Here is a 138,868-nt window from a genome sequence, read left to right on the forward strand (position 1 = left end):
TAGATATGAACGATCATTCAGCACTTGGCAGAGATGAAGCTTATTGACTACGTAGTATGTTAGTAGGGGGTAGAGCTTGTATATGCACGCTAACTGTTTAACCTTTCACAAAAATGTGTGGTTGTATAAGTTTAGGGCCGCTTATTGCTCGAAAGGCAAGCTGTAGGTAGTCTTCTGGAAACCATAAACTACCTTAGTGTACTCGGTAGTAGTTTCAGGGTTCCAGGGTAGCCATCCATAAGGCGTACTGCGTAATATACCTCATCCGTCTTTAAGGCCCGGTTCCTTGTGGATTAGGCCAAAGATAAAAATCCTTCATTTAGCTAAGCCTTGAAAAAGACCATTGTGGCTACTTCTAGGAATCCTGGGGCAAACCATTGTGCACGTAGTTACACCAATGCAGCCCGACTCATCCATGTTTGGATATTTAGAGTGTATAGTTTATCCTCTCGCATCGGAGAGCAGATGCATATAAGTGTCGGGAAATTAGTTTACCCTATCGCACTGGATAACATGGTTGGTCCCTAAGGGGTGTAATTCTTGCAATAAGTCCCTAAAAAGGACGCGATCTTCCTTTGAAGTGCATGAGTAATCAGTTGTTGTAAGCATGCAGCCGAGCCAAGTTATGAATTACTTATGAATTGCTTATTGAAAAATGAGTAAAACGAACGAAAACTTAGCTATAAGGTAGGTACTGCATAAAAATGTATAGTCTTCGGCTGGCAAGGTGGTGCTCGTTAAGTTGCTTGAGTTTTCAGGCTTTAATGTAGCAGGATGTCACACATGGTACTTCCTCAGATTGTAGGCATTCCACTGTTTTTCGATCTCTTTGTCGTTCATGGTGGTGAAGGTGTAGCTACCCTTACCGCCTACTCTGCTGATCTTGTACGAACCTTCCCATATGGGATCCATCTTTTAGGAGCTTTCTTTGCTGGCAATGATAAAGATTTTTCTTAAGACTAAATCTTTAGGTTGGAACAGCCGGATCTTAGCCCTTTTGTTGTAGCTGAAGATGATCTGCTGCTAGTAAGTTGCGATGTGGGTGATGACTTTTTCGTGCTCTTCCTCTGCCAGATTTAAGTTTTTGGCCATCTCATTTCTATTCTGCTCGATGCTTGGCAGTAGAGTGCTAATAATTGACATGATAACACTGGGCATGCTGCTATGTGGCGCGGGCTTGGGCTTGGCGTTGCTCTGTGGAGTGGGCCTAGGTGTGCCAGGTTATAGCTGCTGGTGTCTGGGCCTGGGTTTGCTCCTAGGCCTGCGCTGCTGCAGTGGTAGCAAGTTGGGTTGCTTGCTGGGCTCCTTTATGCTGCAGGCCTAGGCTTGCTGCTGCAAGTTGGCATGTGCCTGGACTTGCAATTGCAAGTGACGCCTTCACCGTGGGCTTTGGTCTCGCCGTAGGGTGCAACAGTGGCTGATGCCGTGGTGGTTGTCGTTTGCATAACCACTATGGTGCCCCGTAGGGATGGCACCACTCATCTTGTCATCGCATTGAGCCTCGTGGATCGTCGTGGTGGGGCTACATCGAGTCCTTCATCATTTGGTTTAGATCTTTGAATGTAAGGAAGTTCTGTTTGTTGTGGTTTCCGAATTTCTCATCATTGTACTTCTCTTTTACGTTTATTCAAAGAACTTTGTAAAAAATTTTAGGAATAAGAACTTACAAAAAAATCTACGATTGAACGAGAAATGAGAAACTTTAAATGCGAGAGTCTTCTTCAAGCATGTGAATTAAACTTTCAATGAAAGCACCAATTTTTTGATGCAAAATTCAGCCGTCTTCTCCTTTGACGAAAATGCACCTGTAAAATAATAACACCTAAAGTTATGGTCAAAAGTCTCAAGCGCCCACGATGAATGGGGGACTTTGGTTGAAGAATCTCCAATATGAAAGTTAGAAGTTTTGAAAAGAATGTGTTTGGGAGTTTGTGGGTAGCAAATGGCTTAGCTATTTAGTGGGATAATAGGGCTATTTATAGGGGAGTGGCCAACCCTATTTGGAGAATAGGGGCCGGCCATATATGGTGTAGTTGGGTGAATAATTGCAAGATATTATGTGAAATAATATCTTGCATTTAACATGGCAATTAATCCTAAATTAAATAGGAAATTTGGGAGTTACCTTTTGAATAAGGATTTGATGAGGAGTTATGAGAGGGATTTGTTAATCACCTTTGACTCTTCTTAGATTAAGCCGTTATTGTATGTTACATGCGTGTGGGAATCACGGTGTGCTTCGAGGGTAATTTTATCATTTTAACCCAAAAGTCCATGTGTCACCTCAATAATTTTCTTGATTATTTTTTGCTCCACAATATGCTTTGTCCTAATAAGCTCTCCCAATTCAAGAACCTGAAGGACATTCCCAAGTTATAAATATGTTTGAGGGAGTTTGTAAGGCTATCTCTAATCTCAAGGGCTAAAATCCCAAAACTTAGCCTCTTATTTTCAACTATTCACTTGTACGTATGAGGTTAGACAGTTTTTTCTCCAACGGTAAGAGACCTATAATTTCGACTCCCAACTTTGTTAAATTTTTGTATTTGGTTGATTTTTTATTGCTAATAATTTTGTAATTAGTTTTTGTATAATTTATCTTTTTTTTTTATTTTTTCGAACATTTTGATGTAAAAAAATTCAAATTCCGAACACCAAAAAAGAAAAATTGTTAAGAAAATTGATTTATTTTTTTTTGGATTAGTGACCAAATGGATGTGTATTTATAAAGTTTTGGTATTAACTAAAAACATTATTTTGACCGTTGGATTTAAATTTGCGCCATTTTTTTATTACCATTAATTTTTTTTTTTGTCAAATTACCATTAAAATTGATTAAATTGAATTTGAGTTGTTGGATTTAAAAAGGATGTAGCTAGGCACGCCACACTAGACCAAAACCTAGGAGGCACAATAACCATTGGATGCCAATGACCCACTAATTTGGGGCACAGAAACCTGCTGCTGATGCGCTCATCTGCAAATCTGGGGCACAGAAACCCTGCTGCTGATGCGCTCATCTGAAACCAATCTCTCCACCTTAAGCTGCTAACTCGTACGGGGCCCACATGTTTTGGCTCCTTTCCCCTTTTACCTTATCCATCCTAGGGAAGGAGAGCATACCCAAATTCCCACCTACAAACCCAAAATTCCCACCCCCAAAATACACTATTGGAGGAGAATTGGACACAAATTTTGGGCTTTTGTTTTTGTTTCCTAGCCCCACCCTTTAGAGATAGCCTAAGGGTAGATGAACTTCCTTGCAATTGCAATTTTACGGTGTTAGTATCCCAAGTCAAATTTATGGTAGTACGTGATTGAATTGGATACTACTATTGTGACATCTTTGTGCAGTACACTTATGAAGGCAATGTCTTGTTTACTTCTCGATTTTAAACGTTGGGCAGAGAAGGGTATATGAATCTTTTAGTTCTATCCCGAACTTGTTCACTGTCCCACCCATAATTGAAAACCAAATATGAGGGGTCATAGAAACCACCATTCATATAAGCAACTAATTTTCAAATAGCTTTGATTATATAGAGATGTTTAACTAATTTTGACCTTCACAGGGGCAGAGCCAGTGAATGGCTAGGGAAGGGGAGATGGTGATGGGCATCTAAGAGTGATTAGTTCTTGGGTTGCGGTGGTGTTGGTAGTGGTGATGATGCAATGGATGTAGGCAAGAGCTGGAGGCTAGAGGCAAAATATAGGCCCCTAAAATGATAATATTACCTACCAATATTTTTTTTTTGGTTCTAGTGGTGAAGGGTTAGAGGCTAGGATTCTAAATTTTTAAGTGAGCTCCAACTGCCCAATGCTTAGGTTAGGACTAGTTTGGTCTTGCAAAGTGCCTAGGCTTCAATATGACTAGGCAAATTTTGTTGGGCTAGAAATTAGTATTTCAATTTTGAGGCAAGAATATCAATTTGCCTAGGCTATAAAGGCTTGTTTGTTACACCCCTTAAGAAGGACATGACTAAGTAGGACTATAATCCGATGTTTGGTACAACAAAGGATTAAGTTAAATGATGCTAGCTTGGCCTCGCTAAGTGTCATTATCTAATCCCAATTGAAAGCTCAATATTAGTTAGGATTATGTCACCTCCCTCTTATCTTCCCAACCGTCTTAAGTAGGCTTTCTCCAGTTACTGTAGCCACGCCACTGCCTAAAATCTTAAAATCCGATTACCATCTAGAACCCCTCCATCCCAATTGCCGCTCCCCTGCCTCTCCCAAATCTTGATCTACAATTTGCACAAGAAGAAATAATAAGTTTTTCCAATTTCAACAACCAAACAGAGAGAAAAAAAAAATTAAAAAATCAATAGAGAAGAGTGAGGGGTTTATGGTTGAAGAAGTAGGAGCACTTTATGAATTTTGTTCTAAGTTTTTAGTTAGAAGGGTGAGGGGACTTGAAGTAGAGCAATTTGTGAATTCTTCCTTTTTTGTTTTGTTTTGCAGTACAAGAAGAAATGGCAAAAAGAAAAAAAGAACTAAAAATGGTAAAATAATAATTTGGGCCCTAAAAATATTTTAGTCTATAGCTTAATCCAGCACTGTACTAAACTCTTCATATTATTCTATTGTGGTTAGTCCAATCCAAGCTAGTCCAATGTAGTCCCTGAAACTAATTAAGTTGGAGATAGTATGATACAACAAACGCACCCTAAGCCTCCCATTAGATATGATCTAAGCTACATTCCAGTTATCAAGTTCAACAGTTCATATGATCCCTTATAAATTTTTGTTAACAAAGCTAAAGCTTTCCATTGAAATATATTGGAATGAGAATACACTATGTTTGAATGAGGATTTTTCAAGTCTCAAGGGATTGAGACAAGTTATGAAGGAATGGAACACAAAATGTTATATAGAGGGGAATAGGAAACCTCTTCATGATAATAACAAAGGCATTTAAGAGGGATTTGCTAATCCTTACTTGGGAGGTATCATTGGAAAATCTCTTTCACATGTTCTTGTAATGTGTTGGAAGACTATAAATAAATTCAAAAGGACTTGTGTATCTTTTATGCGGAAATTTGAATCTTAACACGCTCCTACAAACATGAACAGCTGCTCTGACCCTTCGTGCACGTCTAGAACCTTGTAGGTCATCCGGTTGGCTACAGTATGTCAAGTTGCCCCTTGGTTTTCACCTCCCAAGACCTAGAGCAGAAAGTGATAGCTCTAAAGACTTAACTAGAATATTTGAACTGTGGAAAATCTTGTTTTTTTTTTTTTTTTTTTTCACTCTTCCTCAAAGCCTCCTTATATGGTGGTTGGGAAGAGTGTACAAAGACTGAAAAGCCCATGAAAATCCCAAGTATATACTAATATGAATATCTCTTGATTTTCATCTAATTATCACATAGATAATTAAGAGGTTAATATCCTCATGTGGGTGGAATATCCTTTGATATTTATTTATCCCATAAGATAAATCCTACATCTCCCACTCACCCACATAGGGTATGGCATAGTCTCAATCAACACACATAGTTAACTTCCATTCTAGTCTATCTCCTCATACAGGAAATGAGACGCGTGACCTCGAGAGAAAGAATGTACATAACCAGGAGCACTACCATTAAGCTATCACTAAACTAACAACAGTGCATCATTTGGAAGTTCATCGCTTTATGCCCCAGACTGGTCGTCACACACTAGATTTGACATTCTTTATCCCTCGTTAAAAACAATGTCATGTCTCACAAGTATCATGTATCCATGTCTTATGTTTGATAACAAGTATAAAAAGGTGCCGCACAGCTAATGAATCACATGACATGGTGTTATCTTTGAACTGTCTTCCTTAAGCTCTCATGTCAGTTTAATTTGATTTAACTGCTTGCCTAGACACGTCTTTTGGGACAGTAGCTAATTTGACCGTATTAGATAAACGTGCTAAAGTAGTGATCATTAGACCTCATCTTTATAACGTAGACTTTAGTTCAAAGGGCATAAGTGTGGAATCGTATAGATTCATTGTGGTTCAAACAGTGATTGAAACAGGGATCAATTCATCACTCCCACTATCAGTCGTTAATAACACATATATTATGATTTGTATGCTATGGTGTATCCTCATTTCAATGAGTGTGTCACATGTCCATTAAACATACACCATACGAATCTTAGTCTAGTTGCTACACAAGCATCTAACCTGAGTCTTCTAGCCTAGTCGCCTTCTTGGCGCCCACCTAGATACTCATATCCAGCTTTACAAGCTTCAACATGAAACAAATCTCATGTTCAACTTCTGTTAAGTCTTACCTTAGACATTTCTAAGGCGACGTTTACCTTGTGCATATTGGTACATTCAACATACACATGTCTGATCTCGCAGCCCAATGCGTTGAGGACATAAATGTCTCATCCTACTCGCTATCTCAGCACCAAGGTGAATCGTTTGTGTGAAAAACGGATTCTAGCTTGGTGACACTCGTAAAGATGTGTAAACAATCATTTCAAAAATAAATAAATATGAAATGAAAAACTTCAATGCCTTTTTATTCAATAATAATGTCAAATACAAAGAAATACACATCAAACTCTACATAAACCCATATTCTTTACATGAGTCAGAAACGAGTTTCTAATTATGGGTTTAATTATGGGATCAGCGAGCATATTGCTGGTTGAGATATGTTTCAACACTACTTCACCCTTGGTAACCTTGTTCCTAAAGAAATGATATCATGTATCTATGTGCTTAGAGTTGCCATGATACTTAGGATCTTTAATGTATACTAAGGCCAAAGTAAAGTACAGCTTCTTGAGCATAAGCCGTAACTCCCATATGTCGTAGAAACCTCCTAAGCCAAACAGCTTCTTGAACAGCTGATCCAATAGCAACATATTCTGACTTCATTGTGGATAGAGCAATACAAGTTTTCTTCTTGCTACACCAAGAAACAATTCCACCTCCAAGGACAAAAGCATAACCTAAGGTGGACTTGCGTTCATCTCTATCGCTTGCCCAGTCTGCATCACTATATCCTCTCAACTTCTGTGAGTTTGTCTATAATTACTTTGATAGCGGTGAGCTTGTTAATGATTACTTTGATAACGGCTTACCATGCCCACGACATGGCAAATGTCCGGACGCGTGCAAAGCATCGCGTACATCAGATTTCCTATTGTAGAGGCATAAATGACGTTTGCCATTTGTTCTTTTTTTTCTTAGTCTTTGGACACTGTGCTAAGGACAATATTGCGTCTCTTTCCATAGGAGTGTCTATGGGTTTGGAGTTCTCAATCTTAAATCATTCAAGTACCTTTTTAATGTAAGTCTCTTGAGATAAACTTAGAAGTTTCCTTGGGTGATCTCTCGTGATCTTAACTCCAAGCACATAATGTGCTTCACCCATATCTGTCATCTTAAAATGGGATGACAACCACGTTTTCGTGGTTTCTATGGAGGTTTTTTCATTTCCCGTTATTAGGATGTCGTCAACATACAGAGAAAGTATGAGAATACTTTTCGCATATTTCTTAAGATACACACAGTGGTATTCCTCAATCATCTCAAAACCAAATGAAGTGATTGAATTATGGAATCTAATGTTCCACTGTCTAGACGCTTGCTTGAGGCCATATATAGAACGTTTTAGGTGGCAAACTTTGTGTTATTGTCCCTTGGCCTCGAAGCCTAGAGGTTGATCCATGTATATCTCCTCGTCTAGTTATCCATTGAGAAATGCTATCTTAACATCCATTTGGTAAAGTTCCAAATCTAGTTGAGCAACAATAGCTAAAATGAGGCAAATAGAGGCAAACCTCACCACAGGGGAGAATGTCTCTTCATAGTCTACACCTAATTGCTGAGTGCATCATTTCACCACAAGGCGTCCGCCTTGTGTTTGATTTTTAAAACCCACTTGTTTCCAATGGTTTTACGCTCAGGCAGAAGGTCAACTAACTCATAAACAGTATTTTTGTCCATGGAGCTCATCTCTTCCTCCATTGGAGTTATCCACTTTTCTTTGGCTATTGAAGACAACGCTTCTTTGTAAGAAGAAGGTTTGTCTTCCTCTAAAGGTATGCAAATGTAGGCATCCCTATCAACCTTAAAATGATGTTTGGGAATGTGGCCCCTCTTGCTTCTTCGAACTGTGTGACCTTGAATTTCAGAGGGTACGCTCCCATCATCGGGTGTATTCTCTTGAGTGTTTCTAGATACATTACTTCCAATGGATTGTGTACTCATACTCGGATCAAGTCATCCTACATCATATTCAACGACCATCATATTGGAAATTAATTCCCCTCATTCGCTTGAAGATGTTATAAGTTTTTCATCTTTCTCCAACTCATGGAAATCAAGGTTTTTTATAGTGTCGCCAAGTTTTAGGCAGTCATTCTCTACGAATTCGACATCACGCGAATCAATCCATCTAAATGTTCACCATACATCACATAATCTTTCGAGTTTTCACAATATCTTATAAAGATATGTTTATTTGCTGTAGGACCCACATTTCCAAACTTATGTGATTGATTATGAACAAATCCAACGCAACCCTAAGGACGCAAATTACCTAGATTGGGTTTTACATCATTCCAAAGTTCGTATGAGGTTGAGGGAAACATCTTTGAAGACACACGGTTAAGTATATACGTCGCAATCAATAATGCATCACCCCAGAAAGATATGGGGAGATTTGCCTGCGCCATCATAGACCTACCCATGTCTAATAAAGTTTTGTTTCTTCTTTCAGTAACACCATTTTGTTGTGGCGTGTAAGGAATAAAAAGTTATCTGCTTATCCCCTTACTTTCACAAAAAAACCTTAAATTGGTCAGACAATACTCGCATCCACGATCAGTGCGAAGAGCTTTTACAGTCTTCCCTTTTTTATTCTCAACCTCAGCTATGAAACATTTAAAATAATCTAAAGCTTCATAGCGATGAGCAATCAAGTACACATAACCATATCGCGTGTAATCGTTAATCAAAGTCAGAAAATAAAAGGTGCCATGACGGGCCTTCACACTCATTGGTCCATAGATGTCAGAGTGGATTAACTCTAACGGTTGAGTAGCTCGAATAGCCTTTACAAAAGGCTTTCTAACTGCTTTGCCAACTAAACAAGGCTCACATACATGTAGATTTACATTAGTGAGTGACCTCAACAGGCATTCTCAAACTAATCTTGTCATTCTATCTTGACCTATATGCCCTAGTCTAGCATGCCATGCTTCAGAATTAACATGTTTAATAAATGTTACTAAACAAGTAGAATAACAAGAATCAATCAAATCCAAGCAAACAAAATCGTTCTTTATTGAACCATATCCAATTTCAACTTGATCCAAATAGATCACAAGTCTAGATGGGCTTAAGTAAAAACAATATCCTTCATATAAAAGTGCAGTAATTGAAAGTAAATTAAATTGCATTATAGGGGCATGCAAGACATTATGCAGAAGTAGTTGACACCTAATGCTTAGTTGTAGTCGATATGAACCAACTCCCAAAGCTTATGTATGACTTCTTTCACCCACGTACACCCAATGTGACTTTGATGGAAAACGTTGATAATTTTCGAATCCTCTTTTATCTCACGTCACATGCTTGGTTGCTCTTGTGTCTACAATCCAATTGTCGGAAATGTGAGCAACATGTTTATGTGAACATACACAAACAATGACATATTTAGGGTTAGGGATTACCTTTATATTCGGCTCAGTGAAATTACGAGTGAAGTGTTCCTTTTTTTTACAGTTAAAGCACGTTGACTTCAGTGGCGATGCCAGGAATTGACGGGGGGAGGGGTGAAGTTAAAAGATTGTAAGGTTCAAAAGAATAGCAACAACCAAATCCCTTTATATAATAAGGTCTTCCATAATTTATCAATACAAACAAATTACAATTGTTGCCGGCGAGGTTTCATATCATAAAAACGTCGCATAATAGGCTCATTATCAATAAAAGCAAATACATCTCTCTCAATGTAAACAAACATGCTATCACTCAACCATTGATCTCCCATTTTGTTACATAATGGTGTTTTCACAATCTTCATAGCAGAAAAAGCTCTCTCCACCGAAGCGGTTGCAACCGGTAACACCAAAGCCAATGTAAGAGGCTTATACACTAACATATAGCTTGCACACCTTCCGGTCTTCACCAACTCCTTTGCAAGATCACCAATTCCTCTCAATGATGAAAACTCACTATGCATCTTCATATTGTGAATGTAATTGTGAAGTTGAATGGGAAGATTTATGAGGTCCATATGATCAAAATCTTGAGGATAAAATTGGGCTAGACGAACAATTTTTGCTTTGTCAAAAGATGCAAAATTATTCACCGGACTCAAACATGCCATACAAAGAAGCACTTCGGTGTTTACCTCATCAAAGCGATCATTCAATTCCTTTAATTGCGTATCAAGGACTTGAAAATAGAGATCCACACGATAGTAATGAAAGTTTGTGAATCTTAGAGCTTTACACCTTGATTTTCCGGGTATGAAATGCAAATCTTCCATGTTAGTAACAACAATATCATGTTTTTCATAAAACTTTTGTACATCATCAAGCAAGTCCCCAAAATCATCATCTCTCAAGGATTGTAGTCTTTGCTTGCATACTTTACTAACGCCATCGCATTCACAATATCTTGATCTTTCTTTTGTAATACTTGTGATAACTCATTTGTAATTCCCAATATAAGTCTTATAAAAAAAAGGTGAAACAAAAAATCAAAAGTTTGTATGTCATGGAATAAGTTACTTGCTTTTCCGAAATTGTCTTGGTTGGTATCATCTTTAATCCATTCAAGCACCTCCACCACAGCTTCAAACATGACAATAATACTCACTATAGTACCATAATGTGAGTTCCAACGTATATCACAAGGACACATGAGACTACTCTTTTGATTTAACCCTCTACCCATTTCAAGATCACCAACATCAAGAGCTTTCTTATTTTGTTCTAGTTGTTTCTCTCTAAATGCATCACGACACTTACACGATGATCCAATAGTATTGACCAAGATACTAGCATTGTTGAAGAAAATGACGACACCCTCAATTCCCTTTGCAACGGCTACAAGAGCTAGTTGAAGTTGGTGTGCAAAATAATGAACATAAAATGCTTGAGGATACTTGTTCAAAATCTTTGTTTTAAGGCCATTTAGCTCACCCTTCATATTACTAGCTCCATCATAGCCTTGTCCTCGTAACTTGGATATACTCAAATTTGTTGTAGCAAAGAATCTCTCAATAGCCTCTTCAAGCGAGCTACTAGTTGTAAAGGTGACATGTTGCACACCCAAAAACTTTTCAATTGCTTCTCCTTTTTTGTTCACATAACACAATACCACCGCCACTTGCTCTTTAGTTGAAGAATCACGTGATCCATCAACCAAAAGAGAAAAAAAATGCACCTTCCATATCTTTAGTGATTGCATCTATAGTTTCAATGGCACAAGCACGGACAAGATCTTTTTGAATATCGGAAGAAGTATACTTAAGATTCTTGGGAGCATTCTCAAACACAAGTTTTCTAACTTGTTCATTATGCTTGGAAAGAAATTGCATAAGCTCCAAATAATTACCTCCATTGCTTGATTTGAACAATTCATCGTGGCCACGAAAAGGCAAACCTTGTCCCAACAACCATCTTGTACACTCAAGTGAGGCATTCAATAAAGTATGATAATTAATGCGAGCTTCATCGGTTTGCTTACTCACAAATGTTTCAATGTGTTGTTTTTGTGCCATCAAATCGCTAGCTTGTTGTATAACTTTATTATGAAGACTTCCAACATCTCCCTCATGGACTCGAAGATTTTGGGGTCCTTTCTTCCAATTTGTAAACCCTTTCTCAGTGAAGACATCACTTCCAGTGCTACCCATTTGATCGAAATCACATTTGAAGAGATAGCAATAACTGCAAAATGCATCATTTTTTGATATACAATACTCCAACCACTTAAACTTATTAAACAAACCGATGATAAAACATCTTTTGTCACTAACTTTTCTTGGCATGATGTGGTCTCTAGGTTGACAATGATCATTTTGGAGATAGTGTCTACGAATTGCTTCACGATAATTAGGTGGATAATCAAGCATTCGACGTCTATGTCCAGGGTCTGCAGGAAGATTAGCCAATATTTCATCCAACTCAGTGGCCTCACTTTGTTGTGACCTACTAGGAATATTCGAAGGAGGACTTCTTAGAATATTTGAAGGAGGAGGAGGACTACTCAGAATATTTGAAGGAGAAGGACTACCCAAAATGTTTGAAAGAGGATTTAAGCATTATTTCTTATAGTATCATTCCATTACGTAACTGTAAAAAAGAAAGAAAAAAAAAATTCTTAGACTCTTAATCCTAGAGCAGACTATACTATAGTATGCATAATAACCAATCCAACCAACAATTCAATTAATCAATACCAATAAGCATACAAATTATTCGATAAATAAAAATTCAATTCAACTAATCATATGAATAATTGTATACATAATACATTATGTAATAATTCAATTAATTAATCATTAATCGAGAATTCAAATTTTAATTTTTAGCCTAAAAAATAATTTCATAATTTCATATCAATAATCAATAACCATATTAGTGCATTTAGTGCTTTACTATATGATTCTATACCAATTAAACAAAATTCATTTTAAATAATTAATTAGGGTTAGGGATTATAAATTTAGGAATTAAAAAATTTACCTAAATAGTGGGTTTGAAAGGCTACCCTGTAGACTGTAGATTGTAGTGGAGCTGGCGCAGCAAAAAAGGCCAAACGGTGCTGCTGTGCTGATCAGTTCCTTCATTCCGTTCCATTTTCTGCTTTGAAAAGGGGAGCAGCGACTACTTTGCTACTGCTCTGATTGGAGGAAGTAAAGGGCAAAATGACACAGAGAGATTGAATGAATGGGGGACACGCGGTCCCCTTATATGAAATTTTTTTTCTTCCGACTTATCAAAACGGCGCCTTTTCATTTTTTTACCTGGACCAAAACGACGTCGTTTTGGCCTAGTTGTTTAAAAAAAAATTAAGTCAGCTCTGCTGCCTACAGAGCAGAACCAACCAGACAGACCACCAAAGCAACAGAGCAGCAAAACCAGTGGGTTTTCTGGCATGGGAGGGGCAAAACCAGCGCTCCAGTCTTGTTTTTCTGGCGAAGGGAGTGGCAGCCGCCACTCCTCACCCTCACGTGGCTTCGCCACTGGTTGACTTAGATTCGTCTTTCTTGCCACGTTTACCTCTCTGGGCCTTGATCTTATTAGAATTAGGAGCAAGCTTTGCATCCTTCTTCTCATACTTGGTCTTACCCTTTCCTTTGAACTGGTTACCCTTTTTGGACCCACCTTGAGTCAAAAAGGCAGTACTCTGGGTCGCCACTCGACGTTCACCTTCTAGTTTAACATGACGCGAAATGTCATGAAAGTTCTTAATCTGATCATTGTGCGTCATGATCTGTTTAAGGGCATCCCATGAGTCTAGGAGGGACCTAATCTGAGACGCCCCGATCTCGATGTCCAAGGGACATCGGGATGGCCACGTGTTGGCCGACACCTAAGGGTGACATAAGCCATTTAATGAATGCATATGCCAAGAACATGTGAAACATGCATATATGCAAAGTAATATTCAAATATAAGTTTTACAAAATACAATAATAATATTCAACTGCCAATAATGAATCTAATGATAATGCATGACATGTTCAGAGCATATAACTAATCTAGAGTACAAGCGGAAGGTAAAATAGAGAGGTGCTATTACAATAGATGTCAAAGCAGAGATGATAGCACAATATCATTGGTAGGGGCGTAACTTGGATTGTAAGCCTCGTGCCTATGTCCTAAGGGGGCGCAAAACAAACATGAGTGGACCAAGTTAATATATATATATATATATATATATATATATAATGCTGAAACATTTATTCAATAACGTACTAACCCCCAAAGTTTTATGAAAGCTAATAGCATAATATGTGATAGTTTTTCCGAAAACCCTAGCATGCTATAAAACCATTCATAAAACATATATCGTATATAGTGTGCTAAATAGTGGTATCAGTATCGCCCAAAGGCACATAGAACTCTTCATTCGTCTGAAGGCTTTCCTACAGAAATTCTTCAAATATCAATCGCCCATAGGCTCCTATAGCACCCACCCAAAGGCATATAAGTATCTATCGCCCGTAGGCTCCTACAACACCCACCCGAAGGCATATATAAGTATCACCGTCCGTAGGCTCCTACAGGAACTGCCTGAAGGCATATATGTGACCACTAGATAAGCACAAAAATCATTGAATATAACCTTTCCAACATAAACATATATCTCAAAAACATCTTCATAGCATATAGTCATCCATAATATATACTACAAAGAAGTGTAAAAACATGTTCCTAAATAGTATATAGTCATCCATCATATATACTACAAAGAACATAAATTCGATAAAATATGGTATTCCAAAATATTCTCAGTAAGCATGATAATCATATAATGTAAATCTAATTTACTTATAAAAAGTTTCATAAAATGTAACCATTAAATCATGCTTTTCATGTATGTATTTCTACTATTAAAACATGCATTTTAGAAGGGGTCCACTCACAGATACTTCGTCGTCGAAGAGCCATACGAAAAAGGAAAAACGGAATGGCTGCTAATAATCACACTTAAGCACATAAAGGGTACAATTAATAAAACTCTACTCAAATGAATGAATTTCGAAAAACAGACGTAAAAAACGATGTAGGACGTCGAAATTAGCCTAGGAAAGGTCACGATCGAAACCTGCAAAAGTCAACAAAAAGTCAACGTTGACGGGTCAAAGTCAATGGTCAAACATTGATCGAAAGTCAACGGTTAACGTCTCTGGGTCAACTGAGTCAACTAGGTCGGGTCAACGGGCCTTTGGTTCGATTCGGTGTTGGGTCGGTTCCATGGCATATTCATATGTATATATATCTCATGCTTTCAAGGTTTTCATACATGGCATATTCATATGTATCTCATGCTTTCATGCGAGTAGTGTGTGAATGGCTCTGATACCACTATTGGAAGACTATAAATAAATTTGAAAGGACGTGTGTAACTTTTATACGGAAACTTGAATCTCAACAAGCTCCTACAAACACGAACAACTGCTCTGACCCTCCGTGCACATCTAGAACCTCGTAGGTCATCGGGTTGACTACGGTATGTCGAGTTGCCCCCTAGTTTTCGCCTCTTAAGACCTAAAGCCGAAAGTGATAGCTCTAAAGACCTAACTAGAATATTTGAACTGTGGAAAAACTTGTGTTTCTTATTTTTTCTCCCTTCTCCAAAGCCTCCTTGTATAGTCATTGGGAAGAGTGTACAAAGACTGAAAAGCCCATGAAAATCCCAAGTATATTTTAATATGAATATCTCTTGATTTTCATCTAATTATCACATAGATAATTAGGAGGTTAATATCCTCATGTGGGTGGAATATCCTTTGATATCTATTTATCCCATAAGATAAATCCTACATAATGCATATGGAGGGGTTTCTAATCCCCTCCAGATAACATTTATGGTCCACTCCTTCATAACTTGTCATTAATCTCTTTATAACTTGCCTTTAAATTATAATTTTTTTTTTACCATACGATATCTACACTAAGGGGTTCAAGAATGGGTTAAGTCTCACAATGGATTAGCAATCAACCATAAATTTTTTATCTCTCGATCCTTTCTTTGTTTTGAAAAAGAACTTCGGCAACTTAAAATTTAATAAATTATGGGTTGTTTGATAACCATATTGTTTTTTTATTTTTTATTTTGTTTTGTTTTTGGTTTTTAGTTTTTTTTTAACTGAAAACAAGTTTGGTAACTATTTTCAGTTTTCAAAAAATAAAAATAAAAACTAAAAACTAAAAACCAAATTGTCAAAACTCAAGAAAGTAGTTTTCACTTTTTAGTTTCAAGTTAAAAAAAATAAAAAATAATAAAAAAACTGAAAGTAGTTACCAAAAGGGTTTTCAGTTTTTAAAAAAGTGAAAAAAAAAATTGAAATACTAATAGTTACCAAACGGCTCATTTGGGTTTTAGTTTTCAGTTTTCATTTTCATTTTTTTAAACTAAAAACCAAATAGTCTCCAATTTAATAAATAAATAAATAATTAAAAACGAGATAATTATTAAACAGACCCTTAGACTTGTACAATTCATTTCATCTACGTATTGATAATCTTATCTCATTGTCTTAATAAATAAATAAAAGTAAATTATTTATCTAAGTATTCATGTCCCCCTCCTCTAACAATCAAGGAATGGGGTGGGAAGTTGCTTTAGTTCGTGGTTACGTGATCACCATCAAACCCTAAAATTTATAATATAACATGCTTAAGAGGATTAGGAAACATATGACATAAACACTAAATAAATATATCACAACCTCTAACTATCACAAGACAAAATGTCTGCATACTTTCATAAATATATTGGTGTCGGGATGTAACCGATAGCTACACATCATGAAAACGACGCCGTGCCTGCAGCATCATGTAATTTAAACCCAAAAATAATTAGTCCGACTAATTGTGATTTTTGTGTACCAGGTTCATCTAATTAGCAAATCGGAATGGACGTGAAGAAAAAAATAATAGTAATGCAGTTGGTACGTATTTAATTTCTGCACGGGTCATCTGATAATATAATTAATAGTAGCAATGTTTTGAAGAAGATTTCCAAGAAGAAGAAAAATTTTTTTATGATCGGAACACAAGTGGTAAACTACTTATTTTTATATAAGTGGTGAGAAATTTTATTTTTTAAATTATTAATTTTTAACACACACATCCTACCATTTATAGTGACATGTGGTGTACCATTTCGTGTGTTTCGTTCACATTAAAAAAATCTCTTTCCAAGAAGAGCCGAGTCACCAATGAGTATGCACTGGTTGTAGGCCACATTCAATTAAAAATATAAAATATAGAAGGAAGTGGAAAAAGGGTTGCGAGGATTAAGTTCGACGGCATGAGCAATCGAACGTGTGAATCATACCAAAAGTTGTCACGCATGTGTGAAAGACTGTTTATCATCGATGATATGTAAATTAAGTTAGACCGTATGAGCAACTAACTAACTTTAACACAACTCATAGGGCATAAGCATATTTGGTGCGTGGTTGAATGTTTGACTCATATCAAACAAACATGATCAACTGTTTCTGAAATTTATACACGTACGTATGTCTGGTTGTACATCGTTGATAAAGTATATTTAGGTTAATGCATGGTCGCCTGTGTCTAGCACAAGAAATTCTCTAACACACTTACTTTAATTTTAATAGTGTCACCCTCCAACAAACAATTACCACCCTTAAAAAAATATACTATCCATCCTATAAAAAATTGTTACATGTTAAATGCTAAGGAAACTTTTTTTAAATGAAACTTTTAATGAACTCTCTGTCACCTTACAATTTAAAAACATTAGGAAAACTAACGAAAAGTAAAAAAAAAAAAAAAAAAAATTTAGTTTTAATGAAAATGACAAATAAATGTGTAGTGAATAGTATCAGAAAAAAGGTAAAAATGTGGTTTTTCGTTAAAAATGAACAGTATCGGGAGGGTTTTATTAAAACTCCCTTTAACATTAGTTATTATGCCAATACTATAAAACATCGTGTAAAAAACATGAGATAACAAAAAATCCAATCTTAAAGAAAATCTCCTTTAACTTTTCTCTTGTTACATATGAATAAGTGACACAGGACAGATGCTAGTGAACACACAAACAAGTAAACATCTATTTATCGTTCTTTCGCTTACAAAATGCGGTGGATGATGTGCCACAAGAATGTCAAATACTCTTGGCTTTACGTTATTGGGTTCATGCTATTTTCTTATGAGAAAGAAGTCCCCACTTGTTATGGTTGATTCATATTGACTAAATTATTCAAATTTCGCTGTAATTATCATTCAATAACTTTATTCAGCCTGCAACGTGTATGAATAATTGAAAAGAAAAAAAAAAACACGTGACATTATTTGTTTTTTTTAATGTGATAATTAATTTAAATTATACCCTAACTTTTGAAACAATTTGAAGATAATCCATGATGAAGCTACTTTTTACCTAATGTGATATAAAAGTTTGTTTTGATTTAATTTTGTATTAGTGTGTGTTTTATCTTATTTTCCTAGACCTTTTGATCCTAGACCTTAATAATTAGTGAAAGCAAAGTTGTATATGATGACAAGTTATCTATTTGAGAAATGCTGAAGAACTCTCAAAGTGAGGTTTTTTATAGACTCTCTATTACCTCATGTTTTTTATATAATGTTTTATAATGTTGGCACATGAATTGACGTCCAACTGTAACAAAGAGTCCATGAAGAGTCTTCCTGTTGATATGAAAAGAAAAGAAACGACCAGAAATTGAAACGGTGTGTAAAAGGGAAAAAAATGTATGTGGATCATATCACTCAATATAAATACATGCAACTAATAAATTTGAAGACATTTTACAGATAATAAAATAAGAGTATTATTATTCTCATCCCAGTGTTATACCTCTCCACCCACTTTTTAGTTAAATTTTTAATTACAAGTTTGTCCATTTGTAAAATAACCAATAAAAACCTTAAAAGATATATAATAATAATAATAATAATAATATATAAGCCGAATTTGCAAAAAATACATAAAAGATGAACATAGAAGAATTTTGGACCGGAATAGTGTAGATGCCATTTCTAATTAAAGAGCATAGTTTGAAATATAGATAATATCGACGAAATATCGAGGATATTTCGGAACACATCCATGGACATATCGTACAAATATCGACAATATCGACGATAATATCGGAAAATATCGATGTCGATAATTTCGATGACACTTCAGCAATATTTTGTCAAAATATAGGTGTAATATCGTTAAAATATCAAAAATATTGAAAATATCGATGTAAAGGAAGGAAAAAAAAAAGAAAAAAAGGGGAAAAAAACACAAAGGGGATTTGAACCATCCCATTTTACTCATCCAACACCGTAACCACCATATATCACTTATGTTTTAGTGATAATATGCTAAAATATTTATATTTATATAAGTGGCATGTTAACAATTACATGCAAAACTATTTTGGGATTTATCATTTGATGAATACTCTTCACAATAAACTTACTCTACACATAGAGATGATGAAGATAGTGAAAATTTTGAACCTCATATGAACTTTATGTGGTACTAAATCACTCATATATCTTACCATGCAATGTATAAAGTGTAAAATATTGTAGTAAATCATTATATATAAATGATTATGGTGTGTTTAATCTTTTTTTCATTAATTACTACATATTTTCTACACTCACAGTGTTTGCCAGTTCGCTGTATAATCAACTGAAATCAGTTAAATTCATCATGTAATGCATTTCCTTCTAATGTTTTTTTATAAACTAATAGATAATTGACTAAATAAACATTCTCCAAAGTTTCAATAAAAATTTCTAAGTTTTTCTTACAATTTCCTTGGTTTTTATTCAATTTTTATCGATATCGATAATATCTCGATATTTCCATTGAAATTTCCATGTTTTTGGACTACCGATATTTCCGATAACATCGATATTTTATATCATGTTAAAGAGTCAGAAGGTAGCAATTGATGATAATTGGATATTGATAGTCATTATTAGAGTGCATAATTACACAGCCAAAGAGCATTTGACGAGTCATTCATTTGCTAGTTGATTTGTTTGAGAAATAGCATTTCAATTTTTTAAACATAGTAGTGGTTGGGGAAATAGAATATTAGAGGTTATTTTAAAAATAATAGTTGATGACAAAATAACATTTCAAATTTTTAGCTTTTTATGGTGAGTGAGATGATAATGTGCATGACAAAATAGAACACTGGAGTCTTATAGCTCTCTAAAATAAAATTATGGAAAGAGATCATGTTCGGATCCCTTTCTCTTAATCCACGAAGTTTAGGAATCTGGATTGTTGAAATTTGATCCAACGGTTAAAGTTATTATAACTTTTAAATTGAATCACTGTTTGTAGTTGTTGAATTACATTTCAACAATCTGAATTCTTGGACTTGATGGATTAGAAGGAAAGGTCCGAAGAGGATCCCTCTCCTAAAATTATAGTTTTTTTTGGTGAATTAAATGAGAGTATTCTGGTGGTTGGAATTAAATGATGGCTTTGAAATGTGCAAAATGACTAGGATGACATAAAGCCTTCGCAAAACAATACCTTGTGCACACGGCAAGGGAACTGGCAAGTAACAATCGTACTATTTTGACTGGACCACATTATTAAATTCTGATAAGAAAAGAAAAGAAACGACTATAGAAGGTGTGCTATCCACATACCTTATTTTACTTTTCACACATTTTTTGTTAATTTCTATTCGTTGATTTTCTTCAATTCATCTGATTCGACGGCCGAAAATTAGAAGGGTGTGTGAGAAGTAAAAAAAAAAGTGTGTGGATATCATACCCCTTCAACAATATTGCTAACAATAATTGGATTTAAAAAAAAAAAATTCAAACATCATCATAGGATGGTTCAGTAGTTGGAAATGAATTCTAAACCCGTATTTCACACGACATGTCCATGTTCGATTCTTAATGTTAATGAATCACACGATAGTAGTCAATGAGAGATTGAAATGCTTTTGTGGGTGGATAGGAAGGCTAAAATGCCTCTATGACTCGCACGATGTTAGCCAGAAAGAGATTGAAATGCCTCTATGAGTCTTTACCTATCTCTGAAACGGTAGACTGTCATGGTGAAACCATCAACTTATCCAATTTTTTTTCTCCTTTTTAAAAAAGAAAAAAATTCAAACACTTTGTGCGTACAAGTGACAAATTCCACATCGTTTTTACAACTTACTATTCTTACTTTATTTTTTTAGTTTAACATAATTCATATCCTAAGTACGCTAGTTATATTGTTAGTTCATTGTGAAGCTGAACTGACTCTCCCACTCATTCAGGGTAGATATTATCCTTTATTCAAAATAAACAATCCGCAGGTCATATAGCTGTCAAGAAGTAATGTCTTTGAATAACAGAGGTGATAAATTATCTTTCAATCACTGTCTAAATATTAAATTGAGAGAAGGAAGAGGGGTTTAAACTCAGGATGCAAAGTTAAACAGGAATATTTTATAGATCAGGCAATTCATCACTTGTTAAATAATTTTTTCTTCGGCCAATAGTTTAGATGAAATTTGGCCGGAAAAAAAAAATCCTATTGTAGTTATCTAAATGTTGTTGGTAAGGAAATGGGAAAATTAGGAGAGATTTTTAGTGTGTTTTGAACACGATTTTGTACATTAAGTGTAATAATACAATTTATTAAAAATTAAAAATGAAAATTCAATTAATTATATTATGACACTTACTGTACCGGGTTATTTTCTCAACCCATTAAAATATAAGAAAACTAATGAGAAGGGCTTGAAAACTTTGAGTTTTAATGATAAGGAGAAAATATAAGGTAAATTAAATAGTACCAGGTTTGACCTTTTAGTGTAAAAATATGATTTTTCGTTAAAGTGAACAGTATTACGGGCTTTTCATTAAAACCTTCTTAAAATATTTCTGTTGCTTTTCAATTTATGAAATCAATAAATAAAAAAAGACTAAGATCTTGATTTTGATTGGTGCGAGATCTAAATACACGCTCTTTTTCCTTTTCCTTTTTCAATTCCATATGTGGGAAAGTAGGAATGAAGCTTGCCCATTTGTTTCTTTTATGTCTGGATCGAGATCACCCCTGTCAGATTGTGCCTCCTTCCATGGCCAAATCTCACCTCAAAGAAGAAGATGAAGTTGTTACCGAAAGACCACACGCTTACAGTTTTGTCTGCTGTTACTCCTACTTCTTCACCTCCATACTTTTGTTTTCCTCACTCTCTACTTTCTCCGAGGCTTCTCGCTCCATCCCAACCACCACCACCACCCTCCTTTCTCTCTCCTTCTCTTCCTCTCTGTCCTCCACCAACCCACCGTCAACCTCCCCTTTAAAACCATCTTCCCACGTTGACACTTCCAAAACCCTCATCACATCTCTCACAATCTCCGCCGCCGCTGCCTTCCTCATTGTTTCAGTCATGGTGGTAATCAGATGCTTCGGATTCAGATCAAAACGCAAGCAAAATCGAATCGATGTCGAAAAGGAGGACCATAATGAAGAAAGTGGGGAGTTCAGCGTGAAGAAATTAAGGTGGGATTGGATAGAGAGATCTACTGATGGCTTCTCCAAGGTGATTGGAACTGGAGGGTTCAGCAATGTGTACTTGGCGCGAAACCCGGACCCTAATTCCGGTGATAGGTTCTGTGCGATTAAGGTCCACAACGGCAGCGAGCGGCTGAGCCGGGTTTTTAAGCAAGAACTCGATATTCTCCTCCGCCTTGAGCACCACCACATCGTCAAGCTTCTTGGCTACTCCGACAACCAAGGTCAGTCCATAAATTAAGGACATGTTTAGGATTGTGCTTAACATGGTTCTTGATAGTCAAACTTGTTTCCGACCGTATTCCACTAAAAAAAAACAAAATAAACAAAATAAAGTTTCTGACTTGTAAAAACATTTTATGAAGAAGCACGTATCAGATGCTCCGATGCTCCTCATAAACCATGAATTGTATTTTCATTAAGCAGTTGGTTTTTAATAAAATTTCAACGTGTTTATAATAAATTACTCCCAGCAAAATTGCTTAGAAGTGAGAATGTTTTCTAGAGAAGCAATCTCAGAGTCACTTTGCTAAAATGTGTAATTTTTATTAAAAATCTTAGTGATTACTTCTTGAGAAAACTTGCTTGTTAAAGAAGCATCTAGTGTTTCTGCCACTCAGCAACACTTAAACTTTTTTGTGTCAGATGTAGTTGGGTCGTAGTAGAGTACAATTTTCTTGATATTAATTTGTGATTTATTCTTATTTTCTTTGTGGGTTCAGTCCAATTTATTCAAATAATAATGTTTTGTATTTTGTTATGTGAAACAGAGGAGGGTGCTCTGGTTTTCGAGTACGTCGTCTACGGAAATCTCCAAGAGAAGCTCCACGGCGGAGACGCCACCCCAGCGATGCCGTGGAAGAACCGAATGGCAATCGCCTTCCAAATCGCACAAGCATTAGAATACCTCCACGAGAAATGCGCCCTCCAAATCGTTCACATGGACATCAAAGCCTCAAATATCTTGCTCGACGAAAATCTCAACTGCAAGCTCTGCGATTTCGGGTCGGCGAAGATGGGGTTTTCCTCGACGGTCCAACCGCCGTCGTTGATGAGAAATCACGTCTTGACGATGATGGGCTCCCCGGGCTACACCGACCCGCACTACCTCCGAACAGGAATCGCTTCGAAGAAAAACGACGTATACAGCTTCGGCGTTTTGATCTTGGAGCTCGTGACCGGAATGGAGGCATTTTGCTCCGAAAAAGGGCAGTTCTTGACGACGTTGGTGGGGCCCAGGTTGAGGTACGGCGGTTGTGACGCAGCGGAGGTGGCCGAGTTGGTGGACCCGCGGTTGGGCGCGGCAGGGTTTGACGTCGAAGAGGCCAAGACCATGCTTGGTATTTCAGCAATGTGCTTGCGTCAGTCACCGACACTGAGGCCTTCGGCTACTCAAGTATTGGAGACCTTTCGGGACAAAGTTTCGTCTGTTTCGTTACTACAGTCAGTGTCTGATGACATGACAAAGAAATCGTATGCTTGCTAGTTGATTGCTTGATTGATCTCAGCCGTTGATTTGGACGACCTTGGTGAATTGATTGTATAGAAGAGATGTAAAAGAATGCTGGTTTAATAATGATTTTGATGTAAATTTGTACTGTGTCAAAAAGTTTTAGCAACAAAGAGGAAATTACACACAAAATAACAAGTAACCATATTCAAAACATCTTCATCAAAACTCTACAAATCCTTGATAACTTGTTCGATGATTCGTAATTGGAATGAAAGGAATTAAATTAGGAGAATTGAAATGAACAAGGGTTGGAAGGGGCTGGAGTCAAAATCATATTCTAGTTGAAGTTGTATACTCTATTGTTTGAAATCAGAATAAAAATGCTACTGATTTGTAGAACAAAGTGTCACTTAGGTAACCAAACTTGTATTTGTAGAACAACATTTGTAAAGTCTTTTGAGGATGCTTTTAACGCACACGTAGCAACATACTCTTTAATACATGTTAGTCTAACAGACAATTGTTGGATTTACTTCTATTCGAAAGCGTCAGCTTTGTGTGCCAAAAAAATAATTGTAAAATTATATGAGCAACATTCATGTGACGTCCAGTGTGAGCAACATCCAGCCTCCACAAGATTATACACTATCTCATTATCTTTAAAGTTCACGTGTTTATATTCTCGAAAATCACTTTATAATTTGCATTTTCATTTTCCATTAAATTAAAAATCATTGTGTCATAAAATTTGAATTTAAGACCACGTTATCGATTTCGAATTTTAGGCCATGATAACTCTCAACTCATAGAATATTGAGTGACCAATTTTTTTTTCTATAACATAAAGGGTGCGTTTGGTACGTGGGACGGGACGGGACGGAACGGGACGAGGCGTTCCGTCCCGCGTTTGGTGCGCCAAAAATGGGTGGAACGGGCTGTTCCACGGGACAGATTTTGAGTGTTTTTGCGTTCCACCTCCCCCCTGGAACGGGTTTGTTCCACGTTTGTGGAACGCAATGTTTTACCATTTTAAGACAAATATACCCCATGTCTTTTTCAAAAATTACACCTTCGTTCCGTCCCGTCCCGTCCCGTTCCGTTCCGTTCCGTCCCGTCCCGTTCCGTTCCGTCTGCGTACCAAACGCACCCAAAAGGGATTGAGATGCATGAAAACAAAAAATTGCAAAAAATTGTTTAAGCCTTAAATAACAGTTTGGGTTGAGAATGGGTTAATCCAAACTGGAAAATTACAATCCTCAGCCCAATAAAGATCCTTTAGGCCACTGGGCTTTTAGCCCAATAAAGGGTTGTTTCGATCAAGTCCTTATGTAAATACGAGTGTGTGAGGATTCAAATTAGATATGGCTCGGTTGAGTCCTGGGCAAATTGCAATTGTTAATGGTCAGAATAAAGTCGTGATTAAATACGAATTATCCAAAGGATCATAATTTATTCTTGATCAGATAAGAATGAAGTAAATACATAATGGGGTCAAGTTTAGAATCCTAGTTGGAATAAAATAAGACTAGATGAAGATGAGTTTCGCTCGGCAATGGATTAATTAAATGGGATAAAGAAAGAATATTCAGGTAAGTGCTGAGTGACATAGTTCCATCAAGACTTTCATTCGCCAGACTTATTTATCATGAAGGCCATCCTTATAAATAGAAGAGGTTTTGCAACATGAAAAGCCCTTTCAACTCAATAAACAACCCAAACAATCTATGCAAAAACCCTCGCTATATGTGAAACCTTCACACAACCTTGAGAAAAGTACTAATTATCCTAACACTTCCGTCATCACATATTCAATTTGTTTGAAAATATTGGGTTAGTAACCAACATCATATTCAATTTGTTGGAACATCACTGGAGCCATAGAACTAATTGCTCCGAGAGTACCTTCATTTTGGTGGAACAACACTACTTCTAGTTCGGTTGATTATCTATCCAAGTCTCAGCTAACAAAGAGTCTTCGATTCCTTTGTCGTAAGAGGTCACTTCATTAGCTTCCCAAAGAAGTGAAGTGGTCTATGATTAGTTACTCTCATATGCATTTTGCAGATTGGCATTCAGATGGCTGAACCACGTTCACCATTAAAACGTTCATCTCCTTTGAGGATCTTTGCCCCTATAGCTTGATATTGATTCGACGTACCTATATTCTCACAAATATAATTGAGGCAGCCAAACTTGGTGCAGGAGATCCTAAACTTTGCAATGAACTAAGCAACCTTGTCTTCAAGTTCCTAGAACCTAGGTTGAGAGGTGTTCCTTCCTTAGCCATAGTCGCTCAAGTGCAAAAGTCAGCAACACATTCAACATCACCACCACATCTATTCTACTCACCTAACCAAGCTCTGTTGGGAGTTGCACACCCGCATTCACAAGAAGAACGTAAATAACTCATTACTTGGCATGCGCAACAAGTAAACTTTGTAACTTTTAGGGTCAACACTAACAAAATCAATGATGGAAAAAAATATATTGGTGATATATAAAAGTGAAAAACAGAGACTTAAGTTTCAATCTTATCAATAAAGTCGTCTTTGAATTTTATACTTTGGTTAAAGTTTTACATTATTATTTCACATTCTGACATACTATACACTTTAACATATAAATGATTTTGGATAGAATCCTTTATTTGAACATATTGTATCTCGGATTCAGATCTTTCTACATCTTAGAGTACTAATTGTAATAAAACAAATTATACTCACTTGAAAGTTTTCGACAACACTTTTTATCATTTTCGTTGCAGAAAATGATATAAATCCCAACACCGTTATATTCGTTTTATTATGTTAATGAGACTACCAATAATTTAATCAAAAAAATAACTTACATGGAACGAGTTTATGCCACGTAACTTCTTGATCTAATAATATTACACGATCTATGTAAGTCTCTCATTTCTTAATCTAATAATGTTATACGATCTGTGTAAGTCATTCTTGTAAATCAAACTATCAACCGGGAATTCCCTCTTCGCACCAAATTTTGGGCTTTCTGTCAAACCCCAAGTGAAATTGGCGCCCCCCCTTCTTTGCCCCCCGTTCCCCAGTCTCCCTGTCCTCCCAGCTACCTTGAAATTGTTTGTACGAACACCGTCGCAGAATTCCCACATTCAACTCTCCCGCATTTTCCAACCCGGATCCCTTTCGCTACGATTACGCTGCGGGCAAATTGGCAGTCAGCAACACAAGCTTCAAATCCGAACCTAAAATGCAGTCGTCGATTCTTGTGCACTTCTTAATTAGCTGGCGGAGATGGCTCCGGCTATCTCTGCAGTCTACGGCCTCCTCGGCGGCGGCTCATTTGCCTTTAAGCTCTTAATTTCTTCTGCAAAATTACAGAGAGATGCTCGAAAAATACATGCTTGTTGTTTGTTTTCTTTACGTTGTTACGTTTTTAAGCACTGGTGTTATTTTTTATTTAAGCAAAGGGTCGCTTCTCGGCGGAGTTTCAGGAGCAGCTCTAATGGCAACTGTCATCCGGGTCCTCGCAAAAGTGCATTTGATTTCTTTGCTTCTTATGAAGAGTGAAGATGACGTTCCAGCAGCACCATAATTTAAATATGCTAGAAATGATTGTCTTGTATAATGTAAAATGCATTCCAAAACACTCCACGTCCTGCTTACAGCCCATGATCCCTCTTCTGGTGTTGCACGTGACAACCACAGAATTCTAGATTTCGTAAAAAGCTTTAGTTGCTTGAAAGAAGGGACATGCATGTTCATCGTTGACAAACAGTGCAGTTAGATCGATCTGTTACGTTGTTTGCATGTTCTTCTAATTAGTACGAGATAAAGCTTTGTTTATCACTAAAAATTTGTACAAGCACTTTAAATTGTTAACAGTTAACAATGACATTCCCCGTGGGTTTATGTGAACACGATATTAATTAATGTCTTATTATGTTCAAATGATTGCAAAATGCACTGCAAGGTTTCTTCAATATTGCATCCACGGGGCATGGAACCCTGAAACTTCATCCCTTATTGTTCATGGGGAGGAGGTGAGACTAGGCCAAGGGCCTTAATTGCAAGCTTGTACAGATCAATCAATCTGCAATCACCCACTTTGAATTGGAGATTAAGTAAAAAAAAATTACCCACAAATCATCTACATATTCATAATTATGCATGAAAAGTAGAAATTCGAAAAGCAAAAATTAAATCACTTACATGGCAGGTCTTCAGCAAGAATAACATTTCTGCAAAACCCAGAATAATATTAATCAGAGAGTAACACTGAAAATAAATAAATCACTTACATTTTTATACCTTCAAGTTTCAAGGTTTTTACTATGGAATCCAGGCAAAACCCAGATCAGATTCTAAATGGGTTTATCAAAAATAATAATTTAATCAGAAATTAACACTGAAAATAAATATAAAAAAAAACACAAAAAAATTTGAAATTTTTGTACCTCAAGTTTCTGGGAGGGTAGGAGTCAAAAACAATCTGTGCGTGCTCAGATCAAATCAGCCAAAACTTGATCTAATTGCAGCCACGGGAGTGAAATCCGACTTCCAGTTGCTGCACCTCCTAGCTTCCTTCTGCTGCAACTCAAATTTGGTAGAACAAAAGTCTCAATCTTTAACAGATCGGAAAAACCCACTAATCACACATATTTAACAGATCGAACTCAAAAATTAAAGAACGAAAAGAAAAGGTGCGGAATTTACTCAAACCCACAAAATTAAAATTAATTACAGAATAATCAGGCTAAAGATTCAAAATTCACAATGTAAAAACCCAAATTAAACATAAAATTCAAAATTCACGACGCAACAACCCAAATTAAACACAAAATCAAGGTCTTTTCAGAAACATAAGCTTAAGAAGGCGAAAATCTAAAACCTTTCGAAAGCGCAGAAATAGAGAGAACAAAGAATTGGGGGAAAAGTTGGGAAATTTACGAGAGGGGTTTAGGTGGAGGCGCCGAGAGTAGGTAATCGGCAAGGCGGATTGAGGCTCGAAGGGCCGAGCTTCGACTCTCCGGCAGTGGCGAAATCTAGGGTTTTTACACAGAGAGAGGGAAACCTAGATTGGGAAAATAGGGAGAGAAATAGAGACCTTGATTCGAAGAGAAATGGTGAAGCCCTAAATCGAGCTGCTTGGTGCAGAGAAGAGTGAGGCGAGGAGGGAGAAGGGAACCCAAACAAAAGGCAGGGAAGAAACGGAGCAGAAGAACCACCGATGACAGACGCGTGGTTACCAAGGGCAGAATCGTCCTTGCACTGTTGAAAAGATGGAGGAAAACGTTGAGGGAAAAAATTTTGGAGGGTGTTTTCGCCACTCCACTGTCCACGGATACTAACCAGGAGTTTGGGTTTTAATATATATTAATTTGTATTGACTGTACTGACTACAAGAAGAGGGTTGTTGTTAGTGTCCATTCGGACTAGCCCGGCCTCCCTTGACAGAAAAAGGAACAAGAATAATTGAGTTAATAATCTAACATAACATGAGCTCCTAAAGCCGAGGGAAGCTTCGGTCCTCTTTCATTGGAAAAAGAACAAGAATAATTAAGTGAATAATCTAATAACATGAGCTCCTAAAGTCGTGATAAACTTTAGTAGGATTGTCGTTTTAGGAGAGTCATCACACTTACGAGACCAATATAAGGTCTGAGAGAACAATACACGAGTCTTATGTTTTAATTTTATGAGAGTTATGTGACCCAAATCCCATTACACAAGTTTTTCTAAAATTTGTATGGGGAGAGGAGAGAGAAAATGTTAGGACTAAAGATCATGAATTCAATCTTACATCCATTGGGGTGTTTTTTTCCGTAACCCTAATAAGATGAGGTAATTGCAACTAAAAGGTAATCCCATGCACACTCTAGTTGTCTAAATCGAGCCCACAACTCATTAGTAGCTAAATTAAGACTCGTAAAAACAGATGTTTAGGTATTACAATTCATCATATAGTTGACCTACCAACAAAACTCCTAACGCAAAGAAAAAGGGAAGATATAAATAACCGAATAATGTGATTTTAAGTTGTATTTCAATCAAAATTAAAGGGATAAGACTATGAGAGAGGATCCCAGAGATTTTCCAATTACATTCGTTCATCGTATATTTTACGGTCAATTTTCATTAGGTACTATTTATATTTAATTTTAAATAAAAAAATTTACAATGATTTCTGACCGCACGATGTACGATGAAATGATGTGATTTTGAGGATTCCGAAGATCCTCACAAAGAGAATTTGGCGAGGATCCTTACTTTAAGACTACAATCATAATGTGACTAATTATGGTTCAATGAAAAAAAAAAAAAAGTAGCCCATCTCTCCGTTTGATTTTAGCTGAAAAAATAGGTACAGATGGGATTTATTTGTCCCATAAAAAATGATACCTTTCAAAAACTTCAGACATATACAGTGACCGACTGGTAAGGGAAAGAGACTCGATTGGCTGTGCGTGCACAATGCATAAACTTCTGGTGAGAACTGTTGGTGTTGCTCTGCTTTATCATATATCTGATCAAGTCCACTTTCATTGAAAAGAAAGTGTTTGCACTCAAAATATACCCAAAATATACCCATTTTTACTTATTTGGACAATTTGGGTAAAATATGGCATTTGGATGATTAATGTGTAAGAAAACTAACTTGGAAAGATATTTGGCTGCAAATGGAGGGGTTTGGAACTATAATATTGTTTTTCCCATTTGTTTGGGTGGTGGAGGTTTGTCAAGCCTTTGTTTAATCAAGATACATGCATGTATTGCAAGTGGATGAGAGAGCTTTCGGACAATGATAATATGAAAGAAGCTAACATGCTTCTTTTAATTGTTAGTTTATTACAAGTGGAGGAGACATGTGCTAAAAAACATGTGGTGGAAATGCAAGTTCCCCTTTTAATATTATTTCTACATGCAAGTTGGCAATGAAATGCAAGCTGCCCAAGCTTCTTTCGGGCAAGTGCAATGTCCTTAGCAGGGGGTTTCTTCCAGACCTCTATATAAATGATCACAAGCATAAGGATTATTGCATACGAAGCTGTAGTCAGCACCAAGCCTTCATCCTTTTCAGGATCAACCTTCATCAAAAGCCTTCTTTTATCTAGTTTATTAGCTATGCTGCTCACTTGCAGTATCGATCTCCTTTGTAGTTTTCATGTACAACTCATCTTTAGTCATTTAATTTACAAGCAATCTACAATATTAGCCATTCATTTTCCTTTGTCATTTACATATTGTTCTACCTCTCCATATAAGTAAAGTCCTTATTTTTAAGGCAAACAAATAACCTTGATTTGAGTCACTCTCACTCAATGGCACAATCTCTTGGTCAGAAGTCGAACTCAGGTGCAACCTAAATCATTCAAAATCCGTCTACTAGCGACATCTAGTAGTGGCACGCCCGCACCTCACCAATCTCGTGTTTGAATAAATTCCTAGCATGCCAGCAAGGCCCATGCCGAATTTAGGGAGCGAACATATTTTGGCACGCTCGATGGGATCCTTATATAGAGTTAGATTATGAACAATCCTTATGTTCATGATTTTTCTCAATACGCTTTTTCGGAGTATGAGGAGGATGACATTGTTGAAGAGCGCCCAAGCTATGACTATCACATAGAGCCAACCTATGAGTTGCCAACTTATGGGTACATGGCTGAAGAGTACTCAATTCCTATGGAACATGATTGTCGGCCAACTAATGGCCATCAAATAAATAATAATCTTGAAGATTGGCCAACTTATGGCTATGATGAAGGTTATTATTCTTTTGAAGACAATCACATTCATGAATACTATGATAGGCCAACAAATGGCTTTGAGTATCAAAATGCTTCCAATGAGTACATAGAGCCAATATATGAGATGCCAACTCATGATCATCCGGATGAAAAGCTCTACAAAAAGGATGTGGGCAAATTAGAGAAGGTGTCCAAACTCCATGTGGCAAGCATCGAGTATGGTGAAGAGGTGAATAAGTGTTTTAAAAGGGTGGAGGAAAGCTATACAACTTTTGGAGAAATTTTGAAAAAGTTGATAGATCAAATGTGTCAAATCCTCTCTACAAAGCACACTCACCCTACTACAACCAAGGAAAAACAAATCATACACATTGATGAAGGCCAAACAATGGCCCCACCCAATGAAAAATCCATGAAAATGGATATGGTTATAGAAGACCAAGCCGTTGTAGGCCAAACACCAACGCTCGGGGGGCTCGAACTCACACCTCATGTGGAACCTGAAGAAGAAGAAAAAAGCTCATACACTTCTCCCCGCCAACACAAGCATGTTATCCATATCGAGATCTCAAGGAGGGCAAAGCTCGACGGTTATAAACAAAAACTAACGATTTAACGGTTATTTTAACTTCAATTTTAATGATTTTTTACAGATACACTCCTCAACTCTATAAGAGTACAATGAGCGAATTTGATCTTCAATTTAAAATATTTTCACTAGTGGATACCACAAATTATTATGTTCTACTTAATGGAAGTATAAAATAAACTACAAGTGTTTGTTGAATCTATCGTTTTGAAGAGATACACATTCTACAAAACTAGTTTCAACGATCCAACCTTTAAACTTGTTTGTATACGCTCCAAGATCGCATACGTAAAAAATCACAAAAAACTGACATTCAGATATTAGGTAATGGGACGAAACCTTTCGACGATTACAAACGAAAACTAATGATTTAACGGTTATTTTAACTCCGATTTTGATGATATTTTACAAATACACTCCTCAACCTTATAAGAGTATGATGAACGAATTCGATCTTCAATTTAAAATATTTGCACTAGTGGATTATGTTCTACTTAATAGAAGTATAAAATAAACTTCAAGTGTTTGTTGAATCTATCATTTTGAAAGGATACACATTCTACAAAACTAATTTCAATGATCCAACCGTCAAACTTGTTCGTATATGCTCCAAGATCTCATACGTAAAAAATCACAAAAAACAGACATTCAGATATTAGCTAACGATACAAAACCTTTCGACAGTTATAAACGAAAACTAAAGATTTAACGGTTATTTTAACTCCAATTTTATTGTTAATTTTATGGTCCAATCTTCTCCATATGTATTCTAAGTTATATGATCTATTTATTGTAGAATTTAAATTAAGCATCAAACTTATTTCAAGAATATTCCAACGATACATGTGACCATTAGTAAATAATTGATTCCAACAAAACCATATGCCTTAAAAAATTTATTCTAAGAAAGAAAAATTTTTGTCAGAAAAATATGATTACTTTTGACAACAACTAATCACCCTCAAAATATAAAAGCATTACCGAGGACTTTTTTTCCCTAAAAATATATATAAACATTACCGAGAGGACTTTTTTTTCACTCAAAAATACTAAATCAATTTCGTCAACATGAGTGAATCTTCGGAAATAACCATTATATTTCCAATAGGAACTTTACTCGTCGTTAATACAACTGAAGCCAATTCTTCCCGCCAAACAAAAGTGCATTTCCGACGAAACTTGAGACTTTTTCCGAGGACATTATATGCGTTGGTAATAAAAATTTGTGTCATGCTATGTTACCGACAACCTATATTTTATGGTCACAAAATGTGCTTTCTATGACGATTTTTTTGGGCCCTCGGAAAATCTTCGTCGGTAATGACTACGTTTTTTTGTAGTGTTTGAAGAAGTGGGAGTTGGATTTTGTATGTTTCTTTTCATTATTTGGTAGAAACTATGAATTGTGGGACTCGAACAAAATATCTACCTGCCTAGCAAAAAACAAAATATCTACCTGCAGCTCCAAGTATGGTTTCTGGGGTACAATGAGGAACAGGAAAGGAAGAGTTAGAATTTGTGACACTTCAGTATCTAAAGGTTCTCCACTATGTTTTTTCTTGTCTAAAGTCTAAGTGCTGCTTGATCACATTCATGAATATCCAAGACCTTTAACTGAATCTAAGAGATGAAAAGTTAGAAAGGTACCACCACTATTCCACTATGTTTTTACTCATTGCAATGCAATCGGTTAAAGAGTGAATGTCTTATAAATAATGAAAATTTTGCATGACATATTGTTGTTCATTCTTTTGACAATTTGAGCTTCTAGGCCTAATGTAGTATTATAACCTTATTTATAAAAGCTCTTGATTTCAATTCTTGTTTCTCACTTAGTTGTTGATCTACAGGGTGCAATGTAAAGTTGACTCTCCATGCATATATAAACTAGTTTGCACTCCATGCATAAAATGAGAGTTTGCACATGAAGAAGTGTATAAAATTGATATAATTCTTAATCGATTCCTCAACCACTTGAATTTTAGGACGAATGGTTATCTACCAAAAATTAAATTAAAGTCCAATTTGTAAAACACAACTCAAAAGGGTTCAATGAGTAACCAAACAAGAGGAATGGATATAGAATCAAAACTAGGGCACATGTTCCCATTATACATATGCATGCAGACAGAGGAGCCACAGACAGTGGAGAGAGAGAGAGAGACACACACACACTTGTTTGATGCAACCGAGTAACAAGTTAGCTTCCGCCGTAATCGATCAAGAGAAGAGATTAGGAAGGTGATTAGGACTTAGTAAACAAGTATTCTCTGATTATTCTCTAGTTATGATGATACATACAGAGCTGTCCTAACTTTTAAGTATTGGTAAATATTGGTAATTAGAAATGAATTAAAATTTTGACTAGTTAATTAGGAGTTTGATCGAGACTTCTTCTTATACCAGGCTGAAAATGTTTAATAAAAATTACGCTACATGTGTGAACAGAACTTTGAAGTTTTGAAATAGTTTTGGTAAAAAGCTATGAGCCTACCGATTACCAATATTGGTCTGCATGATTACATCCCTTTATTGGTTTGCCATGATTTTCCATTACATTCCACTTGCTATCAAACACAAATTCCAAATTCCAAATTCAGCCCTAAACACTGCTTAAGTGCATTGAAAATTCGATACCAACACCTCTCCTCCACTTGGACCAATTAAAGAAGGAAAGTATCACGTTCGTAGGCTGCAGATTCAAACATATAGTACCTATAGTCATATATAGGTCATTAAACTCTGAAACTTTTTTATGTAACTGTTATTGAATAATACATTATGTGGAGCGAAAAATAATCACAAGGCGATACGTGGATCTATGGATAAAAAAGGACAAGAATACCCTTGAGGCACATTGGGATTCCTACGCACGAGTAGCGAATAAACATCTTTAACCAAGTCAGAAATGCCCAAAATAGGTAACAATTCAAAACCTATCTCATTTCATATATTTTTACCTCACTTTCCCTCCTAGCCAAATAATTAAATAACCATTATATAACCTACCAAATATTCCACATAAATTGAATTAATTGACAAATTAATGGGATTATTACCTAATAAACTCATTAATTTTCAATTAAATTATCAATTAAAAGCCAAAAATCACCCTAAAAGCTGTTGGTCCTTCTCCAAAATGGGGGCCGGCCATTCCCTTTGATTTCCTATCACAATTTGCCTTTTTTACATTGGTTAGCTAATCTTTTCAACCATTATTTGATTGATTAGCTGATCATGCCATGAAAGTCATAAAAACATTCCCTTTATATTGATAATTAACCAATTAATATATTATTCTTAATTAATATATTAATTGCTAAATTAATCCACCTCCTATCCCTATTTATATGCTCCCATTTCCACCAAAAACCCATTCCAATACTCTTGCAAAAATCCCAAAATTCTCTAAACACTATTTCTCTCTAAATTCTAACTTTGGCATCGGAGGTTCTTCGGCCAAAGCCCCCCCATTCATCGTGGGCGCGTGAGGCTTGTGGCCATAACCAAATGTGTTATTTATTTTGTAGGTGCAATTTTGTCCAAGATCAAGGGGGAAGAAATTTGCATCCACAAATTGGTGCTTTCATTGAGAGTTGAAATCCATACTCGTAGAAGACTCTCGCACAAAAAGGTTTTTTCTTTATTTTCTAGTCCATTTGAATATTTTTCATACGTTTTTATTATTGGAATTTTTTACTTGCAAAGGTTCTTTGATAAAACGTATAAGCAAAATATAATGGCTAGAAATTTAGAAAATTCCACAAGTGAAAATTCTAATGTTCAAGAAATGGGATTGCGGAGATCCGTGAGGCTAAATGCGACAATAAGTGGAGCACCACCACCACCACGAGTTTCCACCATGGGAACCACCACGGTGGCTACCTCGGTAGCCACCCGTGGCGAGGTCCATGGTGCCTTCACCACGGCTCGAGCCGTGCCATCCAAGGCTCACGACACCAAGGCCACGGCCCAAGTCGTGCCATCCAAGTTTGCACGGGCCCGGGCCCAAGCCTCGCATTCGCTTGCATCACATTCTAAGCAGCCTGCTCCCGCCAAGCAACCTGCTCTCGCGGCCCAGCCTGCTCCCGACGAACATCCCACTCCCGTGGTCCAACATGCTTCCGTCGAGCAGCCCACTCTCACGGCCCAACCTGCTCCTGCCAAGCAGCCTGCTCTCGTGACCCAGCCTGCTTCCGTCGAGCAGCCCACTCCCGTGATCCAGCCTGCTTCCGTCGAGCAGCCCACTCCCGTGGCCCAGCCTGCTCCTGCCAAGCAGCCTGCTCCCGACGAGCAGCCCACTCCCATGGCCCAGCCTGCTTCAGTCGAACAGCCTACTCCCGTGGCCCAGCCTGCTCCTGCCAAGCAGCCTGCTCTCGTGGCCCAGCCTGCTCCCGACGAGCAGCCCACTCCCGTGGTCCAGCCTGCTCCCGACGAGCAGCCCACTCTCAAGGCCCAGACTGCTCCCGTGGCTTTCCAAGCAGCCCAAGTCGGCCCAAGACTATCTCAACCATCTGGACCTACCATCGAGCCGGGAGCATTCTCACCACATTTTTTTACGGATTTGACATTTCCCAACTCAAATCTCGCACCCGGAGTCTACCACCCTTCCACTGCCCAATGAGGCGCATTCCTTCCAAGCTCTTCTAATCCAAATGGCGAACAACACTTGTCTCGACAAGTCATAGAGTTGACGAGCACCCTTGCACAACAGACAACCTTGGTGAATCAACTTTTGCAACGCATCGGGATCCAACGTGCCCCGGATGAGGTATCCCGAAGTAAGACAAGGGCAAACGGACACTTCCAGCAGCGTCCCGGCAAGCAGCCACTTGACCAGCCACGAGCCGAACGTTTGGGCAGTGTACATTCCCGTCTTAGAACGCGGAGGAGCATGCACTCCGATAGTCAACATGAACAACCTTCCGGGCAAAGTGTCTATTCGCAGCTAAGCCCACAAGGAGCGTCCTCCACCTCACATCAGAGTAGGCAGCACGACGGACGGAGAGAAGCAGTCACTCAATCCAGCTCAAGTTCAACCAGCAGCCTGCGAAGAACTCGCTCGCCTACTAGGAACGCACCACATGCACTGCATCTGCGGCATAGACGAGCCAAACACATGAAAGAGCAGCCTAGACCAGCAAGTCATGACTGGGGGCAGCCGAGAGCTCCACTACCCCAACAAAGGCAAATTCAGGAAGAAGTAAAGAGACTCTTGACCAAGCGATTACATGATTTCCAACGCAACGAGGTCACCGACGAGGCACTACGACGGAACATAACCAACATAAGCAGGTCACCCTTCACGGAGGAGATCGAGCAGGCAGAGCCTCCACGCGAGTTCAGCATGCCACATTTCACATCTTTCAAAGGGGATGAAGACCCGGAGAGACACTTAAAACGTTACCAAAGTGCAATGATCCTTTATCGAAATAACGATGATCTCATGTGCAAGATATTCGCCACCACTCTACAAGGCGAGGCGCAAGATTGGTTCTACACCCTGCCGCCACAATCCATCCAGAATTTCTACGAACTTTCTTTGGTTTTCACCAAAGAATATTCATCCTATCGCTCGATCAAAAAGAAGTCTGACCATTTGTTCGACGTCAAGAAGAACCCAAATGAGTCACTTCGCGACTATGTGAGGAGGTTCAAAGTAGAGAAGGCAAAAATAGTCGGATGCAACGACTCGATAGCTAGAGCAGCCTTCCAAAAAGGACTTCCAGCAGACCACCCGTTATTCAGAAAATTGATCATGAAAGAAGATCTAACTCTGGCAGACTCTTTTGCTTTAGCAGAGAAGCATGCACTTTGGGATGAGGCTCGCCAATGCATATTCAAGGACTTGAAGAAGTACCCGACATCACCTCCCTAGAAGCAGCGGAGGACTTATTCGCATGTTTGACGGTATCTAAAGTAGCAATAAGCTCTACCATCATGCGAGAAGAGCTGGGGGCCCGACTACCTTTATTCTACAGTTACTTGCAGTCATCATCATGACGCACTATTCCGCCGAATCCAAACCGGCGACGATAAAGGTGTAGACCCTGGCAGATGCAAAGTTTTCTGACGAACGTAACAACTCGGCCCAACGATGCCCCGAAGGCAGTCAATCACACTTTAGCCGCACATATTCCCTCAATGGAGATTTCTGGCATTCGCATGTCAACGGCGCATCCAACTACAAAGGCTCGCGAGCAGCCGTGGTTCGTGGCAACCGACTACTTCACCAAATAGGTGGAAGCAGAGCCCATGATGACCACGATTCAGACGGACATAGAGCGCTTCATATGGAGGAACAGCATTACCGATTTGGCATCCCTTAATCCATCGTCACCAACAATGGCCTGCAATTCATGGGCAAAGATTTGGCGAAGTTCTTTCGAAAATATAGCATCAAGCAGCATATGTCCATGCCGAGATATCCTCAAGGCAATAGGCAGGCCGAAACATCCAAAAAGATGGATCTCATCTGGGAAGGTCTGTACAAACTCAGCAGAATAGGCGGCAAGAGTAATTATACCCCCGTTACCATGAAACGATAAAAAGATCGAAAAGTAGTGGAGCACCTACAATCTGAAGAAGTACCATGTGTGACCTCCCACTACATCAAAGCCCGAAGACTCAAGAAGCTCGACGGGCACCACCTCACAAGTCGAGGACTATCCAGTTGTTATGCAGTTCCTACCTTACAGGTAAGTTCTCGTTCGTTTCACTTATTTTTCAATGAGGAATTCAGAAGTAATCACAACTTGGCTCGGTTGCATACTTATAACAACTGATCACTCCGGCACTTCAAAAGAAGACTGCGCCCTTCTTAGGGACCCATCGCAGGAATTGCGCCCCCCGAGGGACCAACCATGCTCTCCAGTGCGAGAGGATAAACTAATTGCTCTCCAATACGAGAGGGTAAACCAATTCCCCGACACCCATATGGGTCAGCTCTCCAAGATGGGAGGATAAACTTTACACTCTGAATATCCAGACGTGGATGAGCCTGGCTGCCCTAGTATAACTAGATGCACGATGGCTTGCGCCGGGATTCCTAGAAGTAGCTGCAATGGTCTTTTTCAAGGCTTAACTAACTGAAGGATTTTGGGTTTCTTGGCCTAATCCGTGGGGAACCGGGCCCTAGAGACGGAGCACATTACGCAGTACATTCGATGGACGGCTGCCCTGGAATCCTAAAGCTGCTACCGAGTGCACTAAGGTAGCCTACGGATTCCGGAAGACTGCCTACGGCTTGCCCTTCGAGCAGTAAAGCCGCGCTAGACTTATGCAACCGCACATTCTTGTGAAAGGTTAAACAAGCTAGCGCGCATATACGAAGTTTTATCCACTGCCGACATGCTACGTAGTCGATAAGCTTCACCTCTGCCAAGCGTGGAACAACCTACACCAAGTCTTAAAGTGTTGTGATACTTGCTACGCAACCTACGGAATTGAAGAAAGTCAAGGTTAACAACCTAGTGGTTACGCGGACTTGTCTGCTTCTATAAGTAAGGCATCCGGCTGCCAACCCTATGGCTAACAACTTTGCAAAGTTCTACACCAACACCTACGGCTGCATAGGCTACGCGAGCTTGTCTGCTTATAAAAAAGTAGCATGCCTGCCACTGGTCTATCAAGTCTAAAGGTTAGGGCATGAACAAAAGAAGTGAAGATGAAGAAAAACGAAGGAAAACATGTTTATAAACAACTAGCAAAGGCCGAAGGAGTTCAAGCAAAACAAGAGCTACAAGGAAAAACAAAGAAAATCCTAAAGGCTACCTAAAATACTACACTACAGCAGCTTGGACATCCCACGACTACTCGGTCGCCACACCTTCAACAGTCGTAACGCTCTTAGCAGCGGCATCATCCGGCGCTTCACCCCCGGCTGCCCCAGTCTGGGCACTAACTTCTCCAACTACTTCACCAATGGAAGCCTTAAAAATAAAAGCAAGCAAGTATTCTGGAGAAATAGAGAAGCTCATCCACTCCCTTCTTAGCATAAGCAGCAAAACGAAGCTCAGAAATTGCAAGCTTAAGATCTTGAATCTGAGGCGAATCAATCTCAGCAGCAAAGGGAGCAGGCTTTGGCGCCACTTTAGCAGCAGAGTCCACCTTACCACTCTTCATAATAGCAAGTCTCTACAAAGATGAACCGGACTTGGCTCCCAAAGAACGTCCTGGTACAGACTTCGGCACTAGGGGCATGATAAAACCTTTACGCTGAGCAATCTTATCCACAATTGTACTAGCCATTCTCAACATGGAAGACGCCACATGCTCAGATCTAGCAGCCTTATTTTTCTTCCCATTGGAAGAAGTCATGTCAATCACATACCTCTCGGTAGCAAGCGGACCCTCATGAGCAGCAGAATAAGTCTTTAGTTTTTTCTTAACTGGCATCTCATGAGCAGGCGGGGAAGATCTCTTTTTTCCATCTTCATTCATAGTAAGCTCCACGACAACGATCAAACAAGCCAATGCATCCGCCTTGATCCTCTTTACCTCCTCTTTCTGGAGCAGCCCACATTTCTTTCAATAAAGAGGACTAAGCAGCCAACGACATTCATGGTACTCAGTAGGGGAGCTCAACCCAGCATTCCAGCAGGCAGGAGGCCTGCATGCCCAATATTCCAGCAGCCCATGAGACCCGCAATCTCCTTATTTCTCTCAATCGCCAGCCTAGCCCGAGTCAGGTCCAAGAGCCCAAAGGACATGAGCCATGCGGCTCGCCTAGCACTGCGTCCCAGCGCCACAATCCTCGACCCCAGCTGCACAAGCTGCCCCTGGCTCAAGCCAAGCCAATCTACCCAAGTAGTGGTCCCTGCCACGACATCTCCTCAACCCATGCCGAGCCAGCTCCTGGGCCCTGCCAGCCGACGTGCCGCGCCACCCCGACGGCTACCCCACAATAGCACTATCCAAGAATAAGGCAAGAAAAATTAAATTTTTCTTACATTGGTGCGGCACAAAGAAGACGAAGAAAGCAACGAAAGACGGTCCTTTGCACGGGCAAGATGTAGAAGATTGCTAGAGGAGGGGGAACAAATATCCTCTAAGCTATCTCTCTCTTGTAGGGTAGAATAAATCGCTCTCCAAAGTTGATTTAATAACCCACTTAAGGTGGACTTAAATAGGCTTTGAGAGAAATTTATTTCCTTTTCCTAGAAGGACCTAATTTCCAATTAAAGAGAGAATCAACATCAAAATAGGAAGCAATCCTACGTTTCCTGATGCAAGAAGATCTCTACACTTGCTGCCCTTTCCTACAAGCAGCCCAACAGGTGTGGGGGCATTTGTGGAGCGAAAAATAATCACAAGGCGACACGTGGATCTTTGGATAAAAAAGGACAAGAATACCCTTGAGGCACATTGGGATTCCTACGCGCGAGTAGCGAATAAACATCTTTAACCAAGTCAGAAATGCCCAAAATAGGTAACAATTCAAAACCTATCTCATTTCATATATTTTTACCTCACTTTCCCTCCTAGCCAAATAATTAAATAACCATTCTATAACCTACCAAATATTCCACATAAATTGAGTTAATTGACAAATTAATGGGATTATTACCTAATAAACTCATTAATTTTCAATTAAATTATCAATTAAAAGCCAAAAATCACCCTAAAAGCCGTTGGTCCTTCTCCAAAATGGGGGCCGGCCATTCCCTTTGATTTCCTACCACAATTTGCCTTTTTTACATTGGTTAGCTAATCTTTTTAACCATTATTTGATTGATTAGCTGATCATGGCATGAAAGTCATAAAAACATTCCCTTTATATTGATAATTAACCAATTAATATATTATTCTTAATTAATATATTAATTGCTAAATTAAGCCACCTCCTATCCCTATATATATGCTCCCATTTCCACCAAAAACTCATTCCAATACTCTTGCAAAAATCCCAAAATTCTCTAAACACTATTTCTCTCTAAATTCTAACTTTGGCATCGGAGGTTCTTCGATCAAAGCCCCCCCTCATTCATCGTGGGCGCGTGAGGCTTGTGGCCATAACCAAAGGTGTTATTTATTTTGTAGGTGCAATTTTGTCCAAGATCAAGGGGGAAGAAATTTGCATCCACACATTAGTTTACACACACAAAAAAGAGTAAATTGTAGCAATATTTCCTAAACTTTAAGCAAATTGAAGCAATAGTTCCTTAACTAAAAATTCATTACCATTAGTCCCTCAACTCATCAAAACGTGTAGCTATGGTTCTCTTCGTCAACTCTGTCAGAATTATGTTAAAATGAGTTATGTTGGAAGGACAATTGTTACAATTAAGTTAAAGTTGAAAGACCATTGCTCCAATTGAGTTAAAGTTGAGGGACCATTTCTCCAGTTAGATTAAAGTTGAGGGACCATTAATACAATTTTTCTTATTTGACTTTCCATATTTGCCCCCTGATTTAGCCTCACATGCATGGCACGTGACTCAATTTGAGGGAAGTTCTAACAGAGTTAATGAAAATGACCATAGCTGGATGTTTTGATGAGTTGAGGGACTAATGATAATGAACTTTTAGTTAAGGGACCATTTCTCCAATTAGATTAAAGTTGAGAGATCATTACTACAATTTACTAAAAAATATATAAAAGAATAAAAGAGGAAGAGGGATAGGGGGAGGGCGGTGGACATCGGGTGAATTGGTCAGGTTTGACTTAATATGTTGTCAAATCCAATAAACTTGAGTTGACATTGTTGAAATCCATTTCCACTCAAGAAAATGGGCAAATTAAACCAACCTACCCAAACTGTTCTTAGGCGGGTTGTGTTGGGTGTAAGGGTGATTGGAAACAAGCATTCCAATGCTAATTCAAAAATCTTTCATAATCAAATATTAGTTTTGATTTTGGAATTTTAGATTATCATAATTTATCGGAATTGGTTTTATCTTGAAATTTTAAAATATAATTCAGATCTCCCTGTCCCTCTCCCCCCTTTATTAGTTATATTAGTCGGATTGGTCGATAAACTCACTAAAATATTCACCCTTCCATAACATGATGAGGTAAGGACATACCTGCTGTATATTGAAAAAAATTTCCGGCCAGATACATTAGTAATTCAATTAAAGTACACTGATTAATTCGTTTTTGTTGAATAATGCAATTTTTTTTATTTTTTTATTTTGTTGAATAATGCATCGGAAATTGAAGGAAGGGTATTTTTTAATACATGATTGGGTGGTGGGATTATTATACTGGATCAAAAATGGAAGTCTTCACACAGTTCACAGCTTGTCGCATGTAGGTTATGCTCGAGTCATGAAAGATGCCTCCCTTCCAATAGCAAAATTGCAATCGGCATCCGAGATTCAGAGTCAATGAGTTAAAGCGCGCATGAAATGTGGCTCATACGTTATATTAGCCATCTTTCCTGTGATCACGATTCACACGGCAGCCGATCTTTTAGTTCTGAAAAATTAATATAACGTGACTTTCTTTTTTTATAAAAATTAATATAAAATGTTTGATCTGATTTAATCGTGATCATTTAAATAAGAAGAAGGAAAGAGAATCATACTCTTTGAAAAATGGCATATATAAAGTCGGTGATTGACTACAATACTTAAAAATATTCATACAATCATCATCTAATTATTAGATATAATTCATATGAATATATATAAATTGAAAAATAGTATTGTAAATTTTTTATTATTGACTTTTAAATCTATACTTTGTTTTACATTTGAACTAAGGTGAAGCAAGTTGAAGCAAGTTGAAGTTCTCAACACTTGTTCAAACTCGATGCTTTATAAGCACATAAAATATTAAATAGGGGAAGTTTCTTCGCATCCTCGCTCCCCCCCCCCCCAACCTCCCATTTCTCTTTCATTGTGTGACGAATTTTCAAATCTAAAACGTGAACAAAACAAATTGAGTGACGTAGAGCATATGTGACTAGTGGGCTTCACACATGGACAATATATTTTGGTACCATGAAAGCAATTGAGATTTCACTAAAAAAAACAAGGGAAAATTAGGTTCACATCATTCTTTTTGTTACTCCATTGATTAAAATCCTATTCATTTTGAATTTTTAATCAAGGTCCTTGGGTATTAATAACATCATTAATTATTTGAATAATAAAATATTTTTATTTTTAAATATATTCCTTTAGTGTTAAAAATGTTACAATTGGTATATTTATATTTATGGCTAAATTTTTTATTATATATTTTTATTTTTAGTTTGTACCTATTTTTAATTTGCAAATATTTTTTAATTTGTACCAATTTTCTTTTCATTTTAGATTTGTACCCATATATTAGTTTCTTTTTGTGCCCGTATTTTTTAAAGTTTTATTTGTGTTTGTACTCATGTGTATATCTTCACGTGACATTGTATATTTAATCAATGATAGAAAAATTGCATATGGTATATTTATGTTTTATGCCTAAACTTTGTATCGTATATTTATATTTTTAGTTTGTATCCACTTTTAATTTGCAACATTTTTTTTAATTGTAGTATTTTCTTTTTAGTTTATTTTGTACCCATGTATTAATTTCTTTTAACGCCTATATTTTAAAAAATTCATTTGTACTCATAATTTTTAATCTTTTATATATACCCTAATTTATTTATAATGTACCCATTCTTCTTTATTAATGTACCACTTTGTTACATGTGAAATGTACCAATTTTTTTTGCAAAATGTACCAATTTTTTTAACACTATGGATACATTCTTTTACCATTTATTATTTCTTATTTTTACATAGTTTTTATCCATTTATTCAATCAAAATGTTTGAATTTTTTTATTGTAACCGTTTCTAATAGTATTATAATGAGGGATTTTAAATTTATAGGATTATAAATTTAATAAAATATCAAACAATTAACGTCAAAACTATAAAACTATAAATATTAATAGTACTATAATGAGGTGTACAAAGTCAAGGAACCTTGATCAAACTTTGAATACTATTAAGGTTTTAATAAAAAAATGTTAAGAATTAGGGATCGCATCCAAAATATTTAAAAAAACAATTTATAACATAGTGAGTAGCTTGACTCTTTATAAACTTTGGCGTGAGAAATTTCTTACACATCCTCACACAAGAATAATATGTTGCACTGATAAACGAAAATTGAAATTTATATCAAATGCTAAACATGTCAACGAACAAAGGAAACAAAGGACACTCTTACCTTTAGACCTTGGAGCACCGGTTAGAGAATTGTCATGGGAAACCACGATTCCAACATTTTAGTTCAGTACTTGTCAAGGTTCTAAAAAACGTTAGGCGCTAGTCGGGCGACCGGTTAGGGCCTAGCGCCTAGGCAGCTAGGCGAGTCTAGGTGAAGTAGACGGATTTAATTAAATATATTATATTTTGTGTAAATAAGTGTCTGTTTATATTTAAAAAATATATAATTTCATCATAAACTACAAAATAGAATGACATTTATATATTATGAAATTGGAACATAATGAAAACATGGGGAACAAACATATAATGTGTGTTCATTTAAGTATTCAACAAGTCTCTTATAATTTATTAAAAAAATGCAGAATGAAAGTTAGATATTTTTTGTCTAAATGAGTCACAACCTAGACGGGTTTGGACGGGCTAGGTGAGTACCTAGGCGGTCTAGGAGGGTGCCAACACGGGCCTACGCACCCGTTCTTAATTTTTAAACACCTAGGCATTAATCGGGGCATGGCCTAGGCGGAGATTTTTAGAACAATGGTACTTGTTAAAATTGAGGTTACTTTAAGGCATAAAGTTTTTTTTTTGTCAAACAAAATTACTTTAATTAAAAAACTAGTACAAGAAAGAGAGACTAAAAAGTCTCCTGTAAACAACAGTAGGTAAAGTAAAACGCCCAAGCAAAATAAGAGCTACAACCCAAGATACATAGGGGAACCCACACAAACTTAGACCCCATAGTCAGAAAAAAAAAACCAACAAAAAACCCTAATATGAAGCAGCATAAACCAAATCGCCACCATCGCCGCCTCCACATCCTAGAATGAAGCCAAACTCTGAACCGAGAAAGTAGCACCAAATCCAAATCCCCTTCACGAACCCCTGCAAATATATACAAACAAAGTACCATATGAATAGAAAGTGAGGATGAGGGGTATGTAGAATACCCAAACAGTGACAGAGGCCACAAAACACTTGGCCTTGACAAGGATCCGGTACATTGGTTGGGGGAAGGGAAGTGAGGGAGGGAAATGGATCTGATATCCAATTTCGAATCGTAGCCCACATATCTAAGCACATGATGGAGGTGGTGATGGAATATCATGGCTAATCAGGGGGAGGAAGAAAAATTAACAGACAGAAAACAATAATAACACGCAAAAAAACGCCGGATAAGGGGAATGTAGCCCAAATCTGAGACAAGCTCAGGGTTATTGAGACCAAGCTCAAGGAAGACGAAAAATAGGAAGAGGGAGTGTGAAGCTGTAAGAGGGAAGGGTTAGAGGAGATGAGGAGGGAGGAAAAGAGGGAAAAAGTAGAGGAAAAGGGAAGGGAAGAAAATAGGGAAATGGTAGACGAGATGGGAAGGAAGGATGAGGAAAAGTGGGAAGGTGTAGCGGGCTGCGAGAAAGAGGGAATGAGAAGAATATAATGCCATCTCCAATCGAAGGGTCCAGAAAGCCAAAGGGTCGAAAATAGCCCAAAAACCGTCTTCAACCGAAGGCTAGGCCAGAGGGCTCGTGGACCCCACGAAATTTGAAAGGGCCAAAAGGCTGGCCCAATCCAGCCAGCCCGGAGCTGACAAGAAATTTAAGAATTGATGTTGGATATAACCGACAATATTGTTATTAATCCTGTCGGTTGTATTTGACCGGAATTCTTAAACAAATTTTTGAATCCAACGACTAGCCGACATCAGCTAGCCGTTATTTTTGAATTTTTTTTATTATTTACAAATTTTTTTCCTATAACTTATTTTTTCTTTTCTTTTAAATTCCATTTTTTTCATATAACTTCTATTTTACAAAATTTGTTTCATATTTTTTTTTCCCATAACTTCCTAAGCCATTATACAACATTAAATTAAATTAAGTAACATGAAATAATATTAAACAATATGAAACAACATTAAATAACATTAACGAACATAAAAATTATGCAACATAAAAAATCATTTAACAACATGAAACTTAAACAACATTCTTAAAAACATTTAACAACATAAAACTTAAACGCCTATTTCATGTTGACGTCACCTAGTCATTGTATTTGAATTTAAGTTGTGGTTTTTAAATAATAAATTATGTTTGGCCCTGTGGCCCTATGTCCCTCGGTTGGAGACGATTTTTTTTTTTACAAGGCTAAAACGAGCCCTATGACCATTTAGCCCTCGGTTAGAGATGAAAGCAAATATGGTCATGTACTGTTCATTAAAATATTAATTTCTTGGAGGACCAGAGGGCTAAAACGAGCCATTTAGCTAGCCATCGGTTGGAGATGGCCTAAGGATGGGTTGCCACTGACACCCAAACCAAAGGTTAGTGCCGGCTGCAAAGGAGAATACTGGGTTGGTGTTTCATCAAAGAGAGAGTTTTTCCCTAGAGAGAGAAACTAGCTGGTCTCCCACTTGCTTGTTTCTCGCACTCTTATCACGTCTTAAAACCGTGAAGATTCGTTTATTGATTTAACATATCATCCTTAATTGAATTCTTAGTAACTAGAGCATTTCAAGCGCCAAAATTATAACTGCAAGTTCTTACGTGAAAAAATTGGGACCATACGCTCAATTAATCTTGAAAAGATAAGTATCATTATTATTAAACGCAAAATAATTTTTGCACTTTATGCACCCTCATGTCTTTTTGCACTTTATGCACCCTCATGTCTTTTTATGATATTTTTTTGTAAAGAATTTAAGCAAATATGACTTAATTAATAAGGTAATTTTGCCAAAAGTCAATAAAAACTTTACTATTAAGCCATATATCAATAACATTTTTTTTGGACTGAATCAATGATATATTTTTATTAATTAGGCATAAGTCAATGATGAATGCCACCTAGGCTTTAAGTCATTATAAATAGTTAGAATTTGACTCTTCTACCATTCTCTCTTTCTTTTTCTATGAATGTCATATGGGATCTCATTCATTGATACAAATCCAACGGCTAAAATCACTAATCCTTCCTCTTTTCCCCTCAACTCTTCTTTTCTCCCTTACTTCAAAGCTCTCAACTTCGAATCACCAACTCCCCAAATTCCAAATTAAATTCAACCCCACCTCAAAAACACCACCAACACCGCCACAACCCACCTAACCCATAACCCCAATTGCTGGTCCCTCACCTTACACTCTCCAAAATCAACCCTAGCACCACCACATCCCTCAATTGTAAGTCCCTCGACCTTAAAATCTCAGTAGATGCTAATGAAACAACAAATAAAGGGGTCCATACCAATGTCTTTTGGTTGCAGAGATCTTTTTTCATAACTATGGAAGAATTATAGAGAGAGAAATATGAAAGATGAATAAGAAGAAAGAAGAAGAAAGAGATGTCGAATAAAAAGCTAAAAAGTAAGGGATAGCGAAAAAATAAATTAGACTTAGAGCACATATGACCTGCAATTGAATTTGTGGTTTGTTAACAGCGGTGGGGTGTGGTGGTGCGAGGGAGAAAAAGGAATTGAGGGGGAAGAGCTTTGGCCGTTGGAGTTTTATCCCTATGGAACTGATATTGAGAGGTCTGAATCCTATAAATAGTTAGAAAATGTATATTCTATCACTCTTTCTCTCTCTCTCTCTCTCTCTCTCTCTCTCGCCCTTCGTTTACATCGAAAAGTCTGCTCAACTTAGAAAAACGAAATCAGGAAATGGACACTACATTGCAGTGTTTGAATCCAAATGTAAAAAATGGAACCAGGAAACTCACTCTGCATTACAATATATGAATCTAAATGTCAAAAACAGAGCTAGGAAACAGACACTACATTATAGTGTCTAAATCTATATGCAAAAATCAGGAGTCGTGCAAGGTGTGAAGTGTAGGAGATGTGTGTGATGAAAAAAAAATAGAACCAAAAAAGGGACATTGCAACAAAGCGTTTGAATCCAAAAGTAAAAAAATATAACTAGAGAATCCAAATGTACAAAGGACTACATAGGTGGTGTGTAAGTGGTGGCAAAAACGAAACTAGTAAATGAACACTGCAACGCAGTGTCTGAATCTAAATGTAAAAAACAGAATGAGGAAATATAAAACTATGAGAAAAAGAGTGTTAGTTGAAGTGGGTCCCAGTTGTAGTGACAGATTTTGTAATTTTTATTTATTTTAAATTCATTTAAGTATCACAATATATGATGTATTTATTTATAAATAACATAAATATTATTGATCTATTGTTAATACTGTAACTGTTTATTGATTTTACACAAAGTCACCCTAATTAATACAAGTTGACATAACGAAGGTTACAAACGTTTTCACCCAAGAAATTACCATTCCCGCCAGAATTTGTCAATTTGTCGAGCTTCTCTTCTAAATCCCACATGAGAAATGAATAAAGATTTGCAGACGAAGAAGAATATGCAGAAATCATTTCATTATCAAACCAAAAGCTAGTGATACACGATTACACGGTACACCACGGTGGATTAGGCAGTGGACTTTGCTAGCATTACGGGAGGCCACTGGCAGTGACTCATTGCATAGTGCAAAAAAGTGTATGAAAACAGTTAAATGCAATGCCCCAATGGCTGCCATTGACTTTCTCCTTCTTAAAATAATGCACAGAGAGAGAGAAAGAGACACAGACAGAGAGAGGTTGGAGTTTGTACTGTCTCGATTTTCTATATATAAACACACGCCTATGTATTTAAGCCTGACTGCCTCTGAGTTATATCTCTTTTCTTTCTGCAGTTCACCTCTATTATTGTGCAATCCAATCCTCCTCCTCCTTCTTTTGACCCAAAAAACACTTCGGTTACAATTTCAGTTTCAGTCCTTTTTAAAATCGTCTGTACTTTTCTGCTGTTTTGTTGCTCTGGTTTTGAACCTGGATTCTTCCGTTTTCATCATTCTTCCTTAAAAAAGAACCTCAAAAAAGATCATTCCCAGCATGTAATCCAGACTTTTCAATCCAATCCCACAAAACCCATTTCTCAAAAAACCCAATTTTTTTTTTAACTTTGATTGCTTTTTGTATGAAAAACTAGAGCTATCCTTTTAGTGGGTACACTGGATTTCTTCGTTTCTTCTATCCCTTAGCAAAAAAATTATAAAAAACCTTCAAATTATGTAACTTTTTATCCTTCCGAAACCAAATTCCCAACCCAAGAAACCCCAAAAAAAAAAAAAAAAATTAGGTAATTTTCAGTATGTACTATCCATAGCCAAATTGTCGCCCCCCACTCTGGCCACTATCAAAATTCTCGTGTAGAAAAAAAGTTATAAAAATCTTCAAATTATGTAACTCCGAGCTTCTCATTCCCAGAACCCAATTCTAAAAAATCCCCAAAAAAAAAAAAAAATATATTGTATTTTATCCTTTTTCTTTACCTTGGTTTTGGTTGCTAGAAATGGCGGAATCTGAGCCGGTGACGCCATCGGCTTCGGCGCCGGCGACGCCGGGAACGCCACTGCCTCTGTTTTCAGAGCCGAGAGTGGATTCGCTGTCGTATGAGCGTAAGTCAATGCCGCGAACCAAGTGCTTGCCTGTGATAGCTCCGACGTGGGGTCAATCTCCCAACTGCTTCAACGAGTTCCCTACTCCAACTGTCTCCCTCAGCCGCAAGGTAATGCATTACATAAGCAAACCCACAATATATTACTATGCACATATTTGAGGCTGTCATATGATTGTGTGGTTAGTAGATGTTTAGCCTCGTTTGGTGTCTAGGACAGAACAAGAGCAATTGAAATGGACTTCTATGTTCTGTTTTTTGTTCGATAAACCTATAAATGCCGAAATTGTACTTATTAAATTAGATAATAGTCAAACATATGATGACTTACAAGTCTCGTTTAGAGAACTAGATTAAACTCAATCTTAATCATGTCGAATCGGAGGTATTATCGGGAGATGATTTTTATTGCTTAATGATCTGTTTATCCTTAGTCATTATGTGCATACCATCATTGGTAATGCTAGTTAAGCTTTTAGATTTTAGCTTTAGCTTAGAGTGACTAGTATAGCCAATAAAGGAGAGATTCGGTTTCAAATGTATGCCTAGCAAATCCCACAAATCATCTTTATACAGGTTCTTATTCAAATGTATAAATAACCGTTTAATAACGTAACATTTTATAGTTATAAAATACTTTATGTATAATCTTTGGGCTACCAATATTTGCTCTCGCTTCAATTTCCTTCTTCTACTTTCTTTGTTTCACATATAAATAAGAGTTCAAATTTTCTATACTTATTTTGTATCTCTATGTAACCTTTATTATTGATTGATACGTGATAATAAACTAACCTCCTTAATTTTTTTGTGATAACCTTAATACGTGTCAATTAATGATAAATATCGCATAAAAAACATAGACAAAATGAGTGATGTAAATTTGATCTCTGTAAATCATGGAATTGGTATTCAGCAAACATCGGAAATGCCTCCTTTTTTATTTTTTTTATTTTTATTTTTTAGAGATAATGAGTTATAGGCTCGAATTTTAATAAGATTAAGAGTGAAATCATTCTTGATATTTGTATATACAAAAACGTGAAATTGTCAAATAGACACCATGGGCCACATCCTTATAAATAAAAGGAATTTGTTAGGGAGAATCTCTTCCACCGATGCTACCAGATCTGTTAGGTACTCAAGCCCAAGGGAAGAGCCCAACCCAAAAGACTAGTCCAATAGGTGGGAGGACCCCAATGACTTAAGAACCCCTACATCCCCATAAGTATAGTCGATGTGGGATCATAACATTACACCACCCTTTGAAAGCTGACGCCCACGACGGCCCTTACTCAGGTGGATTTCACTCTTAACGGCGGCGCACCCTTTGGTCGTCCCGTTAAGGTAGCCCTTTCCAAGTCTCCCCTTCCGCAGCGTCGGGAACCTAGGCTCTGATACCAATGTTAGAACCTAGCTCCACATCTTCTACAATTGCACAGAGAGATAGTAACAGAACAACAATATCATTTCATTCACTTCTTCTTTTACAAACCACTATCTTATAGCTAACTCCCAATCCCAATTAACTAATAACAACCTCTTGTACACTTGTCACCACCATATTGTGCCATCTGGTATGGCATCCTAACAGGATTAAGTAATTTGGGCCTTTTAAATTTTATTCAACGGCTAAAAATTATTACAGCTGTTAAGAGGTCAAAACAGGTAGGCGTTGGATGAAATTTGAAATGTTCAGATCACTTGATTAGGTGGCCTTGGTGAAAGAGATCCTCTCTGGATCTCTTCTCTTTGTTAGGGAGCCTCCTACATTTAACTGCTGCATTTTACGTACTTAAAAATTAAAACCCCAGTTGAATGGGATAATTCATTTAATTTTCTGTCAACCTTTTCTTGGTTGCTAAGTTATACTTGAATCAATAATAGTATCAAAATTAAATTATATTCTCAATTCTAAGTTTCTAACAACAAATGATATGATTTATCTTATTTATCTATGTCACCTCCATTGGTGTTTAAAACTTGACAAAATTAATTTCATATCGAAAGAAAATATTTTGAATATTATTTTTCTGCATTATCGCTGGTGCTTCAACAATGACGTATTTATTTTGATGGGTGGCTGAAATATATTATTTTCTTAGAAAGAGATAATCTTTTGTAACTCTTTCAAAAACATAAATAAATTAATAATACACACATACTCGGTCGAAGATGTTTTGTCCGTAGTCTATTTTAAAAGGAAAAAACGACTGGTTGGTTTGTCCGCAGTCTATTATAAAAGCAAAAAAGGAGTAGTTCGCATTTGACCGCTAGCGGTATTGAGTACATGTATTAAAAATGAAATTCTTTCACCTAATCTATGTATTTTAGCAATATATATATATATATATAATATAATTGGGAATATACTTGCACATATAACGTCATGCAAGCGTTTGTATTATGGGAACTTTAATGAAAAGCACCCGGTACTGTTCACTTTAACGAAAAATCACATTTTTACACTAAAAAGTCAATCCTGGTACTATTCACTTTACCCTTTATTTTGTCCTTATCATTAAAACTCAAAGTTTTCAAGTTCTTTTCATTAGTTTTTCTTTGTATTATATCATAAAAGTATAGCAAATATAGCATGACAACCCAAGTCTATCAGCCTCCAACATTCGAATCACTTTAAAATAAAATAAAAATTCCAGGACGGTTCTACCGAAAAGTTGTATTTTTGAAGCAATTAATTTATCCACCAAAAAAAAATTTAAATAATCGCAAAAGAAAAAAAAACATAACTTGCATATATATAACAACAAAAATTTTAGATAATTGCAAAAGAACAAAAACATATACTGCATATATGTAACATATGTCGTTCTCGGTTGTCATCATCACACTATCAACTAATTTTATTTCCCGAAAATATGCATATGATGATGCTAATAGAACCATGACTTAAGAATTCATGTCTAGGCTTTTCAACACGATCGATAATGCTACTCAAACACTTTCATTTGCTTTATGTTTTATTGTATATCTATTAGCCAGGACCCATTCATTGTGCTTTGAGCACTTTTCTAAGGTTCCAACATTTGAAAAAGGCCTTTTTGATGGTAGGCATTGCCATAGAAAGTTAAAAAGCAACCCTCCCCTGCCGCTAGAATATGCTCATTGGTCAAAAGCTTTGTTTGTTGCACATAAAATATGTATGCACTAAAGCTACTGGGGTTAGCTCAGCGGCGAAGTGGATCTGGTGATGAATAAGTTGTTGAGATTTCAGGTGGTCCATAACTAATCATATATACTGATATTGTTTTAACTTAATTATCTGTACAACCAAGTATGTGTTGGATTTTATAATCAAAGACCTCAATCTTATTAAAAATGGAACTATTCAATATGAGTTGTAATTTATTGAGAAATTTCTGATGTAAGACTTTATTCTCTAACACAAAAGCTATGTCAAGCGTTTGAAACCCTTTAATAAGAGAGGCACATTAATTAAACCCTTTATATTATACATATTAGAATACGAATACGAATTTAAAAACACTTCCAACTGATAAAATTAGGGAAATCAGCCTAAACCCAATTAACCATGAGTGGAGAAGTTCGCAACGTTAGTTATATACCGTAACACAAAACAAAACTTTCCTCATGTGGGATAATAACTGGTTTTGTTTAACAATATGTATCACATGTAGGTAGGAGCTGAGTTCGTAGGAACCTTCATCTTGATGTTTGCAGCAAGTGCTGGACCAATCGTGAACCAAAAGTACAACGGAGCGGAGTCCTTGATCGGAAATGCAGCATGCGCAGGGCTTGGTGTGATGATTGTGATTCTCTCCACAGGCCACATTTCTGGTGCACATCTAAACCCATCTCTCACCATCGCGTTTGCCGCCCTGCGACATTTCCCATGGCTTCATGTCCCTGCCTACATCGCAGCTCAGGTTTTGGGCTCCATTTGCGCCTCGTTTACTCTCAAAGGGGTTTTACATCCGTACATGTCTGGCGGAGTCACGGTGCCTACTGTGAGCACTGGCCAGGCTTTTGGACTTGAGTTCATCATCACTTTTAATCTCTTGTTTGTTGTCACTGCTGTTGCAACTGACACTCGAGCGGTATGTAAATATATCAACCTCATATATATTAATACAATTTGATTGTTCATGTCACATATTCTTATTGACTAATTTCAAATATAATCCGTCTTTCTAATGCCTTTGGGATTTGGTGACATGCAGTTGGGAGAGTTGGCTGGTTTAGCAGTTGGGGCTTGTGTCATGCTAAACATTCTTATGGCAGGGTTAGTACTTAATCTCTCTCTCTCTCTCTCTCTCTCTCTCTGTTTATCCTTCTTAATCCTATTTATCTACTATTGGAGTGCTTTACCATTTAAGTTTTAGTTTTATGTTCTCATTTAAAATAAAAGAAACTTTAGTCTAGTAGTATTCATTTTCATTTGTAATTAATAGGTTTTGGGTTCGATTCTTATCAAAGACGAATTTGAATCACATTATTACTAACCTATTGTGAGGCTTAGTGCACTCTCTTACTCCAGTGCGTTTGTTGCACCGGACTATCTCAGACTAGACTATCTTCTGAGACTAAGTTGGACTGACTTAATTAAGTGTTTAGTGTAGTGCCGGATTAAGAATCATGAGTAATATTATATTATATGATCTATATCTCTTAACATTTTATTATAAATTTAATCAAATCCTAATATTTTATAATATTTTACCTTTTTTCTTCTTTCTAGAATCATCTTCTTTCTTCTTTCTACTTTTTTTTCTTTGTTCGACATCTTCTCTTTGTCTAAACCTTTCATTTTCTTCGCCCACTGTTTAGCTCCTTTCTCTGTACCTTTGTATTCTCCCATCTCCCTTTTTTCTTCCGATCCACCTCAAATTACTCTAGCCTCCTTCTTATTTTTCAAAGTTTGAAACTTTGTATTTATTTTGTTTTGCCTCAAAGAAAACGGCATGGCGCGGGTGCTAGAGCTACGGGTAGCGGAGGGAGCTAAAATTTCAGAGTTTGTTTTGGAATCCTAAGTTCTTCATATCTCTGTTTTTTGGGTCTGATTCCAGCTCAATCGACGAAAATGGAGAACCCATTTCCCATATCGATCAGGTGTTCCTTGTGAAGCAAGAGGGGAAATTTGGGATGTGGGTTCGTCGGGAAGCAAGTGAGGAAGAAGTAGATGGGAGGGGCGAAGCGGGGTGAGACAAAGCAGAGCTAATTGGCCTTAGTAGTCCGCCCAATTTTGGAGGGTCTTTCTGTACCTGACAATTTTTTACACGACACATACAAAAATAACGGGTTTAGGTTAACATGATAACTAATCGAGTCGTTATCGGGTCATATGATAAAAACCCGTTGTCCTTAACAGATTTACACGTTAGTGACATGCGGATAATTTATTTTGACACGATAAGAAGAATTTTATTTTGATAATTTTAATTTTTTAAACTACTAAGACCATCTCCAACCTTTGGATTAAAGCATAAAATTTTTACTCTAGAAACAATTTTTTTGCTCTAATCATTATGGGTTAAAATTTTAACCTCGAATTATTAAAAAATGAATTTAGGCTAGTTTTTTTCTTAAAGTAATTTTTTTTTTTAAAACAAAGTTATATAGACTATCCTAATTTAATTTTATGAATATTTTAACCTAAAAATATTTAAATTCTGACAAATATTGAAAAATAAAAAACCGACATCATGAATCTCGTGAAACACTATGAAAGAATATGAAACACATAAAAAAATTTAATTACTTTAGCCATTGGTTTTAAATTTGGACAATTAGATATTTTTTTTACCGTTAGATTTCATCAAATTAAATCTTAAACGTTGGATTCAATGACTTTATAAATATAAAACTAAAAAAAATAGACACATATGGTGGGTCAGCCCACTAACCTAGTGAGGAATCCTGAGCTAAATTTGGCCCATAAATAAGTTTTAAGTTTTAACTTATATTTGCCCCAAGGGTTAGAGCAAGTTGGGGTAAGTTTATAATCTAAAATTTGAGTTTTACTTTAAGGGTTGTAATAGGTCTAAGAAAACTTACTATAAAATATCTACTAGGATAAGTATATATTGTTTATTAATTATTATTGTATTATTATTCTTTATATATTTTAAAATTTTAAGTTTTATTTATTTATTTATTTTTACAGTATATTATAGGCAAAGAATGAGATTAAAACATTATAAAACGCATTAAAAATAAAAATATCAAGTAATTTAAAAATACCAAATACATTAAAAAAATTATAATAATTAATTTAAAGTGCAAAAAATGTGAAAAAATATGCAAATGCTCGTAATCGCATCCTCTACGCTTTGAGGATGGGTACATCGTAGTTTGAATTTTTAAAACCATACAAACCCTCATGAATAGTATATCTTCATCCAGAAGTAAAAGGAATTTGAATGAAACATAACATGTAAACTTTCGTGAAAGAGTCAACTCTGAAATTTGACACCATAATCCAGAAACCTTAGATTTAAATTTAACCGTCCATTGACGTTTACACTTTATTCTACTCACCGAATTTCATTTTTTAGATTTTCTTTTCTGAAAAGTGATATTTTAGCGGATATAGAAAAATGAATGGTTCGGATTGTTGATATGACATTCCAATATTTACAGTTAACTAACATATGAGTTGATGTTATATAGTTTCTAAAGACTTTATAAACTTCGAGCTATATTTTCTCTAATGGTAAAACTTTGAACGTAATATTAACGATTTGAACCGTTCATCTTCTTGCATCCTCTAAGCGATCATGTTTTTAAAAAACAAAAATCCGAAAAAAAAAAAACAAAAAACAAAATTTGGTGAGAACAAAGTATAAACGACAATCAACGGTTAAATTTAGATCTATAGTTTATGGATTATGGAAACCCTTAGTGAAACCATCGTCAATATAACCCTTGAAGACAATATATCATGCCAAAGTTCCAATACCATTTCCCTTGGCAATTGATGAAAATTGAAGGGTTTTATTGTAAAAAACGTGCAAGGTTCCTTAACCTTGAAATGCAACTCCCTTCATTTTGCATATCCTAGAACATTTGCATTTTGTAGTATGCACTAATGTTTTTTCATTAGGCTCTTATTTTGGGATATGTAAACTTGAAAGACAAATTAATGTTTTTTTTTTAATGTTTTGAAGTAATATTTATGTGACAATGTGGTACGTATATACTAATTTAGTATTATGTTTTGCATTTTTTTGGTTCATATTATGTTTTTCATTTTCATTATTTATTGATTTAAATTTTTTTTAACGGGTAACGGGTCAATTTCTGGTCGGGTCATATTCCCCGTTTATTTTAATGGGTGTTACACGACATGACTTGTTAAGCTATCATGTATGACACGAAAATAGCACGAACACGAGAAACACGACACGAATGCCAGGTTTAGGCCTCGCTAATACCTTTTAGCAAACCCGTTAGGCCATGCAAGTCCCACATTGTCCCATTAAAGTTAATCCCTACGGGAATCAAATACAAGATTACACAAACACTTAATCTAGTCTAGTACAGTCTCACTTAGTGAGGACAAACAAACGCCCTTTTAGTGTAGATAATATCAAATAAAATTTGTTAAAAGAAAAAAAAAAACTGAAAACTAAAAAATTTTAAACTTATTTAGTAAATTTTTTCAGTTTTCATCAAACCAAAATTTGAAAAATCTTAAAAGTAGTTTTTAACTTTTGGTTTTAATTTCTATTTTAATTTTTGTTTTTTGTGAAAACTGAAAACCAATTATTAAATAAGTTTTCAATTTTTTTCTTAAAAGAAAATAAAAAATAAAACTAAAAACGAAATAATTATCAAATGTTTATTTAAGATTATCTATTTATACGTTTAGATACGATTCACTACCGGCAAAATTCGATATCTAAGTTCCTTCGTTGTGCAAAAGTGGGGTTTTTTAAAATATTTCTTCTATATTTTTTTTCTTGAAATTCAATATAATTGTGGGTAGGTGCCTTTTTCTTATTTTATCAAATAGTAAGTCTAAAACTTTTAAAACAAAATATGATGCTGCACACAATTACTTATTTTCCGCGATAAAAGTTAAAAGTATACTGAGTTAGATCAATTTGTACTATATTTGCCTAAGGGAAGTGTTATTAGCATTCCAAAAATCTCATTATACACTCTTCACAAGTTTATTTTTCTTTCCTAATATAAAAAATTTGGAGTGTAGAATGACATTTTTGGAATGCTAATAACAATTCTCTTGCCTAATTATGTCATATTATATCTTTTTTTTCATAAATTAGTATGGTTTAAAATATCATATTTTCTACAAAGTTATTTTGGGTAGTAATTTCAATTATGGTCGAGCATATCGTTAAATTAGCACTGTCACATCCCGGCTCAGGTCCACCACATCCTTGGCCGGTAGTGTGCCGACGAGGACGTAGGGCCCCTAAAGAGGGTGGATTGTAATATCCCACATCGTCCAAGAGAGTGATTCTTAAATGTATATTTCCATCCCTACCTAGCACGTGACGGCCAGCATGCCCTCCTTCGGGACGGGGTGTGTCAAGCACCCTACAGGACAACAAAGGTTTCCCATCGTTGACTAGCCATAGAATAAAAAGAAAAAGCAAACAAAAGAGACCCTTGTTTATGCTTTAGTTTGTTGCCTAATATAATTACTATGCTTTCCAATTACAATGTACTTCAAAAAGGGACTCGTCACTACATAATAATGGAAACCACATACGACCTATGCACATCCCTTATACAAACAAAGTTAAGCTTGCCATTTGTTTGTTTTGTTGGGTTGGAGGGTGGGCAAGTTGGTAGTTCCTATAGCAATCAAAAGAGTCGCATGACTCATTCATCATCCTCATTTTGGCATAGCGTCACATATTTAAAAGGAAAAAAAAAGGGTAGTGTGTGTTGTTTTTGTTATCATCTTGGCATTTAGCTCCTACACTCAAAAGTTTCAAAAGATAAAAGATTCCAAGCGGAATGTAGTACTGAAAATTATGGCTGTGTTTTGGCGTTGGCAGGCCATCTAGTGGTGGTTCAATGAACCCGGTGCGTACTCTCGGCCCTGCTATCGCTGCCGGAAACTACACCAAGTTGTGGATATACCTGGTGGCTCCTACCCTTGGAGCTGTCGCCGGGGCAGGTACCTATACAGCTGTGAAGCTTCGAGAAGATGAGGTGGATGCACCTGTGCGCATGGCCAGGAGCTTCCGTCGCTAGTGCAATACTAAGGCAAGCATATTTAGAACAATAATCTCTTGTCAAATAGCTTTTCGTGTTATGTTACTCAGCTGTTAATATTTATAATATAAATTAACAGTATGATAATGTAACATGTGAAGGGAATGACAGAAGAATATTACCCGAGTATGCTTAGTCCTTTTCATGATTTGTATGATATGATGTGATGTGAAAGCTTAAGATAAAGTTTTATAAGGAATAAAGGGGAGGGCGGGAGATATATGTAAGATGTGACGGAAAGTCTTCGCGCCTTGGCCCATTGGCTTTTCACTGTGAAGTAGTGTGTGCTTGGTTGGTATTGGCCATCAACTCTCAGAGGGTCGGTGTCCGATCGGACGCTCCTGCGAGAAGACATTGGATTGGCTCTGTTTGTTTGCTTTATTTTTCTGGGTTTGCAAAGTGACTTTATGTAAACAACTGCACTATATATGATGCATGGTTTGATGAATAAAAACTTAATGTGTGTAATATAGTGCACTCTGATGCATTGTTTGATTTGGTATATTAATTATCGATAAATAATTAAAATGCACTGTGATGCATGGATGTATGGTTGATGGTTTGATCTGCCGACCATATCAATTATACTATGATGAAGAAAGAACTAAATCAGGTACGTGCAGAAGAAGAGGGACGTAGCTAACATGCATGGATGTATGGTTGATGGTATGATCTGCCGACCATATCAATTATACTATGATGAAGAAAGAACTAAATCAGGTACGTGCAGAGGAAGAGGGACGTAGCTGACATCATTTCAGTTACCCGGTTTAGGAAGTTTAATATTCCAAGTGTAGTAGAAGAAGCTAAGCTTCAAGCATAAAATCAACTGAAAATATAACTTTAGCTCTTGAAATTTAATTTTTTTCACATAAAATCCGATATAAGTTTTTTATTCGAATAAAACTCATTGACTAGATTCCACATCAGCAAATTCATTAATTATATTTGACTTACACATTTAAAAAATTTTGATGCCCAAAACACCCCTATTTGAATGTTTGATTTACACAATTAATTCCATAAAAATTGTAAGGGAGAATTAATGATTTCAAAAAAATTAAAAAATAATAAATTCATTGCCTAATATATAATAATAACAAAACATGCCTAATAAATGTAGTAATACATGCTTAGTTAAGTCAATAAAATTATATTTTACATATAAATGTAGGTAAATTATTTCACGCGCGCACGCACACACACACACACATATATATATAAAACAAACAAAAAAAGAAGCTTGATATACAAAAAAAATTCATGCAACATAATTTACCTACATAATAAAGCAAACCCAATATATGCAAAGTACATGCAAAATAATATACCTACATAAAAAATGCTATTATTTTATTCAATACTAGTTTACCTATTTTTTGTACATATAATAATAAAATGTGCCCAATATATATGATGATACATACAAAATAAAATACCTACATAATGAAGAAATGTTATTTGATTCAAAATTAATTTACTTACAAAATAAAGCAATTTTATTTTATTCAAGATTAATTTACCTATTATTTGTACATATATCTTATAATAATAAAATGTGCCAAATATATGTAATAATACATGAAAAATAAATTACCTACAAAATATATGTTATTTGCTCATCATAAATTTAAATATTGGTAGATTAATTAGTTTAATATGTTTGATCATATATGTAGTACTGTGCATGTATATATATATATATATATATATATATATGTGAACGTATAGTAGTACTATATATATATAGTACGTGTGTGTATGTATGTATGTGTATATACATATAGATATGTATATAGGTAAACTATATATGTATATATACACATATATATTGAGCTTATGGTAGTACTAGTAATATATACATTTGAACATATATATGTGTGTGTTAGGGGTAATAATATGTGAGTAATAACAGTTATTGATTTTATTTTGAATATTGTGGTACAAATTGTAAATATTTTGTAATAATAGGTCAATTACTTATATACTTGGCAATCATTTTTAAATTTGGGTTTTATTTGGATGTTTATAACTAGGTGGGTTTTTGTCTAGGAAATAAAAGTTGCAAGGGTCTATATCTAAAGAACCCTAAAATCAATTGACAATATGGAGAGTAGTCACATGTAACGTCGATTCTTTTCCTGATGTGAGATTCATATACTCAACATGCCCCTTCACGTGTAACAAGTTTTCAAGCCTAACACGTAAACAACACATATTGGATGATATGGAGCACGTGTGGCCATCGTGCTTCACACATATGAAAACATGCTCTCATACCATGAAGAAAGTTGAGGTTTCACCATAAAACTTATTGGCAATACGAGAAGTAGTCTAATTACTTATAAGCACATGCAAAGTTCCTTATTACTTTGATGTAAGGTTTGTAAAATTCCAAAATTATTTTTCTATAAGAGAATTAAAAAATGATTTGATGTAATATTCTAGTTAAAGTTTGCGAACTATTCTGGGTAGCAAGTTATTCAAACACCTATTTTTATTTCTCACACATCTCTCTTAATTTTTGATCATCGGATCGAATGAATTAAAGAATATCAAATGACAAAATTTAACAAAAGAAATATGTGGGAAGTAAAAATAAGTAAATTAATAGCACCACCATAATAAATGTGTTAAGGCCCTTAATTAAGGGTGGTGGTGTTGGAGTTGCTAGTGATAAAGTGATGGTTGGGGAATCAGGATCCTCTTTGTGAGGATCCCGAAGATCCTTTAATCGTATCCATTCATCATACATCATCATGCAGTCAGAAATCATTTTAAATGTTTTTATTTAAAATTGAACACAAGCAGTACATGACAAAAATTGACCGCACGATGTACGATGAACGGACGCGATTAAAGAATCTCAAGGATCCTCACAAAGTGGATCCGGAGAGAATCCTCATTCTGGGTTGGGGATGGTGGTCATATGACACGGTGGGGGCGGCAGCCAATTGTTCACCAAATGTTGGGTTAAATTGCAATTTAAGCAAAAGTAAAAAATTTCAAATTGACATAGACTAATTTTTTTAATTTAAGAAAAACCCTTATTACTTAGAACACTTTTAAATTTTAATAGTAAGCTTAATGAATGAGAGAGGATCCTCGCCGGAATCAATGAAAGTATTGGCAATATATATATATATATATATATATATATATATATATATATATTCTGTTATGTTTATACCATATTTGACCAATCTCGAAACTATTGAGCACCGGTCAACGTTATACCGTCAAGGACGCAGAAGAGTTTCCCTCCAACCAGGAGGCTAATCACAGCGCGACACGTGTCGACATCAGAAGCCAATCATAGCGCGACACGTGTCAATATCAGAAACCAATCATAACATGACACGTGTCAATGTCAGAATGAAACTAGAAACTCTCTTCTATAAATAGAGATCATTCTCTCACAATATTTCCTAAGGTCATTTGTACTAAATCATTCACTAGTACTCACTAAAGGAGAGCTTGAACCTATGTACTTGTGTAAACCCTTCACAATTAAGGAGAACTCCTCTACTCCGTAGACGTAGCCAATCTGGGTGAACCACGTACATCTTGTGTTTGCTTCTCTGTCCCTATCCATTTACATACTTATCCACACTAGTGACTGAAGCAATCTAGCGAAGGTCACAAACTTAACACTTTATGTTGTACCAAAGTCCTCACTGATTTTGTGCATCAACATGTTATATAGTTTTGGTAAGCAACATATTGAGAGGGTGTGAGTTCGAAGGTTCTTCCACTGTGCAAGGAAGAACTTTATTAAAAGAAGAAGGTTCTGGGCTGTTTTATCCTGGGGACAACGTGGTGTTTGTGAACTGCTTGCACGCTTTGGGTAGAGCCGCGAAATGTCTTAAAGAGAGCGACTCATCCCAAGAATCATTCACCACTCAAGGCTTCTACATTTTTTGGGTAACTTCGTTCCTTTCTATTCCAGTTTTCAACAATTTTAAGACGTATTCAATTTGTCATGCATTATAAGGCAAACTCTGTTTCTCAGGCAAATCTTGTTGAAAAGCAACTGATTGCAATGATATCAGAAATCAACGTAGTTGATGGATCCGAGGGATGATGGGTGGACATTGGCGTTTCTCACCATGTTTGCTATGATCGTTCCCTTTTCAAGACCTATTATGTGGCTGAGGGAAGGAATGTGTTGTTGGGTGATTTACACTCAACTGGTGTTGCTGGTACTAGAAAGGTGGAGCTAAGGTTCACCTCTGGAAAAACCATGATACTAAAAGATGTGATGCACGCTCCAGCGATAAGGAAGAATCTGGTCTTAGGCTTTCTTCTCAACAAGGCTGGATTCACTCAAACCATTAGAGCAGATACGTATACACTCACTAAAAATGGGGTTTTTGTGGGAAATGGATATGTTATTGATGGGATGTTTAAATTGAATGTTGATGAAATGTCTACTTTTACTTATATGTTGTCTTCTTTTAATACTTGGCATGCTAGACTTTGTCATGTTAACAAATGTTTGGTTAAGAACATGAGTAACTTAAGTTTTTTACCTAACTTATCATTGAATGATTTTGAAAAATGTGAATATTGTAGTCAAGCTAAAATCACTTGAACTTCACATAAATCTATTAATAGAGAATCTGAACCACTTGATTTAATTCATTCTGATATATGTGAATTTGATAGAGTTCTAACTAGAAATGGAAAACGTTATTTTATTACCTTTATGGATGATTGTTCGAATTACTATTTTGTCTATCTTATGAAAAATAAAAGTGAAGCTATTGACATGTTCAAAACTTTCTTGATTGAAGTTGAAAATCAATTTAATCGTAAGATTAAAAGATTTCGTAGTGATAGAGGATAAGAATATGAATCTATTGAATTTGTTAATTTGTTTAAGTCTCATGGAATTATTCATGAAACTACTGCTCCTTATTCTCCTGAAATGAATGGTAAAGCGGAAAGAAAAAATTGAACTCTTTGTGAATTGATTGTTGCTACTTTGCTTAGTTCTGGAGCTGCTTCTTATTGGTGGGGTGAAATTGTGTTGATTGTATGTTATGTGTTAAATAGAATCCCTAACTCAAAAATAAATATTTCTCCTTATGAAATTTGGAAAAATAAGAAACCAAATGTGTTGTATTTCAGAACTTGGGGTTGTTTAGCTTATGTTCGTAAACCTGATCCAAAAAGATCGAAATTGGCGAGTAGAGCTTATGAATGTGTTTTTTTTGGTTATGCATGTAATAGGAAAGCATATAGATTTTATGAATTGAAAAACCATGTCATAATTGAGTCACTTGATGCTGATTTTTACGAGAATAAATTTCCTTTTAATCTTCGAAATAGTGGGGGTTCTAATTCTTCTAAAACTTATGAACCTACTATTGTAGAACATAGTCAACCTGCATTAAAACCTAGGAAGTAAAAGAGCTTGAATAGCTAAAGATTTGGGGCCTGATTTTCATGTATATAACTTAGGGCTGGAAAAAAATCCCAAAAATCCCAAACCAAACCGAAAAAATCCCTATCCCAAACCAAAAAAATCCCAAACCAAAATTCCCGAAATTTTCGGGATATAATCCCAAACTAAACCGAAAGTTTCGGTATGGGATTCGGTTTTGCATTTCATTTTTTGGGTATTCCCATACCGAACCGAAAAAAAATTATATATATATATATAATTTTTTAATTATAAGAAATTTATTTGAACCGTTCATTGTTTTAGATTTAATCGTGCCATTGATTTGTTTTAGGTCAGATCCCATTTCACAGTTCCATTCCCATAGTTTTCGTATGCTACCTTCTTTCCGTCTCTGTTGTAATCTGGGTGGTGGATAGAAGTTTTTTTATGAGTGCAAGCTTCTTTCATGAGATAAGGAAGAAATTACAGCTGTTGAAAGGAGGTACATCAATGCCATGATATTTCAGAGTTCCATCTTGCCTTCCTCGTATGATTTATTAGAACCAAATGTTTCCTTCACTGCTGTTACCAAATGTTTCCTTCACTACCGTTAGGACTTTGCATTAATAATATATTGTTCATCTTAGATAATGTGTGTTTGTTTACAATGTAAACTTTACATATCTAAAAGCTTAATATTTTATCTTTTTTGTTTTCTTCCTCTGAATCTACATTGTTTTAATTATGGATCATCCAATGATCTATTAATTATTCCAAAAGTTTCCAATCTTTTTTTTTTGTGGTTAAAAATGTAGTAATCGTACTGAATTAACTAATATTGCAGAAACCTTCTTGGGGAATATTTGGCCACCTTGAACATAAAGGAGCTTGAGCATCAACTGGAGACTGGCAGTGGGCAGATTGTTACTTTGGTTATATATTAGCAGCATGCATGCATATGAAACTATGTCAAATTGGGTCCAAAAGCCCAAAACCATTTCGGGATTCCCGATTTGTCCCGAAATCCCGAAATAATTTTGGGATTCCCGAAAATTTGGTTTGGGATCGGTATTGAAATTGGGATTCCCAAAAATTTCGATTTGGGAATCGGGACAAGGGTTTCGGTATGGGATCCCATACCGAACCACCCCTAATATAACTTACAAGAAGATCCTAATACAATTCAAGAAGCTTTAACTTCTTTAGATGCAGATTTGTGGCAAGAAGCTATAAATGATGAAATGGACTCCTTGGAGTCAAATCAAACTTGACATTTGATGGATCTTCCACCTAGTTGCAAAACGATAGGTTGCAAATGGATTCTTAAAAGAAAATTAAAACCTGACGGTTCAATTGAAAATTTTTAAGCCCAACTTGTTGCCAAAGGCTATAGACAAAGAGAAAATATTGATTTCTTTGATACTTATTCACCTGTGACTAGAATAACTTTCATTCGTGTATTGTTTGCTTTAGCTTCTATTCATGATCTTGTTGTACACCAAATGGATGTTAAAACAGTTTTCTTAAATGGTGAATTAGAGGAAGAAATATATATGGATCAACCAGAGGGTTTTATTATTTCAGGATAAGAAAATAAAGTTTGCAAGTTAGATAAGCCACTTTATGGATTGAAACAGGCTCCTAAACAATGGCATGCGAAATTTGATAGTTTGGTTACTTCAAATGGTTTTAAAATAAATGAAAGTGATAAATGCATCTATTATATGAAAATAATATATGCACTTTAATATGCCTATATGTGGATGATCTGCTTATTTTTGGTTCGAATATTTATGTTGTAAATAATGTCAAAATTTTGTTATGTGCTACTTTTGATATGAAAGACTTGGGTGAAGCTAGTGTAATACTTGGTTTGAAAATAACTAGGTTCGAACATGGGTTCTTTTTAGATCAATCTCATTACATAGAAATTTTTTTAAGAAAGTATAATTATTTTGATTGTTAACCAGCATGTACTCCTTATGATCCTAGTGTAAAATTGTTCAAGAACATTGGTGACAATGTTAAACAATCTGAGTATGCGAGCATTATTGGTAGTCTTCGTTATGCTATTGATTGCCCTAGGCCTGATATATCTTATGTCGTAGGAGTTTTATGTAGGTTTACTAGCAGACCCAGTTTGGAGCATTGGCATGCTATAGAGAGGCTTATGAACCTTAAAAAGACGATGAATTTCAGATTACACTACGAGAAGTTTCACGCTATCCTAGAAGGTTACAGCGACGCTGATTGGAATACCCTTTCAGATGACTCTAAAGCCATTAGTGGATATATTTTTAGTATTGGTGACGGGGCTGTGTCATGGAAGTCGAAGAAACGGACTATCTTGGCTAAGTTTACTATGGAATCAGAATTAATAGCGCTAGCTACGGCAAGCGAAGAAGTAGGATGGTTGAGAAACCTACTATCAGATACCCTCTTTATGAGAGAAACCGATTCCAGCAGTTTTGATCCATTGTGATAACACATCGGCAATAGCTAAAGTGCAAAACCGTTATTATAACGAGAAAATGCGACAAATATGCTGTAAGCACAACATTGTAAGGGCATTTCTGTTTGACAGGATTAAGAAGGACTCGACTGGACTAGACTATAGTCCTTTGTTTGGTGTGCACTAGGATTAGCTTTAATGAGCTTAGTAGGGATTCGCTCGGATTAAACACCTCCTTAGCCGTTCTTAACGAGGATCCCCAATTTTGGGCGAACTCGTAAGCCAGAGAAAACACGAGAGATTTTCTGCGTCTTCCCTCATCGCCCTCATTGTCCTCATCTCGGCGTCTTCCCTTATCGTCGTCCTTGCCGTGCTCCCTCATCGTCGTCCTCCTCACCCCCATCACTACGTCTTCACTCATCTGCATCTGCTCGCCCTCATCTGCCTCGAGTTATCTGGCAAGCTTCGAATCTTCGATTTATTTCGTTGATTTGTGTGGATTAGTTTGTGATATTAACTGAGCTTTATTTGATTTTGTTGTTTTGGGTTTGAGAAATTTTCAATCATAGACTTCTGCACTTGAACAAATTAGGGTTTTAATATTTAGGTGAAATTGAGATTAGAATTTGGGGTTTTCATAAGATGAGATGGAACTTGGGAATTTAGGATGTCAAAGTTGTGAAACTTGGAAGTCCTACCCACATGCTGTTTTCGATTTTTAAAATTTGGGGTTTCAACAATGGGAGTACTCTATGTATGTGTGTGTGTGTGTGTGTGTGCGCGTGTGTGTGTGTGTTTTTGTACTCTGTGTGTGTGTGTATGTGTGTGTGTGTGTGTACTGTGTTTGTGTGTACTGTGTGTGTGTGTGTGTGTGGTTGTGTGTACTATATGTGTGTGTGTGCAATCTGTGTGTGTGTGTGTGTGTGTGTACAGTGTTTGTGTGTACTCTGTGTGTGTGTGTGTGTAATCTCTGTGTGTGTGTGTGTGTGTGTGTATGTGTGTGTGTGTAATTTATGTGTGTGTGTGTGTGTAATATGTGTGTGTGTGTAATCTCTGTGTGTGTGTGTGTGTTTGTGTGTACTGTGTGTGTGTGTGTGTGTGTAATTTGTGTGTATGTGTGTGTAATACGTGTGTATGTGTGTTTGTGTGTACTCTGTGTGTGTTGTGTGTGTGTGTGTGTGTGTGTGTGTGTGTGTGTGTGTGTGTATGTGTGTATGTGTAATTTGTGTGTGTGTGTGTGTAATCTTTGTGTGTGTGTGTGTGTATGTGTGTAATTTGTGTGTGTGTGTGTGTAATCTTTGTGTGTGTGTGTGTGTGTGTGTGTGTGTGTAATCTTTGTGTGTGTGTGTGTAATCTCTGTGTGTGTGTGTGTGTAATCTTTGTGTGTGTGTGTGTGTAATCTTTGTGTGTGTGTTTGTTTGTACTATATGTGTGTGTGTGTGTGTGTGTGTGTTTGTTTGTACTCTGTGTGTGTGTATGTATGTGTGTGTGTGTGTGTGTATTGTGTGTGTGTGTGTATTGTGTGTGTGTGTGTATGTGTAATTTGCGCGCGTGTGTGTGTAATCTGTGTGTGTGTGTGTATTGTGTGTGTGTGTGTATGTGTAATCTGCGTGTGTGTGTGTGTAATCTGTGTGTGTGTGTGTATTCTGCACATTTGAAAGGATTGTGTGTGTGTGTGTGTGTGTGTGTCTATGTGTGTGTGTGTGTGTGTGTGTGTGTGTATTCTGCATATATAATGTCCTTATTTGTTTTTTCCTTTTTTTTTGTTTGGATAGATATGGAGCAAAGGAAGCTTTTATTGATCTTATTGTTACAGATATCTCATTTAGAGACAATTTGCATTTGTACGATTCCTGTGTTGCTGATGCTAAAGGCCAAACAGAGACATGTTGAACGACGCACTTTGACTAACCATTCACTTGTTAGACGAGAGATTAGTTTGTGTTATCTGAATGGTATAATAGGGAATACTGATATTGAATGTGTCAACGAATTGAGAATGGATAGAAGGACTTTTGGCATATTATGTGAATTACTTCGTCAAGATGGGAGGATAAAAACGGATGGTTTGGTGTCTGTAGAGGAGCAGGTGTGTATGACTTTACAAATACTAGCACATCATACTAAGAATCGTAGTGTTGGCAGTAGATTTTATAGGTCGGGAGAGACTATAAGTAGGTATTTCAATAGTGTATTGCAAGGAATTTTGCGATTACAATGTATCCTACTAAAAGTCCCTCAGTCTGTGCCTATTAATTCTACAAATCCTAGGTGGCGATATTATAAGGTATGATGATAATTTTTTTTCCTTTTCCCTAAGCTTTAACTCTTCATTCCCTTTGTATAAATTAATAAAAGCTTTTTTTTTTTTTTTAGAATTGCTTGGGAGCATTAGATGGAACACACATTGATGTGCATGTACCTGAAATTGACAAACCAAGATACCGAACAAGAAAGGGTCGAGTCACAACTAATGTGTTAGGTGTGTGTTCAGGAGATATGCAGTTCATATATGTGTTTCCGAGGTGGGAGGGTTCGGCATCAGACTCTAGAGTGCTACATGATGCAATTACTATGCCTAATGGTTTTAAGGTATGAGCGGGTAAGACTATTAGTTAGTCTCAACTTTGTAAGTTAGGTCTAGTTTTGTTCGTCAACTACAAAACTCTAATAAGGTCTGCTTTTTTTATTAGGTTATTATTACCTTGTAGATGGTGGTTATACAAATGGTGAAGGATTCCTTGCACCCTAAAGGTCGAAACCTACAAAACAAGTTGAGCAACACCACAAAGTTAGGGAAAAAAAAAAGAAAGTGAGACAAACTTGGATGCCAAGATGCACATTAATTTGAGAAGCAGTAGCCAAGCAAGCCAACATAGTCTAAAAACAATGCAACACGAGCCACTGGCAGAGGAAAATCATGCCAAGTTAAAATTGGAAAAGACAAGCTGATGTTAGCAAAATTGTCCTCAATAAAATTTCCTTCCCAATATATGTGAGATGAGTAGAAAGTCATTTTTCGAATGTGATCCAAACAAATAGATCATTACGTACGAAGAGGTTATAGAGGATCAAAATCAGATGATTGAAGAGCATAAATAACACTAGAGCTGTCACTTTCCAACCAAAGACAATGCCAACCCAGTTGATATGCAAACTCTACACCAATAATAATTGCAGATAATTCTGCAAAAACAAAAGTTGCAATAACCAATCCATTGGCAGAAACCACCAAGAAAATGACCATGGCAATTCTTGAAAACTCATCCACAAGCAGTAGGACTGAGATTTCCTTTAGATAAACCATCTATATTAAGTTTAATACAAGGAAACCAAGGAGGAGACCAAAGGTAAAGAAGAATAGTAGGTGCCTTGTGAGAGATAGGTCAGATCCCAATCGAAGAGATGATTCAAGTGTCAAAACTCTGAGAGTAACCAGGAATAAACTTTACACCATGAACAATCACAAAATTGATAGACATACAGAGACGATGAAAACAGAGTGGTCGGCCTTCAAAAATAAACTTATTTCAAGCCTTCCAAATAGCCGCAATACTAGAAAGACCCTCAAAATTCCAAAGATTTTGCAACTGTCGGGAAAATGGCTTACACACATAGATATCCCAAAAAACATCCAAAGAATCTGAAAGAGGTAAAGAGGTACCAAAATGGCATGCTAACCACCTCCAAAGTTGCCTAGATATTCGACACTCGAAAAAAAGAAGAGCAGTAGATTCTTCAGAATTACAACATAAACAACAAATGGATGCCAAAGAAATACCACATAGTTGAAGCGCACCCTCGGTAAGAAGTTTATCATGAAAAAGCTGCCAAGCCAAAATAGATAGCCATGGCGGAATAAAATGTATCCAAATAATCTTAGCCTAAGTAAAATCATTACGTTTCCTTCGAATAAGCTGATAACTAGAAGAAAAGGAAAACTTCCTAGTACGTGAGGGCTTCCAAATCAATTTATCATCATCGACATTTAAGGTCAAAGGTAGATGTAAAATTTGTTGCATCACAAAAAGGAATAAATTTATAAAATAATCTGGGAAATACCAACTTTGTGCTTCAATAACATCTGAAACCTGAGGAAGAACCTTAGGTGAAATGACCGAAGATAAATAAGGGCTAATAATAGGTTCATCCAACCATTTGTCAAACCAAAAGGAAACGGACCTCCCGTCACCAATAATCCAATGATGATTTTTGTTTAGAATGGGCAAAGCACGCTTCAGACCATGCAACACAGAAGACCGTAAATAAATATTTTGTTTTTTGGAAGGCAAAAGAAGAAAACGCTGATGAGCAAAAGAACCCCACAGAGAAGAGGATTGTAAAGCATCCCATCCAAAACTAAGCGAAGCTGTCAAGTTCAAAGAAGCTAAATCACGAAGACCAAGCCCACCTGCATTTTTAGGTCCACACACCGTACTCCAATCAACAGTTACCAACTTCCAGGAAGCTAAATCCCCTGACCAAATAAAATTCCTTGCGTAAGCAAAAAGATGTTTTAAAAGGCAAGATGGCAATTGATAAACTCAGAAATTATGGAGGAACAAGCTTTGATAAACAAACTGCACTAATTGAAATCATCCAACCATTGAGAGAAGTTTCCTTACCAACATAGGAGGAGGGCTTTAGCCTTGCCAACCAAAGCTTGAAAGTGAATTCTCATTGGCTTACCACGAAAAATGGGTACCACAAGATAAGTGAAAGGAACAACACCCAAATGAAAGCCAAGGTGTATCAAGACATGCACTCTACGATGAATAGAGGAGGAGTCGAGATAAAAAGTACTCTTAGTTGCATTAATAAGTTGCCCTGATGCACAACCATACTTATCCAAGAAATTTCGAAGAGAACGAAGAGATCGAACATTCCCACAACAACAAAAAATGAAAAGATCATCAATATATAACACATGAGTAGGAGGGCAACAACCTCGTGGGGTTGAAATAGTAGTAATCCGTCCAATAGAGAAAAGTGAAGATAAACCACTGCTTAGAGCTTCCTCTAACATTATCACCATTGAAAAGAGTAACAATCCTGGAAGAAGAATATCTACCTCAAGCATAAGCATGGAAAAAAGCAGTATTACGATCACCTTCAGTAAGCCATTAACTCGGGCACGATCACGCTAGAAAACTTCTTGCATACTGTTGATGCACAAAACCGGAGGTCTTGGAACAACGTAAATCCGACCGTGAATCTACAAGTAATGTAAATAACACAAAATGTATCGTGGTTCACCCCAAGGTTTGGGCTACGTCTACACTAATTATTGTATTTCTCTGAGAGGTGAGGGAGAGAGCCTCTGTAATGAGAAGGGATGTGAAAGGGGTGAGAAGGCTCCAGAAATGACCTCTTTTCATTGTGAGAGTGAGAGGTCTTTTTATAGAATAAGGACTCGTCACTTCTTACATATTTGCCCTTTCCTTTATTACATAATTACATTTAAGTCCCTCGAGTATTTATACGAGGTCTAAATACGAGGCCCTAAATATGGTATAAACAGTACTACATATTTGCCCCTTCCTTTATTACATAATTACATTTAAGTCACTCGAGTATTTATACGAGGTCTAAATACGAGGCCTTAAATATGGTATAAACAGTAGTCTCCCAAGTCTTCAGTCAAGAAAGTCTTTTGGCTGGAGACTTGAAATTCAGTCCATGTGTGGGCCGAAGTAACTAGATGTTGTCTTGAACTGATGCTCGATATGAGGCGGTGCTCAATCTGAAATGATGCTCAACTAGAAGTAGCACACGCTACGAGGTTGCTCGGCTTGTGGCTTAAGTTGCCTTGGTTGGCTTGGCTTGTGGCGTTGAAGGTGAGGGAGTCCCTTTTATAGAATAAGGGCTTGCTCCTCAATACATGAATGATGGGCTAGAGTTGATGCTCTCTAATGATGGTGAGGAAGTCCCTTTTATAGAATAAGGGCTCACTCCTCAATACATAAGTGATGGGTTAGAGTCCCTCAAGTATTTTTCATGAGTGCTCTCTAATGAAAGTGAGGGAGTCCCTTTTATAGAATAAGGGCTCGCTCATCAGTACATAAATAATGGGCTAAGTCCCCCAAGTATTTTTCATAAGGCCTAGTTGAGGCCCAATTTATGGTGTATAGTGTAGTCCCCCCAAGTCTTCAGTCAATAGAGTCTGTTGTCTGGAGACTTCAAATTGAATCCATGTATGGGCCGAAGTGGCGGTTGTTCGAAGGCTGTATTTGTATACCTTGCACTGAAGCTTTGTAGGTGAAGCTTTGTAGGTAAAGCTTTGAAGCTAGAGCTCTGTAAATGAAGCTTTTAAAGCTGGAGAGTACGAGTTGTACATTTCATCACTTGGTTAGTGGCATGAAGGAGAGTACGGGTTGTACATTTCATCACCTAGTTTGTGGCATGAAGATAAGTTCCTTCTTCACCTGGTTGGCGGCATGAGTGGCAAGTTGCCAAATGATATTAAAGTACGGGTTGTACATTTCATCACCTGGTTGGTGGCATGAATGGCTAGTTGCCAAATGATATTAGAGTACGGGTTGTACATTCATCACCTGGTTGGTGGTAATAGCGGCAGGTTGCCGAAATAATTGTGGAGTACTGGGCATACTTTTGATCACCTGGTTGATGGTAATAGCGGTAGGTTGCCGAATAATTTTGGAGTACTGGGCGTACTTTTGATGACCTGGTTGGTTCTATTTTGGGCTTATGGGCCTTCGCCCTACACAACATTCCAGCCCATTTATTTGGGGCTTTGCTTTTTTTTTTTTCTTTTTTTTTTTCTTTTCTTTTTTTACCCTCTGATGGGGTTTATACATATGTCTCCGAAAGATACGAAAAATAAATTAAATCATACAAAAAACAAGAAAAGTAAATCACATCATTCTGGTAGGGTGTTTATTCCTTATTTTTGCTTTCTCTTTTCCCTTTTGCTTTGCTTTTTGCTTTCTTAGAAAATGGGGGCATCTTCTTTGTTGCTTTTCATTTTTTGAATACTGAGGACGGCAAGCTCCACGTTACTGTTAGAAAATCAAATGCTTTGCAGTGTGAAGCAAAACCAATTTATGGTGCCAACAAGAGCTTCATCAAATGAGTTCAACCACAATTCTCAAAAACTTCACACACTCTTGATCAAGACAGTGTGAAGCAAAACCAATTTATGGTGCCAACAAGAGCTTCATCAATAGAGGGCAACCATAATTCTCAAAAGCTTCACACACTCTTATTCAAGACAGTGTGAAACAAAACCAATTTATGGTGCCAACAACAAAAGCTTCATCAATGGAGGGCAACCACAATTCTCAAAAGCTTCACACACTCTTAATTAAGACAGTGTGAAGCAAAACCAATTTATGGTGCCAACAAGAGCTTCATCAAATGAGTTCAACCACAATTCTCAAAAGCTTCACACACTCTTGATCAAGACAGTGTGAAGCAAAACCAATTTATGGTGCCAACAAGAGCTTCATCAATGGAGGGCAATCGCAATTCTCAAAAGCTTCACACACTCTTGATCAAGACAGTGTGAAGCAAAACCAATTTATGGTGATAACAAAAGCCTCATCAAAGGAGTTCAACCACAATTCTCAAAAGCTTCACACACTCTTGATCAAGACAGTGTGAAGCAAAACCAATTTATGGTGCTAACAAAAGCTTCATCAATGGAGGGCAACTACAATTCTCAGACCTTCAAAGCAAATTCAATTTATATGGTTCATCCAAACCTTCGATTACTACAAGGTGTGGCTTGCATCACAATCTCTTGCTCAACAGTGTGGAAGCAAAATTTGTATATGTTGTCTCTCCCACATTTTCAAATTTCTAGTTTTCCAAAAAAAAAAAGAAAAAAAAAGGGAAATTCAACAAAGCTTCATCAATGGAGGACAACTACAAATTCTCAAAAGCTTCACACTATCTTGATCAAGATAATGTGAAGCAAAATCAATTCATGGTACCCAACAAAAGCTTCAACTCCAAAGTTTCACCTACAAAGCTTCAACTCCAAAGCTTCACCTACAAAACTTCAACTCCAAAGCTTCACTAAGAAAAGCTTCATCAATGGAGGACAACTACAAATTCTCAAAAGCTTCACACTATCTTGATCAAGATAGTGTGAAGTAAAATCAATTCATGGTACCCAACAAAACCTTCAACTCCAAAGCTTCACCTACAAAGCTTCAACTCCAAAGCTTCACCTACAAAAGCTTCAACACAAAAGCTTCAACACAAAAGCTTCAACACAAAAGCTTCACCTACAAAAGCTTGACCCACAAAAGTTTGACCTACAAAAGCTTGACCTACAAAAGCTTCATCCACAAAAGTTTCACCTACAAAAGCTTGACCCACAAAAGCTTGACCTACAAAAGCTTGACCCATAAAAGCTTGACCCACAAAAGCTTCACCTACAAAGTTTCAACACAAAAGCTTCACCTACAAAAGCTTCACACTATCTTGATCAAGATAGTGTGAAGCAAAATCAATTCATGGTGCCCAACAAAGCTTCAACCTCAAAGCTTCACCTACAAAGCTTTAACACCAAAGCTTCACCTACAAAGCTTTCAATATATATATTCAGAAATTCAAAAATTCAAAAATTCGGAAATTCAAAAATTCGAAAAAAAAAAGAAAAATCGAAAAAAATCGAAAAAAAAATTTCGAAAAAAAAAAAAAAATTGCCTAGGCCTCCTCTTCTTTGGGCCTAACAACTTTCATAACAAATATATATGAAGAAGGCTTAGAAAGGAAATGCCTCATTCGTCAACTCCCTCGACCGGAGACTTGGGGGACTCCTACCATATGCTACTGCACCTTGATACTTGGAAGTCTCACGACCACTCAGTGACTTGGATTTTTCAAGTTTCCAAACGAGAAGTTTTCCTCACTCGGGAAATTAAGGGAGCATTACCTCAACCTACATGCTTCACTCACAAAGCTTTAACATACAAGCTTCAACAAAAGGAAAAATTCAAAGAACTTAGTGAATAAGGCCTTGATGTATTTAACACAATACGTTGAAATGAAGCAAAGCTTGTTTATTGATATCTCCGATAAGTTACAAATATGTACATATACATGAATCAAAACAAACAAACAAGAGGGAGCCTTCACAAAGGTTGCTCAGGAGAAGTCTTAGCAGTCGGCAGAGCCCCAGAAAGAGGAGGCACCAGAGGGTGATTATTCGGAGCCTCAATACTAGGCAGAACCCCAGAAGGAGGAGGCACCGAAGGTTGATCATTTGGAACTTCATTACGCGGTACAGCCCCAGAAGACAAAGGCAATAAATGTCTTTGGAACAAACCTATAAACCTCTGATGATCAAGTAAAATCTGACCATCAGATTCCTGCAGCTGGTCGATCTTCCTCTTCATGTTTGTAGCATAGTCATGTGTGAGCCTGTGCAACTATTTATTCTCATGCTTGAGCCCTCTGATCTCTTGTTTAAGAGTTATCACTTCAACCGCCAATGATTCAACTTAGCGGGTTCGAGCAAATAGGCGTTGGGCCATATTAGACACAGAACCTGCACATTGAAAACTGAGAGCCAAAGAATCCTTAACAGCCAACTCATCATACCGTTTGAAAAGTCGTCTGTTATCTTTGGGAGTGAGAAGGTTCCTGGCCACCACCGCAGCGGTCATATCATTCTTCATCACAGAGTCCTCAACGGTAAGAAGACCAATAGGGGATAAGAAGGATGGGCGCCATATGTTGTCTTGAGAAGGAATGGCTGCCTCTTCACCAAAGTTCAAGTCAAAACGATGGTCGGATGGGCCAGACATTCTCAGAAATGATGAAAGAGAAATAAGGTGCAATAAATCTCTGAAGTAAGGGGAAAATTCCTACAAGCAATAACTCTCTGAATGTACTCCTTGCACATAATTGGTACCCTTATAAAAGAAAGAGCAACGGGGCCGTTGGTTCAAAAATCGAAGAGGCACCACTCTCCAGATTTCGAAGAGGCACCACTTTCCACACGCAACATCAGCTCCTCGAGTACCACAGATAACTTTGCCAAAGATCTCTGACAAAGTTTAGACACATAAATTTTGAAGGTCCAGCTACCATACTATTACCCACAAGGGTAAAGGAACAGCACCACTGCTTGATAACTAGAAAGTCTCAATGTGTGTCAACCTCCGTGCTCCGTGGCAAGGCAGACTGACAAAAATGCCTAACCTTTACTCACATTCGAGAAAACACTCCCAACAGGATTGTTTTCTCAAAAATTGAAGAGGCACCGTTCTCTGAATCTCGAGAGCCAGATCCCCGACAGGATTGCTTGTTCGAAAACTAAAAAGGCACCGCTCTCCGAACTTCGAGAGCCAGATTTCCTTGGATAAAGCTTGTCTGCAATCTTCACACGCAACATCAGATTTCCAGATACCACAGACCACTTTTTCAAAGCGCTCTGACAAAGTTAAAACATGTGAAGCTTGCAGCTTTCACTACATTGCTATGACCAAGAAGGGTAAAGGAATAGCATTATTACTTGCTCAAAAATCGAAGAGGCACGCCCTCCGAATCTCGAGAGCCAGATCCCGGAAAGGATTGCTTGTTGGAAAACCGAAGAGGCATCGCTCTCCGAACTTCGATAACCAGATTTCCTTGGATAAAGTTTGTCTGCAATCTTCACACGCAACATCAGCTTTCCAGATACCACATACCACTTTTTCAAAGTGCTCTGACAAAGTTAAAACACGTGAAGCTTGCAGCTCTACCACTACATTGCTACGACCAAGAAGGGTAAAGGAATAGTATTACTATTTGTTGTTAGGGAGACTCCTATATATGTCGACCTCCATCCTCTACGGACAGGCAGACCTGCAAAAATGCTCAACCCTTCCTCATATCTGATAGGGCACTCCCAACGAAGCCTCTTGAAATACTCAGCTTTCTTCCCCCCCCAATAATACCTATGCAAACCAGCCACACCAGAGCAAGAGTATCTCATATCATCAGGGTCAAAAGCAAAAGTATCCCATATCATGTTTTTTCCTTGTCTTTTCCTTTGCCCTTATTCTTACCTACAAGACAAGGAGAAAGAGAGCAATCAGTCAGCACTTGAAATCAAGCTTCCAGTCAGGAACTGACTGCTTGGAACCCCTTACCTGATTACTTACCTGGTATTGCTCTCGAGTACTCATCTTCAACATCTTATGCTTCTAGAAAAGATACCACATCTGCCTGCATGTGGAGACAAGCGCAACAGAACACATGCCAATTCATCTATTACTTCGTCAACAGCAAAAGTATCTCATATCATCAAGGTCGAACGCACTCTTGATTTGATGGACTTGTTTTTTCCCTCAAATTCTTGAGTCGGCCTTATACTCTAGAGGAAACCAGAAAACCCTCCAGCCTAGTTCAAGAATAAGCTTGTGGAAAGTTACTTCTTCAAAAGCAAAAGTATCTCATATCATCTATTCTCCATTTGCTTTTCCTTATCTTTGTTGCTGTTTACAACACAAAGAGAAGGAGAACAATCAAGCGGAAGCTGCAGTTGAACCTCCAATCTAGGTTACTTGCTTGGAAGTTTGATTGCTTACCTTGTCTGTTACTTCTTTCAGCAAATCTCCTAGCTCGGCAACTTGGGGAACTCCTACTATAGAGTTTTGTATCGCACTTGACCAAGCCCGAAACTACAAGTAAGCTTCAAGTGAAATTGACAGCATCTTCATCGGTTAAAGATACCACCCTTGGATGGAGGAAAAGTACTTCTAAAGAAGATGCCACATCTATGTATGAGACAGATAAGGCAAGTGAAAATGATACCACACTTCGGTACTTAGAAGTTTCGTGATTACTCAATGGCTTGGATCTTGCAAGTCCCCAACCGAAGAGCTTCCCTCACTCGGGAACTTAGGGGAGCACTGTTTGTACCATACTTGACCAATCCCGAAACTATTAAGCACCGGTTAACGTTATACCGTCAAGGACCCATAAGAGTTTCCCTACAACCAGGAGGCCAATCACAGCGTGACACGTGTCAACATCAGAAGCCAATCATAACACGACACTTGTCAACGTCAGAAGCCAATCACAACACGACACATGTCAATGTCAGAATAAAACTAGAAACTCTCTTCTATAAATAGAGATCATTCTCTCACAATATTTCCTAATGTCATTTATATTAAATCATTCACTAGTACTCACTAAAGGAGAGCTTGAACCTATGTACTTATGTAAACCCTTCACAATTAATGAGAACTCCTCTACTCCGTGGACGTAGCCAATCTGGGTGAACCATGTACATCTTATGTTTGCTTCCCTGTCCCTATCCATTTACATACTTATCCACACTAGTGACCGGAGCAATCTAGCGAAGGTCACAAACTTAACACTTTCTGTTGTACCAAAGTCCTCACTGATTTTGTGCATCAACACATACGAAGAGCATCGAGGACATCCATCTTACCCACAACTTCCTCATTAACCGCTCTTCAGAATTCCCATCAGAAGAAATAATATTTTGGACATTATGAAGTTTTTCCTTAGCAATAGTGACATTTCTGTGGATGTCACCAAAACATTTGAGTTCCAATCTCGAAGACAACGCTTAAGGACTTCAAGATTTTCCAACATAACAAACATGGGACACCCATAGGCAACAGTTGACTGCCAACACTTAGCAAACAAACCAAAAAATCCTGAATGTGAAAACTGAAAGTAATAAATGATAGTGTAACAGTTGTATGTCCATAGAGCTATCAAATACAATTGAGAATGTGGGAGCGATGCTTTCATTTTGAGCAAAGCTATCAGATACAATGAATATGTAATAATGTAAAAAGCTGTGCAAAAAACCAACATACTTGAGCTAAAAAATTACTAGTGAAACAAAATCAGTTTAACATTTCCAAATTAATCTTAGTTACATAATTGCCAAATATCTTCAAGTTTATATCAACAACAAAATACCAATCCAAGATACACATTGGGCACTTACAAAATACATCAAATCCACTAGTAAAAAGTACACATGTTAAACATAACTCAAATTTTGCAAAACATCCATCTAAAATTCAAAATTAAACCATATGAAAACAAAGTTTCCCAATGTGCTCCTTGCATATTTGTAGGCTCTCAAAACCTCCATGGCCTTCCTCTCTTAGGAGGTGACTTAACCCTTTTCTTGCCTCCTAGTGAATTGCTTGAAATAACTATCTATTTTAAGTCAACCACTCTATCTTAGATTCAAATAGTACACTTATTTTTACCCTTAAAGAAATTATAAGCAAGGATGTTGACAAACCTTTTCCATTGTTTGTGAGTTATGCGGACAAGTAGTGATTGATTGAACTTGGGGTTGTGAAGTACTTGTTGCTTGCTATTTCTTTTTGGGCTTACAAAAACTTTCACATGTGAACAAATTGTTAAGGATATAAAACAAAGGACAATGCGATCATACCTTCTTCGCTTTTGGTTGACTAATTTATCCTTCTTTTGGCTCATTTCCACAAATCCTCTTAGTATGGCCCTCTTTTCAACATTTGGTACAAGTAAATGGTTTGGTGTAGACCCATATACTAAGCTTTGTCCTTTCATTACTTGCCACTAGATGAGGGACTTCACCAGGCTCGTTGACCTTTTTTTTTCTTGGGCTTTCCAGTTTGCTTCTTGTACATTGGAAGATTAATTGGAATGAGTTGGATTACATGATTGGGCCATTGATCTGGGGTAGGCATTGGGGTTATGACAGGGGAGTAAGCCCTTAGATATGTTGCTTGCTTGTAGCAATCATCCATGTACATATGTGGGTCTTGTCTTCTAAGCATACAAGCTATTGCATGTGCACATGGGATTCCACACAAATCCCATTTTTTGCAAGTGCATCCCTTGGTAGCTAAGTCCACAACAAACTTCTTTCTGCTCATGGTTCTAACTTGGTACTTCATATTCCCAGTAAGAGTTGCAATGCAATACCCACCATCATGTTTTAACTTGTCAATAATCTTCTGAATTCTTGGACCAACTTGTCATTTCCACTTCAATGTCACCACTCTTCTTGTTGCCATCCTAACCATCAAATCTTTCATTATCATTTTGAGCAATATAGGCTTGTCCCTAGCCTTAGCAAAAGCTCCATTGAAAGCCTTCCACAAATTATTTAGTAGAATGTCACACTTAAATTCCTCTTTAAAGTGTGAACTACTCCAATTGTTGACAGGTTTGGTATTCAACCACTTATATGCCTTCAAATCTTCATTTTTAAGCTTCTCCATTATTGCTTGCCACCAAGGGACTGATGTTGATCTTGCTGCATCCCATAAGGTATGTTTCAATGCCAAGCCATTGTGTTTCTTCTTAAAATTATTGTACAAATGTCTCACACAATGCCTATGCTCTGCATTTGGCATTAGAGATTGAATAGCATTGGCATACCCATGTGAGTTTTCCATTCCTAAATCTTCATTCAATATTTTAATAAACCATTCCCAAGTGCTCTGGTTTCTCTATCTCCATAATTGCATATGCTACAGGAAACATCCTATTATTTGCATCAATCCCAACTGCTGCTAATATTTGTCCAGGATGTTGGCCTTTAACAAAGCATCCATTGAACCCAATCACTAGTCTGCATCCCTTTTTAAACCTTGTCTTGATGCATCAAAACAAATGTAGATTCTCTGAAACTTATATACATTCCCTCTCATTTGAGTCTTGAGAACAACAGTACTACCCAGATTAGTTTCCTTCAACACTTCCACATATTGGCCTAGCTTATTGTATTGCTCTACCCAACTTCCTTTGTTACCCTTCTCAACCCTTTGCCTTGCTTTGTATATTTGTTGAGTTGAGACTTCTTGTCCATAGTTCTTCTTTACTGTAGCTTAGAATGCCTCAATTAACCAGTCTGGATCTATGATTAATTGTTTAGAATACTTAGAATCTAAAAACCTTGAATTCAACCAGTAAACCTTTTCATCCCTTGAACATTCATGTTTCATCACAAGGGTTTTTATTTGGAATGTATGAGAGTTATGTAGCCTATCTCCATATAGCAGAAAAGGGCATCCATTCTCACAGTTTACCCTAATTCTTACATTATCATTCTTCTTAAACCAAATCTTATAAGTGAAAAAGTTGAGATTAGCTACAAGACAAACAAATTCAAGTCAAAATTATGTTACACTTACAATGAATAGGTGACATGCATCAAAATCTACTATGTTTCGTTCCTTGTATTTATGCAACAAAAAATTCTTCTCCTCTAATTAATCATGTATATGCAATTCTTTCTCAGTAGTTCTCAAAACTACGGGGGGTGTATTCAATTGGGAATTTGAGATATTTTAACGGATTTATAAATCGATGGATTTTTATGGAGTTTAACTGATTTGTAGAGATTTGGGGGGGGGGGTATTCAATTGAGATTTTGAGGGATTTTAATTCTTTTAATGAATCTAGGGGCATTCAATCAGGATTTTAAGTGATTCTTTGAAATTCAATGTGTATTCAATAAGGATTTTAAGATAGTTTGTTAAAATTCTTAGAAATTCGGATGTATTCAATTAGAATTTTAAAGAAGTTTATAACATTCCAAGTGTATTCAATTAGAATTAGAATTTAAAGAATTTGGAAAAGTTGAGGAATTAGAGGGAATTGGAGACATTTTGTAGTGTATTTTAAGCATCCACAAATCTCACCTCTCCCCATGATATTTCGAGAGAATTGAATGAAAATTTTACATGGAATCTCTACAAATCAGTTCAACTCCATAAAAATCCATGGATTTATAAATCCATTAAAAGGTTTAGAAAACATTTCAAGTTCCAAATCTCTCGATCTTGAGAAGCTAGAGTTATATATATCTTGTTCACATATTTCATGCTTTCGCTTACTCTTATTTTATTATTATTCATGAATCTATTACCTTTGTATTGAAGAGAAGAATTGCAGTGGGAGTGTATTGCCATTTTTCCCTATATTAACTTATATTTTAACTACATTGGCTTATTGATTGCATGATTAAATATTGTAGTCCGGTCCATTATTTTTTGGAATAATAAATTAAAAGGATAGTAGTGAGGCTTTTGTATTGAAATTTGATATGGTTAATAAATTTGAATATTTTGATAATGTAGACTTTAAACAATAGTGAAGTTGTCTACATGATTATATCCTTTTCATTTATAGTGAAAAGGGATGCCTTGCTTGTTTTAATCACCAAAAGAATGAAATTTTTGTTACCTATTTGCATTATGTGTAGCAAATATATGGTGAATGTTCAATGTTTAGCCAAATTCTCAATGCATATTTATCTCATTTTATTGTGATATGATTTAGAAGATTTTGTAAATTTCACTCACTACTCCAGAACAATAATTTGATAAATTTTCCTAACTCCAATTTTGATGAAATTTTGTCACGCTATTTTATATAATGGGTTGTCTACACATAAATATTCTCACATTTTTTTTTCTTTGGACAAGAAATGAATTTATGGTAAAATGTTAAAGGTGATACTATGTTGCTGGAATTTTGTAGGCTTCTACAACATAATATGTCCATGACATTATTTTGATAAACCTATGTAACTCCTAAATTCATGAAATTTAGTATGATATATATTGAGATTTTTATAGCAAATCTGAAAATTGTCACAAACATTGGCTTCAACATGAATTATTGGTGAATTTTTAATCTCGAGACTTTATTGCAAAATTTCTGAAGTTTCTGCAGCACATTCCATTTCAATTATATTTTTAGCCCACTTGTAAAATTGGAACAATTATGAAATTTTGGGTGAGAGTAACTTTGTATGTCTACTTTATTTCAGGAAATTTTCGTGCACATTAGAGGAAAATTGAATTTTTGGTGAATTATTTAGTCTCGGGTATGTTTTGCAGACTTTCTACAGCATATCCCATTTTGAATTTGCTTCTCGTATACTTGTCAAACCTCAAAAAAATTATTAAAATTTAGGAAATAGCAGATTTGTATGTCTACTTTATGTCTAAAAATTTCATGCACATTGAATGAAAAATGAGTATTTAGTGAATTTTTAATCTCAGGTCTTTTTTTTGGGGGGAAACCTCGGCCATGCGAGGGAATTTTATTGATAACGAAAAAAGAAGTTACACCTAGTCAAGGGGGACATAAACCTTACCCCTCATAAAACAGAAATAACCAAAATAATACACGAAAAAGAAAGGGGAACATAAATCGTACCCTTCTAGAAATGAAAACAAGAGAGATACAAAGAATAGAGGGAGGGGGACATGAAACCTAACCCCTCTAAAACCAAACCTAAAGGTCTAAACCTACAAAACAAGTTGAGCAACACCACAAAGTTTGGAAAAAAAAAAGAAACGAAAGTAAGACAAACCTGGATGCTAAGATGCACATTAATTTGAAAAGCGGTAGCCATGCAAGCCAACATAGTCTGAAAACAATGCAGCACGAGCCACTGGTATAGGAGAATCGTGCCAAGTTAAAGGTGGAGAAGACAAGCCCATGTTAGTAAAATTGTCCGGAATAAAATTTGCTTCCCGATATATGTGAGATGAGCACAAAGTCATTTTCCAAATGCGGTGTAAACAAATAGACCATTGTGTATGAAGAGGCCATGGAGGATCAAAATCTGATGATTGAAGAGTAGAAATGACACTAGAGCTATCACTTTCTAACCAAAGACAATGAGAACCCAGCTAATATACAAACTCTACACCAATAATAATTGCAAATAATTCTGCAAAAAAAAAAAAAAAAAAAAAAACAAAGTTGCAATAACCAATCCATTGGTAGAAACCACCAAGAAAATGACCATGGCAATTCCTGAAAATTCATCCACAAGCAACATGATCAGGATTTCCTTTAGATAAACCTTTGTATTAAGTTTAATCCAAGAAAACCAAGGAAGATACCAAAGATAGGAAGAATAGTAGGCGCCTTGCGAGAGATAGGTCCGATCTCCATCGAATAGATGATTCGAGTGTCAAAACCCTGAGAGTAACCAGGAATAAACTTTCCACCATGAACAATCGCAAAATTGATAACATGCAAAGACGATATAACAAAGTGGTCGGCCTTCAAAAATAAACTTATTTCGAGCCTTCCAAATAGCCACAATAGTAGAAAGACCCTAAAAAATCCAAAGATTGTGCAAGTCTGTATTGTACATTTTCTACAGTTTCTCAGCACATCTTTTTTTTAATTCATTTTTTAATCCCTTATAAATTTTAAAAAAACATAAAAAAAATTTTGAAATAGTAAGCATCTATGTCTAGTTCGTACTTGAAAATTTTCATGACAATTTAACAGGAATTGAGGTTTTAGTGAATTTGCAAAATAAGTTAGTACTGCTAAATTTTGGGACTTCAAACACCTGGTTGTGTTCTGAAATATTATTTTCATTTATTTGTGCACATCTAATGGTACTGATTATTTGACAAGTTTATTGTTCCAATTTGTTCTTGTTTTATGCAAATTCTCAACATTGATTAAATTTTGATTTAAAGATGTATTGGTTTATTTTGCTTAAACCAATGTTTTATTTGGTCATCAATTTTGATTATGATGATAATTGTCTTTTGAGACAAAATTGGAAAGTGGCATCAGTATACTAATTGATCATTTTGGTCCCTATCAAATAACTGAATAACTATGTTTCCTCTTTCAAGAACTCTACTGTTTAATGTCAATAACGACATACTCTTGTGTTTGATTTAATCGTTTGAGAATCATTGAATATCTAACAAAATGGATTTTTTAATACTATTCTAAATGATTATTTTGAAAAATCAGAATTCTAATTTATATGGTGAATACTTTTGTCCCAATGGGAATTTCAAGAAATCACTAACCAACTATAAATTAGTATTATAGCAAATCATAAAGTATTGCTACCATAATTTCATCTAGCCAAAGTTGTTGAAACTATATGTATTCTGTGTATTTTATGTTTTGGCTAGCTATGCAAGTATTTTCTTTGCATGATTTGTTTCTACCCAAAGGTGTAACAATCATGCAATTTGTAGTTTGTTTGATCCCCCACAATTCGACTACATCATGGTGTATTTTGTAGAATTAAGACCGAAATAGGTAAATGTGTCAATCTTTTGCCTTAATTTTCTCTGACTTCTAAATTGATTAAAATTATTGTTGAAAAATTGATGTTATTAAGATATCTAAACTAAGTGTTTATTTTAATCAACTTTGTTTTAGAATTAAAACATAAATTTGATTTTGGATTCTCTTATATGGTTTCATTTTAATCTGTGACCTAATTTTAAATATTCACATATAAAAATCGTGATCATTATTTACGTTTTTATTTTTGATTATTTATGAACCTTGCAATTTTGAGGAGTGTTTGCTCAAATGAGAGAAATAATATATTATGGGCTTCACACTCATTGATTTTGCATCTGTAGATAAAACGTAAATCATCATATTTATTTATATTCATATGCAACTAACCTTGTAGGAAATATTAGTTTGAATCACTATCGTTTTTATCAATATTGAACTGATAAATACAACACGACTAGATTCATATTCAAGAAGGATTAATTGGTACATTCTACTCAAAAGTGTTTTACTTATTAATTCTTGTTTATTGTTCAAGAAATTGAACTTGTGATTTATATGTTATTGATAGATAATTAATATGTTCAAAAAAAATTCTTATTTAATTGAACTATAAATCAATGCATAGTGAAACATGGAATTGACAGGATTATATGTACTTCATCTGCCCAAAAGTGTTGAAGCTTTATATGAATGCCCTTGTGTTTTATGTTTTAGCTATGCAAACCTAATATAATCAGTTTCTGTCCAAAGATGATTCAAGAATTATATGCTCTAGAAGTAGTTAGAAAACATTCAGTTAAAGTTTTCTATTTCTGTCAATATTAGATGAACAAAACTGACCAAATGATTTTGTATAGTTTTTCAGTCACAAGAATCACTTCCCTACAAATATCTAGAATAAAGATGTTGAGCTCACAAATTTTATGTTCTAGATCCCATGACTAATGCTTTGCTAGTGGGAGCATTTGCAAGGTATATGTTTCATTTTAGGCATTTATAAAGTTTTATTTTTACTCTCTTAAGCCGTGGGAGTAATAGTTTGTGTATATATTTGGTCTCATTTAATCAGTGGGAGTAAAAGATTACCTTTTGTATTGAAAATTTGAAGTGTTAGTGGCTGATATTTTAATAACAGGTATTGATTTATAAACAGTATGTCGTATTTTACTTATTCTTTTATCATATTCTAAATTAACAGAAAAATTGGATTTTGTTACCAACGTTATTGAGTTCTTTTGTGAACTACTTTTGTTTTAAGGAACTATCATTTTGTTTTGTTAGTTCTCAATATCGTGACGCTAGTAGTAACATAGTGTTTCAAGTCCAGTGTGCATGTGATCATAGAGTGCAAAGTGCAATTTAGACGTGCTTTGTTTTTCATGGTTCTGCATTTTTCTTGGAATGACAAGTTACTAACACGAGTACAACAACACACTTGCGCGACGGAGCAAATTACATTGCGCAATGACATTTTGCAAAATGTTGACAACTAAGCATCATGCAAGAACATTTCGCGCGATGGGACTTTGCACGACTAAGCATTCCGTCATGCAAAATCGTTTTGCGTGACGGGACTTTGAACGACAAAGTCGAGCAAAATTGTTAAGCGCAACGAAGGTATACCTTCGTTGTGCAATGTTGGAAAAAAACGGTAAAAACCTTGATTTGGCGGCAGAAAATTGCGCGACGAACCAACCGCGTTGCACAAATGACCTTTACGCGACGTTTTGGCTTAGCGTTGTGCAAAGACTATTTGCGCAACGCTAGTGGTCCGTCGCACAATTTTCTAGCTCCAAACCAAGGCTTTTACCATTTTTTTCCCAACATTGCATGACAAAGGTACATCTTCATTGCGCGACAAAATGCTTCGTCACACAAAGTCAATGAGTTTTTCCACATCACAAAAGCAGTTTGGGAGGTAAAAACTACAAACCCAATTGCAGCAGCTACCTCCCTCCTCCATCTCTCTTCAAAACCTTCTCCAATCCCTCTCTTGCTCTTAAATTCATCATACAAATATTTCATCTCTCTTCTTCTCCAATTACTCTCCCTTCCTTGATCTATCCCTATCCTGTATGCAATTTGATTTTGTATATATAACTTTGAATTGAGAATTCAAACTAAAACAACTAAATTTGTTTTGTATAGGATTTTTGTATACGAATATCGTTGAAGAACGAATTTGAAGATATTTTCTTTGCTAAATTAATCTTTATTAATTTTATCTATTTTATTTAGTTTCAGTAATTATTGTGATTTAATTTATTTGTATGCACATATTTTTGTACATCATGTACAAAATTGTTTTGTGTTGTATAAAGTTAATACTACTTAACTTCGGACACTTTTTCAAGAAAAGCTTAGTTTCCCATCTAAGAATTAGTTGGATTTCATGCATGGATGTGAAAGTATGACTGCAATCCAATTAATTCTTGAATTGTCCCATTTTTTGGACAGTTTGGGAATGCATAGTTATGTGTTGTAGTTTGCAGTTCACGAATTAGGTTTTGATAATACAAATTTTGGTAACATTTCTTGATGTTCTTCAAGTACACGGTAGATATTATATATCTATGGCATGCACTTGAAGAACTGTAAAGAGAAGCTGCCGAAATTTGCCCACGTCGAAATTTAATCCAATGAAACCGTAAATTACGGCACATAACTGTGCATTCCTGAATGGGATAGGGCTCTTACCGGAGGCATAAGGTGACAAGACAATAGTTAAAGTTGTTGTCATTCTTGTATTTTTATTGTGATTACACACAAAATGGAAAAACAGTGGATACAGAATCAAAATAGATGTGATGTTAAGTACTTGGATGGAATAAATGAGTTCATTGAATTCGCAACTAGACACAACCTAGGTTCAACTCATATCCAGTGTTCGTGTAGGAGGTGTAACAACTCAATGAGGGAGACATTTGAAAATGTTCAATTTCATTTACTAAGAAATGGGATGATGGAGGCCTATACTACTTGGAATCATCATGGAGAACGATTAGACCATGCTTCGTCTTCATACGTGACATGAGTGGAGACTGTTGAATCTAATGTGGATCCTAATGAACAAGTTATGGATATTCTAAATGACGTTTATCCATACGCCTCACCCAACACCAATCAGAAAGGGGGAGATGACGTTCGTCCAACCATGGACAGTGAGGCATTAAAAAACTATGAAAAACTATTGAAAAACGCCAAGCAAGAATTATATCTGGGTTGCAAGAACTTTTTAGTGCTCACAGCAATTGTGGAGTTGATGCATGGCAAGATCAAGTTTTGTATGTCAAATGAGTGTTTTGATTACTTTTTGGGAATTATCAAGATGATGCTTCCAAAGAACAATTGTTTACTTGAAGATCATAAAAATGTCCAAAAAAATGAGAGAAGAGGGAGAGGGAGCAAAGAGGGAAGTATGGCAAAAAGGGTAGCAGAGAAAGCGAATGGAATGGTTGTAAGTCTGTGATTTTTTTAATTGGTGGGTTATTTTTTTGTTAGTGAGATCTTAGGGTTTTGATTTTGGTAGAGTGGGTGATTTTTGTGATTTGGGGAAGTGGGTAATGGTGGGTTTGTCTTTGGTTGATCTTGGTAGCTATGGATGACAATGGTGCTTGCTAATATGGAAGGTCTGTACTTTTTTGCTTTCTTCAGCTAGCTTTACTTTTGCTGATTTTCCTTTGTCTCATTCTTTTTCCTTTATTATTTGTTATCTTTTTTAGTACAAAAAATTTAATAAATTAATTTATTTTCTTGATATTATGAATTTCTGGAAATAGGTTGATGTAAAATTTATGGGGTAGTAGAATTTGGTATGCTCATTTAAACTTAGTCGCTTACCTTGTACTGGGACTTCAAATTTCTTTATGAATCTTGAATACTAGAGTGTTTTCTTAAGCCTTCAATTTTCTTTGAGAACTATTAAATGTAATGAACTTTGGTATTGCTTTTGTTCCCTTAATCTGTATATTGCCTTTGCATTAGTATTTACTTTTGAATTAGTATTCTTTCTACCTTTGCAATATTGCTTTATATATATACATGTGTGTGTGTGTGTGTGTGAACAAATGCAAGAAAGGATATGATATTACTTTGGATGCTAATTGATTAGTTTCAAATGCAAGAAAGGATTAGTTTCTAATGTTATATTTTTATGGTTCAAAAATTGTACAGATGTCACGGTTGATCACTCGTCATCATGGTGTAACCAATGCGCCTCCCACATTTTCAGCACCTTCTACTTCAGCCATGAGTGCTCCATTGATTGGGAAGCCTACACACCTTACTGAGGCTACTCCTAGGGAGTCCTAGGTGGCCGCATCATCAGCATTATCAGTGTCGATTTAGCCGCTCAGTGCATGGCAGCCTCACCGACGATGTCGCCATCAAGAGCCTTCTGATCACACTTCCTCGACATCCATAGTCAAGGGTCGGGGCTCCTAACCAGGTAGTTTTTTCTAATTCTCACTACGTTGTATTTTTTTTCATTTTAAAACTACTATTTTTATGATTGTGACAATTTGCTACATTGTGAAAACGTGTTGTGGGTGTGAATTACTATTATTTTACTGTTTCTGGTTTTGGTAAATGATATACTATTAGGGAAGGGTTTTGCCAAATTTTCTATAGAAATTTAAGATTAGGGTTTTCACCATTTAAGTTATTTTAGGCAGTTAAAAAACACCAAGGGGTCTAATCGAATGCTGAAGCTGGCACACAACATATGTGTGTCCAACAAAAAGATCAAGATTGCGTATGACTTGCGACATCGTGGAGCGTCTACCTCACAGCAGCATAGCACCATAGCAGCATCGCTACCAATTGTAGTTTTGTTATTTGGTGGCATTGTCCTATGCAGTAGGAGTCTTGGGTAGAAATTCTCGAGAAGACGATGAAATTGGTGCGGCGTGAGTTGTCTGTTAGTCTATTAATTTTTAACCTTTATAATTATTTAATTTTGTTTACAAATATTATAAACCAAAGTATATTATCTTAATATTATTAAATTTCTTACTATTATTTTATTATTTTCATATTTGTAGGTCATTTATAGTCTTGAGGACATATCCCCCAAGGCCACCGCCTACTTAAAGGAGAACTTAGCAACCTGGTACAAAAATTGGAAGTGCGAACTCCACGCGCATTTTAAGAAATGGGATGATCCGGAGATTGCTCGCCTAGAAGGTTGCCCAATCGAGTTGTTGAAGCGGCCGGAGGATTGGGAGTGGCTTTGCAAATATTTTGCGAACACAAAATTTGTGGTATGTACATAATATTTTCATAATAATTTATTACTGTTTTAGTTATTTTTTAAGCTTTTTTAATAATTTCTTTCAAATAGTCACACTATATTGTGTGTTTAACAGAAAAAATATGTGACTAGCAAGAAAGCTCGGGAGTCAAAGACAGTTCTCCACCATTCTAGTTGGATGCCCTTCTCATATAGGGTTGAGGCGCGACGTCAGGTAAAAGTATATTAATTTTTTAATTTTATATAATTTATATTTTATTATTGATTAATAAAATTTTCTTAATGTTTTTTTTTTCAGGAGGGTTCTAAGTTCCCAGAGGTCGACATGTTCAAGGACATTTATGTTCGACCCAGTGATGAGACCACTAAGCAACTCCATGTAAGTATGTAATTGTTATTATTCTTATATTTATGAATCGTTCAAATATTAATTACATTTTTTATTAAATATTAAATGTTTTTTCTTTATTATTACAGGCTGCTATAATGGAGAAGGGCACTGCTGTTCTCCAAAAAGCAACATCGCAGCTTCCCCTGAGACCTCGATCGAGGACGTCACTATACCCGATGTTGCAGGTTTTCAAATCCTGACTGAGATCCTGGATCAAAAGCTCAGTCGTTGTCATGGCAAGGGTGTTTGGGGTATGGGGAAGGCACAGGTTCGTGAAATGGGTGCCTCTTCTTCGGGACCGACCACAGGACAAGTCATCGTCCCGATAGAGGAAGTGGAAACCCTAAAAGATAAGATTGCGGCCCAGGAAGCAGACCAGGATGCTCGGGAAGCCTAGATTGCAGCCTAGGACGAGAAGATGAGCATGATCTTACAAGCCTTACAAACGTCCAGCCTCCAAATCCAAATGCAAACACTTGATCTTGCTTCACCTTCGACCTTTCAGCCACTTCGCCGCCACTTCGCCCAGTCGAAACCTAGACGACTACTTGTTGTAGTTTTTTCTTTTATGTGCATACAGTTTGTATGTACATTTTCATATATTTTACAATTAAATATTTTTTCTTGGTTTATTAATTATTATTTATAATTTAATTTAATTATTTATAAAAAAATTAAATAAAAAATATTTTGAAAAAAAGGGGGGGGGGGGGTTGCGCAACGACAACAATACCTACGTTGCGCACCTATCTTTGCATGACAATGAGAACAAGATGTGTCACACAAGACCTTTTGCGCAACGCAGGTATTGTTGTCACACAAAGGTCTTTGTGTGACGCAAATATTGTTGTCTCACAAAGATAGGTGCGCTATGCAGGTATTGTCGTCGCGCAAAGATCTTTTACACGATGCAAGTATTGTCATCGCGCAAAGACCTTTTGTGCAACGCAAGTATTGTCATCACGCAAAGACCTTTTGCGTGATGCAGTTTACGCCTTTGTCACGTAAACCCTGCTTTCACGACCTTTGCGGGACGGTTTGCGCGCGACGAAGTTTTCGTTGGGCTAATTTTCAGGCGACATTTTTTTACTTTGCACGACGAACCATGCTTCGTCGCGCAAACCGTGACTTGTACTAATGTAAGCAAAGTAGTTGCAAGGTTCTGTAGACTCAATGATCATCATGAGTCTTATTATGTTAAGGTATATCATTGACATTCAAGTGGGAGAATGTAAAACTTTATTTGAATGAAATGAGATAACAACTAGACTGCTTAATGAGTTACACGTAACTTGTTGTATGAGTTAGGTGGGACTTAAGGAGTCTGAGATCCTTTATGTGATAAGAATCATGGAGTTTAATAATTGTGCAACTAACTAATTAAAACTCTTATCAAGTATATACTGATATATAGAGTCACGATGGGACTTAATCTTATTGAAGAGATAGAGATTATCACTCTTACTAATAATAGGCTGGTTCGAGTGAAACTCTAATATGATAATGTGAAGATATATATATATATATCTGCTAAAGAAGTCCCTGCTTCCACACAATTAGATTCTCAAAACTAAACCCTATTTAATAGTAGAGATCGTTGCTGTGTGCTGGAAGTAGAAGACTACTTCTGTTATTCATTCAATGGCAACTCCATCAGGTAAGTCATCCTTGCGACTAATGTAATGTTATGATTTGGTTGTTACTAATCTGTTTGTTCATGTTGGTAATCATAACACTATGTTGGTAATATTATTAGCTTAATTCTTATGTAATTCTTACATTAAGTTATCGTAATGTATACAAGCTGATGTTGTGGGGACCGATCGATGACTTACCAACGGACCTCCTGCAGTTTCCCAACTTCACCAAGTTATGGTTGTCTCTAAGTGACCTTATGGCCGACCAAATGGCAATGCTAGAGAAGATACCAAACCTGAGATCTCTTCGCCTTAACTCAACATTCGCTTATAATCAGGGTTCGACAATGGTGTTCTCCAAATGAGGCTTTCTTCATCTTGAATCTCTTTCCCTTTTCTTGTTGACAAACCTAGAAGAGTGGAAGGTGAAGGAAAGAGTCATATCTTGTCTTTATCAATTGCACATTGGTTCCTGCAGTAAATTGAAGACAGTTCCAGATGGTCTAAGATATATCACTAGCCTCCGAGAATTAACTATCAATTGGATGCCTAAAACATTCTGTAGTAGGCTTAATGAAGACGGAGAGGATTTCTATAAATTCCAACATGTTCCTTCCCTTGTACTTGAGGAACCAATGAAATAGGTATATATTTCTTCATTTGAACTTTTTGAGGTTAATTCATTTTTGTTGTCTTGTTCATTTGGTATTCTTACTTTATAAGCATTTTTATGTCTTTTTAGTTATTTTTTTCATTCAAGATTTTGTTGGTTCGTCGTTTTGCTACCTTAATTAGGTTTCCAGATTCTCTTCTGACTTGCCTTTTTCTCTAAGTTCATGACCAAGCCAACTTCTTCCATTCAGTATATCTTATTCGTTATGTTTCAAAATATCAAGTAAATGAATCAGTTCATTTCACATAATCACAACCCAGTGCATCTCACTTATTACTACTAATTTCAACGTGCAGAAACAGAACAAAAAAAATTGTGAGCAATGCGCGGAGACAGTAGAATCATTTCATTTCAATTGGCATTCTGTTGCGGTGGAAGTGGTTTGCCGCTCCTTGTGCCACCCGTGGTCTCTGTTTGGGTTAAAACTTAAACTTTGGGCTCAGAAGGGAGTTGGCCCAAAAAGAGGAGAAAAGCCCGAAGCACAGCCCAAGCCCAGAAGGCACAAAAAGGCCTTTCCCGACTAGGTACAGATCATTTGCACCACTTGCTCACCTACCCAAGGGCCAAGTGGTATAGACCAACCAGCTAATCAGCCCAAAAGTACTTTACAGTGGCAGTACAAGTAAATAGTTAATGAGTCACTATCCTTTAAACTGTATTCAGGGAAGATTATTGCTACAGGAGGCCAAGCCAAAGTGTCTATAAAAGAAGAAAGAGAAATCAGAGTTAAGGACACTCAAACAAACCAACAAATACAAGCACAAACTCTACTCAAAGCCAGATTTGCCTTCAAAACGAAGCTGTAGTCAGCCCAAGCCTTCATCCCTTTCGGGATAAACCCTTTGTAATAGCTCTGCTACCCTGTTCAACTCTTGCTGTAGTATCGATTTCTTTCTGTAAACTCATCTCCCAACCCCTTTTCTAAGCTTTCAAACCTCCTGACAAACCACAAAGATAGGAAGTTGCAAGACGATCAGCCTTGCCCGACAAGGTTAAACCTTACCCGACCCTCTTTGTTTTTATCTTTTCATTCATTAGCCTAGCAATATGTTGTATACTACAAGTTGTATCCAAGTTATTTCTAGTAATATGGCTATTAAAAGACTCTCTGAGCGCTTGAATCCGATTTGAATATGTCTTCACAGTTCAAGCTAGATCTAAGTTCTAAGCCCTCGGGCATGTAAGATTTGATCACTCAAAAGTCCTTGGCCTCAAGGCATAAAAAAGAACCTTATGTGGACTTAACCCATCCACGACAAGCTTTGATAAACAAGAAGTCCGAAGTTACTTGAGGCGCAAGTAATCGACCTATCACTTAGTTTTATTTCTATTATATTATGATTACCATAGAACGTTCGAGTACGGAATGAATTCTGATGGGAAGCCTCAATGCCTATTCAAGGCCCTACAAAGGCACCTATTTTGGAGTCATCATGTTCCTCGGGCTAGAACGTTGAGTATAGAAGGAGTTCTGATGGGAAGCCTCAAGGCCTATCGAATGCCCTACAAAGGCACCTATTTGGATTCATTCTGCTCTTCGGGCTCAGGTAATCAGAAGTATAATGGTTATAAGACTCATATAACCAAGAAAATGAACCTTATGTATTCGAGTACTAAGTTAGTTATTAACAGGAAGCCTCAAGGCCTACACCTAAGGCCCCACAAAGGCCCCTGTCATAACTAACATAGTCTCTCGAGTATATATATAATTAAAACTCAACATCCGTTTTACATCTGCCATGCTGAAGATGGCAGTGGCACGCCTGAGCACTGAAAAGTTAATCTTGATTGTGAGCCTCAAGGCCTACACCTAAGGCCCCACAAAGGCACCTTTCAAAGTTAACTCTGTCCTTCTCTTTCAGCCTTGCCCGACAGGCTTTGCCCGACAAGCCCGCCAGTAAAGCAGAAGCCCGACAGAAAGCATCAACCGGTGCCGACGTCTCGGGGAGCTGTGTGCTCGTTGGCTAGGAAACATCCTCAACGATAATTCCTGCCACGAACATAGTTTTGGCACGCCCGGTGGGATTCAAATTTGTGTTGATCTTGCATGTCCAAGAAGAAAGGCCATAAACTTTGCAGAAAGAATACAAAGGACGGTTCTTCTCAACTTTTGCTACCAATGACAGATCAATCGGGAAATCCTTCTTCCCCATCAGGACAGGTGGTTCTAGAAAGCCCATCTTCATCCGGAAAGTCGGAAGGGAAATGAACTAATGAGGAATTACAAGCTACTATGATACACCAAGGGGGAAGTCAGTAGACTGTGTACCTTAACAGGGAATTTACAGAGAAGGCTAGATCTGGAGTTTTCCACTCCAAAATGCGCTTAATGGAGTGGGATGAGCCAGGTTACCATCAGAAGTGAGCCAGTCATTCCCCTATTTCCACTATTAGAAGAAGAAAATGATAGGGGAAAGAAGAAAGCAGTTCCTGAAGGAAGTCAACCTGTGATAGAGCCGGTCCTGGAGAAAGAGTTTTCTAGCTTCCCATTATTATCATTTAATAACAGGAAGCAAAGCGAGCAGGAAAGGACAAAGTATGGGATGCCCATAACAACAGGAGAGTCCAGCCAAAAAGAAAGTTTCGCAGCTTCGGATAAACCTCTTCCTTATAGGCCACCCACATTGGCTCATAAGGGAAAGGGAACCAACTGGAGAAAGCCTGAATCAAAGAAAAAAACATTCACAGGCAATGACCGAAGCCCAAAAAACTAGTCCGCCCTTCTCTTCCAGAATAATAATACAGCTACTCAACAACTAAAGGATAAGTTGGCTGAATTGAGGAGGGCAGTGGTTCAAAATGCTCAACCACGAGCTCGCCCAGTGTTCAGAATTACTTATCAAAAGCCTTATCCTGAATACATTAATGAGCAGAATCCATTTCCTCTCAACTTTAAGATGCCCGCATTCCCAACATTCACAGGTAAAGATAGCAGTGTGTCCTCCAGAGATCACATTTTCAAATTCTCTAATCATTGTGTGGCATATGAAGACAACCCAAACTACAAGTTAAGGTTGTTTGGGAATTTGTTGGCAGGACTTGCATCCCAGTGGTATTCTCTATTACCCCCTAACTCTATTGCCAACTGGGGGCAAATGGAGATAGCTTTTCATGAACAATTTTACAGAATAGAACCAAAAATGACTATTAATGATCTGATTGAAGTCAAACAATAAGAGCATGAGTCCACAGAAGACTTCATGATGAGGTTCAGGAAGATAAGGATGAGGTGCCAATTCCTTGTTAACCAAGCTCAGCTTATATCAATTGCTCAAAGGGCTTTGAGATTACCTTTGAGGAAAAGATTTTATGATACACAATTTAACGAGCCACAGGAATTAGTCATTGCTGCCACAAAATATGAAAGGCTATTGCTAAAAGAACAGCAAGTAAAGCATACTTCCAAAGCTCCTCCCTTCTACAAAAACAAAGCTGCAATTCATCGTGTGGAAGTAGGAGAAATTGGGCCAGAGCAGGAGGATGGCCATGACAGAAAGGAAGTCGAGGTGTGTGCTTATGAGATGACTAAGCCTTTCAAACCATTGACAGTGAAAGGATTAGTTCAACCCATAAAGGACCAGAAGATTGTGATGAACGATGGAGGCTTTGTTCCGATGAAACCTCCCAAGTACCAGAGCTATTTGTTCGATCTGGCCAAAGCACCTGAGATTTATAAAGAGCTGGTGCGGGCAAGAGTGATTGTGCCCAACAGTACGAAAAAGATGCCCAAACCAAAAGAGCTGAGGGGAAAGAAGTATTGCAAGTTACACTATACCTTCAACCATTCTATAACCAATTGTGTCCAGTTCAGAGACTGGATACAAGACCTTATAGTGAAGAGAAAGTTGTTACTTGACAAGCCACAAGCTAGTATGATGGTTGATACCAATCCTTTCCCGGAAGCTCCTATCAACGCGATCCATCTGGTTTAAATGGAGAAGCCAGTGTCATCAATTGTTACGACAGAAGGGAAAGATGGATCTCAGGTTGTCACAACACCCTCGCTCAAATAAAGAAGAAAGTAAGCAAGGAGGCAAAGAGTTGCTCGAAAGAAGTTCAGACAAGGGCCAGAAGCAAAGCAAGCAAAAGACAAGTACATGTTCATTCCACTAAAAGAGGGATTACAAGTAATCCTAGTCTAATAATTTTACATCTTCACTCAGGGTGATTATTCGAGAATGATATTTCTGCATGATTGTAAAAATCCTACTAGGTTCGGCCAGAACAGTGTGGCTATTTGCAAGTTGAGATCTAGAATGCTCTAACTCCGAGTTTGTCTTATTCACTTCTTCGATTTGATTTTCGAGGGTGTCAAGAAGAGTTTCTTGCTCAGCCTTGAGAACAACTAGTTGTTCCTCTAGTTTTTGGATTTTAGAAGTCACCACTCCAATCCTTGCTTTCGTTAGTGAACCATCATTCATCAACCTTTCTACCTGAGCAGAAGTACTTGATTCCTTCTCCTGGAAGCATCTTACACGATTAGCTTGTCTTTCTGCTCTCTTATGTTGGTCCCGAAGAGCCCTCAAATTCTCAAAGAAAGAGAGAAAGGAATCATGCTGGGTTTTTGACAGTTGGCCGGCTTTGAAAAGCTCACTCGTAACCTTTTCCAGATCACAAAGAGCCTTAAGGTTAAATGAAGTGGAGAAATCCTTCCTTGCCCATTCTTGGAAAACTCATTTCTGCTCTGGAAAGCCGGAAGGTGAAGAATGCTTCGAAGATTTCAGCCTTGTCTCGAGCTGCCCGAATTCTTCATAACAGTTCGGGCAACTTAGCAGTTTTTGAAAATGGAGAAGCAAGAGGGGGATTTCGCACTCCAGTTTCCTCTAATGAGGTAGTGCCTACTGATGGGGCAGTTTTTAGCTCCCCGGCCTTCTCAATTCCAGGATGAGTAATCCCGGCACTCCCAATAGTTAAATGAGGTCGGGGGAGCTTTGACTTATGAACCAAGCTAGGAGGAGAAGTTTCTTCAAGAACTTGCTGCAAAGACCAAAAGAAGATCAAATTGTTAAATATACAGTTTGAAATGAAGGGAAGTTTTAGGAGGAAGAAATATACCTGACTAAGCCCTGGAGCCTCACAAGGAAGAATACCAATTCCTGGTTGAGGAGAAGACTCCCTACCACTGACAGGGAAGAAAAAGGTGAGCCTGAACCTTCACCAATACCCTGGAAGTGCCCAGGAATAGCAGCAATTGTTAGTAAGCAGATGGTAAGAGAAGAACAGGAAGAAAATATCTCCTCACCAGAGTTCGACCCTGAAGAGATGAAGGAGGTTCATCAAGGGTAACTGTCGGGCAGGCAAACACCTGCAAAGTAGTTGCTTCTGAAGTCACAGGAATCTCAGGGACTATGGGTTCGTCACATGTTGCCACTGATGGATGTTGTATTGAAGAAGGCTGAGGAAAAGGTAAATAGAAGTTGATATCGAAACAATGTATGGGAAATCAATGTAAGGATGGTTACTCACCAAATTACTGTCCTCATCCACGAAGTGCAACATTACTCCCGTGGATGGATCAAATTGAGAAGATGGAGTTGCCTCCAGGATAGAAGGAGAAATCAAAGGAGAACCTTGACTAGGCGAGGGGGCAGATACCCCGACCTGGATGAAGTCAGAAGAAGAGAAAATATCAGGCATTAGCCCCATAAATTATAAAAGTTACCTAAGGTTCAAGAAGAAAGGGAGTGTACCTCCGAATGATTAACCCGGGGGGGGAGAGAGGTTTGTTTCTCGAGCAAGTGGTGAAGAGCCCTCGGGCAGATGAAGCTTTTCCTTTCTTGCAGCCTGACTCAAGTAATCATGCTCAGGGTTTTGTGAAAAAAAGGAAAGACTATGCAGATATAAAAGTATACTATACCTCAAGTTCTTTAAGGGTGATATTTCGCAATTCTTCAACCTTTTTATACATTTCAGCTCCTAATGGTTCATCCTTGGAAGCGATGGTTGGTTTCTTTGATGCTTGAGGTCATGTGTTCAAGAAAAAACATAGGTAATTAGATAAAGAAGAAAGGTGGCAATCTGACAGAAAAGAACACAACTCACTTGAAGATTTTTGCTTCTTTCTGCCCGCCTCAGAAATTGAAGCAGGTGGGTCTGAAGACTTGAGAGTTTGGACGGTTCTAGTTCTCTTACTCTTTCTAGTCGGAGTAGGAATTCGTCGTTTACTCTTGGGTGGGGATGCAGGATCAGAATCTGAGTTCTCAATCACAACGGCTTTCCTTCGCTTAGCACTTGGATGGTGGCTTCAGGAGCTTCTTTTTCAGCTCCTGAATCTTCTGAAACATCCCCACCTTCTCTAGCTTCTCGCCTTTCAGCCTCCGCTGCAGCTCCATGAAGAACTGCTGCATCAGCTGAGTCATCCTCGGACTCAGTAGGTACCAATTCAACATCCACTTGGGCTGCAGGGTTAACTAAGGAAAAAGTTAAAAGGCTTCAAGATAAGGGTTACAGAATCAAGATAAGAAGAAGAAATACCTATCAGAAGAATCCGATTCTTCTCTTGAATCATCTTCTTCCAATTTTCAAGTTTGCCCGAACTGGGGTATAATTTGAGAGAAAGTTGACTGAAAAGGCGATCATGAGTCTCTCTCAAGTCTTCTCTATATTTCTTGGTCCATTTGTCTTCCCACCAAGAAGAGAAGAGTGAAGTACATTCAAAATTGAGGATGATGGACTTTCGGGCAGCCTGACTCATGACTTCAAGACTGCGTCGGGCAGCTCTAAAGGTCGCCTCAGAGGGAGATGATAAACGAAAGGAAGTGCCACAATGAACAGAGTCAAAAAATGGGATGGGGATGGTTTGCCTAAAGCCTAATTGTCTGCTGCAAAAGTTAGGGTGATACACCTCCAACCCTCGATCATATCGATTGCCCCGAACTCCCCAGGCCATGTCTCTCGATTGAATGCAACTAATAAATTTTTCCCTACAAGAGGAGATGGCATCTTCCCCAGGAGCATCTTGAAATGCCTGATCAGAGAACCAAGGATATCTTCTCAAGACTGACGCACCTCATTCCAGGTCTGATCGAGTCCTACAAACTTTGAAGAAATAAAAGCAGGCGAAGGTGGAGTGATCAGTAAGAGCAGCTTCGGCTAGGATTCGGGCGGGGGCCACACCTTTTGGGAACTCTAAGTTGGCAGCCCGAAACTTTGGAAAGTACCATTGGAGCCATATTTGTATCATCCATATGGGTCCATTCAGGTTAGTCTCAAATGGCTCGCCTTGAGTCATTTTGAAAAGAAGATGGTAAAGATGAGAAAGAAGGAATGAACCTGTTGCTACATCATCGAAGTTATGAAGAGCTTCCACCAAGGGGATCCATTCAACCTTCACTCCTTTAGATTTATTGAGGAAGACATGTTTGTTGAGTCAGTATATGAGGAAATACATGTGCTCTTGATCTCTATCAGCACGGGAAGAACCTGCTCCAAAATTTTCTTGTACAAAAGGGATGAATCCCTTGAACGAGGTCCCGTAACTCTTGAAGGTTGCAGAGTTATATTCCAGGGAGAGGAAGGATGTGGATGAACCTAAGCTTTCAACAATTGAGGGGAGAGCCCAGTCTTGAGTAACATCTACTATCCTGCCCGATGGCCTTAGCCTGAAGACTTGAGCCATATCTAGAATAGTCGGAGACATGGGACCCATGCGAAAGTCAAAAGTGTTTGTGCCCGAATTCCAGAAAATAAGAGAAGAAGCAAGCAGTTCGGGCTTAGGAATAATGGTGGTTTTTTAGAGCATTATCAACTCGTAAATGCCATTATTCATCCATTTCTTCTTAAAAGTTGGCTCTAGTTCGTCAATCCATTGAGCCCAAGCCAGATCATTCATCAATGGAAAGCCTCGGCGATATGACGACCACTTGGATGAAGAAATGCCCGACTTAGCCAAAAAGGGATTTGGGGAAAACCAGTTATCCTTGGGCATATTGTCCTCTAACACTGCAAGGACCCGAGAAATGCATGCGGGACCCAACGATTGTACCCCATGTACTTCAAAGAAAAGCTCAGAATGTAAACCTGCTCGAGGGTGATGCAAGTCGTTGAGTAAATGGCGCAAAGTGGCAATGCCTTCACCAAATTCATATGATAGTTAGATTTGGCTGGATCCTGAAGCCATTTGATGAAGTTTGGACAAAGAAGACGACAAGGATAGAAGATGTCGGGCAAAAAAAAGCGGAGAGTTTAAAAGATTTAGAAAAGAAAAACGACTGGGGAGTTAGGAAGTTTTCGATTACCAAAGAAAAATGCAGGAGATTCGGGAGTGATGGGAATAACCGTAGAAAGGCGGTGATTTCTTTTGAAAAGTGTGCAATTTCCGAGAAAGAAAGATGTGGGTATTAATAGAGACCTATTCAATCAATATTGGCGCCTGGAATTCCAGTCTGAATATTGATTGAAGGAGGCACTGTTTGGGTTAAAACTTAAACTTTGGGCTCAGAAGGGAGTTGGCCCAAAAAGAGGAGAAAAACCCGAAGCACAGCCCAAGCCCAGAAGGCAGAAAAGGCCTTTCCCGACTAGGTACAGATCATTTGCACCACTTGCTCACCTACCCAAAGGCCAAGTGGTATAGACCAGCCAGCTAATCAGCCCAAAAGTACTTTACAGTGGCAGTACAAATAAATAGTTGATGAGTCACTATCCTTTAAACTGTATTCGGGCAAGATTATTGCTACAGGAGGCTAAGCCAAAGTGTCTATAAAAGAAGAAAGAGAAATCAGAGTTAAGGACACTCAAACAAACCAACAAATACAAGCACAAACTCTGCTCAAAGCCAGATTTGCTTTCAAAACGAAGCTGTAGTCAGCCCAAGCCTTCATCCCTTTCGGGATAAACCCTTTGTAATAGCTCTGCTACCCTGTTCAACTCTTGCTGTAGTATCGATTTCTTTCTGTAAACTCATCTCCCAACCCCTTTTCTAAGCTTTCAAACCTCCTGATAAACCACAAAGATAGGAAGTTGCAAGACGATCAGCCTTGCCCAACAAGGTTAAACCTTGCCTGACCCTCTTTGTTTTTGTCTTTTCATTCATTAGCCTAGCAATATGTTGTATACTACAAGTTGTATCCAAGTTATTTCTAGTAATATGGCTATTAAAAGACTCTCTGAGCGCTTGAATCCGATTTGAATATGTCTTCACAATTCAAGCCAGATCTAAGTTCTAAGCCCTCGGGCATGTAAGATCTGATCACTCAAAAGTCCTTGGCCTCAAGGCATAAAAAAGAACCTTATGTGGACTTAACCGATCCACGACAAGCTTTGATAAACAAGAAGTCCGAAGTTACTTGAGGCGCAAGTAATCGACCTGTCACTTAGTTTTATTTCTATTATATTATTATTACCATAGAACGTTCGAGTACGGAATGAATTCTGATGGGAAGCCTCAAGGCCTATTCAAGGCCCTACAAAGGCACCTATTTGGATTCATCTTGTTCTTCGGGCTAGAACGTTGAGTATAGAAGGAGTTCTGATGGGAAGCCTCAAGGCTTATCGAATGCCCTACAAAGGCACCTATTTGGATTCATTCTGCTCTTCGGGCTCAGGTAATCAGAAGTATAATGGTTATAAGACTCATATAACCAAGAAAATGAACCTTATGTATTCGAGTACTAAGTTAGTTATTAACGGGAAGCCTCAAGGCCTACACCTAAAGCCCCACAAAGGCACCTGTCATAACTAACATAGTCTCTCGAGTATATATATAATTAAAACTCAACATCCGTTTTACATCTGCCATGCTGAAGATGGCAGTGGCACGCCTGAGCACTGAAAAGTTAATCTTGATTGTGAGCCTCAAAGCCTACACCTAAGGCCCCACAAATGCACCTTTCAAAGTTAACTCTGTCTTTCTCTTTCAGCCTTGCCCGACAAGCCTTGCCCGACAGGCTTTGCCCGACAAGCCCGCCAGTAAAGCAGAAGCCCGACAGAAAGCATCAACCTGCGCCGACCTCTCGGGGAGTTGTGTGCTCGTTGGCTAGGAAACATCCTCAACGGTAATTCCTGCCACGAACAGTCTCATTTTTACGGTTTATTGTGTCTCATAGTTTGGGGTTTCATGAGGTCTGAGTGCTTGGTTTTCTTTGGTTGTTTTCGGGGTTTGATCTTCGGCTTGATCCATTCTGTCAAATCTTTTCTTCCTAGCTTTTCGTTTCGTCCTTGCCCTTGTTTGGTATGATTTGCTGTCATAATTATTGGGTTTGTGATTTCTTGGGGGCTTTTGGTTTTGTTGATGCAACTCTTTTCCACTTTGTGCTATTTATCAAAGTGCTTCTTTATTCCTTTATTGCTCATAAACTGTCAGTCAATGAAATTGTGTACCGCTAGACTTGATGATCATGAGCTATCGTAATGTTTCAAAAGACCACCAAAAAAGAGCACCATATATTCCTTGACCATATTTGATACATATGGTGCAACGCTGATCTTCCATTAATACATGTTTCCGTTATTAATAAAATTAAAAAATTTGGGTCATGGTTTGCTCGTTATTAATTTTCTTTACTTCCACCTCCTCGTTTTCGAGAAGAGAAAAAGTTAATGCTTTAGATTGACAATTTGACGGCAGACCATAAAATACCGTCAAATCAACAAAACATTTCTCAGGCTTACACTACTATAACAGCATGTGGAAGATATAAAACACAAAAGCAATAGATTCTGCCATAAAGTAGGCTATAAAGCTTTACATTATATATAGCAAGGGCAGTCTTACTTTATAAACACTTTTGTAGACATGAATTAGAACTATTGGTCAAAACAGTGTGTCCGTCCCTTTACATTCAAGTCTGAACCCCACCCCATAAATCAAAATAGCTTTAATATGATCACTCTTAATCTCAAACCACAAACTCATGGGACTAGTGCCACACTTCAAACACTCCTACGTATTTAACTACTAGATCATGCACTCAGAATCATTTATCTTCATATGATAGGATTTAACTTTCTGAATTGCTGCTTGTTAAGAGTGAGATTTCCGATGTGATGAGTGAGAAACCCCTTTGTCATACTGTCAATCATATCCAGATCAGATTGAAATATGGCACCAGAAATTTCCACAACCCCTGGATTCTGGCTGTTGAAAACTGAGAAAACAGTGGCGAAATCGTACCCAAAATTCAGAGAAAAATGAAGCAAACCCTTTGGGAAAACAAACACATCTCCTTCTGCAAGAACCTGTTGGAATGGCTGGTTTTTGGTGTCAATAAACCCAGCAAGTACAATTCCTTTGCTCACAAAGAACAGTTCGGATGCCCGAGGGTGGGAGTGGAGGCTCACCATGCCATCTATTCTCAAGTCTGTTCGCGCAATTGAGAGGCCAAGCGTGTTGAGGCCTGGAAAGTCTGCAGCAGTGACTAGAGTCACTGAGGAGCCAAAGAAATTGTCTGTGTTGCCAGGTTCGGTTAGCTTGGAGGTTTTGAAGTCGGGGGCAGCGATGCTGTTTGGATTCTTGCATGGGAAGCCATTGATGAAGATGGTTTGCTTTCCTGGCGGGGACGTAGGGCAAGTGTCCTGGAGGTTATCTGAGTCTGCAGAACAGATTTTGGTGCAGAAACAGACGACAGAGAGAAAAATAATGCAGCAGGAAAAATACGAACTCATCTTGAGTACCGTTTTCGCCGTAATCTATGTTTGATTTTCATGTGAGTTATATAAGTAATGTTGAGGTTGCAAGAAATGGAAGTAAAATATGTTTGCAAGCTTGGAGTTCACTGCTGGATTTGAAATGGATTATGTTGTAAGAAGTGCTTTTGCTTAAAGGACAATTATATTTTGGCTTTCACTGAGTGGTCGGAGATTTTGCTTTTTAGCTCCTAGGTCGGCAGAGAACATTCCATGGACCCCACTCAGACAGAAATTTGAGACATTATCCCATGTTTGTCTGATGTGTTTCCTGAATCTGCAGGTCTTCCTTGCTATTACAGGAAGGGAAAATGGATGCACTGGCGCTTTAGACAGTGACATTGAAAAAAATTAAAAGAAAGCTATGCTGTCAATTATTACCAGCCCTGTTTCCATTTGATGGGACCCCAACAATGATTTGTAGAATGACTTGTGTGTGAATATTTGGAGAAGTTCTTCGGTCCGGAAGGCTGGGAACACATGAATGTCCGGCCAAAGACTCATTGGGTGGGACACATTCCGCGTGTGTCATGCGACGAAGATTTACTAATATAAGGATATACACCCAATTACAAGTTAGAATCTATCCTTGCAGTACTTTTGATTGCAGACCATCACCACTCTCCTAAAACAGACTCTAACTTATAACCAGTTGTACATCCGTTATCAGTATCTTGCTCATTACGTGGAATGTAAAACGTGATGAGAAAAATACTAATAGGGGATATACTCCTAATTACACCCCAGAGGGAATCTGTTTCTGGCCACATTACACAAGGCGGTATACAACCGAGGATATAGCAGAGAATTATTCTGCTTTCAAAAATCAAGGATCTTTGCCTAGGATATTGGTAAAACTACTGTTAAGGAGACGATTACATAATAAAAAAATTCAATAAATATCATCAACAATTTTCAATTACTTCAGTTAAAAAAAAAAAAGAAAAAAAAAGGGAAATCCAAAATCCCCCAAGGAAGAAAGAAAGCTGCCCACAGGGTACTTCATTTCTCCTAGCCTTTTTTCAGAGTTGTCAACATGCGTCGGTTCAAGTACTAGGACTGGTGACAATATCTGTGATCATCTTTATCAAGGAGCAGAGCCCGCCCAAAAAATTATGGTCGATTACACCTCTCCCGTCAATGACATGCGCAAAATCAACGAGTTTAATTTGAGCACCTCGATTCTTCCCCTGCAGTATCGATTCCTTGTCATAAACCATCAGAACTGAACAAGAATAGAAATGGTAAAACGTTTGCTCCTCAAACCATGACTTCAGTACCAACAGCTGTGCCAATATCCCATCAGGACCACCATAGACAGTCGATGTGAAAGAACAATCTGGTTTGATATCTGAATCGGTAGATGGGTTAGAAGATACAAATTTCCTAAGAGCTAACTTAGAATTGTCAACGCTACCGCTCTGAATAACGTGCCTGTCGGGCTTCCAAAGTCCAGTCAGTTTGTTTCCATACACTTGAAGTCCCGATATCCTGAACCCCAGATCCAGGCACGCAGTTTCTCTATCTTTCTTAAGACACTTTTGGAGATAATCTTCAGCAGCTTTTGGGTACCATGTTCTGGCACCAATTTTAGCATCCAGTATACAAGGATGGGTTCGGCCTGAGACAATATCTTCCAAGGCCAGGTGAGGATACAGGCCAGAACCATCAGACGCCTCTAAAAGCTTAGTGCCATGAAATACAGGGAAGAACTTGCGGAAGTGGTCTGGAATCCTAGTGTCAGTAGAGAATGCTGTATAGAATGCTACCTCTTGGGAACCACGCTCGTCACTTTGAAGAGGCTTGTAAAAGTGGCCTGAATCATCTACAAGAGGGCCAAGCTTTCCACCACCGGCTTGGTGGCCAGCAACTTGATGATCTGGGACCTTAAGCATAGTCTAGAAAATAAAGAGAATTATCAGATACAATCAAATGATAAAGAGTAATCCTCGTTTTTCTGCAGGCAATATTCAGTTAACAATTAAGAATTTGTTGACGCTACAACATGAAAAATCAATATAATGCCCTTATGAATCCAAGAATTAAAACTTTATTGGCAATTAAAAACAACTAGAGCTAATCAATCACAATCTTCTCATCACATGAAGCGAGATGGTAAACTTCCACACTTCCTAATATATTAAATCAAAACAAGCAAAGTTGTCTAAGTAGATGCCTAGCTTCAACATTAAACGCGTTAAGATAAATAACGCAGCCAATATATGAGTTTTCATTACGCCAATACTTACCAACGTAGCACACTCAACTCAAGGATAACTAATACTTTCTTAGTTCCTGTAGAAATGTAAATTCAGAATGATAGCAAGATTTATACTAGAGCCAATCCAAATGCTAAAAAAAAAAAAGTTAATGCTGAAAACTTCAACCGAAGAGTCACCTCATATCGCACCAACTCTTCAAATACCACCCCAAAAATCTCATAATGTCAAACAACCATTAACAGGACACATTCGAGTTTCCTTTACATTTTGATGTAGAGTCCACTATCATGCATAAATTTCAGAAGGCATACCTACTGACCGTTAAGTGTCCTCCCAGTTTAGTCCTCGTTTTTCTCCAAGAAATCAAAACCTCCACAACCTCTTCGGTTGGGCGAATAGTATAATATTCGGCTTCTCAAATATCGTACAACTAAGTGAACAAAAATGCGCTTCCCAGTTTCACATTGCCATCGTTTAAAAAGAGCCCGAAAATATTGTCAAAGAAAGGCTTGAATTGGACAATGTAACCTACGGTGACTGGCCTAATCAGAACCTTTACGAATGTAATGCAGTAATGCAAGTTTCTAGCAGATGGAACCTAAGCTTCTGACACCACACGCAAAAATAGCCACACCAAAGAATTCCAAAAGTACATATACACAAAATACATCCAATTTCTAAAACATTTGCAGATGGGTTATATAGAAAACCAAGAAAAATGAAATCTTGATGCAAATAAAGCAAAGTTAGAATACCAAGAGCCAGATTCTGTTATTAAATCAGAGAAAACAGAGATGCATTGGAATATCTACAAAATCTAATCCAAGAATGCAAATCAAAACCCTAACTTTCTCAGAGAAATCGGGACAGAAAAATGGTAGAGAGAAGGCAAGAGGAGAGATATACCTGGATCTGGCTGCAATTGCTGGCGATGAAAGGTTGGGAGAGAAAAACGCCTTTTGTATCTTTCACTCGCTTTCGATTGTAGCCACAAAAGAGAGAAACCTTTCTGTGTTAAACAACGGAATAAAAAAGAATTCCTATTTTATTAGACCCAACAGGATCTCTCCGGATCTTTCGGTGTTAAACAACGGAATAAAAAAGAATTCCTATTTTATTAGACCCAACAGGATCCTCTCCGGATTTTTGGTTAGGATCATGGGGATCGTAAATTGTGTTCATTTATCGTACATCATGTGATCAGTTTTTATCCAATACTGTTTATATTTAATTTTAAATAAAAATATTTAAAATGATTTCTGACCATATGATGTATGATGAACTAATATATCACGGATTCCCGGGATCCTCACAAAGAGGATCCGGATTCTTATTAGACTTCAACTTATCTTAACCAAAATTTTATAATGAGTAAATTGTAATAATTGTCTCTTAACTTTAACTCAATTAGACTAATGATCCCTCAACTAAAAATTCATGATCATTGGTCCTTTAACTCCTTAAAACGTGCAACTATGGTTATTTTTTTTTAATTATGTTAGAACTTCCGTCAAATGAGTCACGTGCCACACATATGAGGCAGAATTGAAGGGCAAATAAAGAAAACCAAATGAGAAATATTATAGTAATGGTCTCTCAACTTTAACCCAATTAGAGAAATTGTCCCTCAACTTTAACTCAACTAGAGAAATGATCCCTCAACTTTAGCCCAATTGTAGTAATGGTCCTTCCAGTATAACTCATTTTGACGGAATTCTGACGGAGTTAACGAAAATGACCATAGTTGTACATTTTGATGAGTTAAGGGACTAATGACCATAAATTTTTAATTGAGGGATCATTGCAAGGCAGTCGAAGTCCCTGCCACTCTACAGATCTCAATCTAGCGACGGCACCTGGAACCGCACAGCTTCCGCTTTGATTGCTAATCCACGCGGGAAGGCTGTTTTGTTAGCCTTATAAGGTTATACAATTAAAACACAAACGAAGAGTGACTGACCTGATTCCAATGGTAGTTACCGAAGATGCAGTAGCCATGCAAGCAAGACGTCATCGATAAAACTCCAATCTTTATGTTTGCCGTGACAAACAGAAACACCAACTCTTCTGTAAACTCCTAGCTTTATGACAATGCTCTATGGGAAGCCTTAGTTGTCGTGTCTAGGGTTAGCAGGGACCGGTGTTTATATATTAGCCAAAAAGTCTTAGATTCCATCCATAAGGGAAAGCTAAAACTCTCCTTTCTTGGCTCTCAAGTAAAATATCATAATCATATATTATTAAGGATTCCATCAATCCTATTTCCAATATAAGACACCTTATATAGAATTGATATTTTTAAGAGATCAAATCACAATTAACATTATTCTCCAATATTACATTCCTATTACATGTAGTAGACCACTTAAAGGTTGATTTATATTGGATAAATCCAACATTCTCCCACTTGGTCTACAAAATGTAATATTCACGTTTATACTTGAGATTGGAGACTAATGTCACTTTAGTGGCCATGTAACAGTGATTACATCTCGTCCTTAATGCAGCTTCTGTCAAATGCATTTCTTAACATGGAATTAACAAGGTTGTAGGGTTGACACAACCTAGAACCTTCATAATCACTCATGCTAAGATCCACATTTACATGAAACACAAATTATGATCAAGAGATGAAACTTTAAATTAACCAAAATGTCTTACTTTATATCATCTCAGGTCCACCTTATTGTAACACACAGGTTACACTTTATGCTTCTTCAAAGCCTTTAGTTTGCCAATGCAAATATCCTTCATCTAATGAAACGACCATAACCTGCAGGTGTGAATGCATCTCCAAAACAATCATGCATCAGTTTCATTAGATCAATAATAATACAAACGATGTTTGTAGCCAACGGACACAACTGAAAATACCAAATAGGCACATGTCCAAGTAAAATATCCCAAAACTTCATAAAACAAATTAATTCAACACTTGTGAGCAAGATGAATTAATATGTTTTTGACACTGATCTATGCACCATACCAGTTACTTTCATAGTGATTTCCAACACCTGCGGGCAAGATGGAAATCCTCACAACTGAGCCAGTGCACAAATCATGCCATGCCATTTAATATGCAATTTGATAACAACTTGATATCTGATATATATTTTATCAGATTATTGACTAGCACACGAAAAATGTGACTTAATGAATCCAACTGGAGATTAAAATGAATACATGGATTCTATACATACCTTATAGGTCATCTGCAACTATAAGGCATTACTAACACGAAACTCAAACTCCCACTGATCTGCAACATCGTTACTTAATTTGCAAATCAATACTTGAATCATACTTTTGAAAATATGCCTTTGGGAGTAGCCTTACTTAGTCAATGAATGCATATTACCTCGATGAAAAGTACAACTAAGCTTGAAAGCATTCACTGCTGTTACACAAAACATGTATCCAACAACCATCTTATATGTATTAATAAGTCCACATTTATGCTAAGTCCTTATGAGCCCCAAAATAAATGATCAACCAAGAAATCCAAATGATTGCAAATAATAGAAAATGTACGCATATACCAAGTATCCATTCGTGCAACTTAAACATTATTATAGACATTCAAGTAACACAAATTCATGGAAGATAGAATAATGCTTTAATAGATTCATGCAAGTCCACTTAGTGCTCAAAATTTTAGAACAACTCCCACTAAGTTTTCAGAGTTTATACTTGCAAATAAGTTAATGAGTGTGAAGCCCAATTTTCGTTCACTAATTCTCCCACTTGGGCAAACACTCGTTAATATATTCTTTCAAAGATGTTCCTAAGGAAAATTGCTCTATATTTTAGACATAATAAAATAGACATCTCAACCAACATAAAGTTGTCAAACAGAATTTTAGCAACGAGTTACACTTACTTTAGAATTAATCATAATTAATTTATAAGCTTGATTGCTACCGAATTTATACTAATCAAAATAGACATACTAATCTTCATAAAATAAAATTATAGAGCCGTTTTGGGTCAAAATAGTAGTCTAAAGTCACGTCTCAAAAAGACCAACACAATCTGCCAGTAAAACTGTCTATACGATCATGGGTTACTAGTAACTTCACCATAATTAACATACATGGCAGAAAATTACGAAAATTCGCAGACACATAGTAGACATCTATATGTTGAACATATCCAAAATTCAGGTCATTTGGTGACCATTAGACATGTCATTCACCGGATTTAAATCAAGACACGCAATCTGCCAGAAACAATTATGTGCATCTATCATGAATTTATATATCCATCACAAATTCAATTTCATATCATTTCAATTTCGATGTCCAAAAGAAACTTTAGTAGTCAAATTTCATCCTCTAAACCGACATCATAGTTCAAATTGAAAAGATTTTCAAGCATAAGACTTAAACAATGCGTACCTTAGCAATCCTTGATTAACCTTCATGAGTCCAATACTTTGCATCAACAAGTCTCATAAAGAGATACAAAATACATCATGATGCAACCGATTTCCATGCCTTCAAACCACAACCTTTTATGGGGCTCATTGTGGAAATATTTGTCACTAATGGCATGGAACTTTATCCCAATAAACTTCATGAAACTAAATTAATTTACACCTATAGCCAAGAAAATTAACTAGTTTCTAGTACTAGATTTTATGTCACAAAAGTTCCTTCATGAAAAACTTCAACACCTGTAGGCAAGATGAAGGTTTTCACAACTTCTGTGAAATAAAACCCATACTATGCCATTTTAATTAAACTAAAAGAAGTAATCCACACCTGTAGGCAAGAAGATTATCTCTTTTATTCTAATTAAGATGCAAAGTTGACCGAAGTAACTCAAAAACACAGTCTCATCGTCAACTAAGCCATTGCGGCTTGCTTAGTTGAAATGGCATTGATCAACTCCGCCCTGAAACGATACAAGATGTCACATGAATTAATTAACTGGAAGTGACAAAATTATGATAACTTGATTCGAGCTTCAAGTCTTGCCAACAAATGGCACTAATTCCTTCATGACTCCCTTTGACATTAAATTAATCTCAAGAAACCTGACAGCATACTTGAAAGAGATTAATCACATATAGAACAAATTTTATTCCACCAAAAGAATGTCAATACTTATCATTATGGAGTCAATTGTTTGAATTAGAAATACTTTATGTAATGCAAAAGAACAATACATTCCTTTAATTTAAAAACTAAATTGCTCAAATGTTTTCTTAAGTCAAACGGGTTCCTTTTCTTTTGTATCTTTCTTTCCGTAGTACAAGGCTCCTAAAACATTAGCATCAAAATCGTGCATTAGCCTTGTAAATACCAATTAAATAAAAGGAACAACCAAAATTATTTTCTTCCATAGAAAACATCTCGAATATATATGCCCTACATTAGCCTTGAAAAGTTTCTTTTCTTCTCCCCTTATGGCACATAAAAATTTACTAATTAAAACACTGTTTAAATTCTTTAGGCATAGGAAAAACCACAAACAATAATACATGTTTGAAAATCCATGCTTATCAATTTAGTCACATACTTTGAATGAAATACATACCTCATGCCTTCATATGTTCACTACTTCTTTATAAACATATGTATAATCACATGATTAACCAAAAACTATAATGCAACACATTCCAAGCTCACGGCAATGTTTAAAAATTGCATCATCCCATACAAGCTGGAACCAACACGCCATTTGCTTAATTATGTTGCCAAAATTTATATTAAATTACCTTCATGTATAAGAAATACATTATATTCATTGACAAGCATGTATAAAGTTGATATGCGGAGAACTTAACATATGCATCCCTGAAACATAACTTTAATATATGTTATCACAATCATAGGCACAATATATCCGAATAGTATTGATAAATTATAGGATATGACTAATTTCGTCTCCTACAATCAGAAAGATGTAACGACATGGTTGGATTTTGCAGGAACAATATAACACTTCATGACTCCAACATAACCATTCCTTATATAATTTATCATGAAGACCAAAAGGAAAGATCATACTAGAATTTCATAACCGATGTAATACGAACCTCTTCATTGGGCTTGTTCGACTGAGGGATCTTAAGAAATTCTCCAATGCAAGGTTAGAACACATGTAAATACATATACATGCTATGCAAACTATAGATACATAATTGGCTTTAGAAAATTATGTATACTTTGCTTGATCAAACAATTGCTGGCACTTATGCAATTATTTCTTGTCACATTAGCGTATCACCCGTAGCAATTCATATAGAATATAACTTATGGAAAACAATATTAGTTCTTATTCAATAAACATATGCCCATTTAGATACGTATTGCCAAAATATATAAAAATTGGATCCATATTCATGACATACTTAACCGATACATGGTAATCAATGTATGTACATGTTCTACAATAATTAGCACATCACTCATGCAATTATATCTTTATCTTATTACCAATTTAAGCTTTCAGGGATCAACCCGAATATATATCAACCAAAATACCATAAACCATTATGGAAATTAAAAGTCAATGAAACAAACCATTTTGCTTTGGTAGATGACTTCGTTCTGCTTGCTAATCAGAGGGGCCTCTTCAGTAAGGTCAGAACAAATATAGCATGCTTACAAAAATTGAGATCATCAGTGGCACATGGTAAATCAACCAAAACATTAGCATGAAAATTGAAATAGAATCTCTGAAATATTCCATGGTTTTCAATCGTTGTTAATCCAATAAACTGATGCTAATCTAACTTTCTTAGTCATTCCTTTATCAGAACTATTGGTGGTAATCTATTTTGACTAATCAAATTGGCTTTTGTTGATCAAGCAAGCACATGTAAATAAAACCTGCATAACCAGTGGCTCGACCAAAACTTATTATATGCAAAACAAAGGCCTGCAAAAAATGCCATCAACCTAATCATAGATTATATGTAATTATAATAAGTATAGTCTGGAAAACTGTTGGAATTCGAAGCAACCATCACCATTATTTAAATTTTATACTTCAATCCATGTTTGGATCCCACTGCAAAATATTTACATATTAGCATGATATATATATATATATATGCTTCTCCAAATTCCAATATGATTATACGATTGAAACACAGTTTATAGCTATTTCTGATAAAAATTTCCAGATTCGTGCCATAAGATTAATTAGTAAGAAACAATCTTGATACCATGAACAACACAATCGTAAGTCCTGTCGGCCCTTGCTCTTTAACCGACCTCCATCTGATTCTTAATATGCGATGCATATGTGAAATAGAAAATGTTAAGCACCATGGTTTTCCAATTATACAATTCCATAAAATAATGAATCAACTATATCAATCTTCCTTTATTATAGTTAATTTGATATCATCATTAGGTGCTTCAATTAGAAAAGCCTACGTTTGGAATAAGGTTACCGACCAATACACGGACGGTTCTCACGTGAACGTCCTTGAACCAATGCAGGGCGTAGATCTCGTTCATGACCGCAGATGTGTCTTCATGCAAGAAGTCCTCATCGACCCGGAACACAATTTGAATTTTAAGATCAATACCGCAATCCAAAAAGGAAAATATTATATAATCAAACTTCAAACTTAATAGGTTTTAATCATATAACCAGTGGCTCTGATACCAATTGTTAGCCTTATAAGGTTATACAATTAAAACACAAACGAAGAGTGACTGACCTGATTCCAATGGTAGTTACCGAAGATGCAGTAGCCATGCAAGCAAGACGTCATCGATAAAACTCCAATCTTTATGTTTGCCGTGACAAACAGAAACACCAACTCTTCTGTAAACTCCTAGCTTTATGACAATGCTCTATGGGAAGCCTTAGTTGTCGTGTCTAGGGTTAGCAGGGACCGGTGTTTATATATTAGCCAAAAAGTCTTAGATTCCATCCATAAGGGAAAGCTAAAACTCTCCTTTCTTGGCTCTCAAGTAAAATATCATAATCATATATTATTAAGGATTCCATCAATCCTATTTCCAATATAAGACACCTTATATAGAATTGATATCTTTAAGAGATCAAATCACAATTAACATTATTCTCCAATATTACATTCCTATTACATGTAGTAGACCACTTAAAGGTTGATTTATATTGGATAAATCCAACATGTTTATGAAATGAAAGGCTAGAAACTAAGTTGGAGATGAGCGTTAGCCAATGGTTAATACTTCAGAAAACACCTTAGCAATTACTAGTAATCCAGACTAGTGCTGCAATTTTCTCTTTTATAATCGTAAGTTTGTAACCATTCAAATTTTTAATCTTTTATTTGAAAAGGAAAATTTTGGAACATTAGCAAAATTTAGACCATGAATAGAATTTTAACCAATCATTATAATTTTTCTTAATTCTAATGAAAGCTTGACATGATAATACTACAACGCCATTTCTTAACTATATATTTTCCATGGTTTGGAGGCCATCCGAAAGCTTTCGTGGTTCTTTTCATATTCTTATGTCATATCTACTTGAAAGATGTTTGATCCTAATTTATTTTCCCCTTATATTTATCTGTTGTTTGCACAAGTTATGAATACTTTCTTTCCAAATTGCTTGATATAATGAAAAGTTTTGAATAGTGTGCTTTCTGTTTGTATTTCGTTATATTTTGTATGTTTCTGGCACATAATTATAAACCAATTATTGCATTTATGATGTGTTTTTAAGAATTGAGGAGCAAGGGCTTTGCTGGTTGGTTTTGCTTCAGTTTTCTACCCTGAATATTGATGATATAATTGAATTTGTTGCATGAGTTGGTGTTTATCTTGTGGTTGAGATTGCTTAGGACATTGTTGTTGGTGGTGGCGATGGTCCTGATCATTGCTGAGCTGCTTTGGTGACGAGCGCTTTTGTGAAGCATTGATGTATTTTATTGCATACAAAACCAAGAGAAAAACACAGACACAAATCAATGAAAACATACACAGCCACAAATTTTGGCTAGGTCGTACCCAGTGCACAAGGCTCCCGCTTTACGCAGGGTCTGGGAGAGGTGAATGTCGGCTAGCCTTACCCCCATTTATGGAGAAGCTGCTCCCAAGTCTCGAACCCGAGACCTAATTTTCTAAATTTTCCTTTTGTCTTCACCATTCGCCATCAACACTCTAGCCAAATGTATAAAACAAATAACATATTCATAATGAATTGTCTGTTGTAAACATTCCTAGAATAAGTATGATTGTGTAAATCCTAGATTAGATTTGATTCTAGTTATCTTTTCCTATTACAACTTGTATTACTTGGAGGAGAAGGAATATCTTTTCTCCCTTTACTACTATAAATAAAGGCACAATGTAGGAGGGATAACAACACACACATTCCCCTACAATTCTACAAACACACATCTCTATTCTCTCTCCCACTGCCGCCGACCCTCTCTATTTTGTTAGATAAAAATAGACCACAACACGTTATCAGCATGCTCCTACCGCTGTGCTTAGGAATCTGACATTGGAGATTTTTTTTCTGCATCAAACCAGTTCATCCATATCATCACGCAATCAAGTTCTTTCCAAACAACGGCTTTTAACTCGATATTTTGCAAGCCCTGATAGCATGAACATTCACCATGATGCATGACCCAACTTTACGTTTAACGTATTTTAGATTCTACATAAATTGTGTATGCTTCATAACCAAAATTGCTACAATTATGTGAATTTAATATTTGCCATGAATTGAATCTTACATATGTACATGCATTGAAACTATTATTTGCATATGCATCAACGTAAATATGTGATTCATTAGAATTATACATGCATATAATATAATTGAATTAAAAATAAAATAAAAAATAAAAAATAAAATAAAATAAAAAAATTTTGCGATTGGGGAATTAGGGTTCTGTTCGAACCCGTGCACTTGCACCATGCAAGCCACAAGCCATCAGCCCGCAGCCTGCGATGGCCCAACTCATCCCCTATGCTTTCCCGAGCCGAGAACCAATCCTGGAGCCACGGCTCCAGGCCCAACACCCAGACCCGACGCCCAGAAGGCGTCGCCACCCATGAAATCGTCAACCAACATGGCCTGCAGCCATGCCCAGTTACCCCCGACGACCTGCAGTCGTCCCCGACGAATTTTTGTCTGAAAATTCGATTTTTTTTTTAATTACAATCGAATTTCTAGGGTTTTACAATGAATATCGAGATTTTTTTTCAAATCTCCGTTCACCCCCATGGTCACCATGACTCAAATCAAGTCTTAAACAACACCCCGACCGACGCCAGAAGCGCCAGGTCCAGTGTTCTTCTCCGGCGACACACACCCAGCACTCGCTGGGGTGTTTGATCCCAAAAACCCAAGCCCTAGTGGGCTCCTGTCCCTCAGCCTGCATCAACGCCCTTTGGGCTTGCTGCTGCTCTGAGATGTCACGGCCCAGCCCGTGCGAAAAAAAAAAACAAAAAACAAAATTTTTTTTGGCTCACCTAAAGCGACCCGTGAGAAAAAAAAAAGAAATTTTTTTTTTGGGGCTGCACACAGCAGCCCATTCCCCTTGCCCATGTCTCCCCGTGAGCTCCATGTGCCACCTGTGGGCTTTGCCTATATTTTTAGGCCCCAAGATTTTATTATTTAATATTTTTAAATAATATGGGTTTTTATATTTTCACCCACATTTTAATTTGGCCCCGAAGACCAAATAAATTAATTCAATTATCATTATACAATATTTTTGCATATATTTGTTGCATATTTGTTTGCATATATATTTGTGTTTGCCTGCAGGAATATATGAACCTGAAGTTCATAATTACTTTGAAACCCGAAGTTTCTTATAAACATGCCTTGTTTGAAAACCTGAAGTTTTCTCTTAAACATATCACCCATGAAAACCCGAAGTTTTTCATGCAAAATGAAACCAATACATGTCTATTAGAACCTGTATGTTCTACTCCTATGTGAATGGATTGATTTTTCTCCATTACACTAACCACATCTTGTCCATCTATTTGTGATAGGAACATGTCGAATTTGAACAAACTCGACTTCACCGCTTTGGAGGTCTCTGGAGGGAACTACCTCAAGTGGGTTCAAGATGTGAAGCTCCACCTCACTGCCAAGAACTTGCATCCTGCTATTGAAGAAGCAACAACTGAACCTGTTGGCGAAGCTGAAAAAACCACTGCTATGATCTTCATCCGAAGACATATTCATGACGCTCTGCAAACTGAATACCTTGCTGGGGAGGATCCACGTGCATTATGGGTCGCTTTGGCTGATCGTTTCGATCACCAAAAGGACATATTCTTGCCTGAAGCAAGACACGACTGACAGCACTTGTGCTTCCAAGACTTTAAGTCTGTGAATGAATATAATTCTGAAGTTTGTCGAATCCGATCACTTCTCAAGTTTTGTAATGAAACTTTGACTGAAGAGGATCTCCTGGAGAAGACCTACTTGACCTTCTCTGCTTCTAATATTGTCCTGCAGCAACAATATAGAGCTCAGAAGTTCACTAAGTTCTCGGATTTGATCTCTGTTTTACTTCTTGCTGAAAAGCAGAACCAGCTGTTGATGAAGAATCATCAAGCTCGACCTACTGGGGCTACTGTTGTGCCTGAAGCACATTATAGCACTAATCAGCACCCAAAATGCCAAAAGAGGCGTGGTAAGGGCGGCCAGAAGCCATCCCACCAAGGTCAACAGAGTCAAGGCTCATCCAAGGGAGGAAACAAAGCCCAGAAGTGCCCAAACCTCGCTCCCAAGACCCCGAACTTCAAGAATAAGGGCAAAGCACTTGCCACAATGAATGACGATATGTGTTATCGTTATGGTTCAAATGACCATTGGTCCCGTATTTGCCGTGCTCCCAAGAAGGTTGTAGATGAATATCATTCTCGTCGTAAGAAGTTTGAATCAAACTTCATGCAAGTGGACGAACCGAAGACTACAAAGATGGAGGTTTCTGACTTTCAGGAGGATACCACTCCTATGAAAGATTAGAATCTTAGACATAGACTTTTTTTAGTTGAAATAAGACAATTGGGGCCGAATTCCACATAGTGGCCGCACCCCACCTTGTTTTTGGTTGATTTTGAACAATTTTCCTTCATGTTTTGGATTATTAGTTGGCGATTTATTTTGGATATTCAGTTTTAATCCTTGAATAAATGAAATTATTTTGAATTGATACTTGTTTTTATAAACTTTTATGCATGTGACCAATTCAAATTAATTTTTCATTCTAGGTATGACTAGTGGGAAAGTTAGTTGTCTGGCAAATAGTGCAACCACGCATACTGTTTTGCGTGAACGCATCTATTTCACTAACTTCGTACCTAAGAATGCACCTCTGACAACCCTCTCAGGCCCATCCAACCTGATAGAAGGATACGGTAAGGCACGTATAATGTTGTCCAATGGTACAATCTTGACCATTGTTGAGGCACTCTATTCTCCACGTTCTGGAAGAACGTTACTAAGTTTCAAGGACATTAGAGATAACAATTACCACGCTGAAACCCACGTAGAAAATGGAGTTGAATTTCTGTGCGTAACTTCCTACGAATATGGCCAGAAGCGTATTCTAGAGAAGATAGAGCGTAACCCGAGTGGTCTGTATATTACGACCATACGCCCCATCGAATACCACTATGTGGCCGGCCCTACCACAGGGACCGCGCACGAAATTACACTTTGGCATGATCGTTTAGGACATCCTGGACGAATAGCGATGCACCGTATCCTCAAAACTTCACACGGGTATCCACTAACCCGAAGCTTAGGTCTGATCCATGAAAGCTTATTACTAAGCCTTCCTATGACAAGATTCGTTCGAATCCTTCCATTTTTCTACAACGGATTCAGGGGGACATTTGTGGACCGATTCAACCTCCCTGCGGACCATTTAGATATTTTATGGTTTTGGTTGACGCTTCTACACGTTGGTCACACATGTGCTTGTTGTCCACAAGGAACGCTGCATTCTCCAAACTGTTGGCTCAGGTTATCAAGCTCAGGGCTCACCACCCTGATTATCCGATTAAATCTATTCGATTGGATAATGCTGGAGAATTCACATCTAAAACTTTTGATGACTATTGCATGTCGGTTGGGGTTGAAGTTGAACATCCTGTACCCCATGTTCACACCCAGAACGGCCTGGCAGAGGCTTTCATTAAGCGTTTACAAATGATTGCTCGATCATTGGTCATATGTACCAAGCTCCCGATCGCTGCTTGGGGCCATGCAATATTGCACGCAGCAAAGTTGGTCCGCCTGAGGCCTGTTGCGACACAACCATTTAGTGCTCTTCAGTTGGTCATCGGATGCGAACCCGACATATCGCATCTGCACGTTTTTGGTTGTGCGGTCTATGTGCCAATTTCGCCGTCCTTACGTACAAAAATGGGGCCTCAGCGAAGGATGGGAATCTATGTCGGATATGATTCTCCTTCGATTATTCGTTACTTAGAACCTTTGACAGGCGATCTGTTTACCGCTCGTTTCATGGATTGTCACTTCTATAAGACAGTCTTCCCGCCGTTAGGGGGAGATAAGAACGTCAACGTTCTGAATGAACGACGTGAATTATAGTGGACGACTCCCACTTTGTCTCATTTAGATCCTCGCACCGCTCAATCTGAAGCTGAAGTGCAGCGCATATTAGATCTCCAGAGCATAGCTCAGAGCATGCCAGATGCTTTCACCAATCTAGCGCGCGTGACAAGATCACATATTCCAGCTGCGAATACACCTGCAAAGATAGATGTACCAAATGTACGACGGACTACCCTCCTGGAAGCCCGGGACGCCAATTCTGGTGATCCACGTACATTAGCGGCTAGCCAACCATCTACCTCTATACAAAAGCGTGGCAGACCCCTTGGTTCAAAGGATTCACACCCCCGGAAGAGGAAAACCACGGCACAAGGTCCTGAAGAGCCTACCGTGAATCCGACTATCGCTTACTCATTTTACCCAACTCATGAGGAAATTCTAGATTATGGAAGCGTCCTCGAAGAGACGAAACTTACTCACCCGTTATGGATGTGATTACTTTTCGATACCTTATCAGTTTGGTAGTTTCCGAAAAACTGGATATGCAGTTGATGGACGTAGTAACCGCGTATCTCTATGGGGATCTTGATACGAAAATTTATATGAAAGTTCCCGAATGACTTACATTGACTGGTTCAAATATTTCCAAACCCCGGAACACGCTCTCAATTCGGCTGAGGCGTTCACTATACGGTTTGAAACAATCCGGAAGAATGTGGTATAACCGTCTGAGTGAGTATTTGACTAGTCAGGGATATGTGAACAACGAACTATGCCCTTGTGTGTTCATTAAGAAGTCACATTCCGGATTTACGATTGTTGCAGTATATGTCGATGACATGAATCTCATCGGAACTCCTGAAGAGCTCGCGAGAACTGCTTCGCACCTGAAGTCGGAGTTTGAGATGAAAGATCTAGGAAAAACTCGATACTGTCTCGGTCTCAAGATAGAGCATTGTTCGGATGAAATCTTAGTACATCAATCGAACTACACCCAGAAGGTGTTACGCCGTTTTAATGAGGATAAAGCGAAGTCTTCGAGTACTCCTATGGTCGTTCGTACGCTAGATGCAAAGCAAGATCCCTTCCGTCCGAAGGAAGATGATGAAGAGATTTTGGAGCCTGAAGTTCCTTATCTAAGTGCGATAGGCGCTTTATTGTACTTAGCTCAATGCACTAGACCCGACATCTCCTTCGCTGTTAATCTTTTGGCAAGATACAGCAATGCACCAACACGCAGACATTAGACTGGCGTGAAAGACATCTTCCGTTACCTTAAGGGTACTACGGATTTGGGCTTATTCTATCCCTACGAATCCTCGAGTGATACCGCACCCTATGCTCATCGGGTTGATTCTCGCCTTGTTGGTTATGCCGACGCTGGATACTTATCTGATCCGCACAAGGCACGTTCTCAAACGGGTTATGTCTTTACCGTTAGAGGCACCGCAATATCTTGGAGGTCAACTAAACAGACCTTAGTTGCCACTTCGTCTAACCATGCTGAAATTCTCGCCTTACATGAAGCAACTCGGGAATGCTTTTGGTTGAGAGCAGTAATAGGCCATATTCGAAGCTCTTGTGATCTTCATCCCGCCGTTAATGCCCCAACGACGATTTTTTAAGACAACACAGCTTGCATCGAACAGCTCAAGAAGGGTTACATCAAATGAGACAACACCAAGCATATTGCGCCGAAGTTCTTCTTTACACATCAACAACAAAAGTATCAGAAGATTGAAGTCACGCAAATACAATCACAAGACAATCTGGCCGACCTCTTCACCAAATCACTACCAAATGCGACGTTTCAGAAGCTTGTTCATGGAATTGGTATGCGTAAATTTTCTGAGTTGTAACTTTGCTATTTCTCTTTGGAATTATGTCAAACTCAGGGGGAGTATCTTCTGGATACTTGCTTGATCTTAATGTACTCTTTTTCCCTACGATTAGGAGCATTTTTCCCACTAGGTTTTAACGAGGCACCCACCGTGGGCTAGTCATATCCCTGATGATGTCCTGTAGACGTTTCTTTTGACTTTGCATTTCTCACGCATTTTTCCTTAGACTATGGATTTTGTCCCTACTTGGGTTTTTGCCATAGCCTTAGGGTTTTTTTTAAGTGAGACTTACTACTTATGCAATTTCCTACCTTATTGAGAATAAGCGTTGTTCCTTGGAATCAGTGCCGACGAGTCGACTTCCTCAACTTCTGCATGATGTTGAATCTACCTTAAGTATTTGCACACTCAAGGGGGAGTGTAGTAAACATTCCTAGAATAAGTATGATTGTGTAAATCCTAGATTAGATTTGATTCTAGTTATCCTTTCCTATTACAACTTGTATTACTTGGAGGAGAAGGAATATCTTCTCTCCCTTTACTACTATAAATAAAGGCACAATGTAGGAGGGATAACAACACACACATTCCCCTACAATTCTACAAAACACACATCTCTCTTCTCTCTCCCATTGCCGCCGGCCCTCTCTATTTTGTTAGATAAAAATAGACCACAACATTGTCTGTTTATTTCATAAGTTTGGGATAATTAAACGATCTATAATTCAAATAGTTTTTTTATAGGAGTGATTTTCAAATGAAGATTAATAAATTGAACGGTTCTTATTGTTAATTTTATTTAATCAATATATGTTATTCTTTTCTTTTTTAACAAACGATATTATCTACACTAATAGAGAGGGAGGAGGCTAAACCTCACAATGGGTTAGCAATAATGTGGTTCAAATTCGTATTTGGTGAAAATCGAACTTAAGACCCCTCACTAATAAATGAAGAACAATACCACTAGACCGTATTACTAATTAGCAGATATATTATTTTTAAATGGAAGAATTACATAAATTTAATGTAGTGTTGCCTCATTTCGATGTGATTATATGCAAAACGTTAGCTTCAGCCGTTTATAAGCTTTGTTGTACTTCATAAACTTTTTTTTTTTTTTGTTGGAAAGAACTTATTAAACTTGAATTTGAGGGATAAAAAAAACATGAATTTGAAGGCATGGAGGATGTGCATGCATCTTTTAATAGCGACGTGACCTGTCTCTCTATAAAGGGTCTGGAGTCTTTTACAATTACATAAGTGTTGTAAATAATAGGTATGTTTGTCCACATGTGTATACTAATGTGTATAGTATAGACTCACAAGTTAAATAGTAATCCTTTTGTAATTTTCCATTGAAGTGGCTCTATAAATAGAGCACTTCAATTGTTCAAAGTGAGAAAAACATCAAGAAGAGAAAATGAAGAAATATAATACTCTCAGTATCCCTCATTTTCTAATATCTGCAATACTTTTATCAGTGTGATATTTTGCACCACTTCGTCCTCGTTCTTATCAAAAGTTATTTCTCTACTTTTGCCTATTTATAACACGTTATCAGCACGACTCTCTAATCATTTCTCATTTCCCTTCACCAAAAGAAAAAAAAAATGTTTCCTTTAAGGTTTTTACTGTTCTTCTTCTTCCTCTGCCTCAATTGCTGGATATACCCTCGCGAAGAACTGTTTGCACCATGTTTACTTCTAGTTCTCAACCTAACAGTTACTTATATCTTTGATTTTTTGTTTGGTGTAACTCTTGACTACTAACCCAGTGTTTATTTATGCAATCCAAGATGGTGCGATATCATCGCCTATCTTGAATTGCAGATCTAATTTTACTGCAAATTTTAAGTGGAGCGGTATAATCGCCCACCCTATCCTGCATATTTAAATTTACCTGCTATTTAATTTTATCGCAATTTCAGGTGGTGCGGAATAATCACCCACCCTGCTTTGCATATTTAAATTTTATCACAATTTCAGGTGGTGCGGTATAATCGTCCACCCTGCTTTACATATTTAAATTTTATCACAATTTTAAGTGGTGCGGTATAATCGTCCACCTTACTCTATATATTTAAATTTTCCTGCTGTTTAAAGTAATGCGGAATAATCGCCCATCCTATACTTGTTTCGATGAGAATGGTGCAGTATAATTGCCCTTCTCATTAATCATGTAAATCTCGAGCCTGAAGTTTCGAGTACTTATCATTTTGGCATGAAGATCAAAAATTTGTAAGAACCAGAAGTTCTAACAATATATTCCTCCAGAACACATATTATTGCAAGTTCTTACACACCTCATTTTTCTTTCAGAAAAGAAAATGGTGAACTTGGCAAAGCTTGATTTTGCTGCCCTCGACATTACTGGGAAGAATTACCTTACCTGGGTACTGGATACCAAGATCCATCTAGAAGCAGTGAATCTTGGAGATACCATCAGGGAAGAAAGCAGTTTATCCTCTCAAGATCGGGCGAAGGCCATGATTTTTATTCGTCGCCATCTTGATGAGGTACGAAAGAGCGAGTACTTAACGGTTAAAGATCTGTTAGCCCTTTGGAAGGCCTTGAGAAACAGATACAATCACCAGACAATGGTGATTTTTCCAAGAGCTCGCTATGACTGTACTCACCTAAGGATCCAGGATTTCAAGTCAATGGCTGAGTACAATTCGGCGTTGTTCAAAATTACCTCTCAGATGAAGCTCTGTGAGGATACAATTACTGAGGAGATGTTATTATAAAAGACTTTCAGCACATTCCAAGCCTCTAACATGCTCTTGTAGCAGCAGTATAGAGCACGATGCTTCACTGAATACAACCAGTTGATATCTGTGCTCCTGGTAGCTGAACAAAACAATGAGCTCCTAATGAAAAACCATAATTCCTGACCTACTGGATCAGCACCGTTCCCAGAAGTGAATGCTGATTCCTTTTAAAGGAATACCATATCCTCTCATGGAAATAATTACAAACGAGGACATAGCTATAAGCAAGGCCGGTGGAATGGGAAAGACAAGAACCATGGTGTCCAGTTTCACAACCAGGTTCCAAGACATAATCCAGGCCCGAGCTTTAAAAATGCAAATCGCCAGAAAGGAAAAGCTCATATGAACACTCCTAGAAATCCTGAAGGAGTTTGCCATAGGTGGTAGCAACGGACATTGGGCGCGTACTTGTTGCACCCCAAAGCATCTGGTGAAGCTGTATCAAGCCTCATTCAAGGAGAAGGGTGTCGAGATCAATTTCTTAGACTAGGCTCAACCAATGGAAACCCCTGATCCAGTGACCAATTTATCAGGACAGTTAAACACAACTCACCTAGATGCTACAGACTTTATTAATGAAAGAGGGAATGAAGTTTATAGGTCCGATTGAATTATTTATGTTTAATGTACTCTTGTTATTTGTACTTATGGTTTAATGCTCGCATTTTCAATTCAATAAAAGTAGTATTCCAGTATGAATAAACTGCTTTTTCTTTACTCAGATATCATGGATAAAAATTATGGTTATTCTCAAAACAAGAGCAATGGCAGAGATTTTTGTCTTGTAGACAGTGTAACCACGCATTCAATACTTCGAGATCGAAAGTATTTCTCGAATTTGGTAGTTGCAAAAGTAAAGGTAACAACAATATCAGGGCAATCCGATATAATTGAAGGCTCAGGAAAAGCCCAGATTATGTTACCAAATGGAACAATATTGTCCATAAAGAATACATTATATGCTACTTGATCCATTCGAAATTTGTTGAGTTTTAAAAACATACGTTTAAATGGATACCACATTGAAATGAAAAGTGTAGAAAATGTGGAATATTTATTTATTACCTCCAATGATACCCAGAAGCGTATATTGGAGAAGTTGTATGGTTTATCGAGTGGATTGTATTATACATACATAAAGACAGTTGAGGCATATACTGTCATGAACCAGAAGTTCATTGATTCAAAGGTTTACATGCTTTGGTATAATCGTATCTAGGATCTACCATGATACGTAGAATCATTACCAACTCTAATGGACATCCATTATTAAGCAGACACATTGATGTCTCAAATGATAACCCTTGCAAAGCTTGTTCCCAAGGGAAGTTGGTAATTAGACCATCACAACTAAAGTTTGATGATAAATCCCCATCATTTTTGCAAAGAATTCAAGGGGATATTTGTGGACCTTTTCAACCACCTTGTGGACCATTTCGATCTTTTATGATTTTAGTTGATGCATTTACCCGATGGTCACATGTTTGCCTATTGTCTACTCGAAATGTAGATTTTGCGAGACTTCTTGCTCAGATAATTAAGTTGCGAGCACAGTTCCCAGATCATCCCATTAAGTCAATCCGACTTGATAACGCTGGTGAATTTACGTCTCAAACCTTTGATGATTACTGTATGGTACTGGGCATTGATGTTGATCACCATATTCCTCATGTCCATACTCAAAATGGTTTAGCAAAGGCATTTATCAAGCGGCTTCAATTAATAGCCCACACTCTGCTTATGAAAACAAAATTGCCAGTCCCTGCATGGGGACATGCCATATTACATGTTGCATCATTGGTTAGATTAAGACCCATAGCCAACCACCAATGTTCATCAATACAACTCGTGTTTAGATATCAACCAAACATTTCACATTTACGAGTTTTTGGTTATGCTGTTTATGTGCCTATTGCACCGCCACAACAAACTAAAATGGGACCTCATTGCAGACTAGGAATTTATGTGGGTTTTGATTCATCATTTATCATTAGATATTTGGAACCTTTGACTGGTGATATGTTTACAGCTTGTTTTGCTGATTGTCATTTTGATGAGACAGTTTTCCCGTCGTTAGGGGGAGAAAAGACCGTTCCAGAAGAACGGCAAGAGCTGACATGGGTTATTCCCACCTTATCTCATTTTGATCCACGAAGCACTCAATGTGAAAATGAAGTGAAAAGGATCGTTCATCTTCAAGGTATTGCTAATCAAATGCCAGATGCATTTAATAATGCTTCGGAAGTGACAAAGTCACATATACCAGCTGCAAACACACCTGCAAGAATTGATGTCCCTGTTGGACAAAATAAAGTGGCAGCGAATGATTCATCTAGTGCATGCCTGAAGTGTGGTAGACCCCCAGGTTCAAAAGATTCAGCATCTCGAAAAAGAAAGATGAGGGCACAATTGAACCCAAATGATATCATTCAAGAAAAAAAATTGAATGATAAATCCACAATTCATGATTCTGTACTTCCAGAAAAAGAAAATGTCCTTAATGAGACACATGTCCCTGAAGAGACAAAAGTACATGAAAGCAAAGAAATATCCATAAATTATATATGTACTAATGAATTGTGGGATCGAAATGCAATAATCATCGACGACATGTTTGCATTTGCAATAGCCACTGAAATTATATTAAGTGATGATATTAAGCCCCGCTCTGTTGATGAATGCAGACATAGACAAGATTGGCCTAAGTGGAAAGATGCAATTCAGGCAGAATTAAATTCCTTGGAAAGACAAAGTGTTTTTGGACCAGTAGGCCCACCTGGTGTGAACCCCGTAGGTTACAAATAGGCATTCACAAGGAAACGCAATGAGAAAAACGAGATTGCAAGATATAAAGCACGACTCGTTGCACAAGGTTTTTCACAAAGACCTGGAATTGATTATGAAGAGACATACTCTCCTGTAATGGACGCAATTACGTTCTGTTACTTAATAAGTTTGGTGATTTCAGAAAACTTGACATGCGACTTATGGATGTCATCACCGCGTATCTATAAGGAGAATTAGATACTGACATATATATGAAGGTCCCAGAATGACTTAAGTTGCCTAAAGCAACTAACAAACCATGAGGTATGTTCTCAATCAAATTAAGGCGATCACTGTATGAGCTAAAACAATCTGGGCGAATGTGGTATAATCGTCTCAGTGAGTATTGATTAAAGAAGGATATGCCAACAATGTTATCTACCCTTGTGTGTTCATTAAGAAATCAAATACTGGATTTGCTATAGTGGTAGTATACATCGATGATATGAACCTAGTTGGAACCCCTGAAGAGCTCAATAAAACTACTGAATATCTGAAAAGCAAATTTGAAATGAAAGACCTTAGGAAGACAAAATATTGTCTCGGCTTGCAGATCGAGCATTGTGCTAATGGAATTTTGGTCCTTCAATCAGCTTACATTGAAAAGATATTGAAGCGATTTGGCATGGACAAGGCTTATCCACTTAGCACCTCAATGGTCATTTCGTTCTTTGGACATTAAGAAAGATCCATTTTGTACAAAATAAGATGATGAACTGGTCCTTGATCCAGAAGTACCATATTTGAGCGCAATAGGTGCTTTATTGTATTTAGCACAATGTACTAGACCAGATATAACTTTTTTCAGTTAACTTGTTAGCCAGGTACAACTCTGCTCCAACAATTCGTCATTGGAAGGGAGTCAAATATATTCTACGATACCTTCGTGGGACAGCATATATGGGTCTCTTCTACTCAGACAAGCCCACTCGAAAATAATTGTTTTACATGAAGCAAGTCGTGAATGTTCTTGGTTAAGATCAATGATCCATCACATCCGGAATTCATGTGGTCTACCTTCAAAGACAGACACTCCAACTGTAATCCATGAAGATAATGCAGCCCGTGTCGCCCAGATGAAGGAATGATTCATCAAAGGTGATAAGACTAAACACATATCTCCAAGATTTTTTAGCGCACATGAGCTTTAGAAGGCTAAAGTTATTGAAGTCAGACAAATCCGTTCTAATGAAAATTTAGCAGACTTGTTCACCAAATCTCTACCAAAGTGCACATTTCAGAAGTTGGTGCAAGGAATCGAATTACATCGGCTTACAAATTTGAAGAATGCGGAATCAGGGGGAGATACAATTCAGAGGGAGCATCCATGATACATGCATGTTGTACTCTTTTTCCTTCGATTAGGATTTTTCCCACTGGGTTTTTCCTCTCAAGGTTTTAATGAGGCAACATAAGCATGCTCAACACCATCCAGGTAAAGTTGTACTCTTTTTCTTTCGCTATGGTTTTTTCCCACTAGATTTTTCCAAGCAAGGTTTTAATGAGGCAACTGATGTTGATATGTGGGCATCCAAGGGAGAGTGTTGTAAATAATGGGTATGTTTGCCCACATGTGTATAGTAATGTGTATAGTAAAGTATCACATGTGTATAGTATAGACTCACAAGCTAAATAGTAATCCTTTTGTAATTTTCCATTGAAGTGGCTCTATAAATAGAGCACTTCAATTGTTCAAAGTGAGAAAAACATCAAGAAGAGAAAAGGAAGAAATATAATACTCTCAGTATCCCTCATTTTCTAATATCTGCAATACTTTTGTTAGTGTGATATTTTGCACCACTTCGTCCTCGTTCTTACCAAAAGTTATTTATCTACTTTTGCCTATTTATAACAATAAGGAGAATCGAAAAAAAAAATTTAAAAGGTCGTCAGGAGTCCATCAACTCAATCATTTTGTTATGATTCCTAATTTTAGTATTTGTTTAGTTTTTACTCAAAATTGGTTGTCACGAGTATTAAACTTGTTACAATTCCTAATTTTTTTTGTGCTTGCTAGATATTAAAAAATGAACTTTAACAGTACTGTTTACTTTAATAAAAATCATATTTTTACAGTAAAAAGTTAATCATGTACTATTCATTTTACCCTTGATTTTGTCATTTTTTTTAAAACTTAAAGTTTTCAAGTCATTTTCATTAATTTTCCTTATTAAAAATTATCGAATTAAATTATACTAGAAAAAATAGTTAATCCGATTCATATATATTTTTTGATACGGTTGTATTCTCTTTTTAGAGAAGTGAGCGTTTTCTTTTACGTGTTAGCAACACATCTTACGATAAAGGTACATTAATTTATAAGTCCCAAAAAAAAAAACAATAATGCTTTTCTTACTATATAAAATTATGGTAAAAATAACATTATTCAATAACAAAAAAAAGAGTGATGATATACCCACCTCTCAACCCTATTTTCCCACCCATTTTTTGTCAAAATTTTTAGTAACGTATTTAACCTTTTGTGAAAAAAATGGCGGGATGCAATCAACACACTAGCTCTCAAGTCTAGTTGCTGCTTTGTTAAAATTAGGAGAAAAAACAAGACAAAAGTTGAAAACTAGAAGGAAGTATTGAAGTCGTTTGGCCAAGTGAAGTATTGAAGTATTGAAGTGTTGAAGTGTTGAAGTCTTGAAGTGTTGAAGTATTGAAGTAATGAAGTATTGAAGTAAAGTATTGAAGTCGTTTGGCCAAAGGGAAAATAAATTTCGTTTTAAATATTCATAATTGTACCCTAATACTGCATGGAAAAACAGGCGAGAACTAATAAAAAATTATGGAAAATTGTATGTCAGAAAGTTAAGGATCATTTCCCTAATCCTATGTTTAGGTAATAATGTTTTGTCCATTAATTTTTAATTATGTTAAAATTTCTGAGGTGAATAAATATTCTGCTATTTTATCAGGACAATGAGAAGAAGAAAAAGAAGAATGAATCCCTTGAAAAGGTCAGTGATATTTCATCCATCCAAAGGGTTTTTGAGTAGTTTGATTCCAACTTCTTCAATGATGCATATTAATTATTATTTACTGTTAATTCTGTATTATTATTTGCTTAATTCAGATGCTGGAGATTGTTAAGGGTGCAAAAGAGTTCAATATCCCCACAATCAGAGCCAGCAAAAAGCTAGTTGGTTATGTCAATAGAGGATTGCAGGACCCTTCTGCTTTGATTTTCGTTCCGGATTAGGGCAATGAGAAATCACAGCCCTTGAACACAAAGTTCAATTATCCTTCTCTATCCGGCATTTATAGACCAAAAAATGATGATGACATCACCTTGACTTTTCGTAGCTATTGTTACAAAATTGAGTATACCACTTCACATTCTTGTTCGTTGCGTGTGTCGTTGTTTACTTTTGTGTTTTCCATCGTGTTCGTGTTTATATGTTTTGGCACTTACTCTTTCTAGGAGCAGCTGTGTCTGATTGTTTATATTGATTGTGTTCTCGATTGTGTTTATATCGTTTTGCACTTGTAGTTGTTACTAGGAAAATTGAGTGAACCATATTAAATTCTCATGTCGATGTTTATGTAATTGTTAACTTTTGTGTTCTCAATCACGTTTATATTGTCTTGCACTAATAGCTGTTGTTACGAAATTGAGTGAATCATGTCAAATCCTTATGTCAAGTATGTGTGTGTGTGATTGTTTAGTTTTGTGTTCATAATCGCATTTGTATCGTTTTTCACTTGTAGCTATTGTTGTGAATTGGACTAAACCACATTAAATTATTGTGTCATTGTGTGTGTGAATACTAAATTTTGTGTTCTTGATCATGTTTATTTTGTTTTGCACTTGTCTTTTTAGGAGATCAAGGACCCGACATCTGAAAAGTTATTCCTTTTTGCTTATGCCCTTCTCGCTTTCCCACACATTTACACAATGTGCATGATATATATCTTGAATAATGGGCATCTATCAGGTTCTTCAAATAGGAGAGCTAATAAAGACGAAGCAAATTACATCTCCGGAGCTTACCAGAATTTTTATGCAAAGATTGGAAAGGTAATAAAAGTACTGAACTTTAAGACTTAGCTTCGTATGTTTGTTGAAATATTCTAGACCTTTGTACATTGATACATTGTGGAAGGAAAACACCAGGTACAATCATGTGCTTGAGGTTGTGGTTACCTATACTGAAGAATTAGCAAACCAGCAAGCAAAAGACGCCGATGAATTGCTTGCCCAAGGAGTTTATTTGGGTATGATTGTTTTTCTGAATATTTTAATTGCAAATTGTCACGTTTCCTACCCTTCGAAATTTGGTATTTAGTTTAGAAAAATCACCTTGAGTAATCTCAAAGTTCCGGGCAACAATGTGGTGAACCAGAATTACATAATGATTTCTTTTTTAGGTCATCTCCATATGATTCCTTATGGATTGAAGGACATAATCTCAGTTCCCCACTACAAAACAACATGGGGTTCTACAACTTTCAAAGATCAAGTTCTTAACACCGAAGCCTGGGTGTACAAGAGGTGCTAAACCATTAATGAATCACATACAAATTAAGTTTGTTAAGTGGCATTTTACTACATGTTTATTTCTGAAAAAGTTTTGTATAGGTTGAAGTCCGCTAGAGTAGTTCTTGTCGCAAAGCTTGTTACTGGATCGCTAGCATACGATGACATCTGGTTTGGTGGTAGGACAAGGAACCCATGGAATATTGAGGAATTCACAACAGGTTCATCATCTGGTCATGCTGCTTGCACCTCAGCTGGTGCGTTTCAAATTGAAATCTGCTCCGATTTTTCATTCCCTGCATCTATTCCCTGCATTTTTATTTTGTATAATCTGAACTTATTTTAGAATCATCAAAGGCTCTTGTTTATAATCATAAACTAACAAAGTTGGGAGAGTTGTGAGGAAACTTTTTTGGAATATCTGTTGCTTTAAACAAGAACCTTTTACAGGTAAGGTGCCTTTTGTAATTGGATCCAAAACAGTTGGTTCCATGACTTTACCTGCAACTCGTTGTGGTGTGGCAGCCTTGCGTCCAACATTTGGTTCTGTTGGTCGAACCGGTGTCATGAGCTTATCCGAAAGCTTGGTATGCAACAATAATAAAACATTTGACCAAGATTTTCTTCTTTAATTTGAAAATTTGAAGTAATAATATATTCAAAACCTTAGTCTTTTGCCGGGTCACAGACGTAACCGAGTAATAAGATCTGATTTTAGATTTGTTTTATTAGGATAAGCTTGGTCCTGTTTGTAGAAGTGTTGCAGATTGTGCTGTTGTTTTGGATGCTATTAGAGGGAATGACCCAGATGACCTATCATCAAGAGACATCCCCCTTGAGGATCCTTTCTCAATTGACATAACAAAGCTTACTGTCAGATATGTTGACGACACTAAGATGGAGGTTTGTGGTCCGATTGTAAATTGTATCATTTTTTATTAACTTATTTAACTTGATCATTGTGTAAAATTGTTTGATGGTGTCCCTAGGTTGTTCATGTTCTTGAATCGAAAGGCGTTAATATAGTCCCTTTTAAACTCAATTATACCCTTGACTCTGTACAAGGCATTGTAAATTTTATGATGGACATGGATATTGTTCATCTTGAGGAATATCCAGTGGGGACGTTTCCTGGCCAACGAGCACACAGCTCCCTGAGAGGTTAGCGCCGGTTGATATCGTCTGTCGGTCTTCTGCTTATTGGCGAGCTGTAAGAGAATGACAGAGTTAATTCTGAAATGTGCCTTTGTAGGGCCTTAGGTGTAGGCTTTGAGACTCGCAATCAAAATTAACTTTAAGTACCCAGGTGTGCTACTGCCATCTTTAGCATGACAAATGTAAAACCGATGTTAAGTTTTATAATATATATATATATATATATATATATATATATATGTCTGAGAGACCAAGTTAGTTATGAAATGTGCCTTTGTAGGGCCTTAGATGTAGGCATTGAGGCTTCCCGTCAAAACTAACCAAATAATTGAACATATACTGGTTGTTTCATTATTGAAGAAGTATCACAACCGTTATACTTTAATCGCCCGAGCCCGCAGAGCAGAACGAACTCAGATAGGTGCCTTTGTCGGGCCTTAGATATAAGCCTTGAGGCTTCCTATCAGAATTAATTATATACTCAAGCGTTATGTAGCAATCATGATATAACAGAAGTAAAACTAGAAAATAGGCTAATTACTTGCGCCCCAAGTAACTTCAGACTTCTTGTTATCAAGGACTGTCGTGGATGGGTTAAGTCCACATAGGGTTCTTGTTTATGCCTTGAAACCAAGGACTCTTAATTTATCAATCTTGTCTGCCCGAATGGTTAAAACTTAGAAGTCTTTTAATCATAAACTGGCTAGAAATAACTTGGATGCAGATGGAAATATACATCATATTACTAGATTTATGAATGAAAGACAAAAACAAAGGAGGTCGGGCAAGGTTGATCGTCTTGCAACTTCATTTCTTTGTGATTTACAAAGGGTTTGAGTGCTAGAATGGGAGATTGGAAGATGAGTTTACAAGAGGGAATCGATACTACATCAAGATTTAGACAGGGTAGCAGAGCTTTTACAAAGGTTTTTTGGTGAAGGTTGATCCCGAAAGGGATGAAGGCTTAGTGTTGACTACAGCTTCGTATGCAAATCTGGCTTGAGCAGAGTTTGTGTATTTGTTTGTTTGATTGAGTGTCCTTGTCTTTGATTTTTCTTCCTCATTTTATAGACAATTTGGCTTGGCTGCTTGCAGTATTGATTTTGCCCGAATGCATCTGAAGGGTAGTGACTCATCAACTTTTTACTTGTACTGCCATTGTAAAGTACTTTTGGGCTGATTAGCTGGCTGGTCTACACCACTTAACCTCTAGGTAGGTGAACAAGTGGTTTAAATGATCTGCACTTGGTCGGGAACAAGGCTCATTCTTTCTTTTGGGCTTCGGATGGGCCTTGGACTTTTCCTCCTTCTGGACCTTCTTTTGGGCTAACCCATTTTTAACCCAAAATTCAAGTTTTATCCCAAACAGATATGTTGGCTCACTTTGATGAGTGGCAACGGTCCAGGAAGGATGATGATTACGAATCTCAAAGCCAATGGCCTCCTGAACTGCGTCGTGCACGCATATTTCCAGCAATATGTTTAGGTATTTTGTCTACATGTCATAACTTATATACAATTGTTTGTGATTAAGGTCATTCTAGTGTAATTCCAACCGTTAAACTTAATTACAACGTTAGATTAGTTACTCGGTTTATAATCTTGTTTTGTTGATTTGGGATATTTAACTACTACATAATGATTATTTCTAGACACAAAGAACACTTTATAGATTTGAGATAATTAACCGATGCATAATGCTGAATGATTGTTTCTAGGCACAGAGGGCAAGGGGAAGACTGATTCGGGAAGTGAGAGACAATTTTTCTGTTGATGCCTTCATTGGCGATGCAGTTGATTGGGAGAGAGTTTGTATGGGAAACCTAGTAGGGATGCCTGTAATTGTTGGTCCGGCAGGATTTACCAATATATATGATCCCCCTTGCAGCAACTGTCTTCGAAAAACAGCAATGACCACTGGCATTTACGCTCCCCCTCATCAAGATCACATTGTGAGTGTTTCTTGTTATCTTCGGGTCCCAACTTTCAGATGCATAATTTGCGATACAATGTTTTTAGAAACAATCCGTAATTATTTTAAAAACACATCCAAATGAGCCTTTAATTATTTGTAACATATTTTCGTGTGTAGGCTCTAGCATTGGCAATGGCATACCAATCTGTGCCAGACCACCATAAAAAACGACATCCGATCGATGATCTTGGACCAAATGACTCGATTTCAATTCCGCCCAAAGTTGCATGATCTCCCACTGTTGCATATTTTTTTGGTCACGTTTATCTTCATTCCTACTTTACAACTCGTATGATGGGAAAAAAACAAGGTCCATAAAGTATGGGTTGATATTGATGTGTCCAATATTTGAGGGGAAGGACTTACATGTATGATGCACCTCTTTGGGTGACTCGGTTGGTTATTGACACAATATCACGTGTAAAATATCTTTACCCGACATTATCTTTGATATGTGATGTAATCATTATGGTGAACCTGATACATATAAGTTTTGTTTGAGAATACTTTTGGACAAAAAATGTGATTCTTTATATAAATTTAAAAAAACATAATAATAAATAAAAAAAACCTTTGTTTTGATATAGCTAATTATCGGCGGTGTTTCTTCAGATCTATTTGTGCATACTTCCCAAAAATAAATACCAAAAAGCTGAAAATTGTACCTTTGGTTTTACTCCCTCTCTGCTCTGAATTATGGATAATAATGGAAAGTTTTACAGTGCTTTTTGCTCACACAAAAACAGAAGTGTATCCTTTTAAAATTTATAAAAAATTTAACAGCTTCCTAATTTTAGAAATGGACCCCTAATCAAAATTAAGCAAAAAAAGAAAAATGGAAATTAAAAGTCTCAGAGAAGAAGTACCAGATTTGCATGTGTTGCTATTTGTTATTTAAAGCAAACGAAACTCAGTTGTGCAGCAGAAGGCCAACCCAGGAAAAAGCACAAGTGCCACTGTCGCCAATTGTCTTTTACCGCGGCAAAATGTACTAGTTCGCTAGATTTCAACCGAGAGTGGTAAGAAAGTTGTACTTCGAGTCTCTGTCGGTGTGTCCCATTGTCCAAGACTATAAATAGGCAGATTTTCCAGGATTAAATGGGTATGCAATTCTGTTAGCCCTGCCTGCACCATTAAAATGGTAAAAACGGGGTTTTCCATTTTTTGCATAAATAAAACTTTCATTTGCAAATATTTGTAAGTTTACCCCCTTTTTTTCTTGGATTTTTCGAAAGAAAGATTTTTACTTACAAGGACAATAACGATTTTTAATTTAATACAAAGAGGAAATTGTTTAGAACTCAATTTCAAAGGAGATAAATTAACATGAGTGTGGCAGAAGCTGAAAAAGAATGTTGAAATCATCTCTCTTTAGAAAAGTGCAGGTCCTTTATCAACGGTTTTATCGTTAATTACGACAAGTAATCGGATCTTATACTTGTCGTTTAATTTGGTCCTCCAAACATCATGTCTCATTATAATAATTTTGTCGAATTTTTTCCTTGAATTAACCACTCTCGGAATTTGACATAAAAGATTGAAGTAGGACACGTAACGTATTTAAGAGCAACCCATTATAGGATAAAAAGACATCTTAAGTTCTGTAAATTTAATACAGATGCAATCATTATATTTTAAAAAGAAAGGGGAATTCACAAATCTTTGGGATTCGCATAGCTAGCAACAAAAAGCAAGATATTGTGTCAAAATTTATTTCCTAAATGGATCAGGATTATGATAGGTAAAAAGTTG

At 37.1% G+C, this 138,868-nt stretch overlaps 6 protein-coding genes, 1 long non-coding RNA gene and 1 pseudogene across 8 annotated transcripts; 4 read left to right on the top strand and 4 right to left on the bottom strand.

The window, feature by feature from the left end:
* Positions 1-8,272: 8,272 nt before the first annotated feature.
* On the bottom strand, positions 8,273-11,873 carry LOC103454936 (uncharacterized). The gene is made up of 4 exons (XM_070811806.1): positions 11,402-11,873; positions 10,744-11,349; positions 10,123-10,492; positions 8,273-8,399 (listed from the first exon to the last, which is right to left on the bottom strand). Exons 1-4 carry the CDS (start codon positions 11,871-11,873, stop codon positions 8,273-8,275), a joined length of 1,575 nt encoding a protein of 524 aa, XP_070667907.1.
* A 9,752-nt stretch (positions 11,874-21,625) lies between these two features.
* Positions 21,626-23,828, top strand: LOC103454863 (probable receptor-like protein kinase At4g10390). The gene is made up of 2 exons (XM_008394457.4): positions 21,626-22,461; positions 23,008-23,828. Exons 1-2 carry the CDS (start codon positions 21,729-21,731, stop codon positions 23,721-23,723), a joined length of 1,449 nt encoding a protein of 482 aa, XP_008392679.3. The 5' UTR covers positions 21,626-21,728; the 3' UTR covers positions 23,724-23,828.
* Positions 23,829-27,489: 3,661 nt separating this feature from the next.
* On the bottom strand, positions 27,490-29,135 carry LOC103454865 (uncharacterized). Of its 2 annotated transcripts, none has more exons than XR_011575374.1 (4): positions 28,619-29,135; positions 28,126-28,258; positions 27,881-27,909; positions 27,490-27,761 (listed from the first exon to the last, which is right to left on the bottom strand). It is a non-coding gene; the product is annotated as an uncharacterized lncRNA (long non-coding RNA). The 2 variants fall into 2 exon arrangements; XR_011575375.1 differs by having other exon boundaries at positions 27,490-27,774; positions 28,619-28,858.
* A 20,630-nt stretch (positions 29,136-49,765) lies between these two features.
* LOC103424427 (probable aquaporin NIP5-1) lies at positions 49,766-60,338 on the top strand. Its single transcript, XM_008362510.4, has 4 exons — positions 49,766-50,750; positions 54,299-54,718; positions 54,842-54,903; positions 59,651-60,338. Exons 1-4 carry the CDS (start codon positions 50,535-50,537, stop codon positions 59,847-59,849), a joined length of 897 nt encoding a protein of 298 aa, XP_008360732.1. The 5' UTR covers positions 49,766-50,534; the 3' UTR covers positions 59,850-60,338.
* A 45,013-nt stretch (positions 60,339-105,351) lies between these two features.
* LOC103454866 (germin-like protein subfamily 3 member 4) lies at positions 105,352-106,336 on the bottom strand. Its single transcript, XM_008394458.4, has one exon. It carries the CDS (start codon positions 106,300-106,302, stop codon positions 105,625-105,627), a length of 678 nt encoding a protein of 225 aa, XP_008392680.1. The 5' UTR covers positions 106,303-106,336; the 3' UTR covers positions 105,352-105,624.
* An 867-nt stretch (positions 106,337-107,203) lies between these two features.
* On the bottom strand, positions 107,204-109,627 carry LOC103454867 (inositol polyphosphate multikinase beta). The gene is made up of 2 exons (XM_008394459.4): positions 109,452-109,627; positions 107,204-108,221 (listed from the first exon to the last, which is right to left on the bottom strand). The coding sequence occupies exon 2, from the start codon at positions 108,216-108,218 to the stop codon at positions 107,370-107,372; it is 849 nt and encodes a 282-aa protein (XP_008392681.3). The 5' UTR covers positions 108,219-108,221; positions 109,452-109,627; the 3' UTR covers positions 107,204-107,369.
* Positions 109,628-126,230: 16,603 nt separating this feature from the next.
* Positions 126,231-126,650, top strand: LOC139191231 (uncharacterized). Its single transcript, XM_070811807.1, has one exon. It carries the CDS (start codon positions 126,231-126,233, stop codon positions 126,648-126,650), a length of 420 nt encoding a protein of 139 aa, XP_070667908.1.
* Positions 126,651-128,888: 2,238 nt separating this feature from the next.
* On the top strand, positions 128,889-137,534 carry LOC103454937 (uncharacterized; annotated as a pseudogene).
* Positions 137,535-138,868: the final 1,334 nt, after the last annotated feature.

The sequence above is a fragment of the Malus domestica genome, chromosome 14 (assembly GCF_042453785.1).
Source record: "Malus domestica chromosome 14, GDT2T_hap1".
In the NCBI taxonomy this organism is placed as follows: Eukaryota; Viridiplantae; Streptophyta; class Magnoliopsida; order Rosales; family Rosaceae; genus Malus; species Malus domestica.

Coding starts and splice junctions, on each gene's coding strand:
- LOC103454936 (XM_070811806.1), bottom strand. CDS start 11,873: ATGGGTAGCACTGGAAGTGATGTCTTCACTGAGAAAGGGTTTACAAAT. Junction 10,493..10,743: donor AGACAATTTCGGAAAAGCAA/GTAACTTATTCC, acceptor CTAACATGGAAG/ATTTGCATTTCATACCCGGA. Junction 8,400..10,122: donor GAGTTGGTGAAGACCGGAAG/GTGTGCAAGCTA, acceptor GTGAACATTTAG/ATGGATTGATTCGCGTGATG.
- LOC103454863 (XM_008394457.4), top strand. CDS start 21,729: ATGAAGCTTGCCCATTTGTTTCTTTTATGTCTGGATCGAGATCACCCC. Junction 22,462..23,007: donor TGGCTACTCCGACAACCAAG/GTCAGTCCATAA, acceptor TATGTGAAACAG/AGGAGGGTGCTCTGGTTTTC.
- LOC103454866 (XM_008394458.4), bottom strand. CDS start 106,302: ATGAGTTCGTATTTTTCCTGCTGCATTATTTTTCTCTCTGTCGTCTGT.
- LOC103454867 (XM_008394459.4), bottom strand. CDS start 108,218: ATGCTTAAGGTCCCAGATCATCAAGTTGCTGGCCACCAAGCCGGTGGT.
- LOC139191231 (XM_070811807.1), top strand. CDS start 126,231: ATGGTGAACTTGGCAAAGCTTGATTTTGCTGCCCTCGACATTACTGGG.
- LOC103424427 (XM_008362510.4), top strand. CDS start 50,535: ATGGCGGAATCTGAGCCGGTGACGCCATCGGCTTCGGCGCCGGCGACG. Junction 50,751..54,298: donor CTGTCTCCCTCAGCCGCAAG/GTAATGCATTAC, acceptor TATCACATGTAG/GTAGGAGCTGAGTTCGTAGG. Junction 54,719..54,841: donor TTGCAACTGACACTCGAGCG/GTATGTAAATAT, acceptor GGTGACATGCAG/TTGGGAGAGTTGGCTGGTTT.